Source organism: Typopeltis vanoorti, chromosome 8 (genome assembly GCF_054136105.1).
Source record: "Typopeltis vanoorti isolate ZY-2024b chromosome 8, IOZ_Tvanoo_1.0, whole genome shotgun sequence".
Classification (NCBI taxonomy): Eukaryota; Metazoa; Arthropoda; class Arachnida; order Uropygi; family Thelyphonidae; genus Typopeltis; species Typopeltis vanoorti.
Genome location: NC_143556.1, coordinates 109,793,004 through 109,937,182, shown reverse-complemented (window position 1 = coordinate 109,937,182; position 144,179 = coordinate 109,793,004). Strand labels below are relative to the sequence as shown.

At 34.9% G+C, this 144,179-nt stretch overlaps 1 protein-coding gene across 4 annotated transcripts; it reads left to right on the top strand.

Annotated features, from left to right (window-relative positions):
• The first annotated feature begins 29,035 nt into the window (after positions 1–29,035).
• On the top strand, positions 29,036–94,500 carry LOC150104280 (5-phosphohydroxy-L-lysine phospho-lyase). 4 transcript variants are annotated; one of them, XM_090396262.1, is made up of 12 exons: positions 29,069–29,207; positions 36,626–36,920; positions 37,572–37,690; positions 40,955–41,114; positions 50,679–50,753; positions 58,818–58,908; positions 68,186–68,394; positions 68,544–68,641; positions 71,562–71,686; positions 86,047–86,201; positions 90,642–90,731; positions 93,854–94,500. In XM_090396262.1, exons 3-12 carry the CDS (start codon positions 37,636–37,638, stop codon positions 94,134–94,136), a joined length of 1,341 nt encoding a protein of 446 aa, XP_090252388.1. In that variant the 5' UTR covers positions 29,069–29,207; positions 36,626–36,920; positions 37,572–37,635; the 3' UTR covers positions 94,137–94,500. The 4 variants fall into 4 exon arrangements, with proteins under 4 accessions (XP_090252386.1, XP_090252388.1, XP_090252389.1 ...); XM_090396263.1 differs by having other exon boundaries at positions 36,626–37,009; XM_090396260.1 differs by lacking the exon at positions 36,626–36,920 and having other exon boundaries at positions 29,036–29,207.
• The last annotated feature ends 49,679 nt before the right edge of the window (positions 94,501–144,179 follow it).

The window sequence follows — 144,179 nt, the reverse complement described above, 5'->3', positions numbered from 1 at the left end:
CATTCTGTGTATTCTTTTGTCAGCAAATATACACAAACAGTTTTTGTAAAATGTTCGTAAATGTCCCAAAATAAAGAATCTTTATCGAATTGGATAAAATCTTGAAAATCTAATTTTACCATTGATGAATTTAAATGTTGAGCGATAATTTTTCCCATTAATCTGATAGATGGTAATTCAGTTTCCAAAAATAGTAAATGATTATCAATGTCGTACATTTTTGTTGAAAATCTCTCAGCTTCTTCACAACTAATAGAAAAAACCTTACTTCCATCAGCTCCTGTATCATCAAGTATTAGTTCCCCATCTTGGCATTTCAGAATATAACAATCACCGAGGTCCATTTCGTAGTCAACTCTTCTTTGCAAGTAGGCGAGGATATCAGACCACTTCCTGCGTAATTTTTCCCAAGTGGTCCGGGATAAATACATCACAATGTACGTGTCTTCTAAAATAATAATCGGTTTCCATCCTTTTAGAGCTAGGTGAAGAGTTTTGTCTCGTGCTATTTTCCTGAAGAAAGAAAATTTCAATGACTTTTGTGGCTCACCCATTATTTTACTTTACTTTACTTTCCTGGATACCAATCACCACAACACAATACGATAACTTCACAGGATGAACGAATTGTCGTAACTGCAAAGACACTTGACTCGTTTATTTTTCCTTATAGTACTGTTTACCTGACCCTTAACCCTGACTGTTCCTTCCAAAATGAAACTTTTGCGCAGATGATTCACGGACATGTTCAAAACCATACGATGGTAATTCCACAACCATGGAAGAACCTTTGATGTATTTTTCAATTTATTTATTTTCTGTATTGTTAGATTCAGTAAATACAATTTGTAAATAATATTTCATTCAATAAAATGTGTAAATTAAATGAACAAATTGGGTGTCGTAGATGTGTTATACAAATTAAGAAAGAAGATAACATTTTTTTTTTTTTTTTTTTTTTTTTCCTTGTGAAATTTCATGCCACAAAGTAACCAGAGAATTTTTTTTTTTTTGATTCATTGAAGTAAAAGTCTTATTTGTTCGTTATCTAGAAACAAAGTTAATGAATGAAAACTAACAGTGTGGGAAAAATCAGAACCAATGGAAAACCAATAATCACAACATGTGACAATGAATAATTTAGTTCTCATCGATCAGACAAGGTCAAATTACGAACCTTTGCTACCCATCAGTAGAGTAACACCTCGAAAACTCTTAGTCACAACATTAAGCTTGAGTGCAATATGTGTAGGATAGGAAGGGATGCGAACAAGTTGGGTCTCAAAGATCACATGAGGTCATTTACAAATCTTTGCTACCTAACACTATTGTAAACATTACTCACATGAAAGCTTGACTAATACACTACCCTGGAAATATTTTACCTTTGAAGTATGCGCTATATACGGCTATGAAAAGAACGATGACTGGCTGACCGGAAATGAGTCACTCAGTTATCTACAAACTAGCTTAATGAAAATTAACAGTGTGGGAAAGTAATATTTATTTATTTATTTATTGAACTTTAAGATCTTACTTTTAGACAAATCAAAATATCCGAATGAATTATGAATAAAATATGAACTTGATACTGTAAAAGACTTAATGAGAAATATTCAGTGTTGGAAAATAAATTCACAATTTACGGTTGTGACTCATGTCATCCCCTTTGAAGAAAAACGCTCGCTGGGGGATATGGCAATGACGAAACCTCACCATATACGCTCCGTAATCTAAAGGACGAAGTAACTATTTCAGGTTACAGTATTTACAGAAATTTCATTCTTTCTGGTTTTTGTGTTTGTGTTGTGTTGTGGATATAAAATTGAACTATTTTGGAATAATCGAATTTCGAAGAGTCATCTGGAAAGCTGTAAGTACTTTTTAACTTAAACATAACTGATCGCATGTTGTTTGGTAAGCGTAATTCTAATACTGAATAGTTTTTTTTTTTTTTTTCCATAAGAATAATCATAGGTTATATATTAGAGTATCAACATGGACACATTAGCGATTTTTTATGTCTAATGTGTATGTGTGTGTGTGTGTGTGTGTTTAAGGACAGGTACTTTAAGTATATAATTAATTATTCAGAAAAGATCGAAACACGAGAGCCATCACGACTTTCTCTAAGAATTCCCACACTTTAATAGGAAAGAAATAACCAAAATGTATTGGAAAATTAGTACAACCATCTAGAGAAGAAAAAAAAAAACTGTATGTTTGTCACGATTTCTTATACACTAATATATTTCCCTTTCCATTCAAAACAATAACGTCACTTATTTACAACTAACAAATGACGTCACTTATCTACATCTCATAACAAACATTCGCGTCACGATTCCTTATCTTACTTTTAGACAAATCAAAATATCCGGATGAATTATGAATAAAATATGAACTTGATTAGAATATGTATATAGAAGAAAATACAGATGAGGTATGGAAAAAAAAAAAAAAAGTATGTGTGTTGAGTGACATCAGTATATAATTAATTATTCAGAAAAGCTCGAAAGGCTGCCGCCATCACGACTTACTATAAGAATTCCCACCCTTTAACAGGAAACAAATATCCCAAATGTATTGGAAAATTAGTACAACCATCTATATAAAAATTAAAAAAAAAAAAAAAACCGTATGTTTGAGTGACACCAGTATATAATTAATTATTCAGAAAAATCTAATCACGACATACTCTAAGAATTCCCATAGACGACAATGACGGATGTGTGCCACCCTGGGAAAATTCAAAGATATCTTATCATCACACCACGTGATATTTCTGACAGAAGGGGGGCCCAGCGAAATTCCAAACTCAATAACAACAAACATTCGCGTCACGATTCCTTATCTTATCTTGATCTTGATCTGGTCAGAAGTGTCCCACCAATCACGACACGATTTCTTATCCACTAATATCATCCTTTCCATTCAAAACAACAACGTCACTTATTTACAAATAACAAATGACGACATTTATTTACAAATAACAAATGACGTCACGTATCTACATCTGAAAACAACACACACCCACAACACGAATCCTTATCTCTACCATCTCCCATAATTCCATACGCGAACCAAAACACAAGAACTGAAGCCATTCACACACTTGCCCACATGGAAATTCCAAACATTCCAAACTCATGAAGCCACGCACACCGGAAGCATTTGGTTTAAACTGTCCCACCAATCACAACACGAATCCTTATCTCTACCATCACCCATAATTCCATAGGCGAACCAAAAAAATCCCCCATAATCCCATACGCGAACCAAAACACAAGAACTGAAGCCATTCACACACTTGCCCACATGGAAATTCCAAACTCATGACGTCACTCACAATGACGTCAGGAAGCCACGCCCACTTTCCTTATCTTATCTTGATCTTGATCTGGTCAGAAGTGGGACCCCTACTACTTCCAGCTTATCTGAACTTTTCTTCTTAAAGAAGCAAGCAGTCTTGAAATCGTTATACCGCTTTCAAAATGAACCACGGACCGAGTATTTTTATTGAACTTAAGTTCTCTGTCCACAATAACTTCCAATTTTCTTGCCTCGTCAACTTCTTGCAGTTGAGTTCCATTAATATAGTAAACAGTATGTGACCTCATCCTCCCGAAGTGAATCACCTTACACTTAGCCACGTTAAACTGACAGCCTTGGCTTCTCCTGGACTCAGCTTCTCCATAAACCACTCTTTGATATCTATCTCCCAGCCACCATCTAATCCAAATCGCCAGCTATGGATCCATACTCATTTGCTCCAATTTACGCAACGAGTTCCGTGTGGAATCCTGTCAAATACCTTTGCAAAGTCCAGCAGTATTATTGAGTAAGGATTATCTTTATACTGCTACTTTATTATAGAAAGTAAGCAAGTTACTAAGGCAAAACCTACCCTTCACAAAACTATGTTGCCCCGTATAAAGTATCACATTGCTATCCACCCAGTCCTGAATTCTAATTTTTGCCAATTTCTCCAAAACCTTAACAACAACTCCAGATATAGTGATTAGTCTATAATTTGCTACCTCTGTCTTGGAGCCTCCCTTATGCAGTGGAATTATTTTCCCCTCTTTCCACTCTATTGGAACTTTGCCAGAACTGAGGCTTAAATTAAACAGCCTGGTTAGAGGAGTGGTCACCTGGATTTCTTGGTGATGAAGAAATGGTGGAGAGGATTCAGAGGCGAGTTAAAAACATTGTTGCAGGTCTTTGGAATGTTTTCTACGAGGATAGATTGAAGATCTGTGGTCTCCAAAAACTAGCTGATAGACGTAGGAGAGGAGATATGATAGAAGCATATAAATTATTAAAGGGGTTTTATAGGATTGATACTGATAACTTTTTTTAAGACTAATGCAGGAAGGGAGAGAACGAGGGGCCATCCCTGGAGATTGTGTTAAGAGTGTGGTTAACAAGGGCTAGGAGTCGAATTTTTGCTTGGAGTGTTGTGAATGGATGGAATGCGATGCCAGAGGTGGTTGTGAATGCTTCGTCTGTGAATGAATTTAAGGAGAAATATGATAGGTATTGTGTAAATAATGGTTAGTGTGTCAATGCAGGGTCTCCCTCGATGAGTCTTTTGACTCCATGGGGACCCCGTTATAATAATAATAATAATAACTTCCTCCGAAAACCCGATTGAAGAGTGGCGCACACATACTGTGGAGAGAATTCCGAGTGTATGAAACGCTTTTTGGCTTAAGTCACTATTTTAATATCATTCGTGCTTCTAGTAGCAAAATCATTTGAGTTATCACCAAAAGAAAAATATAAACAGAATACAGTGATTTTTTGGGCCAACCAACAGTATCGAGCACTTTTATTAACAGGGAATCGTGGCATACTTGTATAGTGCAGTACATTTAGAAATATGTAATATTCAGTATTTTTTTTTTTACACTTTTATTTATTATTCGAATAAGATTAGTTATTTAATGAGACTGCATTTTTCACTGTCTGTTGTTAAGATATTGAAAAATGCAGTCTCATTTTTCAATATCTTAACAACAAAATAAAATAAAATAATAAAATAACAACTTTATATCTAAAAGTTGAGTTTTTTTCTTGGTTTTATTCGTTGATCATATATTGATGAAAGATATACACAAATTGTCAACAAGTTTCACCAGCTATTCTGTCTGGCTTCTTCAGGACAAATATGATGGTATAATAACGTTTACTAGTAAAAAAAGAAGAATGGAGTAACACAGTCAAATAAATTAAAATTAAAACTGACGCGTAACATCATAAGCATGGAGCGTGGTGTCTCAGTCACAAAGTGACTGGGACACCACGGTTACCCAAAAAATATAATCAAAAAGATTCTTCATAGGATCCCTCCACGGCAACAACTTCCTGTTACGCAATATACATCGTCCATCGTCATCCCTTATGCAGGCTCAGTTTCTACAAAAATAGCCAAAGTCATAAAGTCTTTCAACGTCAGAGTTGCTCTCAAACCTGTCAAAACTATACGCCACATTTTAACATCTCCTAAGGACGTTAATGCCTTCCTCAAATACGCAAGTGTATACAACATCCCATGTTCCTGTGGATTAAATTACATAGGCCAAACATCAAGAAGCCTTAAAATTAGAAAGAAAGGACATATAGGGGACGTGAACAACAACAACAGAACAGACACTTCAGGATTAGCCCATCACTTCTCGATCTCTAACCACACCATCAATTGGGATAACAGCTGCATGCCTTATATAGACGAAGATTTTAGATGTAGAAACTTCAAAGAAGCCGTGGTTGTACTCAGTTTGGGAGAAATTCTAAACAGAAATCAAGGAATGATTCTGAATGACATCTGGAAAAGCCTAATAAATTCACTTAGCTTACCAGAATTTCATTTCGCTAAAAACTATACAATGCGCTCAATAAACAATGACTGAGATACCACACATGCTTATGATGTTACGCGTCAGTTTTTATTTTAATTTATTTAACTGTGTTACTCCTTTCTTCTTTTTTACTAGTAAACGTTATTTTACCGTCATACTTGTCCTAAAGAAGCCAGACAGAATAGCTGGTGAAACTTGTTGACAATTTGTGTATATCTTTTATTAATATATGGTCACCGAATGAAACCAAGAAAAAAAAACAACTCAAGTTTTAATGTTAAGTCACCAAATACAAAACAATAATGAACTTTATATATATTTTGAATTTTAAATTACTTTCATGTTTACATATTAACATTTTCCCCTCATGCGTGACTGTATTTAGTACTACAATAAATATTTTACAGAAATAATGCATATTCAAGATCCAACATTATTTCAAAGCCAAATGTTTGTAGAAACTTTAAAAGTTTCGAAATTTTGACCAGAGAGCTGATTCTCATCATTGATTCTCATCAGAGCTTGTAATATTTAATTTTATCATCAACAACCCTATACAATTCTCTTATTTTGTATAAAAAATAATAAAAATCTATCTTGTAGCACTTAGGAGGGCGAAGGACGCTAGCAGCACTGTGTTTACAAGTGTCATGTTGCTACGCGCGAAAGCATATGCACGTCATAGTGAGATACGAGCTATTAGCGAAATGCGCCACTGTCCGTCGCGCAGTTCCACTGTTGTTTATATGCAGTTTGCGCCAGTAGTAGAGTGTTCGTAGTGCTTATCGTGTTTACTCCGTCTCTTTAAATATTTGGACATTACAATTAAAGACAAATTTATTATAGTTTTTATTTTACAACGTAATTGGGGTTATGATAATGGATTTTATTTTTAAGTAATTTTGAATTATACTAAACTGTATAATTTTATCCATAATAAACAATATTTTTTCATGAAACAGAACAAGAAGAATATATTTTATTTTTAAGTAATTTTGAATTATATCAAACTGTATAAATTTTATCGATAATAAACAATATTTTTTCATGTTTAATTTTTTTTTTAAATTTTTACTATAATTTTGATATTTTATCCAAACACGTACTTGCAATGTGTATGTATATTTCGAAAGTTGCAGCACCCCCACGATTTCAAGCCACGAGCCACCACTGCTTAGTTAGCAACTAAAGACACGAACGCTGTAGTCTGTATACACAGACTACATACATTCGTCTTTGAAATAATATTGAATCTTTAAGAGTCAATATTTCTATACAATTGACGTTGCCGAAATGAAGCCGTAAGGCTCTTTCTTTGTTGATTAAAAATTTTGCTTTGTTTGGTTTACGACTATGCAATTGTAGTGTCTGTTGGCTAATGGATGATTTTTTACTATACACAGGATCATTTTCATTTCAATTGTTTTTAAGTACGCTAAATACTCTAATTACTCTATTTTTTTTGCTAAATGCAGTATACATTGACTGTTCTTATGTATAGTATATTTTGGTTCACAATAAAACTTTTTTGCTTGCATCTATGCAATAAAAGTTTCCCCGTAGGGGTGGGGGAATGGAGGTTTTACAGGATCATTTTCTTCAGGTACTAAGCTGGCAATATATATCTGAAAAGCACTGACAAATTCTCTTGTCCTGCCTCAAAGTGAAGCGTCATGTTATCCGACGTTCTGTTCACTGAGAAGTAATGCACGCGTTCATTGATGACTGATGAATCGACCACGTTGAGTAGCAAATTCACTCGTACATTCGAACTTGTATATTGCACAGTGAAGTGAGCTCAGCTGTGAAGTTTGTTTTGGGACTTGATCGAACTGGAAAGTGTTAGTGCAAAAGAGATATTTGATTTTCTGTTCACTTGTCTTCAGTCGAACGCTATGCAGCTGTTCGGATGGTTTGTAAAAATGAAGTCACCAAACTTCTGAAAGAAAAATTCCCTTCATTCATTATGTGGCATTGCACTAATCACCAATTAAAATTATCAGTTGGTGAGACTGTGAAATCTATTTGCAGGCATTGATAGATTTAAAGCTTTTATTAATAAACTATCATTATAGCACTTTCCCCAAAAATGCCAGAAATTTAAATTGTGCGCAAATTGGTTTAATATTATATAAAAGACCACACACAAAAAAAAATTACAAATATAAACTTTATATTAGACCTAGGTTTAATGCGCGATGTTCTTCTAGAATTATCAGACGTAAGTTTAGAATGACAGTAACACGATTCGATCTGTACAGGACGAATAAAAAAAAATAATAATAAATAAAAATAAAGTTATTGTACAACTTTCTCATGAAAGATAAACGGTTCCGGGACAATATTACAAAGATCAAAGATGCCAAACTTCTACGATTTCAAGGAGTATCACTTCACGGGACAGATTGTAGAAATTAGTCTCCAATCGATCAGAAAGCTTTATACAGAATTTTGAAACAATCAATAGAAAGTACGCTGCTGGATTAGTTAAGATATTTAGCAGCGATGCTCGAGTACTTGATAAGAAATACTGGCTTGAAGATATTAACTCTCGAGTGATATTTGGTAAGTAAGAGTGAAGTTAGAGAATTGTATATTACACTTCAATTAAATGAAAGATACATTATGGGATTCCGGAAATACCTAACTGAACAGACGGTTTCAAAAAAAAAAAAAAAAAAGGAAGCATTTGATGAACGCTCTGAGTACTATGTCAATTTCAACAAATTTCAACAAGTCACCCTGAGCGAGGATTTTCACAAATGAATCTGATCGTGAGTCCAACCAGAGCTTCATTGATGACAAAAAGTTCTTCACTAACTATTCATTAATTTGTAGGCCCACTGCAGATATACCTCAATCTGGCAACATATGCCGATTCGTGAGTGCTTAAGAAATCTCATTCTGCAATAGACAAAAATAGAAAGGAAACAAGTTGATATAATACTGTGCTTGATGAGAACTTGATAAAAAATTGGAAATTTTTTCACAATATGCTCTTCTTTATATTTTATATAATACAACATTCTATTACAAATAAAAGTATATTTAAATAAAAGAGGCCATTTGTATATTACATCCTATATTTATAAAAAAAATGAATAATTGTTATTTTTTTATAAATATACGCTAAGTGACAAGAAATGCTCTTATCGTATAGTAAATTTGCATCAGTACCATGAGTCAGCTAAATTTAGGTTAGATAACCTGGTTTCCTTGCTCTAGAGGCCACGAAATGTTTACAAACCGTTTTAGCCCTCCAATAAGCAATGTGATGGTTTCACAGTGGAGGAACGAGATCTACTCTCAACAGCCTGTTGGTTGCAGAACGGATACACTAACCATTCAGCCAACTAGGCTAGCTTAAATACCAATTAATAAATTATTTTATTTAAAAAATGAATTGAACTTTCAGTTTGAAAGATCTTGGTTTGATTCTGTCTAGGATTCCTAGAACTTTTATAAGGATGTTATGTCACATTAAATCTCCATCCTTTGGAACAACTTTTTCTTCTCCTCCAAGAAGAGTGTTACATTATTACATTAGTTAAGGAGTCCCTAGTCTCTGTAATTATGTTTCTTACTTATGATTAGCGGCATAATAAAAAATAAAAAAGTGCCAGAGCGCTACGAGGTTATATTGATTTTCACATCCTGCTAATTCCTCTCACTTCGTAGGCGATTTATAAATTACTAAAAAATAAAATAAAATAAACTATAAAAAAATTTACAGCATAATTCTGAAATTTACTTATATTGAGAAAATAAATCAAATATTAATTTAAAATATACTGGAGCACACCAGTCTCACTGCACCACTGCTTGTATGCTCCTTTCTTTCCATCATTTCGTCCCCCCCCTCTTTAGTTATATTGTCATTTTTCTGCATGTATTCTTAAATTAGAGCATACTTTGCGAGATAAAAAATATTAATTAATGTACCTAATATTGAAATTAAGCAAAATAATTCTCAATAGACAAATAAAAGAAAAAAAAGCTTTATTTCCTTTTTTTTTTTCCCGCTTAACAAGCAAATTCCTCTTTCAGTCATGCATATTTACTATTTAAGCCTCTGGAGCAAACAATTGATGATTGCGAGAAAAAAAAATGAAACGGAATGCCAATTCTAGTACACATAAACAAGAAATTGCACAAACTAAACGTCCTATGTGTGTGTGCACGAGCGAGGAAAGGAGGGGGGGGAGGAATAAGCACATCTGGCGAAATATATTTGACTAGTTATTAAATTGATACCCTTCACATATCCTCTTGAAAGTGGATGATACCAATCGTGATAAGCTACCACGTGAACTATCATCGAGGTTCTTTATCAACTACACAAACATGTTATTCTGACCACTCGACCTCATCGATGAGATGTGGAACTGATTAACTCTCACCTGAGGCCTAGGGAGGTGTGGACAGGCGGGCCTGCTAAAAACTGTGTAGTTGGTGGATCCGATGTTGTTTGTTTAGCCCTACGTCCTTTTTGACATTGAGTTTTGCTTATATCACTGTTGCTATTAGTCACACCGCAATCACGTGCAACGTGAGTGAAACAGTACTGTCTGCATCGTGGTTTGCAACAGGTGCAGAATTCGTGCTTATAGCCGCTTATTGCGACATGTTAACTGATATATGTATGTGTATGCGCATTGCGCTTAGGAATTATCCTTAAATGATGGTCATAATTTTGGAAATGAGGGGTTCAGAAATGTGTGACACTCGAAAGATGGCACTTCACAAAATCGAGCCATTTCCTTAGAAAATTTGAATTTTTCAGATTAGAAATATAGAAACTTCGCAAATTTTAAAATCTGGGAACAAAAAAAATCTTAAAAAGCCATTAATTTTCTCATAACTGACATGACATAAAATAAAATTTCAGCAACGGTTTAGTAATATTACAAAAAAAAAAAAAAAAAAATTATGTCTGACTCCCAAAAATTTTCCTTATGTGAAAGCATGAGGAATGATTCTGCTAAAGTTATAACTAAAGCCTTTAATACCGTTATTACAGCTCATAGAGAATCTCATGGGACAGTCTAGAATTAATCTCATATTATTCGTTTCGAAATGTCAGTGAGAAGACCTTAAATCTCTAGAGTTTCCTTAATGGATATTCGCATGTAAGGCATGAAGCCCCATTACCAGTTATGCGTTGTCCATAAATTTCACTTCCAAATAGATATGAGTGCAAACTTACCATCAGTGTCACATAGAACTTTTAGTATGGTGAGAGCAGAGGCGTAGCTAGGGAGTGGCGGAGGGGGAGGTCCGTCCAGGCGGCACTTTGAACCTTTTTGAACTTTTGCAGTTAATTCTAAAATACAGTCTCGAGAACTCAGTTCAAAATAGCTAACTGGATGGATACATATAAGTTGTGTTTGAATTGTGATGCCAAGCAGGACGGCACTCTTTACTCAGCCAGATGGAACAGAACCTACACCCCAGATCTGTGCATAGTCACTAAAGACTCTGAAGACCACTCTCTTCCATCAACCAGAACCATCCTTAACAGATTCCCTAATAGTCAACATCGTCCTACATTAATAGAGATAGGAACATCAATCCCAGTCATCAGCAACACCAATCGTTAGACGGAATCTCCGCAGGTCCAACTGGACTGCATTTCACAAACAAATCGAGCAAACCATTAGAGCAATTCCACCCACTCCTAATTGTTATCCTAGATTTGTTAAACTACTCAAATCTGCAGCAAAAACCTCTATCCCTAGATGCTACAGAAAACAATATATCCCATGTTGGAGTAGAGAAAGTGAGGAACTCCTAGCCAAATATGAGGAAACTGAAGATCCAACTATTACTAAGGAGCTCATATCAACCCTGGATAAAAACAGAAAGGAAGATGGATCTCAACCATCAATGAACTCGATTTCGTCACATCTAGTCACTTCTGAGAAAATTAGGTGGAGCAGAGCCAACGACACACAAAACAACAGAGATAACTCCTGATTAAATGGCTAACCATTTATTGAAAACCTCCAAGATTCATCACAGCTCTACCAAGAAAATTGCTGTACAAGCTTCCATCAGACAAATCCTGAAGACGGAACCCAAGCTTCCTGAACTCGTACACCCAGTATCTCGGAAAGAGGTACAAATAGCCTTAAAACTTACCAGGAATGGCAAAGCTGCAGGAGTGGGTGGTATACTTCCTGAGTTCCTAAAGCATCTTGGTCAACATGACCAAACATATCTGGCTGCACTTTTCTCAGAAATCATCATGACTGGTAAACTACTAAAGTTGGGGCGGGAAGCCAAAATAATTGCATTGCCCAAACCAGGGAAAAATCCAAATGATGTGAAAAACTTACGAACTATATCTCCTTGGTTTGCACCACCTTTAAGCTCTTTGAAAGAATTCTCCTTAAAAGAATTTCACCACTCATCGAAAAAGCACTCCCGACTGAACAAGCTGGCTTCAGGCCAGGAAGAAGTTGCTGTGACCAAGTCCTGGCCCTGACAACTCAAATTGAAGCAGGCTTCCAGAAGAAACTTAAATCTGGAGGCACTTTCATTGACCTAACATCTGCTTATGACACTGTCTAGATCAGGGGCCTCCTCCTAAAACTAGGAAATATTATAAAGTATAAAAAAACTTTACAACTTTTTGAATCTATTCTCTCCAACAGAAAGCTCCGGGTCCATATTGGCAAAAAAAAAAAGAGCAGGCCCAGATTCCTTCACAGCGGTCTTCCTCAGGCTCTGTGTTATCCCCTATACTTTTTAACATCTACGTGTATGATCTACCTCATACCAGATCTAGCAAGTATATGTACGCCGATGACCTAGCGATCTTACATCAATCCACCTCCTTTACCAACCTAGAATCAACCTTCAATACAGATCTGAACACCCTGGAAGAGTACTTCAAGCAGTGGTACTTGAAGCCAAATCCAATAAAAACAGTGTCTTCAGTATTTCACCTGTACAATGCAGAGGCGAATCGACAACTCAACCTTTCTTTCTGTGGAACAATGGTAGAACACGAGTCTCACCCAAAATACCTTGGAGTGAGCCTGGACAGAAGCCTAATCTATAAAAGGCACATCATCAACCTCTTCAATAAAATTAAAACCATAAATAATATCATTTCAAGGCTTGCTGGAACAACCTGGGGTTGTGGTGCAGAAGTCCTAAGGTCGTCTGCACTAGCCCTCGCATTCTCTGCAGCAGAATATTGTGCCCCTGTCTGGGAAAGAAGTACACACACTAACATTATAGACACCCAGCTAAACTCTACCATGCCCACAATTAGTGGGACAGTGAGAAGCACCCGTCTTCCCTGGCTGCCTGTTCTATCTAACATTGCTCCACCCATATGGAGAAGACAAGTCTCGATTAAGGAATTTAATAAAGCAATGAGCAACCCACTCCTTCCCCTACACCGGACTCTCATAAACCCACCTAGTCTTCGTCTCAAATCTAGAAAGCCTCTCTGGTCCATGGACGAACTCTTCTGCCATCAATATCTGACATATGGAGAGAATACTGATCCAGCAATCTCCCAACAAACGGCTTCCTGGTAGAAGATCCCTGTGCTCCGCAGCCTGGTTTTGATCTTTCTAAGGAAGATTTGGTCATCAATAAACAGGATCAGAACTAGTCAGGGCAGATGTGGCTACCTTCTACATAAATGGGGACTGTCAGATCACCCTTATTGTGATTGTTCTCCCGTGGCTCAGACGATTACTCATATTGTGTACGACTGCCTAAGGCGCCAATTTCACGGTAGTGGTCTACAGGACATCCACAAGATGACGGATGAGGCCTTGAATTGGCTTTCCAGCCTGGACCTTGATCTGTAGTTGTTATGGTGGTGGTGGCGGTGGTTATGGAGGAAACAGAAGATCACGGTCCCGTCTCACCACGATGTTATTCTCGTAGTCACTCTCATAGTCCTCGTCATAGTATCAGCAGAACTCCTCCTCATGTTAGAAGATGATGATACAATGTGTAACTGTGTGTGTGTTATGTCTGTTAATGGATCAAGTTTTCTCACACAAGACACAACTGCTCTCTAATTAAACCTCGGATACAGCTACATTTATGTTGTGAGAACATGCAGCCTTGTCATACTTGTTGCAGCAGGGCGATAATTGTCCTTGGCTTGATTATAACAAGTTACTTTTGCTTTATTTAAAAATAAAGGAAAGACTTCGAAAGCAGGTTGTGCCTTTTATGCAATGAACTTTTATATGTTAAGATTTTCATCATTTGTTTCTAGAAATTGCGATTGTACTTTTCACTTACCAGTTTCATGTAGCCATAAGCATAAATAAATAAAATAAAGTTCAAAATATTGTAATACTACTGCGAATTTTCCTCACAATTTCCGTAAGTGTTGCTAGTTGTGAGAAGAGTTTTCTAAATAAAATTGATTAAGAATTACCTACATTACTATGAAATAGACTTCGCCAATGTCATCGACGATTCTGCTAACAGAAAAGCAAGAAAAATAGCATTTTAGAATGTTGAAATGAAAGTTTTACTTCAAAAATAAACATAGTGTTTTAATTTATTTTCCTATACGTCATTTTGACTTTTTGTATTATTTTTGGTGTGTATTGAGAGGGGCGGCAAACTCAGGGATCGCCCCGGGAAGCAAAAACTCTAGCTACACCACTAGGTGAGAGTGAATGATGAAAATTATCAATTTGAAAATCTTGCAGATATTATCATTATGCAACTGTCAGCTGGTGTCCGTTATAGTACCAATATTCTGACGCCAAAACAGCTTCGATCAGTTGCTCACTACATTGATCCTGGTATAGTATACGCACAGATACGAGACCCTTCGACACTTCTGCACATGTCAACAGAAGGAGAATCTATTCCGATAATAGGGTAATCAATCCGTATTGTGGGATGAGTTGTTTATTATTACACGTCGGAAAATTAACTTCTCTTTTATGATCATTGTAGTTTTTAAAGTGGTAACTATTTTGCTTGTATAACAGTTGGAAAATTTTACCTATACAGCACGTGATTTCGCGTATTGGCGACCAATTTGTACATCCTTCATTTCTTTCTCCCCTTCAATATGAATCGACTATTCTTGGCAAGTCGCCAAGCGAAACTCTCGAAAGTGTGGGCGTACTATATATAGCGTCTCCGCTCTCCATTCAAAGAGTGTACGTTCAGTCTCTCTGTGGCATAGATGTTGTTTTGAACGGTGGAAGTAACTGTGTGTGTTATGTCTGTTAACCCGTTTGTTCTTCTGACCAGTTTGTGTAATTTGAGTAATGAAAAATAAGTTCCCTCTACACTGCTACTTAGGTGGCATGAATGTTTAGAAATGTCATTAAGATGATTTTCATCGCTGGGTATTAGATTTTCTCCCTACTTGTTGGACACTTGAAGTAGCTTGAGAAAAATCCTAATTAGTCTTGAGAGCAGGATTTCAGGATTAGGCTACCAGGATGCATGTACTATAGATTTGCAACCTTTCGTGGGTGGAATTTAAATGAAAAAAAAAAAAATAATAATAATTATTGTTACCAAGATCTATACATCAGCTTAATATTAATTTCGTCTGCTGGATTAAGAACACAAAAATAAAATAACAAATACATAAATAAATAAATTTAGTATTAATATAAAAACATGATCAGTTAAGTATCTTGATCATGCTCTTCTTTAGTTTGGATTATCGAACCAGGGTTCTGCAAATCCTATGTCAGGGTTATATTTTTGGTTGTTAAGTAGGTCATTCTGACACGGTGATTTCAGTACATGTATTTATTTTAAAAGTGTTATTGCTATTGTCAAACTGAGTAGCCGAATCATTGGTAGAATAGCAACAGCACCAGTAATGAAGAAAGGAAGGTGGTATTACGGAAGACTCAGTTGCATCAGCACAACAGAAGCGGTTGAAACGATGTCTCTGAAACAAAATAAAACTGTAACTTCTACCAAACATAAATAAATAAAATAATAAAAATATAGGTCATTTGCAACCTCAATAGTAAGTGAAGTGAAACACTTAAGCGATTTTTTTTATCAACAACATTTTTATATATTTACTACATTCAGAGCGTGAAGGGGAAAAAAATGACACAGACGAAGAATTTCTTTAAACTCTTATTAGTACATCTGCTTCTGAAATCAGAATATATTTTCAGTGTTTTAAAAATGAAATGGAATATATAAATGATTCGTTTCCTACCGAATGCACCTGAGTTACAACTGCAGCTTTATATATATAATCTTTCGCATATATTAAAACGCCTTGTAGTAAAATAAGTATGGTATGGAAATATGAAATAATCTTTCGGTTCCATGTCAGCTGTAACAGTTTCTCCTATTATAATGCTGGTTTACCTTTTTTTTTTTTTTTTTTTATGACGACTGGATCTCGACGAGAATGGCGGGATAGGCAGGAACAAATGCGCATATTCACGTGCTCTTGGGTCCCCCACCCCATCTCTCCACAAAAAAAAAAAAAACATTGTTAACTGCGATTTTGAGATGCCTCCGGTAGTATAACCATTTTTAAACAAAAAAAAAATTAGCAAACGTAAATAGGTATTTAACTCTAGATTGATAGTTTCCTCGGTCCCATAAGAAAAAAAAAAACTTGCCATCATTTACAGCTCAAGACGTTACTTTTTTTTTTTTTTTTACCTGTCTGACTATTAACTCTGTACAAATTCCAAATCAGTCCAACTGTGAAACATTGTTCTCAGGTTTGGAATGTTGCATTAAAAACTTCCCTAACAATTCGTGATGCTGTGCAGAAGAGGACAGTTCGGTTAAATCGATGATCCCTCTGTCATTGACTGGCTCCAACCATTATCTTACAGATAACCAGTTTCTGCATTATGTCTTTCTTACAGATATTTCCATGGGTTGTTCTGTTTCACTTAAAGGATATTTTTCCTCACTTTCTACTAAGCCTGCTAAAACACGACTAGCGGTTATTCTACATCCTTTCACTATCCAACCTGAAAACTGAATTTACTTTTCTTCTTCCTCTTTCATTCCATCTGCCTCTATTCTCTGAAAGAACTTTCATCGATTAGTTTTGCTCAATTACAACCCGCCTACTATTCAAGAAGAATATATTTAGGTTCTTTCTTTTCTAACCTTTGCATCAATTATGGCATATGGAACTAATGTGTTGTAGGCCCAGTAATTTTTCGTGTAATATGTACAAAAAAATAAAAAAAATAAAAATAAAAATAAAATAAATAAATAAACATATGCGAATGTTTATTCAGAATGCTGTAATAGCTGAAATAGGTTAATTGTGCATGAAAATCAAAAGTGTTGTTAGGGTATATGCCGCCCCAGGGAAGCACTATTTACCATCCCTAAATTCAAGAAAATAGGCAAAATTAAAAAAAATAAATAAATAAAACCGGATGCTTTTATGGTTGAGATGAATTTTGACGGCGTATGATGCCTTCCAAACCTGCCCTCCTAGGCATTGCCTTAGTTGCTTAGTGGGTTGCGACGACCCTAATGAAAAGTATTCTTCATTATACTGAATGAAATATTTGCTCACCTATTTACATAATACGTAATCCGATACTGTAATCTTTTCCAAGCTTCTTTCAAATTATTACAATACAACTATTCTAGAATATCCATATTATATTAAAAACGCTAGTCAGCTTTGATGCGACGGCATTTTATACAATATTGCACTTGAAGAGACACACTACAATTACTACTCTAGATGTGTTTTCACAAGACATCATTTCTTTATTCAGTTTGGTGATTTACGCATAAATGTTTCACATACAAGAGGAACACGCGCACGCACAAATAGAGAGAGAGGGAGAAAGAATCAAGATAGATTCTTCTGTCTCTCTTACCTTACTAAATTTTTATATGGCAACTTATTGTTTGCATCACTATGTCGACGATGTTTTTACTATTTGGCTGTTCTTCAGCTTTTGAAAAATCAACCGTCTTCATAACCGAATTAAGCTCACCATGGAGACCGACTCAAATAGAATTTGATCTTTTCGTCTTATAACTAAGGCTTCCTGCGCACTCGTTAAGTTTTCCAGTACATAGAAATGCAGTTACCGGCAGATACATTCCCATCGCGAAAGTTCGAAATTAATTATAATAATTAGAATATTAGTACATGAGCCTATGTAGCTCAGTTGATATAGGCGATGATATAGAATCCAGGTCTTCCAATCCTTTAGCTGGAAGACCTGGATTCGAATCTTGTCTAGGAGATGCTGAGAACCTTTAATAAGGGCTTTTCATCTGAGGGTGAGTTAGTCGATCTCATATAAAGGAGTTTTCCTTCCCAAAAACTTGAGTGTTTTCTTTTTTTCTTTTTTTCCCAAGACAGTCAGACTGCCCAGAGAATATGCGCAACTGATAAACATAATAGACTATGCAGATAAGATTAACAGCCCTATCAGAGCTTTAATTAGATTTTTCCATTTATTCGTATGGAGTTTCCTTCCTTTTTCTCCCCCGTTCCTATTGGGACGAGTTGAGCTCCCTCATGGGGGTGGGGGTTAAGCATTTATGGCTGTAGATCCGTGTGTGTTCACGGGGCCGGTTTGCCTGATTGCGGGATGAAAAACGCCAGATAAACTGGCGGAAAAACCCTACTGCCCGCGTCCAAGACCGGATAACTTGGCTATGGCTGAGGAAGATCGTCAAATTCCTCACGTCTTCGACGGGAATCGAACACTCCTTCCTCAGTCATATGGTTGCGAAGCGCACAGTCACCAGGCTAACCGCGCGGACAGATTTTCCATAAAGTCCCATAACTTGGCAGTGACAGGCCATTGAGTAGAACACCTAAGGATTAGATAACGATATGGATAACTATTCAAATATTAATGTTTGCCTTCTCTCGTGTAATCGTCCTTCGAGCCACTTCAATGCTTTACTTTTAATGTTGTATTTTTCCAATTTGATAAGACTATTGTGCTATACAGCATCCTTATTAACAATTTCTTCTTAAGATCTACAATAGATACGAAACTATTTCCTGCAGGCCTCTTTGGCAGAGTGAAGACCAGTCCCTATAGGACGAGCTCAGGAAGTAGATGAATTTTATCGCTTACTGCGAGACCAACGTCTTTCTTAGGCCTGAAGCGGCTTGCAAAAAGTTGCATGTTTGGTATCTAGAGCTGGATTACTGAATCATCGAAATTAATGTACCATAGATTAACGACCTTCCGTAGATACTTTCAGATTATATGTATAAGCAGTACCATGATAACCGAGCTTGATAAACAAAATTTCCTTAAGAATGGAGTCCCCCCCCCTCTTCCTTACCCTTACCTTTCAATCTTGTGTGTTCTAACACATATTTTAGAACAGAACATTGTGATTATTACCTACCAGTGGCTTCATACTCTGAAGGTTAGTCATCAGAAGACTTCTGATGACTAACTAGATACAGCATATTGATCAAATGCTCACTAGATCTACCAGATCACAAGATGATCTAGTGAGTATTAGGCCCACATCTAGATCATCTTGTCGCACATTAAATGCTAGTACAAACAGTGGCACACCCAGAGTTCCCCCCCCCTCTGTTACCTTTCAATGTCATGTAACATTTCAATGGGGGATAAGGGGGCCCTGGCCGCCCAAAGAAAAAGGAAAAAAAAACACTAGAAAAATTTTCGAAAATCTTTTCCTAATTAAAATTCTATTTTTTTTTAAATTTATGTTGAGTCGTGTCTTCTATTTCTATACTAATCACGAATTAGCGATCATTGCAGATGCTCAGCCATAGGTCGTATGCGATGCGTAGTATGTATTCTCAAATCGTCTACTAAACTAAGATTAAATCCTGAGTGCGCCACTGAGTACAAATAACGACCATCTAATTGACCCAGAAATGTTTACTATGACTCGAATATCCAACCCCTATTTAACATAAGAATATTAAATTCCTCATTATTAGGCATTTATTTTTGCTGGCGGATTTTACCTGTTTGAAAAGTCCTTCATCGCAATCGAAACTGTTTGATTGCGATGAAGGACTACTCTTAAAGTTGAATTTTATATTTAATATCATGCCAAACAGATCTAATAGTAGGATTAGCTCTATTACTCCTATCCAACAGTAAGATCAGAATTATGGTTAAATGGAGAGTTCCATTACAATCTAACTTTTTGCTAAGCAGAAACTCGACTTCGCTTTCTCACCTCTCCTCCCTGCTCTCCATCCTTCCTATAAATTCTGAGTCCTGAATATTGGTTGACTATGTCTCTATTCAGACCCATTATATTCATATTCGTACTACAGTTATTAACGTAAATTCTCGATATTAGTTAATCATACTCCACGTTCATTAAAGAAAAGTAAAGAAGATTTGAAAGAAAAGAAGTATTTGTCACTGATTTATTGAAATTCCTGCTCTGATTGCTAAATAGACCAACTGAGCTCGTAAATATTTTTGAAGTATGAACTTCAAAAATATTTACGAATCCATATGAAATGATTATTTTACTTATAATTAATAAAATAACAATTAACGTTTCGACCCCTGTATTGAGGTCATCATCAGAAAAATATGTGTATATGAAAACAAGTTACATGTTCTTGCACTCTATAAAGATAAATTGAATCTACGCTGTTAATTGATCTTTTACTTAGCCTGACCTCTAGTAGTAAAAAAAAAACACTACACTAAACCCTGCTAAAGTCCTCCCGTACTAAGATTTTCTTTTGGACTGGTACAGTTCAGGTTGCTATTGAATGTTTAAAAAAATAACACTTCACCAAGTCTTCTTGTATTGAGATTTTTCTTTGGCTTGTTCTTGTTTATTAACTAATATTCTAAGTATTTTGTCCCTTTAGCATCCAGATATTCTTTTACAGTAGGTTCCAAATGATTTCTGCCGATATGATTCTCAACTTAATTTGATAACTGTCTATTTATACTCTAAATCCCTACCTGTCTCACCTTGCGTTTTCCGTTCTCCTAATAAAAGCACTTATTATACTTCATAATGGGTTTGATCAGTGTTTACTCAAATGCGGTCCTTCTTTACTAAATAGTTCCCTTTTCCAAAACTTAAATCTAGTATACTTAAATGGAGTTTTCTATTTTTAAATTAATATATAGAAGAGAGAGAGAGAGAGAGAGAGAGAGAGAGAGAGAGAGAGAGAGAGAGAGAGAGAGAGAGAGAGAGAGAGAGAGAGAGAGAGTTTTTGATATACTCTAATTTTGGGTATATGCTATTTGGATTTACAGCTGAAGTAGCTAAGGCTATGAGGCTAGTGTATTATGTCTGTAAAATAGCGTGTGTTCTTCTGATTGGTTTGCCTGTTTTGCCGAATGACCACGAGTTCCTAATGGTTTCCAAGAGGAAAACCCCCTACTTCCGTATGAGACCGGCTAAGTCATGTAAAATGATATGCATTATGCATATTATTTTACGCAACCGAAAGAATATGTGCTTTTACTATGGGATAATATTAAGGCAATTGATATGAAGTCACTAGTCTCTATATACAATACAAGTAGCCTAGTCGTCAAGATACATCACGTGCAAACTTTGTTTGCTTGCAGTTAACTGAGAAAGAATGAAACAAGAATACAATTTCTTGGCAAGTTTAATGTAACGCACCTTCAGTTCAAAAGCTCCAATAAAAGTTCTTCGCATCCTAGACGGGATTCGAACCCAGCTATATATTTTAGACAATGCCGGATTAACTCTGAGGCAGTTTCCAAAAATTAGAAAATGACCAAATGAAATTAAAACTTAAAAAAAAATTCTCGAATAAAAAATAATCTCCGATCATCAGTGTTAAACCATCTCCTTAATGCTTTATGTTTAATGACCGTCGAAAGGAAAAAAAAATATTGAGAGGAACATAATTCGATGATATAATTACAGAATTTGCAAGTGCTATAAAACGCGACATTAAATAAAGCTATACTAAAAATTTGCAGACGTACGAACGACATTACTAAAAGCTATAAAATGAGACATTATTAAAAAAACATTACAATAATTAAAAAAAATTACAATTCATTATACCAAATATATATAATTTTTTATATAATTTTATTATAAAATTATATAAAAAATTAAAGATTTTCTTTCCTACAACTAATTTTGTTTTTATATTTCATTGTCGCTTTTGACATGCAAATATAAAACAGAGTACTCTCTTGAGCACAATTTGCACCTAGGTTTTGCTACATAGTTTTCGCCAATGTAGCATAGATATCGGAGTTGAGGAAACGTTGATTTCACAAATGAAACCCAATTTCTAGATGCATAATAACATTCTTACCGAAATTCAACTTGTTTACACGATTAGTTGATTTTGGTGCCGGACACTTTCTTCAAAAAAAAAAAAAAAAAAACGAGTGAATTTAATTTAACTATATTTAATATTTTGCACATTTATCATTATAGTTTTTATATGTATTTTGCAATTTGCGTGTTGAACCCACTGCCTAATTGTTTTAATTTTAGATTTTCAGCTCTATTTATTTTCATTTGTATTAAAGTAGAAATTATATTATACCAAATGTATAATCGTATTTTATTATTTGGGTATCGGAACAGTATTAAGTAAAGAAGTTTTTTTTTTTTTACTTTATTCATTAATATTAGTTTACTTATTATATATGCATAATATATATTTGTTTAATTCCTCTAGTTCTGGCGATATATGTATACGTATTTGTTTCTTAGGGTTTGAAACGATTAACTACAAATTTAGGTGGTCTTCATGCTTTCTGAACTGTCAGTCGCGGACACGCTTGAGGAAACAAAAAACCATGTAACACGTGATCTGTTCCAGGAAGTTTTTTGCTACACGTGTTACCGTGACTCATGAATGGACCAACTGCTATTACACAGGCGAAACATCAAAAAGGATGCAAGGCTTTCACATCAGCAAAACTGTCGTGCTTGCGGTATACTAAATAAATATATACTGTATCTGGATCATTAACTAAGGACAAAGAGTAGTTAGTTCTTCAAAGAAGGGGAGAAGAGCATGCTATCTTCAACTACAATAAATAAATAAAATAATAAATAAATAAAAACAAAACACCACTAAAAATGAATTATCTTAAAAACGAGTTTCAATATTCATTTAGTGTAGAAACGTCTTTTGTTCTCTGAAAGGAGCTGGGGCAATCTTCAAAAGATAACCCCCCTCTTTTAAATCCTTTAAAAATCTAGCTGGTATTGAAAATAAGATCATGCCGCCGCCGCCCCCCCCCCCCTAGATATTCTGCAATTTTTCATTTTTCAAAACAGACAAACCGATATTTAGTGTACTTTTTTTTTTAATCATTCACACATACAAAATAAAATAAAATAAAAAATACATTTCTGCGATTTGTAAAACAACAGGTGCCGGACACATTCTCAATCTATGACTGCAAGCGGGAACTGAAAATTAAAAGAATATATATATATATAATAAAACACTAAACAAATTATTTACTAGTACACAGCTTATTAAGCATACATTTTCTACCAGTAGATAAAAAATAAGTAAAATGTATACGATATTTTTTAATAAAAATTTTTATTAAAAATTTTATTTATATACATTGTCTGCCTCTATGCTATACCGTGTCGACGGTAGTGGCCATATGACTGTTAATGAAGGTGCTGGTACCGTCCCATCCCCCCCCCCCACCCCCAAGCAAAGCTTCTCGGTATTTTTTAACAACTACAAACACATTAATATAAAAGAGCTACATTTTTTAGGGAATACTAAATGAGGAAATCGTAAAAATACTGAAATGATTAATCTACTTTTCCATTTTTTTTTTTTTTTTTTGCTTCCGGTTATATATACGTATAACCGGAACCTAGAAATATGTATACTTCTTGCATTTTGTCAGATTTCAGTGTAGTACAATGCATTCGTCTTTGTACCATATTGTGGTTTTCTAGAAATTCCATATCATTATGATTTACCGTTACGTTAAACTCTTGAGATCTACTAAAAATATCGATTCTTTCGAAACTGTGACAGGCAAGAAATATATTCGATGGAAAGAACACTAAGGCTCATTTTGACGACTCACTCAGTCTCTTATCAATATTGCTGCTAATTTTTCATATGTGACCCTCAATGAGGAACAATCACTAAAATTAATCTCACACTTGTAATATCTGGATACAACCAGTTTCAATAATCTCGTACTAGTGCACATTTAGCAGGATAATTTATGGCCTGTTATCGGGTAAAATGGGATGATCAATGACGTCAAAACATGGTCAGTAACTTTCGACCTTACCTTTATCAAACTGACTCAGATAATGATAGTACTGTAATGCGTCTGAAGACGCCGATAATAAGTGCGATGTGGGGGTTAATCTCAAGTGCTATCTAATTATTAACATAAAGTGAACACATTGTCCAAACACTTTTGGGAAAAGGATACAGAGATAAAATGCGGCTTATAATTTCATTCTAGTAAATACTCTAATTATAAAAATAAAATTTAAATATCATTTAGATTCCAGCGGAGAACTAATTGCTGTGCAAAATCGTGTACAGAGACTCGACCAAATATTGCTGTTGCTTAATCAGTAATGCTGTTGTTATTGATACTACCTCGGATTTCAAATAGGAATTTGCATTGCCTTCATCAATGTCAGCTTCTAAATCGCAGCCAATCTCCTGCTTCTTTAGTACTTGCCTCATTTTACTTATATATGATACGTTTTTCTTTTTAACGAAATATCACTTATTTTTTCAGATGAACAGTTGTTGAATAACTGAGGCATTTCAATTTTTTCTCTTTTATGAATATTCTCTTTTAGTTCAACTGTACGAAAATTTTGAGAGGACTTTAAACAAACTAAGAAATAACTACATTCCAAATTTTGTCTTAAACGGTTGAGAACGATGTCTAGTGGCCAGGTTCTGAGAAAGAAGTAACACCCCCAACATCTACCCCCTATACAAACTGACTGGGCTGAACAAAGCAACTTGCAGTGGCATTTGTGGAAGAGGAAAGATTAACACTGTCTTTCCGAGCAGTTTTTACTGTTTTCACGGTGATTTAATTAACATTGTTTATTATTACTTATGCTGATGTATCCCAGAAGTATTACAATGAGCACACCACTTCTTTCGATCTCTGGCTAGTATCTTGGCATCATTCCGTCCTACTACTCTTTCGGTGTGTTTTGGATGCTCCTCTTCCATGGTTGCCTAGGACTTCCTCTAGGTTTTCCCTTGCAGTCTTTCTTTGGATGTCTCTCATTTTCTATTCTGTGAACAGGTCCAAATCATTTGATTGCGTTTCCTAGATAATTGCTTTTAGTGGTTTTACACATAAACCTGTTCTTCATCATTCGTTTCTTATCTCTTTGGGTTTTGATTTCCTGAGAAACGTTTCAGCGGTCTGCAATTAGCTGAATTGTTTTGTTAATGATCGTGACTCACAACTATACGTCAGTACAGTGATATAAACTGAGTAGTAAATTGTTTTCCTACTGATTTCTTTTTTATTTAAAAAATCCTATTTGGCATGTTATAAAATATTCCTGCTGATGCAATTCTGCTTCTGCGATTTTTCCTTTTGGAATAAAAACTTGATCCATTCAAACCTGATCACGTGTTCTAGAGTTTTATCGTAAGGTTTAATTGCGTGGTTTAATTCTTTCTCCGCAGTTATAATCATAGTTCTTGTCTTGCTTTGGCTAATTCTGAGAATTCAATAGGTTTCAGCCAATTTCCCATTTTCTGTCTGAAATGGTTTGGAGGTTGAATACCTGCTTGATCCCTCTGTTGTCATAAAAGTTTCAGCATTATTGCCAGTTCTTACATAGTTTGTGAATCCATTGGATCAAATTTCCTTTCTCTTTTTTTTACACGCAGCTTTCCACAGTTCGTTCCAGCGTATCCACACACACACACGCACACACGCACACGCACACGCACACACACACACACACACACACACACACACACACACACACACACACACACACACACACACAAAGTTTCTGGTTCTAAACAACATAAATGAGCTTGTTTCGTATATTCTGTTATTTTCTCACTTATCTGCCTGAGAGTGAACATTTCACCCTGTGCACTTCTGCTTGGGTAGAAACCGCACATTAACTTTTTTTTTTTTTTTTAAATTATTTTCAATTCTTATTCTCAGTATAGCTTCTACTATCCATGGTAGTCTATTGTTAGTTTGTTTTTTCTAGTATGCTACGAAGTGAAACATCCCTATAGTTCTGGTATGACCTGTTATCTCCCCCTCCTGTTTTTTTAATAAGTTTGAACATGATTGAAATATTCTAATATCTTGTTGCTTTCTTTTCTTTCCAAGTGAGACTTAACGCTCATAACATTTCAGGCTATAATGTCACGTCCAAGTGATTTCCTAACTTTGATTTTATAAATTGACTCATCTTTGACTACATATTAAGCTAATTAATATTAATAATAAATTTCAGGAGTGAGATGGATGGGAGAGGCAGAAAACCGAGTGATCTGGAAAACCATGGGGGGAGACCTTCGTCCAGTAGTGGACAGAACTAAAAGGTTGAATAATAATAATAATAATAATATTAACACTTCCGATTTAACAGACCGGTGTATGTTGAATGATGTTGAATAAAAGTAGCGGATCGATAACGTTCAGCTCAGAATTGCAGGTACAATGATTCTTGTAATAAAAGTAGCCGGTGAATCTACATTGTACTTGGTTTAGTCATTTACCATTTGATAAAGGCTTTTTCAATTAAATGAATGTTAGAAGATCTCATACGGAGGTGGCACAATTTTTCTTTCACTGAACAGGCAAAAAAATTTGTGAGTCCACACACTAAAAAGTTTTTCGCTCTTTAATCTGTGCCGGTTTTGTTCATGTATGAGGTGGGGGGAAAAGCAAAGACATGCTATCCACATCTAGTTTCATTATTGAGAGAAATATATCGCATAGTTATAAATGCAAATAAGTATTAAAAACTCTGCAGATGTGATTTATGAATTGCTTTTACAAGTTATCATAGAATATGTAATGAACGTACATTTTAATATAATAAACTATTAATCAATTTACATAGTTTTAGTTTTCTATTTACTTTATAATAATTCCTAAGCGCTCAAATAATTCCATATGAGCAGCATTTATTCCATGGCTTATGGATAGTAATCATTAATCCCTTACTGGGAAGTGGTCAAAACACAAGGAGATTTTCCCAGAGGTGGGGGATATAGAGAAACGCCGTCCCCATCCAGTTATAGTGAGATAAAGATATACAGTAGTGAATGCAAATAATTAAAAATCTGTATAATTAAGTATCTGTATAAAAATCTTTGGATTTTTTTTTTTTTTAAGCTTAAGTTGAAATGATTCTGGAATAAGACTTTGAGATATCCTAAAAACTGAATATAGCAAAAGGTATTGCATGTCTCTTTTTTGCAGGCGAGAGTAAATATTTTCATAAAAATAAAGCAAAAGTGACTAACACTGGTAATGAAAAGAATTAGCAGTAATCAAAGCATTAAGATTTTTCAAGGAAAAATAAAATCTAAAGGAATCCGTAATAAGTATTTTTAAAAGAGTACTTCTACGCACATTCTTTACCATGACGACAGTGACTACAAATGTAAGTTAAAATATGCCGGTACCGAAGGATGAATCAGCTATCTCTTTTCGAAGTAGTACATACACATCACAGAATATTTTAAGAAAGAAAAGAAAAATCATTATTAAAATTTTGGGTGACCGCTTAATCATGTTGTTTGGGTCTTCGGTGCTATTAGACAATTTTATCGAGAGATTTATATTAAAAGAATATTATCATAAATATTATAAAATATTAACACGTTAAATATCTCCTGCTCGCCAGATTGATTTTTTTTATACATTTTTATAATGCATTGTGGTTACGAAGATGTTTTTTTTTTCTTTTTTTTCGATGAATTGTTGTAACAACGAGTTGTGTTTATTCAGCGATTTTTTAAAAAAAATCTCACTGAACAATAAACAATTAATTGAATTGCTTATTAGATGATTTGCCATTCGGTACAATGTCTTTCGACATTTTTTTTTTTTCCCCAATTCAATAATTCAATCATCATCAAATTTATAAGATGGTGAATTTAAAAAAAAAAAAAACTGCTAATTACAAAATACGCCATTTCACAAAAATCCCTAATTTAAAGATTTTTGTAATCTTTATGCAGAGGTATCAGGTTTATCTTTTATTTCGGCTCTGGGTTATTAGGGTTTTTCTTCAAGCAAATCTGCTAAACATGAGAACCTGCAATTAATAAACAAAATATATTTGTGAGGTAGATTAGAGTAGTGTGGGGTGACCTCAAGCGACGAGTACTGGAATTCAGTGGAAGTATATTTAATTACAATATACGAAGCAAAGCTTTGGTACATTTTTTCAAGGCTCCAAATTTATAAGGTGACAATTTAAAATATTAAATATCAGTGAAATGAATATATTTATAAATCTAAATATTATGATTATTTTATTTATTTTTTGCTAGAACAGAGACAGTACTGATAGCTAACTTCACAAATGTTAATGAGTCTTGTTCTACACAATACTTAATTCGTTCAAGTCATTAAATTAAGGGGATAAAAATCCCTTATTATTTTACAGCCAGTATGCGAAACTAAGCTCGAATTTATCCCCTTAATTTAATTAACTTCGCCAGAAAATATAGCCGTTTGGCTTTTCATCTCGTTCAAGTCATATTAAACTGTACATATTGAAAATTTAATATAATAAAGCAAAGTTTATTTATATAAAAAGATACGTATAATATAAATGGTTTTTGACATTATATTATATTATAAAAAGATAATTTTTAATAGAAATGCTTATAACTAAATAAATTAATGTTTTTAATTTATACCTTTTATATACTTTAAATGGTAAAAAGATTTATGTTGTGAAAGTAGAAATGGATTTTTTTCCCCCCTGCTTCCATAGAAAAGATTTGTGGCTCAAATTTACTTTTAATCTGATTGCCGGTATAATAAAGCATTATTTAAGAGTTGAAGACATTAGAAAGACGTCATGATGATATTCTTACAGGTCGCAAGTGATAAAATATGACATACCGCTCTCTAATTGGTTGATAAAAACCGCGTGCACACTGCGTGCACCCAAGGCTGCTACCGCTGGCAGAATATAAATAGACTGCGGGGTTTGAACATCTGAGCTGATCAGGTGACCGTTAGTTTACGGAAGGACGAGACTAGAGAAGACTAGCATAGCATATAGCATATTTTTGTTTGCTGAGATCAGTTCGTTTACTTTCTCATCGTAAACCATGTGCAGTTCAATGGGTCCACTGGAGAAATTTTCTAAAGAGGATACTCTCCGTATGCGTAAAACATTGATCGGGTAAGTTGTTTGATCTCCCTTAGTTATGACCAAAAATAAATAAAAGAATTATATTCTTATATTAATTACTATATTTAAGTTGCTCTAAGTTACCAATTTTAATTTAGAAATAATTATTATGTTTAAATAATTACATTTATTCCAGTTTAATAATTTAAATTATTCTTTGCAGCTTTAGCTGGCTTTACAGGAACATGCGCATGTGTCGAATGCAGTCATTCTTTTAGTAATAGTAAGGAGAACATTGTATGACGCGTTTACGCTGTGCATTGTAGCGGAATTTAAGATTTGTTCATTTACAGATTGTTAGTTCTTGGGTTGTTTGTGAATTGAGATTTATTACAAAGTAATAACTGTTTGATGTGGTGCTGGTATTTTTAAGAGTTTTTTTTATTTAAATATAAAACAGAAATGTTATTTGTAAAGTAAATAAGATTAATCTGATAATATTTCACTTGTAATGCCGATGAAGCTGAGCAATATTCTAAAGGAAATTCTAAACAAAATTATCAACCTTTCGAGATAAGTAGATTGTTAAATTTTGTGTGCTACAGGATCACTGTGATCAATCATTATATATATATATATATATATATATATATATATATATATCAGAGAGAGAGAAAAAACTTGAAATAATTTTCATTCCTTAGTGTTGAAAATTATTTTAAGTGTTTCTCCAGGGTAAAAAGATTACGAAAAGCCAGAGGCGCAGCTAGGGAGGGGCGGAGGGGGAGATCCACCCCGGGCGACACTTTGAACCTTTGGGTACTTTTGCTGTTAATTCTAAAATACAGTTCTCGAGAACTCATTCCCAATTATTGTAATACTACTGCGAATTTTTCTTACAATTGCTGTAAGTGCTAGTTTGTGATAAATAAAATTAATTTAAGAATTACTTACATTACTATGAAATAGACTTCGCCAATGTAATCGACGATTTTGCTAACAGAAAAGCAAGAAAAATAACATTTTAGAATGTTTAAAGTTTAAAATTAAAGTTTTACTTCAAAAATGAACATAGTGATTTAATTTGTTTCCCTATACGTCGTTTTGACTTTTTGTAGTATTTTTGGTGTGTATTGAGCGGTGCGGCAAACTCAGGGATCGCCCCGGACGGTAAAAGCTCTAGCTACACCACTGCGAAAAGCTGACGTAGATTGTTAAAAAATGAAAGATAAAAAAAAAAATCTCCATGTTATATGTTGAGCATGTTCCCAGCATCGAACAACCAAGATAAATTCAAGGAACTACATAAAAATAAAATGACAATTTTTAAATGACAAAATTTTGTCATTTAAAAATGGTGTCCCCATCCTGGTATATGTTACCTGTATTGAAACTGATTTAGAAACTTCATAATACAGATATGTGCTGTTGATAATTTGTAAATGTGCTAATGTAAATAATGAGCATTTCTATACTTTTTTTTTGTTGCACTTATTGACATAAGTTAAAATATGGATTCATATCAGGCATTTTAAAGAGTAAAATCGCTCGAAATAACTTGAAATTGTTAGCGTCAGGAATGTGTGAGGCAAAACTAATCTAAGGTGGTTTGGTCATTTGAACATAATGGTTCAAGAAAGAGAGACTAACAAAACAGGTATTCGATAAGAAGCCTGCAAGAAAAAAGACCCCAAATAAAGACCAAAATCAAGGTAAATTGGTTTTACCTTCATAAAACCAATTTACCTTGGTAAATTGGTAAAAAGTGCCAAAGAAGGTTAATATATAAACTGACTATTGGATTCCTTGACAAATAACAGGAAAACGTTCGATATTAATTTAGCAATAATCAGTGGCGGCTCGTGGCTTGAAATTGTGGGGGTGCTGCAACTTTCGAAATATACATACACAGTGTAAGTACAGTGTTATACACTAGTGGCCAAAATTGTGGAAACCTTCCACAAAAAGTTATTTTTGAGGTTTGATGGCTCATAACACCACCTTTTTTTTTGTGTAATACCATAAAATTATATATCAGTGGAAAGATAATTTAATCAAGAATGTATGCAAGAAAGTTTGTTCAATTATCTGTATTCTATGAAAATTTATAGCCAAATAACCAGAAAAAAGAAGCAACTTGCTTAGGTTGATATGAAGTAACTTTCCTTCATTTAAATGTAGCCAATGAGCATGAGTGTTTAGAAAGCCAATCAAGTGTCATCTTGTTTTGGCAATGAGCGAATAAGGTCACAGTAGGATTCAGCTATTGATGTCATGTATTGGAGATGAGAGGAGGACATTTGTCAGTGTGCTATGTGATTGCTATCACGTTAGTTGGGTTTTTTTTGTGTGTTCTTTCATTTAGTGAGCTTGTAAAACATAATAAAATTAAAGAAATGGTGCAAAGAGTTGACTGATCACCCAGAAAGCGATGTAAAATAGTACTATTAAGTGAACAAGGCTACAGTTATGAAGAAATTAGAAGAAAAATTGGTGGAAACTTTACCAAAGGTGGCATTTCTTAATTTTTGAAGAGGTATAAGGAGATTCAGTCACTACAAAACCAGACTGGTAAAGGCAGGAAAAGGTGCACAACAGCAAGTGATGATAGAAGAATTGAGAGACTGTGCTTACGTGATAGAAGAAAATCAGCTGGGTGTATACAAGATGAAATGGTGCAATACAATGTAAAGTTGAGTGCAAGGACTGTTCGGCGCAGACTGCAGGAATTTGGTCTAAATGCTAGAATTCCACGAAAAAAGCCATTTTTATCTCTTAAACAAAGGTTGAAAAGATTAAACTGGGCTAAAACCCATGTTAACTGGACAGCGGAACAATGGGACAGTGTTATTTGGAGTGATGAGACCAAAATCTCAATTATGCTTGTGCACGTAGCAAATACTAGCAATATGACACTGTGGTAAACACAGTGCTGCTAGCGTCTTTCACCCTCCTAAGTGCTACAAGATGGATTTTTATTATTTTTTATACAAAATAAGAGAATTGTATAGGATTGTTGATGATAAAATTAAATATTACAAGCAAATAAATAAATTAATAAATATATTTATATATCGAGAAAAATTGGGGGTGCTGCAGTTCTGCAGTGCCTATGCAAGAGTTGCCCCTGGCAATAATATAAACATGCTCTGTAGTATTGGATGGTAGTAATTAGCAATTTGCATTCAGTTGCTCTGCTTATCGCATGCTACATTCATGGGCTACAGAAAGGTGGCAGTCGTATGGTATCAAAGGACAAGGTCATTCTTGCTCCAAGATACTTGGCAAAGAATGTGAGGAAAGATTTGATTTTTAAGAGCGAATGATGCGAAATACGATGTTAGATGGAGTTGTGAGGACATTGTAAGAGCGTGAATTTAAATAGTTGTATCATTAGGGAATGTGCTGTCCCCCTTGAATGCACTATTTTGCTGCCTCTAAATTCAAGAAAATATGTAAAAAAAAAAAAAAAGTTCTTTCATGGTTATGATATAATTTGGTTTTTTTTTTGCTGCCCCTAATATTACAATCCTTAGTTGCTTATTGCGATGATCCTAGTGGTGTGATATGTAAATATTTATTGTATGTTATGAAACTCCGACGATTAAGTTCTGTAAGTATCAATGTAATCATGTAATAAAACAGCAGTTTTTTCCCCTCTCGTAATATTCCTCGACTAGAGAACACAATTAACAAATAAACATATTGTGTAGTTGGCGGTTGTGGTGGATTGTGTAGTGTAATGTAATGGGCATTGGGCTCCCACCATGAATGCCAGAGCTCCATGGAGTTGTCATGGAATTCTGCAAATAATGGTTAGTTAATTAGTGTGTGTCTTCCCCGACGAGGGTTAGATCTCCGTGAAAATGGCTGAATTATTATTATTATGTGAAGCCTCCAAGGACTCATCGAGAGAGGGCACCTTACTCTACAACTCTCCATCTCCACCATTCAATATAAGATGATATAAAAAATCAGTACATTTAAAGTTTGGCAGTTAGACTCATCGATCTTGAATATTTCGTTCTTATACATATCTGTATTAGCTATAGGGGAATGATTGTGTACATGGAAACTCTGTGGATTTAATTAGCATGTTTACCTTATATTACGAGATACTTACCAGCAGGTTGATATTTGGTAATATAACCTCCCTTTCCTCTCCTGTCCCTTAGGTGGGCTGAGCCTGCCTAATGAGGGATTAAGTATGTATTTTATGACTGTAAATCTGTTTGTGTTCACAGGGCTGGTTTGCCTGTTCTAAGGTACGAAAAAACCCTCTTCTCCCATATGAGACTGGCTAACTCACCTTTTGTCAAAAGAGACCAGATCAAGGTTCCTCACGTCATAAACGGGAATCGAACCAGGTCTTTCTGACCAAAGGGCTTCATCCATACCGACTGAGCTATGGAGGCTCAGTATATAATTACTTAATCTTATAATCTTAATCTTGTATATTAATCAGTCATTCCCATTAATTTTAATTTTTTTTTTAAATATCAGTAGTTTTATCATACAGAACAGATGTAAAGACAGTACATATTGTATAATGATAAATAACGTTGTTTCTTTTGATGGAAATCCTCTTGCTAACATTTTGAGTTTTTTATTGTACCTCTTTCTTTTTCCTTTATTTTTATATGAGGACCAGGTCACCTACTGCCTTCTCTTCTTTCACTAGTTGTATTAGAATTCTACTGTCATGGAAAGTATTTTCGGAAAATTGTTAAGCATTATATATAAATAATGACAATAAAATAAAGTGTCATTTTAAATTTTTTAAATGTATTATGCATTTTATGACACTATAATACCTTATGAAAATAATAAATAACTTGTGGTATTTTAGTTTATACTAGTGTCAGGTTCAGATTTTAGTTTTGAAATCTTTCTGCTTAACAGAGGCTAAGCAGTTGAGAAATGTGTTTTTTTTTGGTCAATAGTATAACTTGCTTCAGTTCCTTTTATTTTATTTTTCTTTTTTTGTAGTGATTATTTGAAATTTTTATTTTGTATTATAATAAAAAAGCATAATTTTCATAATCTGTCACAATATTCAGAACAACATCAGTTTTGTTCTGCTTTCTTTAAGGTGGTCAGAGGCTGTAGGTGAGAAGATTTTTTGAGAATGGTTCCTTTGCTAAAGTCATTTCTAGTGTTAAAACCTTTTGAGGAAAGAGGAAAGACTTTTGAGTATGAGGAAAGATTGAAAAGATGTAATTTGCAGAGTCTCGTGGAGAGAAGGAAGAGGGGAGATATGATAGAGACCTACAAGTTGGTAAGGGGTTGTTATAGGATCAATGGTGGAGAAGTTCTACAGAGAATAGTGGGAGATCAGGGGAGAACCAGAGGTCATCCCTGGAAACTGTATAAGGAGGGTGTGAGTAAGGGAGTGAGAGGCAGGTTTTTTTCGTGCAGAGTTGTGAGTGATTGGAATGCCCTGCCTGAGAGCGTGGTGTCTGCAAGTAGTTTGAATGTGTTTAAGACACGGTATGATGAGATGTGTGTGTAAGATAAAAGGACCTCCTAGATGAGTCTTTGACTCCATGAGGTCTTGTTTTAATAATAATAATAATAATAATAATTCCATGGACATTAATGTCAAAGAAATAATATATAGAAAAGCTTGGTAGTGAAACTCCAAGAGATATTAACTCCATGGTTAATATCTCTGTGATATCAATCAGGTGTTGAGGAATTTAACATTTAATAATCCCACCTTACCAGGAAAAGATGGCAGTAATTTTTATCTAAGACAAACTAACATAGCCTTGCTTTGTTAGTTGGGTCTCTTTATGACTGTATAAATGACCAGTAAATGATATGAGGTGAAACCATATAGCAGCCATTTTCTGCTGCTGGAATAGAAGGGTTCTTCCAGAAACTTTGAATTTTTCTACTTGCAAAGTAGACAAATCATCCTGTAAACAACAACTAACAAATGCAGATACTTTCCTCATGAACTGAAATTACCTATTTATTAAATCTTAGTAGCATCCATATGCTTAACTTTAAATCACTTGGATTTTATTTTTACTATAATTGGAGTGGTTTTCTGTAAATGGAAAAAGGGTAACAGACCATTAGGGAGTCATGTCACTAGCATATTTAGAAATAAAAAAAATTAAATAAATAAATAAAATAAAGCACACATTATTACAATTTGAATTAAACAAATGGAAGATAGAGGCTGAGCCGTACCTGGTGTTGATAATTAAAATGCAAAATATCATTCATATTCTAGTTTAATGGATGGAAGAGACATCTAGGGATGATAATCATTAAATAACTTTCATTTAATCATTAATAAAGCCATAAAAAATATATTGAGTACCAACACTACATCTACTCTGAGAATGTGGTCTCCATGCCCATTGATTCAGATAATTTTATTCAGTGGTGGGAAAACAACCTCTTTATTGCAGGCATAATTTAAATTGGTGCGGCTGATTATGGAATATACATCAGCTGTATATACACAATTTCTATATATTAAATAGCTAGGTTTCTCTTCCATTAAACTAAAACTAAATGAGGCTAAGCCAAATTCTCATAACATTATAAATCTTGTACTTTATGCATAACTTTGTTTGCTTATGCTTGGGGAAAGGAATAAAACAATACAATTTCTTGTCAAGTATAATATTCTAAATCTTCTCTCTTTTCCAGTTCTCACTCATTAATTTCTGTTCACAAAGCTTTGTGGTTATTTCCCCACCCCCTCCACAAATGACTGGGCATCTTCCTGTGAAAAAAAAAATTTGCAAATTGCAATATTAACTATACTTACTGGTAAACTTTGATCACTGTCATTTTAGCCAATCTTATATGTTCTCTCAGTTTAATGCAGTGTTCTTTACATTCTTGTAAAAAAAAAAAATGTATTTTTAACCAATAAAGACTAATACTAATTTGAGAAAATTTGATATTTATTCATGAATCATCACACAGAAGCCATTTCCCCCCCTTTATATTTCATTAAATTTTATTGTTATTGGGACAAGATTTTCAGAAATTAATGCCAGACATTTTTGACTAGCAAGATAATACAAAATAATAGTTAATGTGAACCATATCTTTTGATGGTTTTAAGGCCATTTTGAATATTGTATTTCTGCAAAAAAATGATTTATTTTCTTTTCATGTAAGATTGTTCTGGATATAAAATTATATAAAAGAAAAAATATAAATAAAAGAAAAGAAAAAAAAAAAGAAAATTTTAAATAATGTAAGGTTTCTGTGCTTTTTCAAATGGGTTTGTTTAATTAAAAGTTAAGTTTTGTAGATTTTTTTTTCTAGATTTAATTTATTTTCATTGGTGTATTATTTGGATATACTGATTGTAAATGTTTGGCAGGATTTCTGAAATTCCATATTTCAATCTTTTATCAAATTTTACCTTGCTTTTTTTTAGCCACCTTCGGTTGGCTGCCATAGTGCACCAGATACTAATGTAGAAAACTTTTCAGCTATTTTATAGGTGAGAAGAATGATCAACAAATCTTGCTCCAAGCCATCATCCATGAAGGAACAAGAACCATATTATACAATTATCTTCAGTCTGTAATAGAACAATATGTGTAAAGTTCATGCTCTTTCTAAAATTAGCATGACTAGTGAAAACATTTAACTATAATGTATCAGCTCATAATACTATGGGCTGAGGCCACTCATCTCTCTAGCAGGAAATGAACTTCCATTTATCATCCTGTCTGCTGCGTGTAATGGTGATTCTGTGAATGAAGATGCACTTCAGCACCTGATGTAAATAATTTTTTAGAAGTCTGTGTGATTTTAACAGTCACACAGGCATCTCTTAATTGTAGCAGCATAATACGACCAAGAGGGGGAAGGTATGAGTTTTTATTTCATGGTTGTTAAAGATAAGTTTGATTTCAGCTAGTGACTTTTCCTTATAAATAACTTTTTGTTCTTTACATACATTAAAATTTTAGTTCAGAAGGTAATTAAATTTTATTCTCAGTAATATGTGGTTTTTCCTTCCCCTCTGGTCATCTGCTTTTTTTTATTTTCTTAAAATAGAGCTTGACTACAGATTCATTGCATCATAGGATTTGAAGGCAACACTGTCAATATGTTTATTCCAAAAGTTACTTTCAAAAAATAATGAAATCAAATATGAAGATTCTTAATATTTTTGCCTACCTGATGCTCTGAATTTGGAGTAGCTAAAGACTAGTAAATCACTGTGGCTAGTGATGTGCATTTATCCTTATATTTTTTAAAATCATTTATCAGTTTGTTAATACTTTATATTGTTTTCAGATCTGAAACTATTATAAAATTGCTTAGGATTTTGTTTGACTAGTCACACTGCTTTACCTAGTTTTTGTAAGAATTTATAATATAAGCACTTGAAACACACATCCTAATGTTCTTTTGTTTTATTAATAGAGGATCATGTGCCTTGTTTTTCAAGTCCAATCCATTGAAAATAGTTAGAGGAGAAGGGCAGTATATGTTTGATGAGCAAGGAAGAAAGTATCTAGATTGTATCAACAATGTAGCACACGGTAAGTTCCTAATGTTCTAAACCATTACTAAGCATGTACAGCTATCTCTATTCCAGTATATTATAATAATATAATGATACATTCTTTTTGTTTTAACTCCTAAACCTGTCATAAGAAATGTTACTACTCAGCTAACAAATAAGAGAACTATAGACACAAATATTATTGGAGAACAAATATTTGAAAACAGTAATCATATATTCATGACTCAGTAGCAGCATGAAGAAAGCATTGATTAATTGAGACAGAATCATGTAGTAAAGCTTTCTTTAAAATATAAAAATCAGAAATCCATTGTGGGATCAGGATGTAAAAGAGACAGTCATGCACACATACAGTTTGCTTGGGAGACAAATATGTGGTACTACATAATAACAGACTTCTTATGGAAAGAATGGAAAGAGGAAGTTAAAACAAATATTAAAACCTTATCCAACATTAATGTTTTAACACTCTTTACATTCTGGTTGAGAACCTTAGGAAGTATAGTTCACAACTTCTACAGAACAAGCAGCTGCCAGAAGAAAAGATCACTTAGCTTTACAGACAGTAAAACTGATATTTCACAATGAGTGTATTTATTTGAATATTCAGTTTGTGTTTAGTTTTAGCTATTACTTAGTAAGATGTTAATCTTTATCCTAAATTGGCTTTTAGTTAATGATATATATATATATATTAAAGATACCAAGTAATTATACTGATATTTCACAATGAGTGTATTTATTTGAATATTCAGTTTGTGTTTAGTTTTAGCTATTACTTAGTAAGATGTTAATCTTTATCCTAAATTGGCTTTTAGTTAATGATATATATATTAAAGATACCAAGTAATTATACTGATATTTCACAATGAGTGTATTTATTTGAATATTCAGTTTGTGTTTAGTTTTAGCTATTACTTAGTAAGATGTTAATCTTTATCCTAAATTGGCTTTTAGTTAATGATATATATATATTAAAGATACCAAGTAATTATACTGATATTTCACAATGAGTGTATTTATTTGAATATTCAGTTTGTGTTTAGTTTTAGCTATTACTTAGTAAGATGTTAATCTTTATCCTAAATTGGCTTTTAGTTAATGATATATATATATTAAAGATACCAAGTAATTATACTGATATTTCACAATGAGTGTATTTATTTGAATATTCAGTTTGTGTTTAGTTTTAGCTATTACTTAGTAAGATGTTAATCTTTATCCTAAATTGGCTTTTAGTTAATGATATATATATATTAAAGATACCAAGTAATTATACTGATATTTCACAATGAGTGTATTTATTTGAATATTCAGTTTGTGTTTAGTTTTAGCTATTACTTAGTAAGATGTTAATCTTTATCCTAAATTGGCTTTTAGTTAATGATATATATATATTAAAGATACCAAGTAATTATATATATATGTGTGTGTGTGTGTGTGTGTGTGTGTGTGTGTGTTTGTTAAAGATATCAAGCAATTTTATAAACTTGGTTTCAATCCTTTTTCCCAAGTAAGTCAAGTTTGTGCCTGAACTATGTTCAGGTGTGAGGCAACTCATGGTAGATGGAGTAAGCTCTGATCACTTTCCCTTAGTATCTCCCCTAATGCAACGGACATCCCCTTGCGGAGATGTATGATGCTATGCATTAAAGGAAAGGGCCACTAAGCAGACTGGTTTCGACGTTTATTGAATGTTCAAGCACACGTCAAACTCCAAAAACTCAGCGTTGTTCTCCTCAGTAACAGGCTTATCCTGACACTGAGAACAACTCTCAGAACTGCTTGATTTCTACACCATGGCAGGCTCACCCCACCACCGAGCAGAGTTGCTCATATCTCATCCGAGGGGTAAGAGCAACAGCCGTGCCTCAGTTAACTTCATGGACTACAGCATTGTAGCCCATGAAGTTAACTACGTCCAAAAACTCAGCGTTGTTCCCTTTAGTGGCTCACCCTGCCACTGAGAAGAACTCGCAGCGTTGGCTCTACCCCGTGGCAGGCTCACCCCACCACCGAGCAGAGCCGCTCATATGTCATCTGAGGGGTAACAGCAACAGCCGTGCCTCAGTTAAAACTTCATGGGCTACAGCATTGCCATTCATCACCCAAGCTTCCAACCAGTTTCAACCTTTATTGAATGTTCAAGTACAGGTCAAACTCCAAAAACTCAGCGTTGTTCCCTTTAGTAACAGGCTCACCTTGCCACTGGGAAGAATTCTCAAAACTGGTTGGCTGTACACTGTGGGAGGCTCGCCCCCACCACCGAACAGAGGAGTAACAGCAACAGCCATGCCTCAGTTAACTTCACGGGCTACAGCATTGCCATTAATTACCCCCCCCCCCTACCCAGGACCTGGGTGACAGCAACAGCCGAGCCTCAGTTAAAACTTCATGGGCTACAACATTGCCATTCATCATCCAAGCTTCCAGCCAGTATCGACCTTTATTGAGGTCTCGTCAGTGGGAACCAGATGCAGAGATGCCAAGGTTGAAGTAATGCAGAGCTTATAAATTTTATCTATACAAGTTGCCACAAGGTGCTTTCATCTTATTAAATAAAAATATCAGGATGAGAGAAAGATGTAGAAAGTTTTTTACCTTGGGGTATACTATACGTTAAAAGATCATCATCATCGAATTCCTGCCTTGTACCCTCAAGGGGTGTACAGGATAAAAGATACCAAGTAATTTTATAAACTTGGTTTTAATCCTTTTTCCGAACTAAGCAAACAGACAAGTAAATCTTAGGAGAGATATTAAGAGAAAGTGATCAGAACTTATTCCACCTTTACCACGAGTTGCATCATAGTGCAGGTGCAAACTTGACTTGTCTGTTTGCTTACTTGGGAAAAAGGATTAAAACCAAGTTTCTAAAATTGCTTGGTATCTTTAACGTATAGTATACCCAAGGTAAAAAACTTTCTACATATATATAATTTATAAATAAGTTATTCATAAATTTGTGCATGTTGAATATCTTTCTACTTGGAGGTCAGTCTCATTGGCAAACACTGCTAAAAGTGCAAACTTACTATGGCATATTGAAAAATCTCATTTTGAAACTTACAGTGCTAAAGATTCCCTGTTGCATATAATGAATCTTTATGTAACCTGTGTAAGAAACTTTCTCTCTTTCCCAGTGTATATATTTGCAAATTACCAAATAATATCCTTTTTTTAAATTTATACTTATTTAACTCCACAAAGATTGTTCCTGAATCATGAATTTTGTTTACCATTTTTGGTATTTTTCAATACTTAAATGGATTCTTTTCAGTTGGACATTGCCATCCACATGTGGTGAAAGCAGGAGCAGAACAAATGATGATGCTTTATACCAACAGCAGATATTTACATGACAATATTGTTCTCTATGCTCATCGTCTGGTTAGTTACTTCCCCAATAAGCTATCTGTTTGCTTTTTTGTAAATTCAGGGTAAGCAAGTATTTATAATTTTCTATGAAATATTTTGTTATATATTTTATATTAGTAACTAATGAATTAAGTCAATCAGGAAAAGAAATGAAAAATGATAAAGGTGACAAAATATGAAGATAATGATATTCAGGGGGAAAGTACTAATAAAAGACATAATTGTCTTTTATTCATTTTTTTGATAAAAGTTTTACTGGCCTGACAGTTCAAACTGGTTTGAACTGATTCTTCCTCATTTAGTAAGAAAGCAATCTAATTTGATTGTGAAATAATTATGGATCTTTAATATCCTATATTTTTATCTACCAGATATATAGATATATAGATAGATGGAGAAAAGGGCAAGGCTAATAATAATATTAAAAGTACTTGCTGGATTTCTAATCAGTACATGGACTAATCATCATTCTTCTTATGGTGTAATAACATTCTCATTCATTGGTAGTGCAGCTAGCTTCATGCTTGTACAGGATACAAGATTGTATAGGGGAGGGGGGGTTGAAATAGGAAGTGATTGCCATTTAATTTTGAGCAGTATAAAATTGAATATCATTGAAAAGAAACATACATATGAAAGCTTTTAAAAAAGAACCTAAGTTGAGCAGCATTTATAGAATAACTAGATTTAAGTATGCAAATATTATTGGAAGAAATGACAGGTTTTGGCAAGGGGGGAACTAATCAAACAAGTCAATCAGTAATCAAGTTGAGTGCAAAAATCAAAATAGGGAATTGGACAATTTTAACTTGCTTTTGCCTAATGTAACTTCTTTCTAGGAAACAATATCTTCACATTGGTTTAGGATGTGAGAGAATACAGAGGATTTGAAATAGGGAGTGAGCATCATTATATTTGAGTAGGGTGAAACTGAATATCCTGTTGAGAAAAAAAGTTTTTTTAAAAAAAAAGTTCTAAGAGAATTCTGAAGCAGCTCTCAGAGGTAAGCTATACACACAAATATTATTTGTGAACAAATATTTGAAAACAATAATCATATATTCAAGACCCAGTAGTAGCACGAAGAAAACATTGATTAATTCAGACAGAATCATGTAGTAAAGCTTTCTTTAAAATATAAAAATCAGAAATCCATTGTGGGATCAGGAGGTAAAAGAGACAGTCATTGAAAAGAAGTAAACTTATCAAAAATTTCTATAAGTAAGTCAATATACACTGCTTGAAAAGAAGTCAATGGACGAGGTGCATCATTCCGTACAATGAGTCATGTTGTTGTAGCCAGTATAAAGAGGCATATGATGCTCCCAACTCAGTGCAACTATGTCTGGGTGAAATGGTTGAAAGAAGGGAACTGACAGAGTGATAGGATGCTATGTTGCAGGTCTATCTTTTTGGCAAACTGTTGACAAATTGGGACATCCCAGGCCCAATTTTCTTCAAAGGTCAGTGATACCATACTGAGATGGAAACACAGGGAGTCAACTGCAAGTGCTACCTGCAGTTGATGACTGAAGGGTGCTACAAAGGATAAAAGATAAAAAGTGCTATTTGTCAACTGACACGTTGAATGCAGATTTCTGGGCATCGACTGGAACACAAATCTGCACAAAAACATTCAGAACCATCATCATCATCATCATCAAATTCCTGCCATGTACCCTCAACGGGTGTACAGGATATGACAGTACTACATGAAAAAATTACATCATTACTAACTTCCTATCTACAATTTTCCTCCAAATCAGTCTGTTACTTGTCAAGACTCCAACATTATCAGATCTTATATTTCTATCGTCTAAGGCACTTTGTACCGTATCAATCCACCTATATCTTGGTCTTCCTCTGGGTCGTTTTCCTGCCAACCTGGCAGAGAACACTTGTTTTGCTAATCTTTCCTCTCCCATTCTATTTAAGTGACCATACCATCTGAGATTAGCTCTGCTAACGCATTCCTGGATGCTGACAATGTCAAGTTCTTTCCTAATATCCTCATTTTTAATATGATATTGCCATTGATGCCATCTGTTCACGCCTCTAATCTTTCTCAGGACTCTCATATCTGCAGTCTCCAGTCTTTGGTCAAGTGTTTTACTTCTGACCCAGCTCTCAGATCCATAAGTTAAAATTGGTTTGAACACAGTCTTGTATACAGCTAATTTAGTGTTCCGACTAATTTCTTTCTTATTCCATATGAATTTATTCAATTGACTTCCCACCATACCAGCTTTGCTGATTCTGTTGTCTATTTCTATTTTTAGTTTACCATCTTCAGTAAAAATTGTGCCTAAGTAGCTGAAATGTTTTACTTGTTCCACAGGTTCTCCATTCACAACACAGTTGACATTTTCAATGATTCTGCCTATTTTCATTGTCTTTGTCTTTTTATTGCTGACCTTCATACCATATCTATTACAACAGCTATTCAATTTAGTCAGAGAATCTTGCAGACTTGTAGCGGATTTATTTAGAAGTATAACATCATCCGCATAAAGCAAAGAGCTGACATTAACATCTCCAATTTTGATATCAGGTTTAATTCCACATTCCTTCATAATGTGATCCATATAGATAATGAATAACAGAGGGGATAATGTACATCCTTGTCTCACACCAGATTTAACATTAAACCATCTTCCTGTACTTCCTTCAATTCTAACTGCTGACTCACAACTCAAATAAAGACTAAGTATTGCTTGATATAATGCCCCATTGACACCATATAACTGCAGCGTATTGAATAACTTCTCTCTTGGCACCTTGTCATATGCCTTTTCCAAATCAACAAAACTCAAATACAGATCTTTGTTATATTCCCATGCTTTCTCGACTATTTGTCGTAAAGTGAAGATCTGATCCTGACAGCCTCTATTTGGCCTGAATCCAGCTTGTTCTTCACCAAGCTTTTCTTCCACAATTCTTCTCAACTGTTTCTCAAGTATACTTGCATAGATCTTGCCAGGAACACTCAGTAGGGAAATACCTCTGTAATTCTCACATTCAGTTTTATTTCCCTTTTTATATATGGGTACTATGAGAGCTCTACTCCAATCATCGGGAATTCGTCCCTCTGTCCAGGCTTTCTGAACTATGCAGTGCAGCCACTGTAAGACTCTTATACCACCATACTTCAGCATTTCTGGTCGAATGTCATCTACTCCTGCTGCCTTTCCACATTTCAAGCCTTTGATGGCTTTTTCTACTTCAAGTATGGATATGTATTCCTGACTGCATGCCTGGTCAGTGTTTTTTATCACTGTGCTGTCATCACTGCTTGTTTCATTTAGCAGTTTTTCAAAGTAATTACTCCATACTTCAGGGATATCTTTTTCTCCTGTTTTCATTTCACCTTTATCATCTCTAATTCCTTTTACAGCACTCTTTCCACCATTCCTAAGCTTCTTCAACAACCTCCAGAATATTTTGCCACCTTCTTGATATTTATTTTCTATATTCTTGCCAAAGTCCTCCCATGACTTTTGTTTAGCTAATTTTACACACTGTTTAGTTTTCTTACATTTGTCTCTGTATTCTGTAAGAGTAAAAGCTGACTTATTTGCCAGGAACTTTTGATATGATTTCTTCTTTTCCTTCACTGCCTCTTTAACTTCCTGTGTCCACCAGGGAGTTCTGATTTTTTTATCCTTGCACACAACCTCTCCACATGCCTCTCTGGCAGAATCAATCAATGTTTCCTTCAGAGTTTGCCACTGAATCTCCAAGGTTTGATTCCTGTTCTCAAACTCTTTCATTTTCTTTTCAATAATATTTCTGTATTTTAGTCTACAGTTCACATCTGAGAGCTGCTCAACTTTTATTCGCTTTAAAACTTTCTTACATGTTACTCTTTTCAATATGAAATTCAATTTTATCCTGCTCAAGACTAAATAGTGATCACTTCCAATTTCAAATCCTCTGTACACTCTGGTGTCCTGCACCAGGGAGAAAACATCACTATCAACAATAACATAGTCAATGAGACTTTTCTTATTCCTAGCCTCTTCTCTCCATGTGAATTTGTGCACATTTTTATGTTGGAACATGGTGTTAGTAATAACCAGTCCATGTCCTGAGCAGAAATCCAACAGATATTTGCCATTATTATTAGCTTTGCTCTTTTCTCCAAATTTTCCCAAAATATTTTTGTATGTCTCACAATCATTTCCTACTCTACTATTTAGATCCCCAACAAGGACCAACTTTTCCTTTTTCATTGTGTCAGTTGCTTTTTCTAAAGCCTCAAAAAATTCCTCCACTTCTACCTTAGTAGAACCTTCTGTGGGACCATAGGCACAAATAAGTCTCATTGTCCAGTTCCCCATTCTCATATTTGCCCACATTACTCTACTTGATACTGACTGCCATTCAAGAAGATTAGCCTCGTATTTTGTGTTGAATACTATGGCTACTCCTTCTTTTCCTTGATTGTCATTGCCTGAATATAACATTTTGTATTTATTGCTCAGAAAGATCTCACCAGTTTTGGTCTTTTTTGTTTCAGTCACCCCTATTATGTCGATCTGGTACTTATCTAATTCCTCAGCTAGTTCCATTTCTTTGCCATTCAGGCTTCTTACGTTGATAGTACCGATCTTTAACTCTGGTGATGTTGAGTTGGGGTTTGTTTTCAGATTTGTTCCAGTAGCTGACTTTTCGCTGTTCGCCCTGGTTCCCTGGCGAAAACAACGGGGGCCTTGTTTAACCGGGCGACGCCCCAGCCGGCATGAAATTTTGTCATGTTGTACCATCATTTTTTATTTTGTATTTTGGTTTAACCAATAAGAATACAATTTGGTCGGCTAAATCCCAAATTGCCAGCCCATCCTCGTTCGTTCAGTATCAAAGTAGATACCCAACAGGGTGCACCACGAGAAGGTGAGGATTGGACATTAGGTCAGAAGCTCTGGTCGGTTCTCCGCATTCCTTTCAAGGCTATGTGGAGGTCTCCTCTCAGTTATACAGCTTTGACCCTTAAGCACCCATTCAGAACCAAGACTCACAAAATGGGTTTCTGCGGTAGGACCACAATATGCAAGCCCCACATTACCCAAACTAATTTGCTGCATCTACCTTCAGTGGTGTAAAGAACATGTACAGTGAGATGTAGAAGCTTGGGAAGTAGTATTATTGGGGCAACGAATCATGGTATACCCTCTACTGAGCAGATGGATGAATGTGGTAAATGTCTCTTATCAGAGTGCATAACTCCAACTATGAAATTCTGAGGTGGCGGTGTGATGATGTTGTTCTGTATTTCCTGTTTTGGTCTTGGACCTCTGTTGGTGCCATGAATGTTGAACTCAGAGAGGTATCTGATTCTGGATAATGCACTGCTTCCTACTTTGTGGCATTTCTATGGTGCCGACCTTTGTCTCTTTAAACAAGACAATGCACTGTGTCATAAGGCTGTTGCTGTAACCTGCATGGTTTGGAGACATGAATATCACCAAACCATGCAGATTACAGCAACAGCCTTATGACATTGAACATCTGTGGGATGAACTGGAGCATTGGATGAGGTCAAGGGACATCTGCTCCACAACAGTCCATGACCTCATTATATGCCTACAGGAAGAATGGTCCAAAATTCCCATTGATCAGTATCATATGCTTATGGAAAGTATGCCCTGTAGGATTGATAGTCATTGCAGCAAAAGGAGGTCCTATATCTTAGTAAGGTAGCACCATGGCTGTTCTTCACACTATGATGTTCACTGGTTTCTTTCTAAGCAATTTATGTTCTGAAAAACTACATGAAAAATGTATTAAGCAAAGCAATATATAAATGTAGCTAAACAGGATATGAATATAGAAGACGCATATCACAAAGGACAAAATGTTGTGAAGGTTATAGAAATAGCTTTGAAATTGAAGAATGAGTATTGTAAGAGGAATTAGAAATGACAACAAGGCATGAAACTAAAGATAACGATTCCAGATCTGGAGTAATTACTTTGAGAGATTACTGAATAACACAGGTAATGACGAAACAGTGGTAGAAAATATTCAAGTGAAATGTAGTCAGGAGTACATGCTGACATTGAGGCAGAAAAGTTGTCACAAATCTTTCTATAAAGATGTAAAAAGGCAGCTTTTGTCGATATTCAATCAGGAATGCCTGAAAAATGAAGGCCGAAGCTTGGATCAAAAGATCTAATTTTATGAATGGAGTAGAGCTTTCATAATAGGATATATACTAGTGTGTGTGTGTGTGTGTGTGTGTGTGTGTGTGTGTCATCATCATCAAATTCCTGCCATGTACCCTCAAGGATATGATAGTACTACATGAAAAATTTACATCATTGCTAACTTCCTATCTACAATTTTTCCTCCAAATCAGTCTGTTACTTGTCAAGACTCCAACATTATCAAATTTTATATTTCTATCGTCTAAGGAACTTTGTACAGTATCAATCCACCTATATCTTGGTCTTTCTCTGGGTCGTTTTCCTGCCAACCTGGCAGAGATCACTTGATTTACTAATCTTTCTTCTCCCATTCTATTTAAGTGACCATACCATCTGAGATTAGCTCTGCTAAAGGAATTCCTGGATGTTGACAATGTCAAGTTCTTTCCTAATATCCTCGTTTTTTAATATGATATTGCCATTGATGCCATCTGTTTACTCCTCTAATCTTTCTCAAGACTCATATCTGTGGTCTCTAGTCTTTGGTCAAGTGTTTTACTTCTGCACCAGCTCTCAGATCCATAAGTTAAGACTGGTTTGAATACTGTGTATACAGCTAATTTAGTGTTCCGACTAATTTCTCTCTTATTCCATATGAATTTATTCAATTGACTTCCTACCATACCAGCTTTGTTGATTCTGTTGTCTATTTCCATATTTAATTTACCATTTTCACTAAAAATCGTGCCTAAGTAGCTGAAATGTTTTACTTGTTCCACAGTTGATTGACATTTTCAGTGATTCTGCCTATTTTCACTGTCTTTGTCTTTTTATTGCTGACCTTCATACCATATATATTACAACAGTTATTCAATTTAGTCAGAGAATCTTGCAGACTTGTAGCGGATTTATTTAGAAGTATAACATCGTCTGCATAAAGCAAAGAACTGACATTAACATCTCCAATTTTGATATCATGTTTAATACCACTTTCCTTCATAATGTGATCCATATAGATAATGAATAACAGAGAGGATAATGTACATCCTTGTATCACACCAGATTTAACATTAAACCACCTTCCTGTACTTTCTTCAATTCTAACTGCTGACTTACAACTCAAATAAAGACTAAGTATTGCTTGTTATAATGCCCCATTGACACCATATAACTGTAGCATATTGAATAGCTTCTCTCTTGGCACCTTGTTATATGCCTTTTCCAGATCGACTAAACTTAAATATAGATCTTTGTTATATTCACATGCTTTCTTAACTATTTGTCATAAAGTGAAGATCTGATACTGACAGCCTCTATTTGGCCTGAATCCAGCTTGTTCTTCACGAAGCTTTACTTCCACAATTCTTCTCAACCATTTCTCAAGTATACTTGCATAAATCTTGCCAGGAACACTCAGTAGGGAAATATCTCTGTAATTCTCACATTCAGTTTTATTTCCCTTTTTATATATGGGTACTATTAGAGCTCTACTCCAGTCATCAGGAATTCGTCCCTCTGTCCACGCTTTCTGAACTATGCAGTGCAGCCACTGTAAGACTTATACCACCATACTTCAGCATTTCTGGTCGAATATCATCTACTCCTGCTGCCTTTCAACATATATATAAAGAGAAATAAACCTAAATGTGAGTATTATAGAGAATTTAATTACAGTGGAATGCTTAGTGGGAGGCTAAGAAAAATTTTGGAAGGGAATGAGAAGAACAAGCTGGGTTCAGACCAAATAGTGGCTGTCAGAATCAGATTTCACTTTAAGATAAATAGGTAAGAAATCATTTGAATATAACTAAGTATTTTAAATATGGAAAGGACATGAGAAATTGCCAAGAGAAAAGCTGTTCAAAATGTTACAATTATATGGAGTAAATGAAACTATATCTTCTTCTTCTGCAGCTTCTCCCACTTAAGTGGGGTCACTGTTGATGATGAGTCTCCTCCACATCCTCCTGTCTTGGGGCTGGCACCACATCCAAGTTCTTCATCTTCAAGTCCTCTTCTACCAGCTCCTTCCATCTCTTCTTTGGCCACCCACGCTTCCTCCTTCCTTGCAAATCCATCTGCATGACTCTTCTTTTCACACATTGATCCTCCCTCCTCATCACATGACCAAACCATCTCAACCTTGCCTCCTGTATCTTCGCTCCTAAGTTCGTAACTTTCACTGTTCCCCTTACATAGTCATTTCTCAGACGATCCTTTCTGGTCACACCACACATCCACCTAAGCATTCTCATCTCTGCTACTTCCATCCTGCTGATGTTATTTTTCCTCAGGGCCACAGTTTCTATAGCATACGTCATAGCTGGCCTCACTACTGTCCTGTAGATTTTGCCTTTCAGATTGATCGGCACCCTCTTATCGCATAACACTCCAGCCATTTCCCTCCAGTTCCTCCAACCCCACTTGTATCCTGCATCCCACTTCCATCTCAGCTCCTCCATCTTCTTCCACTGTTGAACCTAAATATCTAAAGTCCCTCACCTTCCTGATGACATTTCCTTCCAGCTCCAGTTCTGTCTCCTGGCTGCCACCCACTGTGCAACACATATACTCTGTCTTACTTTTGCTCAGTCTCATACCTTTCTCTTCCAGTATTTTTCTCCATCTTTCCAGTTTAGTTCCCGCTTCTTCTCTTGAATCTGCACACAGCAAGATGTCATCTGCATACAATATTGTCCAAGGCACGTCTTCTCTCACCTCCTCTGTCACCACCTCCATCACAATGTAAAGAAACGGACTTAATGCTGACCCTTGATGCAAGCCAACTTACATATATTGCTCTATATATAGTAAATGAAACTATATAGAGAGCAATATATAGCATTTATTTCACTTGTAAGTCAGTACAATTATTATTGAAGGCAGTACAGAAAGATGAATTATTATTTTTATTATACGACACTCCCAAGGAGTTCAGGGATTCATCATGGGAGGGTGCTCCAATGTTGAAGGTGTTGCTGATCAGAACATCTACATCTTTAATGGTTTTCTTGCCTATGACACTAGTCAATTTTGTAGTAGAGAAAATGAATTTTTATATTAGTTTTGCACATTTTTGAACATTAACTTTTAAAACCAGTTGAAGCTTCAATGGGAGATTGGTTGGATTTTTCTTCAGTTTTTTAAATGTGTCAATAATTTGGACTGATTAGCATAATTGTAGCAAGCTTATTTTTCTTGGAATAAGGTTGCTGCTCTGGCATTTGGGACAGATCAGTGGAACAAGAAAGAAAAAAAATCCTCTCCAATTAAATAATTAGATTAATACTGTAACATTATTTTATTGTTAAATTCTGAGCAGTTTAAAAGTCTCAACATTGAATTGAAAATGTAGCTATACAAGTGCCTTTCTCATTTCTTGGTTTAAATTTAAAGACTAATCAAGTTTTTGTTAAATATATATTTGTATTTTGTTTGTAGATGTATTTTCATGGTATAAATATAATTTTCATTTCATAGGTCAGAGGCAAATGATTTGGCATTGAGACTTGCTGAAGCTCACACAAAAAACAAAGATGTTATTGTATTAGATGGGTAAGTTGAATTGCTTTTATAGATAAAGAAAAATCATAGTATTGAATTAAAAGTAGTTACTTTTTTTTCACCCCCAACATATGAAGTGCAGAATTAGTATCAGTTTGTAGAGGTGCAGTTTTATTGGAGTGTCATTGCTTATACTATAGTTATGTTCTTTGGTTGGAAAAAAAAGCTATTGTGTACTTGACCAACCCAGTACTTTTGCAGCTGTTCATTAAGAGCAACATAAAACAAGTGCTACTATGACTTGGAACAGTCTGATCTTACAGTCTGATTCTTACACCATGCTATCACCACTAAACACAGGATATTTTTGATTAAAAAAAGTCTCATAAGAGCAATTTGCTCGTGGATAGATTATGAATAGCAGTAAAAACATTATTTCATTCTAATCTTAACCACCTAAGCGGGCCATTATGGATAAAATATGCATCTTCATACACTTCGTATCCATCATATATTTCAATGTAATATCAATGGTATTATGATTTTAATATGCACTTCACATCCATGATAACCTTGACATCTATATACGTCTTGGCCGGTAGCATGGTTAATAGATTGAATGGGATATGTTTATCCCTATTCTGGAAACTGGTGCTCCTTAAATCTCATCTTGATTAATGCTCATTCCAATTAATAATTTTTGTATCACCATTAGGACTTCATCACACCATGCTGCTCTTCAAATTCATGATTTCCTATTAGTATTATATACTTTTTGGTTGTGTTCTTTACATTTGGATTCCAGTTCATTTCATACATAAAATGCCCTTGATACTTGGACAAAACTTATTCTGGCAAAAAACACTTGTTTTGCTAACCTTTCTTATCCCACTTTGTGACCACATCATTTGAGATTAGCTCTGCACAGACAATCCTGAATGCTAACAATGTCATGTTCATCCCTCATTTTAATATCCTTGTTTTTAATATGATTCTGCCATTAATGCCATCTGTTCAATCTCTATTTTCAGAACTTTCGTATCTGTGGTCTCCAGACATTAATCAAGCATTTTTATTTCTATCCCAGTTCTCATATCCATAAGTTAAAATTGAACAGCTAGTTTAACGTTTTAACTAATTTCTTTCTTATTCCATATAAATTTATTCATTTAACTTCCAACCATACCAGCATTGATAATCCTATTCTCTATTTTCACATTTTTTAATTTTTTTTTATTAGGCAGTTCATCACTAGAAATGGTGCCTAAATAAATGAAATGTTCCATTGGTTTTTCTATTCAGGAGGCAGGCAATGTTTTCAGTGTTCCTGCTTATTTTCATAGTCTTGTATTTTTATTATTGATTTTTATATAAATTTTATTATAACAGTTATTCTATTTACTTAGGAAATCCTGCAGACTTGTATGCATTTATTTAATGGTATATCATCTGCATAAAATAAAAAGCTGATATGAATATCTCTAGTATTGGTATGAGAAGTTTAATGCCAATTTTCTTCATAATATGGCCCATAGAGACGATAATGAATACCAGGGATGATAATGTGTGGCCCTGTCTTACACTTGATTTTACATTAAAATCCTCCTTCAATTTTAACTACTGATTTACAAATATCTGTCAAATATAGGCTATGTATTGTTTGATGCTATTTTCTATTTACAACACTATAATTGCAGCATTTTGAATACCTTTTCTTTTGACACCTTGTCATATGCCTTTTCTAGATCAACAAAACCTAACGCAGATTCTTGTATCATTGCATTTCTTCTCAACATTTCTGTTTGTCTTAGACACTGAAAATATTATTATTAAGATAAGAGAGAGAGAGACCTCCAGGGAGTTAGGGATGCATTGAGGGAGTCCACATACTATACGCACCATCTGTCATACTCATTCTTGAATTTATTCACACTGCTTGCACTCACAACATCCAGTGGCAGTCTATTCCAATCATGCACCACCCTACGAGAGAAAAATCTAGCCATTACCTCCTAGTGGCATTCATTCTCAGCTTTCAAGGATGCCCTCTTGTCCTTTCCCCACCCTCAATAAATTGAAAAAATTCCATCAACTGAAATCCCACTTATCATCATCCCCTCTTTCTCCTGTTTACTAGTGTCTGCAATATACAAATTCTCAATCTGTCTTCATAATCAGTATTCCATAATACTGATTATGAAGTATTATGTGTTTAAAAGAAGTAGAGTGTTAAAAATTATATCATTTTCAACACTCTTCTTTGCACTCTCTCCAATATATCAGAATCACGATGGAAACCAGGAGACCAGATCTGCACGCAGAAGTCCAAGTGAGGACTACTGTGCACAGTAGTCCTCACTTGGACTACTTATCTTATCAAGGCCTTGTAGAGGCAAAATGATATCCTTATCTTTACATGTGAACATTTGTTTCAGCATTGCAATTATCTTTTGAATTGTTATATTTGCAATCTTTGCTACATGCCCCTGAACTTCAACTTCCTGTCTACTAACACTCCAAGATCCCTAGTCTCATCAGTTTCTTCAAGCATAATCCCACCAATATAATATGAACATTTGATATCTAATCATGCTGAGGTGCATGACTTTACATTTACTAACATTGAACTGACATCCATTTTCCCATGTCTGCAATTCCAGCTTATTCAAATCATTCTGCAAGTACTGCATATCAGCAGCATTCCTGATTACACTACCTTTCTTTGCATCATCAGCAAATAGCTGTATATCGCTGGTCAAATCCTTCCCATTATCATTAATTTATAGATTGAATAACAGTGGACCAAGCACTGATCCTTGTGGTACACTACTTTTTTTTTTTTTTTTTTTAATCTTTGTACTGGTTATGGGCAATGCTTGCAGACCCACATTCCCCATATATCACTTTGATATCTGTCAGTCAGCCATCCTCTTATCCTTACTAATATTCTATAATCCAAACCCATATTCTCCAATTTATGCAACAGTCTACCATGCTGTATTCTGTCAAAAAGCCTTAGCAAAATCCAAAAGTCTCATGGTGTATCCATTCCCTTCTCTAGTTCAATGGTAACATTGTTATAGAATGTGAGCAAGTTGCTAAAACATGACCTTCCCTTAATAAACCTATGTTGCAAAATAGAGATTCACTGTCAACGCATTTCTGAATGCGAGCCCTAACCAATTTTTTCTAAATCTTCACAACCACTCCTGAGATACTAATTGGTCGATAGTTTGATACATCGGTCTTTGCACACCCTTATGCAATGGAATTACCATCCATTCTTTCCATTCCTGTGGAATCTTCCCTGTTCTGAGACTCGTTAAACAGCCTGGTCAAAGTAATAGCCAGTTCAGCTGAACACTCTTTTAGCACACGTGCTGATATCCCATCAGTCCCTATTGCTTAATTCTTATTCAATTTGTACAACAGCTCTTAATACCTCATCCTCATACACCTGAATTTCTTCATCCAGTGAAGAGGTAACAGTGAACCCAATGTTGCATACACCAGGTTGATAGCTTTTAAAATGGACACTCATTAGTTGAACAACCTCTTCTGCATCTGTAACCCTCACGCCGTATGCATTTAGAAGAGTTATTCTTTCATATTCATTCTTTCTTTTACTTACAGCATATTGATAGAATTCTTGTGGGTTGTCTTTAGGACGCAGAGCCAATTTCTTTTCATACTCAGACATTGGTTTCCGTACAACAGTTGTGACTATTCTAGCCTGCTGCTTATAATTTTCATAATGCACACAGTATTCCTTCCACATCATCCTTTTCTTATGAATCTCTTGCTTAATAAGATTATATATCCATTTGACTCCTACTCTATTTATTCTTCGAACTCTTGGGAGACATTCTGATATCACATCATTTAAGTATTGTTTAAATGTTTCCAATGCACTGTCGATATTCTTCCCATCCATGAACCGAGCCCATTCCGCTGAACTTGATATACTTCTCAGTTGGTCATAATTTCCTGATTTGTAATTCAGCATGTAACTTTTTCTGAATGGAACATTCATGAACTTAATGACTTCCCAAGTGAGTACTGCATGATCACTGTTACCAACCGGAGGCAGAATAATTAGATCTTTAACTGAAATGCCCTCTGACAATATAATTAAATCTAACACTCTTTGACCTAGAGTTCCTTCTGTCACATGCTGCTTGAGGAAGTTGTCCCGCAGCAGCTCAATGAATGCATTTAATTATTTTCATGAGAATCTACTGCTACCCAATCAATATTTGGATAATTAAAGTTGCATTATGATTACTCTTTTTGAAATATGATCCTCATGACTTCCATTTGGACCTTTTCTCAAGTATGCTTGCATAAATCTTAACAGGAACACTCAATATGAAAATTCCTCACAATTTTAATGATTATTCCATTATTATTGTTATTATTTAAAAAAAAATGTCTCCATATGTATCTAGTAGAAGATATGATGACAATGGTTTGTCATAGTAGTATATTTTAAGTAGCATACATTTCATTTATTGGTTTGCTTAGTCATGCATATATTATATTCTAATCTTGAATGTTTTTGTATCTGATTACCTTAACTCTGTGCATTTTCGAGCTGGCTATAATACAGTCACCTATCTGTTCCTTTGCATAGCTTTTTTTTGCAATATGAAATTTTAAAATTAAATTGTGCTTTTTTAAGGAACTCGTGTTACAATTTTTGTAATATTGTTTAAATATTTACATGCAACATTGTTAGCAGTTATTGAAAAAATATATATTTCAGAATTTCCACTTGACAGTTTTATCTGCCTTATTAGAGATAGTTGTTTTTTTTTATAAACAATGTTGTTATAGTTCTTGTGGTACAACTATCTGCTGCCCACATAGTAATTCATTTTTGGCTAACATATGGAATGAAAAATTCTCAAGTTGTTGAGCCATTATGAAGTAATTTTGTTACATTCAGAATTGGATCTTAGTTCCTTGAACTTAAATGAGCAATTGTATGCAGTAAAATTTACTTATTGTGCTGCATTTGAATTTTTTCTGTAGCTATCTTCCACATTAAATTTTTTATTTTCTTTTTACTTTTTTAATTTACACTAGACTAAGTAATACAAGTGGTCTACATTCATATTCTTGTTGTTTTTACTACATAGCTTAAGAAATTACAATGTATACTAGGATATGTATTAAAATAAATTTTAATACACTTCCAATATTTCGGCAACGTCACGTTGCCGAAATATTGGAAGTAAATGAGGATGAAGCAGGAAGCTATTCTTTCTCCTAAAAGTCCTGATGGCACCATCTGTACTTTTAGTTGTTGGTATTCTTGGGTGATTGGGCTAAAGGTCTTCTGATGTAGGGTTCCCAAATTTGGGGCAGTCTCATGCGACCAAATTTGTCGAGGTTTGGATTGTTTCTTAGGGCTGAGGCCGATTGCATGAAAAGCCTTTCATATTTGAATTTACTACGGTGTATTATCGTGGCTTTCTTCCACCGTATTCTATGGTGGGTATCCAGCGCATGGTCTGCAAGACCAGAGTGGCATACAGCCATGGTGAAACCGGATGTAGTCCTTGTGTTCTGAAATTCTGATATTAGCTGTCCTGCCTGTTTGGCCAAAGTAGGACAGTTTACAGCTGCAAGGGACCTGGTATACACCAGGTAGGTCTAGGGGGAAGTGGTTGATCTTTGATAGAGCAGATAAGGGATGCCCACTTTTTATATGGTCTATCACAAGAAGTTAAATCATGTTTTTTTAGGATTTTTGTAATTTTTTCTGAGGTGCCTCGGATATAGGGTATGGTGATAGATTTAGAGTAATCCTTGTTGCATGTGTGTGTGTGGGGGGAGTTGTGGTTTATTGGTTTCAATATTTTTTGGATTTTTTTTGGGGGAGGTAGCCATTGGCTGAGAAAGTGTTGAGAATGTGGTTTAGTTCTGTGGTTAGGGCATTGTCATTTGAACAGATAAGTTTAGCCCTGTTGTGTAGTGTCTTAATGACTCCATATTGTTGTGTGTGTGTGTGTGGGGGGGGGGGGATTGTTGGTGAATGTATCTGCCTGTATGGGTGGGTTTTCTATAGACAGAGAAAACCAAGGTTCTATCAGGGTGGCGGGTGACTAGTGTGTCTAAGAAAGGAAGGCAGTTGTTTTTTTCCTCTTCCAGGATGAATTTGATTCTGGGGTGTTGGTTGTTTAAGGGTGTTAGGAAGGAGAGGAGTGCATTGGAGCCATGTGGCCAAATAGCGAACACATCATCAACATAGCAAAGCCATATGGTTGGTTTTTGTGGGGCAGAGTTTAAGGCTTTCTCTTCAAAAGTCTTAATAGAAAAGTTGGCCAAGGGTGGGGAGAGTGGAGAACCCATGGCTGTCCCCTCTGTTTGTTTGTTTGTAGAATTTTCCTTGCCAAACAAAATAGCCTGCGTTCATTGTGAACTGAAATAGGGCTGTGATATTGGGAGGAAATTTAGCTTGGATTAGCTCTAAGGGTTCTTTGAGTGGGACATTTGTGAATAAGGAGGAGACATCAAAACTGACCATTACGTCAGTGTGTTTGAGTGTAAGGTTTTCTATGCTGGCTTTGAAGTGGGCTGAGTTTTTTATATGTGAAGGTGTGTTGCCAGTATAGTGTGTGTGAGAGCTTTGGCCAAATGCTTAGCTAGTTTGTGGGGGAATCAATGCCATCCACTATGGGATGTAATGGCACATTTTCCTTATGTATTTTTGGGAGTCCATAAATATAGGGGGGGGGGGATGGAGTTAAATGGTTTTAATTTGTTAGTGACTTCTACTGGCCAAGAAGTGACCTTCTTAAGGTGCCTGTGGAGTTTTCTAATTTGTGAGTTGGTGGGATTGTACTTGATAGGGAGGTAAGTAGCGCGATCTAACAATAGAGCATTCAGCTTACCTGTGTAATCCTTTTGGTTAAGCAATATTGTGGCGTTCCCTTTATCTGCTTTGGTGATTATTATTTCCTTGTGTTTCTTTAATTCTAGTAGAGATTTAATTTCCTTACTGGGCATGTTAGTTTTTGGTGGTTTTGGTTTGGTCAGAACACAAGCCACATCCAGTCTAATATTGTTGGTGATGTGGTTTGGAAGGTGTCGTATCCCACGTTCAAATCATATCATAATATCTTCAGCAGGTATACTTCTGGGTGCAATGGCGAAGTTGTGGCCACGTGGGAGAGCATGGAATGCTTCAGGTTTCACACTAACTGATGAAAGGTTGACTACCGTTTCAGTAGGAAATTGTGGTTTCGAGTTAGAGTTCTTTTTTAAATTTTCAAATTTTTTGATGTGTCGATCTTGTACTTTTTTAAATTCTTTCTCCGCAGCAGTGCATGAGATGTCGTATAAAATAGACTAAATATTGGAAGTGTATTGAAATTTATTTTAATGTATATCCTAGTATATGTTGTAATTTCCTTAAGCTATTTAGTAAAAATGTATAACCAACATCTAAGCCTTTCCACGAGAATATTCATGTTGAATATATATTTCGGTTCCAGTGAGTAAGCTCTCAAAGAAATTTTAGTGAAGTTAATAAGATTACTTTCACATTCTGTTTCTTAGTTTTTCTATGAGGATGTGAGAAAGACTAAGTGGAAATTTTGTAATTTAATTCTCTTAGTTTGCTGAGAGGATCAAGGAACTGTTCTGATATTGTCACCACAGGATGTTTAGAAATAAGCATTATAAGTGAGCTATATTAAAATGTTCATATGTTTTTTGAATTAAAGAGCATCAGAATGACAGTATTAAATTCCTTGTAATCTTACTTGATACTGTATTTAGAGCATATCAGAGTTATGCAGTATAATAAAATAAGCTGATCCTCTTGTATTCTATTTGTTACAGACTGCATAACTTTCTGGAAAATTTCTTTTTCCAGAAAGGATTTAAATTAATTCAGACTTCCAATAGAGAATGGAGACATTCTAGTAAGATGGCTTGATTCTCTAATTGTTTTTAGAGGTTGCTGCATATAATTTCTGTTCTGTATTTTGTTATGCTAGCTTTATTAAACACATTTTGCACACTTCAGATTTTTTATGTAATTCATATATGTCAGTACCTTTTTTTTTTTTTTTTATAAATTGCAAGATTTTTTTAAAATTTCAGTGCCTATCATGGAAACCTGACATCAATGACAGATATCAGTCCTTATAAATTTACCAAACTTCCAGGAGGCAAAAAGGATTGGGTTCATGTGGTTAGTAATATTTAATGTATAATGTGGAGAGAATAATTTTTCAGTATTAATAATACATGCTCTTATTTAATGCAAAGTAACTTCATAACACAGTTAGAAAGATAATGTAACATGCTCTTTCTTGGAAAGACATGGGCTTGAATCCTATTTACGATTATGATTTTTATAAGCCATTTTCAACTAAAGGTGAATTGGTAAGATTCATACAGAAGTATATGAGACTTAGCACTTCAAATGCTTTTTTTTTCATACTGTGAAAAGGTAGACTTCTCTTGTGCCTTTTCCCATCTATTTGGGGTTGGGCTTCTACATGATGTGACTTTATTCATGAATCCCAACCAACTTGTCACAGACCCTGGCATTAGGGGGATGGAGGAGGTATTTTTGTCTGTAGAAGTGTGTGTTCACAGGGACAGGTTGTCTGTTCTGAGGGATGAAAAACCTTAGTTTCCCGGAGAAAAAACCTTCCACCTCTGTATGAGACCAGCTAACTCACCTTTAGTCAAAAGAGACCAGATAAAGGTTCCTCATGTCTTGGACAAGAATTAAACCCAGTTCTTTCTGACTAAAGGACTTCATCTATACTGACTGAGCTACAGAGGAAAAGGTAGACCAGTGATGGAATATATTTGATGCACATTGAAGATGCCTTTTTTGTAATGAAAAGTTTATATGAAATCAAATTACTTAGTAGTTAGGCTATCATTAAATAATACATTAAGAGGAAAATGATATGAACTGTTTAATGTATTACTAAATTCATCTGTACAACTAAATTCAATTAAATTTAGTCCTCAGTTCCTCTTCACACATGCTAGAAAATTTGGTTTGATTTTACTGTAACAATTTTTTCTTCCTCATAAGTGAGAACTAAAAAATTATATTTAGTTCCTTGAACTGTTGCAATCCTATTAATAGAATGGCTTGGATTAATGAATTAACTGTAAACTATTTTAGAGATTTCAGCTGAAGGTATTATCTGGTGTCATACAAAAGTGGCAAGATTGTTCTTCTGCAAAACAGCTGATATAGAGAGTGCATGTGTTATAACTCTAGCATAAATTGCCTAGTACATTGTTAATTAACTAAACAAAAATTCATGTGAAGAATTAAATGGGCATAAAATTATTTAACTTCTGAGTCTAACAAATTAACTGCATATTTATTTAACTATTTACAAGAAACTTAAAAAAAGAAATTGGTTCCATTAGTAGCTCAGTTGGGAGAGCAGTGAACTGTTGTTTCAAAATTCAGTTATCCATAGGTCAGTGATACTAATTTGCCTTGATAGAACTCAAATTATGCATTGGTAAGTTCATCTTGGTCAAAGGTTATTGGTATTAGTGAGAAAGGGCTGACAAAACTAACTATATAGTTAGTAGAATAGAATGTGATGTGTATGTTCTCAGAGAGAATAGAGAGAAAAGAATGGGGAAGGGGTTCTGTTGATGATAGCTGAACTGCAGCAAAAGAGAGTAGGAGTTAAACTCAAGGTCAGTGAAAATAGTGCTTTTGAGACTATCTAGTGTGAGATAGAGGCTAACAGGACAAAAATGTACACTTGGTTGCTGCTGTAGAGGAGGGTATGCACTGGCAAAGCTCAGTGAGTGGAGGGTGAGTAATTATCATGGTGAACATAGGTTGGAAGTGGAAAAGGACACGTGGGAGGAAGGAAATGGAATTTACATGGTTACTAAGGAATAATTATCGGAGACAGCATGACATGGAATGCACCAGGAGTTTGAGATTGGTATATCTAGTAATTGCATCAGAAGATTTGTTTGTAACCAAGATGACCACATTGTCACCAATTGGCAAAAGTAATCGTATGATCTTGACCTGGGAGGTCAAGTTAAATGTGTGGAATTACCACGGCTGGTGAGTATTTTATTTATTTGTATGGGGGGTTTGTGTTTTTTATGACTGATGACTGTAGATCCATGTGTGTTCACGGGCTGGTTTTCTTGTTCTGAGGGACGAAAAACCTGAGTTTTGGGGTGAAATAAACCCAAATATACTTCCATATGAGACCAGCTAACTCACCTTTAGTCGAAAGAGACCAGAAAAAGGTTCCTCACATCATGGGCGGTAATGGAACCCAGATCTTTCTGACCTAAGTGCTTCATCTATACCGACTGAGCTACAGAGGCTCTGGTGAGTATAACAAACTCAGATTGCTTGGAGCAATACAATGGCATGAGAAACTGCAACGGTTGCATGTTGGTACTACATGGGATGTAGCGAAAGATTGTTTGAGAGAAATAATTTTTGATTGTATACCTATTTAGGAGGATAAATCAAATGGGAGACGAATAATATATTTAAGCAGGAGCTACAAGAAAAGAAAAATATGGAGGTGAATTCAAAATAAGGTGACCAGTAGGTACATGAACAATGCAAAGCAAGGGCCAGAAGGGTGATCAGTATGGTAAGAAAGGAAATATCAGACTATGATAGAAAATTAAGATTGTCCAAATGTAATCCCAAAAAGTTATTTTAGTATGTAGCAAGTAAAAGGAAGAATGATTATGGAGAAGAATTTTGATGAATGCTGATTGTATAGAGGCAACTGAAGTAGCCGAAATAGTAGAATTACTAAGTGATTACTTTGCAAGGATATGTTGTCCAGGTAGAGATATTGTAATAACAAGAGAGACAAGGGCTTATATGGAAATAGAAATTGAAGAAGTGGAGGTGCATAGGGGTATTATAGAACCTTGATGTAATTACATCTGTGGGATTAGATGGTATATCAGCTCAAGTATCTTGAGAAGGTGCTAGAGAATTGACAATGCTTTTGACCACATTGTTTAATTTAAGCCATGGCTTGGTCCCATGGGGGGGATGGAAATCCATTGCATAAAGGAAGCTCTGAGACTGAAGTCAAGATTGGAGAAGTTGGTTAGGGGAAAAATCTATCTAGAATAGGATGCTGTATGGGAGATAACATAGTTTTGTGAAGGATAGGTCATGCCTCACAGGATATAATATGGAATTCTGCTAAAGCAAATTAGGGATGGATATAAAGTTGAAGTTAATAAGAGGGTGGTTGTTGGAGAGATACTAGACAGTAGTTTATTCAAGAGTATTCATTCCACTTCCTTTGGTTTGGGATTGTGTTTCTGAGGGAACCCTTGCCTTGTTTTGGATAATCACCTGGGTATAAGGCTAATATTAAGCACAAAGCATACAGTATTTTTAGAAGGGTTAGGCAATATAGGAGAGGAGGGGGCTGTTGTATGAGGACCTAATTTCTTCCAGTGGAAAAAATCATCCAATGATAGTGGATGGTTTTTTTTTTATTTTTTATTTTTTTTTTATATAATGTTCTCATCCATTAGAAAGATTATTTGCAAATCTCTAGTACATTTTGTAACATGGGTGGGTAAATTTTTTTTTATTTTAGTCAATTATATATATATGTGCAAGTAGTTCCTGCCTTTATGAATTAATTGGTTTCTGGCATCCGTTTGTAAATTGGGAATTCGTAAAGCTGGAGTTTATTTGCCTTAGAAATAATGCAGTAAGTGAGAGTTACGTTCGTAAGAAGGAAATCATTATTATTATTATTATTATTACCGAAGACCTCATGGAGTCAAAGACTCATCTGGGAGGTACTTTTATCTCACACACACACACACACACACACACACACACACACACACACACACACACACAGCTCATCATACCGTGCTTTGAACACATTCAAACTCCCTGTAGACACCACACTCTCAGACAAGGCATTCCAATCATTTACAACTCTGCATGAAAAAAACCTGCCTCTCACACCTTCTTCATACAGTTTCCAGGTATGACCTCTGGTTCTCCACCGATCTCCCACTATTTTCTGTATAACTTCTCCATGCATTGATCCTATAACAACCCCTTACCAACTTGTAGGTATCTATCATATCTCCCCTCTCCCTCCTGTCCACCAGACTCTACAAATTGTACTCCTCAATCTTTCCTCATACTCGACATTCCAGAGGTCAGAAACTACCTTAGTCAGTCGCCTTTGGACCCTTTCCAACATCTCTTTATCTTTCTGAAAACCAGGTGACCAAATCTGGGCACAATAGTCCATGTGTGGCCTAATCAAAGCCTTATACAACGGAACAAGAATCTCTACTTCTACATGTCAGTGTCCTCCGCATCATTCCCAGAAGCCTTTGTGTTGTCTTCACAATTTTGGCTATGTGTCCCCTAAATTTCAGATCCTTATCCACTATCACCCCCAGATCTCTTATTTCTTCCACCTCCAACAATGAATCCTCACCAAGCATAAATTATGCATCCCATCTTTGCTTTCCAAATTTTAAAACCTTACATTTTGAAACATTGAACTCCCATCCCCATTTCCATGCCCAATCACTCAATTTATTCAAGTCTTCCTGAACGGTCACAACATCCTCACTACTCTTCATGGTTCGTCCCAACTTTGTATCATCTGCAAACAACTGAATATCTCCATCCAAATCTTCACCTATAATCATTAACATACAAGTTAAACAGTAATGGACCTAAAACAGATCCCTGAGGCACTCCGCTAGTGACTTTCCTTTTCCTCGACATCGCTCCCCCATACACAACTTGTTGATACCTATCAGACAGCCAATCTCCAATCCAGTGCACCAATCTAATATCCAACCCCATCCGCTCCAGTTTGACTATCAATTTATCATGAGATACTTTATCAAAAGCCTTTGCGAGATCCAAGTATATCACTGTGTATCCTTCTCCTCTGTCCAAGGAAACAGTCACTTTATTGTAATAAGTAAGTAGATCACTAAAACATGACCTCCCTTTAGAAAATCCATGCTGTCCATCAAAGACGATACCATTGTTGTCAACCCAAATCTGGATCCTAGTTCTCCCAAGCTTCTCCAACAACTTGACCACAACACCTGACACACAGATAGGCCTATAGTTTAATGCTTGAGTTCGATCACCTCCTTTATGAAGTGGCACAATCCTTCCACTCCTTAGGGACTTGACCGAGTGCAAGACTCGTACTAAAAAAATATGTCAAGACAGGTGTCAACTCCCTGGCACATTCCTTCAGAATACGTCTCGATATATTATCAAGTCCCACAGCCTTATTAACACCTAGTTTACTCAACTCCCCATACACCTCTTGCTCACTTACAGTCAGTATCTCCTCCCCATCATCTACTGCTCTCAATCTCTCCATGAAGTCACATTCACAAGATTGAAAGACCTGTATGAACTGCTCATTAAGTATGTCCACCACATATTCTGCAACAGCTGTCTTTTTATACTATTTTCTCCAATCAATGTCATCCTTCCATAGTCATTCTTTCTTTTGCTGGCTACATATCGAAATAACTTCTTAGGATTCTTTTTGGCTTCATTAGCTAACTGCTGTTCATACCTCTCTTTAGCTACCCTCACCAACCAAGTCACCCTACTTGCCTGGTCTTTGTAGACCTCACGGAATTGGTTATTTCCACTTCGCTTATGCTGCCTACACAGTGCCCTCTTCCTCTGTATCGCATGCTTAATCTCTTTATTCATCCATCTCACATCCACTTTATTTAACCTTCTCACCCTTGGAATGTATTTAGACATTGCATCTACTAGATGGTTTTTGAAAATCTCCCAAGCTGCATTGATTTCTTTTCCAGCTAACTCCTCATTCCATGTTACACCCAGAAGCTGTCTCCTGAGCTCTTCATAATCACCCCCCCCCCCCTTGTAGTTCCACATATACCCTTTTCTCATAGAGGTCCTCACACTATTGGCAACCACCCAGGTAATCACCTCATGGTCACTCTAACCAATTGGTGGATGATTTAACACCGCATTTATAATTACATCCTCTGATGAGATGACCAAATCCAAGATCCTCAATCCTTGCGTGCCCTCTGTTACATACTGTCTGAGGTAGTTATCCCTCAAAAACTCAAACTCATTTTCTTTACTTCCAGTTGCTATCTCATCATTCCAGTCTGTATTGCCATAATGAAAATCACCCTTTTCTTATTTGCTTGGCTAATTTGATTATACATTTCATTATCACCACCACCCACATTTCCTGGTCTATAACAACATCCAACCACATATTTAATTCCATTCACCTCTATCTCACACCATACTGCCTCAAAACCACTGGCACTATTTTACCCTTTCTATCCTCACGAAACACCTCATTCCCTTCCATCTCTGTTCCTGTCAGGATGTCGTCCTCTTCCAACCATGTCTCACTTATTCCGACAATTTTTGGGTGAACAGACGCAATTAATGCAACCATTTCATCTGCTTTGTTTCTTATACTTCTAACATTTGTATACAAACACAACAGCTCATTTCTGGATCTAGAGATAGTTCCACTGATACCACCCACTCGATGTGATCTCTCAATGCTCGACTGGGGCCATTTCCCTTTCTCTTATTCATTTTAAAACCCTTTTCAATTCCAACTGTTTTCTCTTGATCCCAGGTCATCCCATTCCTTTCTACACATGCTCTCACCTCCTCAGAGCATCCACCTTTCTCATGCTGTGTACCCCTCTCCACCCTGAGCCACCCCGTTTTCCTGTTCCTCTTGCACACCCATTCTCTCATTTTCTATACTCATACCACTCACTTCCTCATTCATAACCACCTCTTCAATCTCTCCTATCTTACTCTCTTGCTCTTTCACTTCCTGCTTGATCTGATTTATTCTCTCTCACTGTACTCACTTTTCTACCTTCCAGCAGCAGTCTCTCCAAGCAACTCACACCATAACCACTCAAATGCAGCCCATCGCTCCCATACAGCTCACTTCGTCCCTAAAACTCATTTCACACATTAACAAACCACACTCCCATCTCCTTACACATTTCAGCCAGCATATCATTCATAATCCTTGCTCTCTACCTCATCTCACCACAGTCATACCTAGGCAACATGCTGACCACCCTTCCTGTCATACTATTCTCTTTTATCCTTCTAAGCAGCCTCCTGATATCCATTCTCATATCCAATGCCTCAATCACTTTACTCCTTTTACCACCTGGGAAGCATACCTTGTGCATCTTATCATCCAGCACACCTTTAATAATGGAGTTGCCATACAATGCCACTCGCTCATCTTTCATGCTATCATGATTTGTTTTAATATTTTTTACCCAAATTTTCTTAATTTCATTCCACATCCATTTCATCTCTTTCCTCATCCAATCCAATTCAACTTCCGAATCTTGTGTCACACTCTCTCTATCATTCAGTCTTCCTAATTTTCTAACTCTTGACCCCCTCTTCTCACTTTCACTCTTATTCATCCTTTCGGTCCAACTTTCGCTAGCATTCATTCTTTCGATTTTTTCCACTTTCGATTCCTGCATCATGCCATTTCCAGTTTCATTTGTTCTCTCAATTTCATTTCTTTCCGCCACTCTCGCCTCACTTTCGTCCTTTTTAACATCTGTTATGGATTTTATATCACTGTATATTTATAAAATATAAAACTAATATTAAATGATAAGAAAAGACTTTACTGGCCAAACATTTACATATTTAAAAACTAACATAAGAAAAATTTTAAATTAATAAAGATTCTTTGAAAAAAAAAACTCATTTCTATATCACCGGGTGAATTGGTAGCCATCAGGTAGTAGGAGATATATTAGCAAGCTTCGGTGTATCTGTTTTTTTTTTTTCCCCAAAGATCTTGAGTGTCATCTGCTTCGTTGACTTTCACTTCTTTTCATTTAAAATAGCTCTAGCAAGCAGAAGCATTATTCATTTTGCGGGAAAATTTAATAAATCGTTCAAAGTCTGAATCTTGTGATTCAAAGATTGCTTGACCTTTTTCGATAAGTTTAAATGCTTTTTCTAGGCCTTTTAAAGTGAAAAAAACCAAGTTGGAGCTTCATATTCTTTATCTTCTTTGTCTTTTTCTTCTTTGTTTCTTTCTTGTTCATCTAATTCAAGGAGATCATTGGGTGAGAGTTCCATAGTGTGGGATTGAAGCAGCTCAATAACATCACCTTCCCAAATTTCCATTTGCAGCTGGTAAACCATACCTAAAATTGCTTGAGTTTCAGAATTCATAATCTTTGTTGGGTCTTCAAAGCCTTCGAAATTATCTTTAAACTGAGGACAAAGTTTATTCCATATTCCTTTCATTTTTTTTTTTTTTTTTTTTTTCTTCAAATATATTTCTTTATCCTTTAAAATGGTGCAAACTATAGGAGGCAAGAGAAAATTTCTCAGAAAGAGCTTTAACAGTGCTACAAGATTGATGGCTTGTAATAATTTCATAATTTTTCTCTAATATAGCTGCTTTCTTTATTTCTTTTGCTCATTTTCTGGTTTTGCACTGTTGCTTCTTTTTAACATTGGAAAATTGAGTGGGTTATAGTTAAAAAGGAAGCAAAATAAAAAATCACATGTGATTGAAGAAAACTACGAATAACACACTCGCGTTGCTAAGGTTTGTGAGTGACTGAAGCTCATTCTAGCAGATCATTGTCATTATATATGCGTAATCTCCTTTGCCATGCACAGTTTAAAATAAAAATTCACAAAGATAAAAATTTGTAAAGTGAGAACTATCTGTATGTATAATTTTTTTTAAATTTATTTTTTACATAGTCCACAAACCCTACTCTAGAGACCAAACATGGTGCTTTTTTCAAGTCATTTTAGGCCTCCACTAAGTGAGCAAATGTCTCACTCCAGATGATGAAATCCATCCCATCTAAAGACAATCACAAGCATCTGTGCCCATAGTGGGATTTAAACCTGCAGTTTAAAGCCCACTGTGCACTTTAAATTTCAAAATTGCACTTTGCAATTTTGAGATCACTAATAGTAGAAAGCTATGATTGCAATGGTACTGACAATTTCCATGTGGCAGCAGTGAATTTGAACTGTTTGGTATAAGGTGGAGTCAGCAAACACTTGTGTTTGCTGATGAAATAGACATTTACTTTATAGTAAATTTATATTTACTACAATTTTACTACAATATTTATTTAATAATACAGAATTTTAAATTTCATTGGTAAATGATTAAAAAAAAATGCTGAAAAGTAACAAGACAATAAAATAATTGTATTTTATACACATTTATATATAATGTATTCCAATGTTATATTTTCAGTGATTAAAAAAATGAAATAATTCATTATTTTTTATCATTTTATTTATGCATAAATAAATAATATCAAAATGAGTTCTGAAAAAGAAATTACAAATTTTGAGAGATTTTATTATATTTTCTAAATTGAGTTTCATCATGCAAAATTACATACTGTATTTGCTGTAGGCTCCTTTGCCTTGCATATATCGTGGAAAATATACAGAAAATAACACGACTGGAGAAGATTTTGGACAACTTTATGCTGATGAAGTAAAGAATATTATTAATGAAGCTCATAATAATGGTCGTAACATTGGAGCTTTCATTGCAGAATCAATGGTTAGTTGTGGAGGCCAGGTCCTTTTACCACAGAATTATCTCAACAAAGTTTACAGGTAACAGTGACCTTTTGAATTGTGCAAAATAAATGTGATTTATGATTTTAGAAGCTTTGAGTTACAGCTAGAGAAGGTTTTTATTTCTATTATTTTTTTTTAATATTTTCACCATTGCATCACTTACTATTTTCTCTCTCTTTCTCTAGGTATGTTAGAGAGGCAGGTGGAGTTTGTATTGCTGATGAAGTGCAGACCGGTTTTGGAAGAATTGGAAAACATATGTGGGCATTTCAGCTTCAAGAAGGTAAATCATTAAATAAGATTGCTTTATATTTTTGCTGACTGCACAACAGTTATAAGCATGATTCATAGTAATTCACTAAAGCAAATAATTTAGCTGTATGTGCACATGTTGTACTTAGTATTTTTTGAAAAGCAAAAAAAAAGAGTTTTTTTATTACTAGAAAACAAAATATATAGGTTTCCATGCATCATGGAATTTTATTTTTTGGAAATGCTATGTAATATAATCAGAAAGAAGAATAAAATCATAAAAAATATAATAAAACTATTATTTTTAAGAATAGCTACAATAATTGCCTGAAATGTTTTGAGATTAAGATATGACTATACCCATATTTTCATTTATAAACTTTTGTTTGTAATTGGTTGTTCATTTATTGTGAATGCTCTACACAGCAGTAATAGCTTTTATCATTCTGTTTTTCTTTTCGATTTTTTTATTCTTTTTTTTTCCTTCTGATTATATAAGATAAGGTCCATAAAATAAATGACTTTATGGATAGCCTGTATATGAGTCTATGAGTTAATTTATAATATTTTATAACAAAGGTGGATACAATACTTTGCTTTCACTTCCTTCAGTCATTTGGAATGTGTGTTTTTAATGTTGCCATTGCAGTCAAGAAAAAGTACCTATCTTACTGAGTCATTTCCTTTCAGCTGGATGTATAATATCTATCCAAAAAGGAAAGATTGAAAGTTCTTCACCACTTCGTGACAAAGAACTGTCATAATATATGGCACATTTGCAGATAGTCAAGGATGAAATTGCCATGGTGCACAGTGTTTTATTTGCCCTACCAGATTGCTTCGGACCGATTACCTTGATGTGAGCATGTTAATCTCAGTGGCCTGTCTCAGCCAAAGAACTTAGTTTCATATCAACCTAATTATCTTAGAGGGCAGTGAATTTTGACAGCTGCATAATCTATATCCATCAATTGCATGTATTAGTGATAGTTTTGACCACTTTTCACTATTCTTACAGTTTATTTTCTGCAGAAACAGTTGAAAATATACCATAAATGATACTGTTAACTATCACTCCAATAATGATTGCTATAGCAAACCTTTTAAAAAGTCCTGATAGAAGCCTCATGTACATTGCTATGCTAAAAGAGATTCATTATAGCAGACTCTCTAATTTGCTTGCTATAGTGAGTGAACTGAATATATAAAAAATAGTAATTGTGCTTCAACTTGGCATTCGTGTAGGAATTCAATTTTTTAATTTCTGTTTTTCTAATTTTTCATCAATTTAGCAGGAATTTATTTTATAACTACTGCTTAGGTATACTTAGTATAATAAAATATAACATTTTCTGATTATTTAATTTTGGCCTCACAGATCAAAAGAACTGAAATTTCACATTGGTTATTATATTTTCAGTTTAACTTTTTTTGACCTACCTATACAATTTTTATTTAGAGTGCAAAATAAAATGATAAACCAACCTCAGCTTATTTGAGGCACGTTAGTCACATGCATAGTGCTTGAAGGCATTGGCAAGCATTTTGTTATTTACAGATTATTTTGTGCATGTGTAGCAATGCAAAGCTGTTGTTTCCATGGAAGAATAACATCATATTCAAACAAACTCCAAAACTTTTAGTGATTGAAAATGAACTTCACATATTAATAATAATAACACAAAATTTGAGCATAAAATAATTTTTGAACCCCCCCCCCCCCCAGCATAGCCTCATACCATCCTAAATTACTTTTGAAGACCATTTGAAGCATTCTGCATGCCATAAAATGCTAATAATTGCTTCCATTTTTTGAACTCAACCTCATTCTTACCCTTTACATGTTTGATTCACAGTCCTCTCATAGTGAAGTAATACAGTATCTGTCAGTTGCTGTAATCTTTTTGTCAGTTGTGCATTCTCAGGCCAGAGAATGCATGACTGACCTCTCAGAACTTGGATACCTTTCCTGTACAAGTGGGTCATTTCAACACCAAATAAAGACTTAATTTCTTTGAAGATTATGGCCTTCATGGTATTCCATAGAATGTTCCATTTGAGGAACAATCTATGATTGTTCCTCATTTGGAAATGAAGAGCAATCCTCATTTCCAAATGAGGCATCAGCATTTAAAAGTATGGGTTCAGAATGCTGCACATGATGTTGATTTATCTAATATTTCAGATTAATTATAAAAGTTATTAATAAATACATTTTAAATAAAAGTATTGATTAATGGCTCTCTCACAGTCAGTTTCTGAATCATTTATTCTATAGATATTTTCACAGCATTATTCAATAGAATAACTAAGATCTGCTAATCATAGCATCTAGTATACTCTCCACTCTCATTTCTGACCTACAGCAACATAAGCAACAGCTTCCCAACATCCTTTTACAGTTGAATTGCTGACTCACTGATTTCATCAAACTCGGTTGATGAAAACTAACCAGGCTGCCCCCCCCCCATGGCCTTGGTTAGCTAACCACTAAGCCTGGTTGGCTTAGTGGTTAGCATATCTGCTCTCCAGCCAAGAGGCTGCAAGTCTGAATCCCACCAAGGGTATGGATGTTTGTTATTGTCCTACTAACAGTTTACCATATATACTGCTATAACCTGTGTCCTGGTGCAGTGTGAATTTTGATGTCTGCACCATAAAAATCAAATTTAAAAAAAAATCCCCCATGAAGTATTCATCCAAGACTACATCCTCCAACTCTTAAGTGGAATAACCACAGTTACTTTGCTCTTGACATTGATTATGGACACTGCAGCCTCTTGTGATAGGGAAAAAAAAGGAATGAAACCTTTATTAATAATTTACATGCTGTTGTTACAATTAAAATATTTCCATATGTTATTTTATATCATAAGGTATGTTTAAAGTATATCAACATATTAAATCAGATAATACTTCTAATTTACATTAATTCATAAATCTCTATACAGATGCTGTGCCAGATATAGTGACTTTGGGAAAGCCAATTGGAAATGGTCATCCTGTTGCTGCAGTAGTTACAACTGTGGAAATTGCTAAGAGCTTTGAGCAACTTGGAATTGAGTACTTCAATACAGTAAGTAAAGAATGCATAATAAGATAAATTATATATATATAAATATTTTAAAGTGTTTGTAATATCTTGTATTGCAGATCGTAGAACTATTTCATTGCCTGATTTGAGACCTTGCTTAGTAGAGATTAGCTTGAAAAAAAAGTGTGTATGTTTGATCTGAGAGGAGGGTTTCCAGATTATCTTACCCTTAGCTCATACACGGTGTATTAATATATAATAAGTTTATGATTTTTCATGGTTGGGAGTCACATTAAAAAAAAATATAATAAACATTACCAAAGACTTGGAAACAGCTTGGTTTGTGAAAGAATGTTACTACTATCATTTATTATGAGTAGAGTTATCCATATAATAACTATTAGAATAACTACTACTAGTTACCTGATAGTGCATTGTTTATTTATTTATTTATTTTTATAATTTCTTTTAATGCCATTGCAGGTTAAGAATGTTCAGAAATGTTTAAGAATATAGTAACTTATTTATTTACTTAATGCTATTGTCTATACTTTTATTTGATATTAAAAAAATCATTATTAATTTATGCTAATACTGATTTTACTGAATAATATAATTTATTCCCTTAATCAATTATTTATTCCAATACAGTGAAGAGTTACGATAGACAATTGGATTACATGTTTCATCTCCATTCTAACATGTATTATTGCAAAGGACATGGTTGATACTAACTGAATTATGGAAGCTTCTAATATTTCAAAGTATTAACAAAATGTTTTGATGTTTATATAAACAATCCTTTAGATCCTATCAAAAGTTCCGTTTGAGAGCTCATAAGCTGCTGATCACTTAAGTTTCAAAAGGAAGCATTGTTTTGTTACGTTGTTTGTTATAAAACAATAATGGATGTACTATCCTTTAATTTGGACACAACATGGCGTTTTTCGGCTTTTTCTTTTATACTTTTGTCCACTGAGACTTTGCTTTTATTATTATTATTATTATTATTATTATTATCGGTGCTTTTTTTCTGGAAAAAAAAGGTGCTTGTACTCACCATGAAGATGTTATTACAGCAACTTCCACACTTTTAACATATTCTCTGATGTACCCTCGTCATCTCTAGATCACTTCTTGCTTTTGGTATCAACTGCAGATTGACGACCTTGGAGTAGCCATGAGTCCACATTTTCTAGAGTTGAACTGAGTGAGAGGAGGTCCTACTATCCTGATGAACATCAGTGCAGAAGTTGTCTGTTCAAGCAAAGATGACCTAGATGAGGTTACTATAAGATTCATCTGTGAGAACCTCCCCCCCCCCCTTTCACATTCACTGGAAGATATTGCAATTGTGCCCAAAGTGTGCTTTAGAGGAAGTAGTATGTCCGGGACTTTATTTTCTTCAAGATATTTATGGAAACCACGAACTGCTTCTCTTTCATTTAAGCAAAATTTGTGTGTTAACGTTTTAATTTTGGCTTGACCAAATGTCAGAGGCTTCCCAGGATTTTCTGGCCAATACTTGTAATCTAAAATCTTAGCACATTCAGGCAAATCAACATCATCTCCTTCAAGCAGATGATTTCCAACAGTTTCTTTCATACTTTTATAGAAAGCAGATGAACTTATTGTAGGACTGTGTCTTTCATTTTTGTGGAGTTCAATCCCTTTGAACTTCAGGTTCTTTTGACTTTAAAGAGAAATACTGTAGTACGGACCAGGATTTTCATTTCTTTCTTCAAAAAGTTGAACTGTATTCTTTATCTTTCTGTCTGCTTTGTACATGTCAATATTTCTCTCTTGTAAATCTAGACTTAGTTCACTAAGTTCTTGTAAAGCATTACACATAAGGCCCAAATCAAGAACAAATTCGCATGACGTTATTTTTCTTAAAAGGTCCTCATAAAGAAAGCGATCTGTTTTGCTTCTTTTGCCTCCAGAAAGTGATCGATGAGGGCTTCAAAAGTCTTGTCACACTGCAGAAACTGTGTGACAGCTAGATGCAACCCAGCAAGTGCTTAAAATTCTGCCAATTTTAAGAAGTTGACATTCTAGAGTTGCTGCACATTCCTGTAGTTCCCTAGCATTCTTAGGTTAAGCTTGATAAGTCACATAAAGTTTGTGCATGAAACTCTTAAAGTGATTCACTCCTGCCACATTGTTCACTGTGTCACTAACAGACAATTAAAGGCAATGGCTAGCACAATGCCAGAAAATACCACTAGGAAACTTCTCTTGCATTCATTTTAAAAATTTTTTATGGAATTTACAATTGTGTTAAAAAAACTTTTTTATTATCTTGACGTTTCAATCTTCACATCAAGATCATCATCTGGAGCGTACATAAGTACACAGAACAAGCTGAGTTACATCATTAACTGTGAGCTAGAGAAACAATGATTTGATCACATGTTATTCTACTGGGATGACCTCTGGTGAAAAAAAAAAATAAATAAAATAAAAAATTTTTTACATCAAGCTAAATTCTATTTTTACAATGACAGGAATAAACATTCTTTTAGATGGTTTTCTTTCAGAAACAATTGGTGTCCTATTTTTAATATTACAATTGTTATTTTTGATTTGCAATACTGGATTTTCTACAGTCCTGTTTATAGTTGTTCTTGGTGAGGAAGGTCGAATATATACCTTCCATATGTTTTGGATTTTTAAACCATCATTGTTGTTCAGATTGGGGTGGTTGCTGATAATTTTGCAGGCTTCCTTGAATTTCCATTCATCCCATGTTCTAGTGTGATGTAGACAGCTGGTGGTTTTCCAGTCAATTCTGTGTAAGGTATTCAGGGCATGATCAGAAAGGCCAGCTTCACCATAATTATTATATTTAATGTGTTGTTTATGTTCTTTTTGTCTAATAGGAATAGTGTGTCCTGTTTCTCCTATATATGGTATGTTGCAAGTACAATAAATCCGGCTTAAATTAAGGGGATATTGAATCCCACATATTGAATCCCACATAGTTTTAAAACCGAATAAGAAACTCAAAGATTGGAATCAGATCAGAGAGTTTCTTGCCGAATATAGTAAACTATAAAGTATCGGCGGACACTAGCGTTAGCCAATGCAAGTGATCCTTGTACATAGTACATTACTGGGCAACTCGTTGCAAAGGTGGAGGAAGAAGTTCAGATCGCTATTCTTAGGTATTTTCCATAATGTAAAAACACATTTCTTAGGAAATGTATGCTGTTATTACATTATGGAGGGAGGTCACTACCCAGACCGGTTTCTCCTTCCATAATGTAATAACAGCATACATTTCCTAAGAAATGTGTTTTTACATTATGGAAAATACCTAAGAATGGCGATCTGAACTTCTTCCTCCACCTTTGCAACGAGTTGCCCAGTAATGTACTATGTACTAGGATCACTTGCATTGGCTAACGCTAGTGTCCGCCGATACTTTATAGTTTACTATATTCGGCAAGAAACTCTCAGATCTGATTCCAATCTTTGAGTTTCTTATTCGGTTTTAAAACTATGTGGGATTCAATATCCCCTTAATTTAAGTAATGTTTTCATTGCCGAAATGAAGCTTATTAGCTCTTTATACTTTAGTAACTTAATGGTTGCACCTGTTTGGAAAACTCGTTCGCAAAGTACATAAGTTCTTTTCGCTATACACTATGGTATTAGGTCTAGCTGCTCACTGATGAAGCCTCAAAAAAGGCTGAAACCGGTCTGGGTAGTGACCTCCCTCCATAATGTAATAACAGCATACATTTCCTAAGAAATGTGTTTTTACATTATGGAAAATACCTAAGAATAGCGATGTGAACTTCTTCCTCCACCTTTGCAACGAGTTGCCCAGTAATGTACTATGTACTAGGATCACTTGCATTGCTAACGCTAGTGTCCGCCGATACTTTATAGTTTACTATATTCGGCAAGAAACTCTCTGATCTGATTCCAATCTTTGAGTTTCTTATTCGGTTTTAAAACTATGTGGGATTCAATATCCCCTTAATTTAAGTAATATTTTCATTGCCGAAATGAAGCTTATTAGCTCTTTATACTTTAGTAACAATAAATCCGGTATACTCCAGGGTGAGCTAGTGGAGGGAGTGGGTCTTTGGATGAGTTGAGTAAGTTTTTTAATTTTGCAGGATGTTTAAAGGTGGCTTTGAGGTTGTACTTTTGTAGTACTCTGTTTATTTTGTCTGATATTCCTTTAATGTAGGGAATGGTTATAGTTTTACTGTAGTCTGGTTTGTCTTTGTTTTTTATTGTGGTTTTGTAGAGAATTTTGTTTATGGTATTTTGGCTGTATCTGTTTTTTTGTAGGTTATTACTGATAATTTTAAACTCGTCTTTCAGTGCCTGTTCACTGGAACAAATCGTCTGAGCTCTGTTTTTTAGCGTGTTGATGACACCTAGTTTTTGTGTTGGGTGGTGGTAGGAGTTTATGTGTATATATATTGTCCCGTATGTGTCGGTTTTTGGTAAACAGTGAAGGAAAGATTGCCCGAGGGAAGACGTGTGACAAGTGTATCTAGAAACGGAAGTGTGTTGTGTTTTTCAATTTCAGTTGTGAACTGTATGCGTTTGTGTTGTTTGTTTAGGTGGCTAAGGAATGTGTCTAATGTCTGGCAGCCATGGGACCAGATCACAAAAACATCGTCAACGTATCTAAGCCAGACTTTGGGTTTTAGAGGGGAGGAATCTAGGGCAAGTTGCTCAAAATGTTCCATGTAAAGTTAGCAATGGGGCGGGGGGGATAATGGCGAGCCTATGGCTGTGCCTTCTTTTTGTAAGTAGAAGGCGTTTTGCCATACAAAATAACCCGACCGTAATACATATTATTATTATTAAACAAGACCTCATGGAGTCAAAGACTCATCTAGGAGGTTCTTTTATCTCACACACATCTCATCATACCGGGTCTTAAACACATTCAAACTCCTTGCAGACACCACACTCTCAGGCAAGGCATTCCAATCATTCACAACTCTGCATGAAAAAAACCTGCCTCTCACTCCCCTACTCACACCCTCTTTATACAGTTTCCAGGGATGACCTCTGGTTCTCCCCTGATCTCCCACTATTCGCTGTAGAACTTCTCCACCATTGATCCTATAGCAACCCCTTACCACCTTGTAGGTCTCTATCATATCTCCCCTCTTCCTTCTCTCCACTAGTCTCTGCAAATTACATCTTTTCAATCTTTCCTCATACTCGACATTCCAGAGGTCAGAAACTACCTTAGTCAGTCGCCTTTGGACCCTTTCCAACATCTCTTCATCCTTCTGAAAAACCAGGTGACCAAATCTGGGCACAATAGTCCATGTGTGGCCTAATCAAAGCCTTATACAATGGAACAAGAATCTCCCTACTTCTACACGTCAGTGTCCTCCTCATCATTCCCAGAAGTCTTTGTGTTGTCTTCACAATTTTTGCGATGTGACCCCTAAATTTTAGATCCTTATCCACTATCACTCCCAGATCTCTTATTTCCTCTACTTCCAACAATATATTCTTACCAAGCATAAATTCTGCATCCCATCTTTGTTTTCCAAATTTTAAAACCTTACATTTTGCAACATTGAACTCACATCCCCATTTGCTTGCCCAATCACTCAATTTATTCAAGTCTTCTTGCAAGGCCACAACATCTTCACTACTCTTTATGGTTCGTCCCAACTTTGCATCATCTGCAAACAACTGAATATCTCCATCCAAATCTTCGCCAATATCATTAATATACAAGTTAAATAGTAATGGCCCTAAAACAGATCCCTGAGGCACTCCACTAGTGACTTTCCTTTTCCTGGATATTGCACCCCCATACACAACTTGTTGATACCTATCAGATAGCCAGTCTCCAATCCAATGCACTAATCTAATATCCAACCCCATCTGCTCTAGTTTGACTGTCAACTTATCATGAGGCACTCTATCAAAAGCTTTTGCGAAATCCAAGTATATTACTGTGTATCCTTCTCCTCTGTCCAAGGAAGCAGTCACTTTATTGTAATAAGTAAGTAGATTACTAAAACACGACCTCCCTTTAGCAAATCCATGCTGTACATCAAAGATTATACCATTGTTGTCAACCCAACTCTGGATTCTAGTTCTCACAAGCTTCTCCAACAACTTAACCACAACACCCGACACACAGATAGGCCTATAGTTTGATGCTTGAGTTCGATCACCTCCTTTATGAAGTGGCACAATCTTGCCCTCCTTCCACTCTTTAGGGACTTGACCAAGTGCAAGACTTGTATTAAAAAAATATGTCAAGGCAGGTGTCAACTCTCTGGCACATTCCTTCAGAATACGCGGTGATATATTATCAAGTCCCACAGCCTTATTTACATCTAGTTTACTCAACTCCCCAAACACCTCTTGCTCACTTACAGTCAATCTCTCCTCCCCATCATCAACTGCTCTTAATCTCTCCATGAAGTCACATTCACAAGATTGAAAGATCTTTATGAACTGCTCATTAAGTATCTCCACCACACATTCTGCAACAGCTGTCTTTATACCATTTCCTCCAATCAATGTCATCCTTCCATAATCATTCTTTCTTTTGCTGGCTACATATCGAAAGAACTCCCTAGGATTCTTTTTAGCTTCATTAGCTAACTGCTGTTCATACCTCTCTTTAGCTACTCTCACCAACCAAGTCACTCTCCTTGCCTGGTCTTTGTAGAACTCATGAAATTGGTTACTTCCACTTCTCTTATGCTGCCTCCACAATGCCCTTTTTCTCTGTATTGCATGCTTAAGCTCTTTATTCATCCATCTCACACCTAACTTATTTAACCTTCTCACCTGTGGTATACATTTAGACATTGCATCCACTAAATATTTTTTGAAAATCCCCCAAGCTGCATTGATCTCTTTTCCAGCTAACTCCTCATTCCATGCTACACCTGCAAGCTGTCTCCTGAGCTCTTCATAATCACCCCCCTTGTAGTTCCACATATACCCTTTTTTCACAGGGGTCCTTGCACTGCTGGCAACCACCCAAGTAATCACCTCATGGTCACTTTCACCAATTGGTGGATGATTTGATACCTCATTGATAATTACATCCTCCGATGAGATGACCAAATCCAAGACCCTTAATCCTCTTGTGCCCTCTGTTACATACTGTCTGAGGTAGTTATCCCTCAAAAACTCAAGAAACTCATTTTCTTTACTTCCAGTTGCTATCTCTTCATTCCAGTCTATATTGCCATAATTAAAATCACCCATAATGATCACCCTTTTCTTATTTGCTTGGCTTATTTGACTATACATTTCACTATCACCACCATCCACATTACCAGGTCTATAACAACATCCCACCAAGTATTTGATTCTATTCACCTCTATCTCACACCATACTGCTTCAAAACCACTGGCCCCATTTCCCCCTTGCATCTCTACCCTGTATGGACATAACTCTTTCTCTATCATCAATAGCACTCCCCCTCCCTTTTTACCCCTTCTATCCTCACGAAACACATCATACCTTTCCATCTCTATTCCTGTCAGGATGTCATCCTCATCTAACCATGTCTCACTTATTCCGACAATCTCTGGGTGCACAGACGCAATTAGCGCAACCATTTCATCCGCCTTGTTTCTTATACTTCTAGCATTGGTATACAAACACAACAACTCATTTCTGGATCTACAGCTAGTTCCACTGATACCACTCACTCGATGTGATCTCTCCATGCTGGACTGGGGCCATTTCCCTTTCTGCTTCTTCATTTTAGAACCCCTTGCAATTCCATCTGTTTCCTTTTGATCCCTGATCATCCCATTACTTTCCTGCCTACACATTCTCTCACCTCCTCTTGGAGCATCCACCTTTCTCACGCTGTGTATCCCTGTCCACCCTGAGCCTCCCCGTTTCCCTGCTCCTCTTGCACACCCATTCTCTCATTATCTATACTCATACCACTCACTTCCACATTCATTTCCACTCCTTCAATCTCTCCTGTCTTACATGCGTAGAAAGCGCCGTGATATCTGGAGGGAATTTGTTTTGTAGGAGAAGGATTGTGTCATTGATTGGGACATTTGTAAAGAGGGCAGAGACGTCAAAACTGACTAATAAATCATCTTTTCCTAATGTAATGTCTTTGATGTTTATGAAGTGTTGTGTGTTTTTGATATAGGAAGGGGAATGACCTACCAACTCCTTGAGTGTTGCTGCTAATTTTTTGGCTAAGTGATACGTCGGGCTATCAATTCCTTCAACGATAGGTCTTAGCGGGGTGTTTTCTTTATGAATTTTTGGTAGCCCGTAAATTCTAGGGGAGTGTGCATAATGAGGGAACAGTTTTTTTATTGTATCTTCGGGCCATGTGGTAATTGATTTAAGTAGTTTCTCCGTTTTGTTTTTTGTTCTGTTAGTTGGGTTGTAGTTAACTAGTTTGTATGTGTTATTGTCAGAGACCAGCAGATTCATTTTTTCTATATAAGTGGTACGGTTTAAAATGACAGTGGCATTTCCTTTATTGGCTCTATACCAGATTTATTGTACTTGCAACATACCATATATAGGAGAAACAGGATGCACTATTCCTATTAGACAAAAAGAACATAAATGACACATTAAATATAATAATTATGGGGAAGCTGACCTTTCTGATCATGCCCTGAATACCTTACACAGAATTGACTGGAAAACCACCAGCTGTCTACATCACACTAGAACATGGTATGAACGGAAATTCAAGGAAGCCTGCGAGATTATCAGCAACCACCCCAATCTGAACAACAATGATGGTTTAAAAATCCCAAACATATGGAAGGTATATATTCGACCTTCCTCACCAAGAATAACTATAAACAGGACTGTAGAAAATCCAGTATTGCAAATCAAAAATAACAAGTGTAGTACTAAAAATAGGACACCAATTGTTTCTGAAAGAAAACCATCTAAAAGAATGTTTATTCCTGTCATTGTAAAAATAGAATTTAGCTTGATGTAAAAAAATTTTATTTTATTTTATTTTTTTTAATTTTTTTTTTTTTTTTCACCAGAGGTCACGCCAGTAGAATAACATGTGATCATATCGTTTCTCTAGCTTGCAGTTAATGATGTAACTCAGCTTGTTCTGTATACTTATATATGCTCCAGATGATGATCTTGATGCGAAGATCGAAATGTCGGGATAATAAAAAAGTTTTTTAACACGGCTGTAAATTCCATAAAATTTTTAAAATGAATGCTGATCACCGCATAACCCTAAAAGAAAGGATTCTCTTGCATTCGCCTCCTTACACCATTATCCACACCAAACAACACTGCTGCACCATCACAAGTTACAGACAATAAATACTCCTTTAAGCAATCTTCAGATATCTCAAGATGACTAATTAGAGTTTAGAATCCCTCTAGCAGTCACATCTGATAATTCGATCAAATCTAGGAAAAGACTCACAGGAGCCGAAAGTTCAGGAAGAACTACACGAAGAATAATATTGAAGGTTGTTGTGTTACTCACGGTTGTCGATTCATCAATACATAATGATATTTTGTTCTTGGAGTCCATTATATTGTCTATTAATGTTTTTCTCATTTCGTTTGCGATGTGGCTCACAATGTTATTGCAAGCATTTGCAGAATGAAGAATATAACCCATGTCTAGGCCATTTAGTTCCTGTAAATTTATTTCATCTTCAAAGTTGTTAAATTATTGATTTCTCCTCGCAACTTTGCAAACGATTCGAAACACTTTTCCTGTCATCTTTATTATGAGACAAAATATATAGGAAAACTTTCTCTAATGTTTCGTTTTTTTCTTCAGATTTTATTTTTTGTTTTTGGCACGCTTTGTGTGCTGCACTCTCTTTATGATCGTAAATCTTTTTTCTTAATGACATTAATTATTGTTTGCGAGATTTTCCAAAATGACTTTTATCATTTGCTTACTCTGCTGAAATTTTTGTTCTCATGTGTTTATCGATGGCAAGACTTCCGACATCATGACACACTTTACAGCCCAACATTTTATTCTGGACATGCAGCCACTCGTTTCTCCTTGCAGAAGTTATTTTTCCTGCAAAAGTGTCCAACATTCAGGCCAATCATTATCAGAATCTGCTTCCTTTTGACCACGTGGATCTTTGGTGTTGGTTTCGTGATTCTCTTCCCCAAGTGCATTTTTGGTGCTAGTTTTCTGTTTTACAGGATCACAAGTAGATTCAACAATTTCTGCTTCTTCAGCCTTCCTTTTTTTTACTCATTGGCATAAAGTAACTACTGATTTTACTCATTTTGAACAATGATTGCACTGATTTAACTTAGATTAATTCAAAACTCAAGTGAACACCTGCCTGTTGCAGAGTTTATATAGAACTGATAAACTGATATTGGAAGCGAACACGATTTCCGGTTGCGTACCAACCTATGAAACAGGAAAGCAGGGTACCAACTTATGAGTAATCAAACCTGAAAATTCAATTCATGAACACAGTACCATCTACCGGAATATTTATAATACATTTTGTTGTCAATAAATCGCAAATTATTAAAAACTTAAGAAAAAAGGTGCTGGTACTGTGTACCACCAGAAAAAAAGCACTTATTATTATTATTACGTGACACCTCCAGGGATTCCAAGCACTCATTGAGGGAGGGAACCTACTCTACAGCTCTCTGTCTCCAATGCCATCTACTGCCCCTCACCACCAGCACTTCCACAAACATCCATGCCCATGGCAGGATTTGAACCCACAGCCTTTTGGCTGGAGAGCAGATATGTTAACCACTTGGCCGGCCGAGTGCTTATTAGAGGCCTGAAGTGGTTTAAAAAAGTTCCATGTTTGGTCTCTGGAGCAATTTCCAGACTGTGTAATAAAATGAAAAATACAAAAAAAATCCTTAGCCCACCCCAGTATGAATGTACTATAAGTTTATAGAAGGTGGGACACACACACACTTTTTTTATGACCTAAGATGACATGTCATTTTTTTTTTTTTTTTTTGAAAAGCATTTATGCGAATTCCACCCACAAAAGGTTGTAAAGTTAGCATACAGGTATCATGGGTGGCTAAGGTTTTATATTCTAGGTTTCCCTGTTGTAGAGACCAAACATGGTACCTCATTCAAGCCATCCAATAAAAAGGATGGTAATCTCACACCACACTATGGAAAGACAGATCATATGATACAACTCTGCATTACATATAGACAAATATCTCTCCCCCAATTATTTGCAGTATCATTACACATAATTCAAACAGTAATGGTACAAGAATAAAACCGTGGAGCATATGCCACTTGTTACCATTCTCCTGAGACGGTGTTCCCTCCATCTTGTAGGTCACTGATATTAAATAGCCAGTCTCTTGATTCCAGATTCCACTAATCTATAATTTCTGTCTTGAAATAAGCATACATAGGATTACAGTGATATTTCACTGTAATCCTATGTATGCTTATTCTGGCATAACCATACAAAAATATGTAGAAAACCATTGTACGTTTATACTATGGTAAAATATAAGTGAAATCAAGAATATCATTTATTTTCCAGTTTTATTATATATTTTGGACAGGAACAGTAAAAGCTTCCATAGCTCGGCCGGTATAGATGAATCCCTTTGGTCAGAAAGACCTGGTTTCGATTACTGCAGTCTCATTCTAGATTTTTTCCTCCCAGAAACTCCAGTCCCTCAGAACAGGCAAATTGGCCTTGTGAACACACATGGATCTACAGTCAAAAGTACATACTTAGAATGCCCTCATTGGATGGCACAACCTCAACTGGTCCTAAGGGGATGGATGGAGAAAATTGTAGGGAACCCCACACGACAAACAAACAGGAACAGTAAATCTTTGGTGTGATGTACCATGCTCCTTCCGGATTCAAAATTTACATCGTTTGTCGTTTTAATACATTTTGATGATTCCAATCAGTAAGGTCAAAGAGTATGTATGTCATTTAAAGGAATTTTCCACATGGTTAGCTGTGGTACTTTGAACTTACCTTGAAATGTTGATGTCTTAACTTTGCAGATAATAATGCCAACCAATTATTTTGTAGATATGATTATTTATAAACTTTGATACCTTTTTTTCAGTCAAATTTACAGTTAGATCCTTATATTTTCTTCCAATTTATTTTCGATGATTTCTTCCAAATCACAATTTTGGCAGCAGTTTCATTGATGAATGAACAGAATGCTTTTTGTGGTTGAATATGCTGATTTTGCTCTATTTTTTAGCTCACTTTGCTGTTGGCAAAAGTTGAAATTTTACTTTATATCTGCAATGAAAGGATTTTAGTTTCTCTTTACAATAAATGTTATTATTATTACATAACACCTTCAAGGAGTCCAAGGGCTCATCGTAAAAGGGCACACTCCTCCAACTATGACACTACTGCTATCACATTACACAATGTCATCTGCTGCCCACCACAAATAGTATTTTTTGTCTGTAAATTGTGTGTGTCCTCAATAGTTCAAACAGTTAGTGATATCTTGTGTTGCACATCTTGGATAACTGTATTTCTATGCTTTATTTGAGACTATGACCTTGCTTAATAGCGACCTCATGTAGCTTGTGTGCACTGCTTTCTTTCCAAGAAATGTTTGACCGGGTCTGGCACAAAGGCCTACTAGGCAAACTATCATCATTCGGTCTGACCCAGGACTTCTGTAGTTGGATTGCAGCTTTCTGTCAGGATGCACATTGTGTGTGTGATGGTGGACGGCTTCCTATCCTCTCACCATTCAATTAATGCTGGGGTCCCACAAGGTTCTGCCCTCTCACCAACTCTCTTCCTGCTATATATGAATGACCTACTGCAATTGACCTGCAACCCCATACACAGTTTTGCAAACAACAGCACACTACACTCCTCATTTGCATTTGAAAAACTTTACCCTACCCAACTCACCTCAACCTACAGAACATCAACCACCACCTCCCTCAACTCCGATCTCCAAGCCATCCTACAATGGGGTTTGGATAACCTCATAAATCTCAACGCCAATAAAACCCAGTTCTGTACTATTTCCCATAAAAAAAAAAAAGAACCATTTTTTCCCCAGTATCCTTTTTGACGATACCCAAATTTCCAGACAGTTTGAGATCTCGCTTCTTGGAATCACCCTCACATCAAACCTCTCCTGGCATAAACATATCACAACCATTGCATCCTCAGCCTCAAAAAAACTAGGATTTCTCTTTTACTCAAGACGTTACTTCACCCCCGAACAGCTATTAACATTATACAAATCCGCCCAGCTATTGAATACTGCTCCCACATATGGGGTGGGGCCCCTAAAAGCTCTCTCAAAATGCTTGACTCAACACAGAGGAGAGCAATTAGACTTATCAATGATCCATCCCTTACCAACTCCCTCCCCCACTTTCACACAGACGTATGGTCTCTGTAGTATGTATATTCTACAAATATTTCCATGGGAAATGCTCATCAGAAATAACATCAATAATTCCTCCGCTCAGTACTAAGCTCATTGGAACACGTGCAGCTGCTGCACAACATCCCTTCACAGTACACCTAGAAACAAACAGAAAAAGTTTTTTCCTCTTCCTTCATCCCTGCAACTGCTGCACTGTGGAACAGTCCCACCTGCTGTGTTTCCCAAGGAATACAATTTAAAGTCATTCAAATCAAATGTAAATAAATTCTTCCTTTCCCAACTCACTACCCATACATGGCACTAACGTACTATAGGTTGACAAACCAACCTCCTGTGTATGGACCAAACATAAAAAAAAAAAAAAAAAAAAAAAAAAAAAAACACCCTTCTCCAGTACCTTTTTATCACACTCCCAAAATAATGATTAGTCTATAATTCAGCATTTTAACAACAGTTGAAACTTTGAGGAAAAAACTGTAGAGTAATTTTTATTAATAGAGCACTTTTTGTTAAAATATAATCCACTGCTTAACATTTTCACTCTACAAACAATGCAGGTAGTGGAGTTATCCTTAGCTGCCCATTGATTTAATACATTTCATTGGGATATAAATCAAGTGAAAATTTATGTGAATCCCACCTATAAAAGACTGTTTAGCTTATCATATTAGTAATGTTTGCATGGCCATAAACCCTGTTCCAGAGACTAAGTAAACATGAAACTTATTTGAGCACTTCAGTCCTATAATCAAGCAGGGTGGTCATCTCATACCAGGCAGTGAAATTTATATACCCCAAAGATTAACAAATGTCTATTTGCATTTATAATGCAAGTTTGTGATTTGTAATCTTGTTATTTCTTTTATGAAAATTTTTTTTCTTATTTCTGAATTAATAGTGGAATTTTAACATGTAAAATTTGTCTCAGTTACTTATCTTTAAAGATAATAAATATATTAGAATATAATAAATATATTTTAAGCAATCTGTTCCAAAATATGTCTGAATTTTCTTTTTTTTTTTTATTTCAAAGTATGGTGGAAATCCTGTATCTCTGGCTATTGCAAATGCAGTTTTGGATGTTATTGAAAATGAAAAACTGTTGGATCATGCTACAAAAGTAGGAAACTATCTTTTAAGTTCTATGAAAGAAATGAAGAATAGACATTCTCTTATTGGAGATATTAGGTAAGTCATTTGGGATACAGCTAAATTTATGGTTTGAAATGTTTATTGTGCTTTGTTCGAGTCAATTGATTTTTTTATGTTTGTATTGTCTATTCCTGATAATAACTTATCAGAGTACAAGGAGCCCTCGGTTTATGCCTCACTTCCGTTCCTGAAAAAACGGGCATAAAATGAACCCAATTTTTATGGGAGGTAAAAGTTATGTTCCATGCAGTCTAAAAATATGCACATTAAGTATGTGTAACATTATTATATTTAATAACGATACATAATTTTTCATCCAAAATGATAATGATTTTTCAATTTTTTCCCTTGCTATAACTTAAATGTTTTGGATTTAGTACTGCTGTAGATTGTTGCGCAGACTGTTTTATTCTATCCGCATTTTTCATAATTGTAGTAACAGTCGATGGAGGTAAGTTCATACTTTTACAGACAGTAGCACCTGTCTGCTCATCTTCCATCCTTCGAATCACCTCCATCTTCTTTTCAAGTGTGATTGATTTCTGTGCCTTCTTAACACCAAGTTTTGCTAACTTTTGTTCACTTCTTTTATCAGACATGGTATGTAATTATGTACTTTATCTTAAATACATATGTATGTAAAAAAATTAAATAGAACAATTAGGTAGATTCAAGTAAAACTAGGTTTGATACATTTACTTCATAGTAGCTCGGTAAACACTCAAACACTAGAGTGCCTGCTAGTGTTGTTTCTCAGTCAGATCACACTACAGTAAGAAAGCATGCGCAGGCATCTGGTGTTATTGTGAATCGGCGTAAACTGAGGGCTGCCTGTATTTGCTACTTTCATGAGATTACTCTCTATTCAGAAATGTTTTATTTATTTTTTATTTAAAACTAGTGTAATTGTATAAAGTTCCAGAGATTCAAAAGCTCTGACATAAAAAAAAACAAAAAAAACTATTTACTTGTTTATACAGGATACTGAATGTCTTGTATGCATAAGATCCAGAATCCTGTATAGGTGTGTTACTAGAGTTAAAAAAAAAATCTTCATCCATTAGTAAAGATGAAATGCATTATTATTATTTTTTAATGGATGTGGATTTGTCATAGTAGAAACTATTTTCTGACTAGAAGGTACTTTTTAAGGAAAAAAACCCAATAAGCTGTTTCTTATCATGAAACAGTCTTCACGATAGGAAAGGCCTTATTTGTCTGGAATCTTCCATTCTATAAATAAGAGCAATTTAAGAGGAAGTAGGTTTCAAAACTTTATATCAATAGGAATGAATGTCTGGATAACACTTATTTAGCTATAATCAATTTTTACCAGACTAAATGCATGATACAAATCATTCCCCAAGCATGTGTACACAGCGAGATAGCACACCACTTGAAGCCTTTATTTTACTTTTCTTATTAACTAATTTTGAAGAAATTTTTATTGCCATTATACTTGCTTCTGGTTAGTCCATATTAGTTTGTAAGCATAATGGTCATATTTATTATTTCCTCGAAAAAAGTGTTAATAACATTGAAGAATAAAAAATTAATAAGAGTAACATTATTTCACTTCCATAGCATATACCCTATTATTATTATGTCCATTCCTGAGTACATAGTCTATATTTAAGTTGTGGTTAGGATTGAAGGAGGTACAGAAAGATAGCTTGATGTTAAATCAAGCTGTCCATCCTCACAATGAGACAGGGATATACATTATCTCCACTATTATTCATTCAGTATATGGATCACATTATGAAGGAAAGTGGTTAGTCCTAACATTAAAATTGGAGATATTTCATGTTCTTTCCTTTATTTAGATGATATACTCTTCAATAAATCTAGAACAAGTATAAATGCAGTCTGCAGGATTTCTTATCTAAACTGAATAAGTTGTCATCGTTATCAAACTCCTGATATGTATCCTCAGGATAATTATGACAGTAAACTACATGAAAAAGTTACACCATTATTAACTTCCAAAGAACAATTTTCCTCCAAATAAATCTATTATCTGTCAGGATTATAATATTATAAGATCTTGTATTTCTTTTAAGGCACTTGTTACTGTATCAATTCATCTACATCTCAGTCTTCCTTTGGATTTTTTTTCTGTCATCCTGGCAAAAAATACTTGTTTTGCTAATCTTTCCTCCTCCATTTAAGTGACGATACCACCTGATATTAGCTCTGCTAACACAGTCCTGAATGCTAACAATGGTAAGTTCTTTCCTAATCTCCTCATTTTTAATGTAATACTGCCGTTGATGCTATCTGTTCACTCCACTAATCTTTCTCAGAACTCTCATATCAGGGGTCTCCAGTCTTTGATCAGGTGTTTTATTTCTAGCACTGCTCTCAGATCAATAAGTTAAAATTGATTTGAATATACAGCTAATTAACTGTAACATTATTTCACACCTCATTTTACCCCAAACTATCTCTCTATCTCCTTCATGTCTTAAATAGAGACTATGTATTGTTTGCTATAATGTCCATTTATACCATATAACTGTGGTGCTATGAAGAGCTTTCCTCTTTGGCACCTTGTCATGCCTTTTTCAGATCAACAAAATTTCAATACAAATCCTTGCTGTATTCCCAAGATTTCTCAGCTATTTGTCTTAAAGTGAAAATCTGATTTTGACAACCACTATTTTGCCTGAATCCAGATTGTTCTTCACTAAGCTTCCCTTTCACAATTTTTCTGAGCTGTTTCTCAAGTATACTTGAATAAATATTACCAGGAACACTCAGCAGAGGAAGCTTTCAGCTTTATTTCCCTTTTTTGTAGATGTGTACTATGAGAGCTCTGCTCCAGTAATCTAGAACTCAACCCTCTGATCAGGCTTTCTGAATTATGCAGTGTAACCACTGTAAAACTTTTATACCTCCATATTTTAGCATTTCTGGCCAAATTTCATCTACTCCAGCTGCCTTTCCACATTTCAGATTTTTGACGACCTTTTTCTACTTCATGTATTGGTATGCATTACTGTTGGGAGGTTTCTGCCATCATGCTGACACTGCTTGTTTCATTTAGCAGCCTTTCAAAGTAATTATTCCAGACATCTAGAATATCTTTATCTTCAGTTTTCATGTCACCTTTATCATCTGATTTCTTTTACAGTACTCTTTCCTCCATTTCTAAGCTTTTTCAATAGCCTCCACAATATGTTGCCACCTTCCCAATATTTTATTCTGTGTTCTTACCAAAGTCTTCCTATGACTTGTTTTGCTAGTTTTACACAGTGCTTTGCTTTCTTACATTTTTCTCTATTCCCTAAGAGCATATGCAGGCTTACATGCTAGGAACTTTCGAGATGCATTTTTCTTTTCCTTCACTGCCTCTTTAACTTTCTGGGTTCACCATAGAGTTCTGATTTTTTTTTTATCTCTACAGACAACCTCACCACATGCCTCTCTAGCTGAATCAATCAATGTTTTCTTCGGGATTTGCCACTGAATCTCAAAAAAAAAAAAAAAAAAAAAAAAAAAAAAAAAAAAAAAATGATTGATTCAGCTGAATAAGTGTGGTTGAAAATCAGCACTAAGACACTGAATACAGGAACATTAACATTCAACTGCATTCTGAATGGAGCACCTATAAAACAAGCAAAATGTTTCATCTGTTATATATTCAACAGACTTGTCACTATGCAGGCATGGTTGACAGTCAGTTGTATATGCAGCTTTCTTTGGAATAAAAGAGACAGTTAACATAACTAAAGTAGCTGTATATGAGATATTGTTCAAACCAATTTTGACTTGTGGATCTAAGTGCTAGTTTACAAATAAAACAATTGATCAAAGAATAATTAGGGGAGCGAACAGATTGCATCAATAGCAGAATGATATTAAAAAGACAATATTTGGAAGGAACTTGACAGGGCTAATGTAATTTTCCTTTATAATGTGATCCATATAGATAACGAATATCTGTGGAGATAATGTATACTCATGTATTCCTCAGCTAATCTCAGTGGAATGGTCCCTTAAACTGAATGGGAAAGGAAAGGTTAGCATTACATGGGTGATTTAAAAAAAAAAAAAAAAAGAAAGATCTAGGTAGATCGATGCAGTTCTAAGGTCTTCACTCTTCTAGGGTACTGAAGACTGACCAAAGACCTTGTATCTGACAATATTAGTCTTTACAAATAACATCCTAATTTAGAGCAAAATTGATATGAAGTTAGTACTGTATGATAAGTTTACATCATTACTATCATGTACTTACACCTCTATATGATACTTATCTGGAATTTGATATGTCCCCTGAAGAGGTATAGTCAAACCTGCCAAAATCATCTTGCATTCTTTGCATTAAGTTCAGTGGCACTATATAAATGCTTATTAAAGGTGTGCTTTTAGTCATAAACCACATTTGCATTAATTATTAATGTTTGTTTAATGATGGTCATGCATTTAATTATATTTTAATTTTTTTTTCTCCACTCTCTTTATCTACAGGGGTGTGGGATTATTTATTGGGATTGAGTTAGTTAAGGACAGAACAACCAAAGAACCAGCTGCTGAAGAAGCCAAATACATTGTGTCAAGGTAAGAAATATTTCTTTTGGTATGTTTAAGAATGCTAGCTCATAAGATAAAGGACTATTAGATATTAAAGTTAAAGTTAGTATAAACATGTTTAAGAATTATTTCCTACTTTGAGAGTTATATCACTATATTATTGATACAGGACATTGCAAAGGAAGAACGGTATTGATTTTCTCACTTGTAGTTGGAATGTGATATTATTTTTGCCCCCCCCCCCCCCATTTAGAGGTTTATATTTGAAACAAAAAAAATCTATTCATATCACAAAATGATAAGAATAAAATTTATATTGGAAGGTGTTAATTATGATATCTGTTGTGGTTTTTTTGAACTGAAATATAATTTTGGATTTACTGATATATAAGTTGATATCATAACAGATCCACTGTTATTTCAATGGCATTACATTTCATTATACTTGACAAGAAGTTATATTTCTGTTTTTCATTTAAGTTCAAACCTGAAGTATCTTAATGACTAACTATTTGCATATATTGGCAGTTAACTTCACATCAAATTACTGAAGAAAACTTTAAAAATAATAAGTTCTTGTCAGGTATAATTTATTTCTGACAGTGAATATTTTTGCTATCACTATATTAAACTGTTTTATAATAAAATAAGTTGTACTTACCAAGCATTCCTTATCCTTTGAGAAATAGTAATGTTCAGGTTCGATTAAATCTACACATGTAAATCACATGAGTAAAATAAAGTCATTTAATATAAATGACTAGTATCACATCTTCAGAGTTAATATGTTCAAAGAGCAGACTGCTACACAAAGTAAGAAAGAAGTGAACAGAATGCTTCTGTTTTGCTACTCTCTGGTCATGGGCTATTATTAGGATCCTGTGGGAACTAAGAAAACGTTTATAAAACGTGTAAACTGCATACATACAAATAAACCAATTAAACAACAGTAATTAAAACTTAAAATTAAATTTTAAGACATTTGCATAATAAAACGATTACGTGCATACAGTGAATACAAAGTGTAAGAAGTGTTGAATAAAATCACCTTGAAATATTGGGTTGTTGCACATGAAATGGCTGGTTTTAAGGACGATTGAAAAAGAAGAGAATAAAAAGAAGAAGAATACCTGTTTAATCAAAGTAATCTCCAGCAGCATCAATGCATTGTTGCCAATGTGTGACAAGGTCATTTATACCACATTTGTAAAAATAGGTGTCTCTGGAAGTGATGAAGTTCTCCATTGCCCGGTAAATTGATCCGTCATAGGCAAAGCATTTCTTGGACAAAAAATGGCTCAAGTGCCGGAAAAAATGGTAATCTGTTGGGGAAATGTTAGGTTTGATGAGGCACAATTTTGTATCCCAAATTGTTGATTTGCTGTATGGTTAACACTATCGTATGTGGTCGGGCGTTATCCTGAAGCAATAGGACTCCATGTCTATTCAGAAGTGCTGGTTGCTTAAGGCACAATTTGTTATGCATTTGCCGCATATCTGTACAATATCAAGCTGCATCATCTCATGGAAGGAATGAGTAATGAATAACACCAGCAGAAGACTACCATACAGTAAACAACATCTTCATTGGATGCAGAGGTGCCTTTGGAGTCCTTCCTGGTGCGTCTTTCACTCCCAACCACTGCGACGAACATGTATAATTATTGTAGAATATCCACTTCTCATCCACAGTTACAATTCGTTGCAGAACCTTTCTTCTTTACTTCTTAAGAGAGAAGAGCACACTTCCAAATGCCGTGCTTTGTTTTCATCAGTGAGTTCGTGAGACACTCACTTGTCGAGCTTTCTTACTTTTCCTATTATTGCTAAGTGCCGTGAAACAGTTGAGAAGTGTACATTTAGTGTCTGCGCGATCTCTCATACAGTTTGTCGTGGATTTGATTCCTTTAATTCATTTGAATCAATGGAGGAAGGACGATGGCCACAGGGTTTGTTTTGTAGCCTCAAATCTCCTGAGCGAAATTTTTTGAATCAACGGCGAGTGGATCTCTCATTAGTTGTTCCTCCACCGAATGCTTTATTGATGTTTTTTACTGCAGCAGCTGAGCTGCAGAATTTCCCAATTTGAACTCGTAAAGGTATAGCAACCTTAATTGACTGGGTTCCATGATTGACTTGATATCGGTAGTATTCAACGTTTAATGCTCGTTGAATAAAACAAATACTACAATTGCATCACCCATGTGTGATGCTGTCACATGACATAAAAATTTGCATATACCTCAGCGCTTCCTTTCTTCAACAACCAGTAGAAACCTGACAGTCATTCAATGGCCATTTCATTTGCAACAACCCAATAGTTTGTGTGTGTGTGTGTGTGTGTGTGTGTGTGTGTGTGTGTGTGTGTAGATAAACTGCATACATGCATACAAATAAATCAATTAAACAACAGTCAAAAACAGATTAGATTACATGTAGATCATGTGTAGATCACAAAAAAACTATTTGTGTAACATTGTGATTACATATTACAATTGATTATGTAATCAAAAACAGTGACATAAAATAAAATTTTGTATCCCATTCCTGCTAGGTTGTTCTCATGTTGCTCTTGCAGTTTGATTTGTATTCTTTAATATTCATAGAATTGTAAGCTTCTAAAGATATGATTCACATGTAGTGTAGGAATCATCACCAAAATGCAAAAGTTATGAACAGTAAATAAATATGCAGGTATGAAAGCAATACTTAATTGTGGTACAGGGAATAGACAAATTTTTTTAAAGCATTAAACCTAAAAAAGAGGACATTTTTGTCCTTTTTTTTTAGGTTTATATAGAAATAATCTTATTTATATAGAAAGTAAATAAGAATAGCTTCTTATTTACTTCCTTTACATTGTGATCAAAGAGAACTCAGTAAGGTGAGGCAGGGTGGGAATGAAATTTATCTCATGGGGAATTGGTGTGCACCACCAGAACTGATGAAATCTCCAAGGTTGAATTCTTTCATGTCATTTCAAGTTTTATTGGTATAAGGTTGGTGATGGTAATAATAATAATACAATAAATTAAATTATTATCTTGGTATATATTATTTTTTAAGAAAATCACAAAGTTTTCAGTGAATAATGAAATGAACATTTGTTCATTTTTTTTAATTTTATTTTACTGAATTTTATTTTACAGGTTGAAGGAGGAAAGAATTATTATGAGCACTGAAGGAAAGTATGAAAATGTCTTAAAATTTAAACCACCCATGGTGTTTAATATGGATAATGCTGATCACCTTCTTAATATTCTGGATGATATTTTTTGTGAAGTCAAGGATATACGTTGGTTACAATCAGAAGAAGATGTTAGTGATGATTCAGCTTCCTTGAGCGAAGACAGTGCAACAGAAGATGAACTGAGTTCTCCTACATGTTCTGTTGATATGTTAACAACAAGGAGTGTAAGGTGCCAGTGTTGAAAAAAGTTGCCAGACTGATAAAATTTTTGTATAAAGTATACTAATATATTCAGCTAATATGTTGAATGTATCTTCTGTAAAATATCAGTTCATAATATTACTGTACAGCAATATATTTCCGTATTATAGTTTTTCTCACATTATTTTTATATGCAAGAATTCATTAGTGTTGTTGATTCTGACTGCACTTGTTCATATTTTCACTTCATAAACAACCTTATTTATGAATTCTCTACATTTTTGATAGAACATTAGAAAGTTTGCATTTTTCATATATAAAAATATTTATATTTGTTTTTTCCAAATAGTCATGTAATAAAGCAAACTTGCTATCTTCCATCGAATAAAATAGTATTTTTAGATACTTGCAGATTACTATCCCATTTTATTGTGTGCTGTTGTCCATTGTAACACAAACTGTGAGACTAATTACTGCTGCAAATATTTAAAGACTAATTCACCATATCCAGTGTTTCAACAAAGAACATAGGCTATAATAAAGACTAATTCACCATATCCAATGTTTCAACAAAGAACATAGGCTATAATAAAATTCAAAAATAAATAATCATTTTACCTCCATAGCTCAGTTGGTGCTCTGGGTTTGTATCTGTCTAGAACCTGAAGAATCATCAGGGCTTTCAGTTGAAAGTAGATGGAAGCAGCAGGGTTTATCCTGAAAACTTTTCATCCTGTAAAATAGAACAACTTGTAATTCAGATAGCAGACTGAAATAGGATTAACCATCATATGATATGATATGAGAATAATTAATTTCAAGATAATTTATGACTGACAGTAATCACATTTGCAATCCAATAAACCTAAGATCAATCAGAATAATAACAGAAAGATTTGAATGTGAGTTCATTAATGTGGGAGAAAAACATTTTTGCTTTATAAAATTAAATGAATAACAGCTTATCATTGAACTCTGTGTATATAAAAATATTTCTTGATAAACAATTATTTTAAATGAAAAAAATCATCACAAAATTCCTGACATCTACCCTCAAAGGGTGTACAGGATATGATAGTACTAAATGAAAAATTTACATCATTACTAACTTCCTATCTACAATTTTCCTCCAAACCAGTCTGTTACTTGTCAAGACTCCAACATTATCAGATCTTATATTTCTATCGTCTAAGACACTTTGTACTGTATCAATCCACCTATATCTTGGTCTTCCTCTGGGTCGTTTTCCTGCCAACCTGGCAGAGAACACTTGTTTTGCTAATCTTTCCTCGCCCATTCTGTTTATGTGACCATACCACCTGAGATTAGCTCTGTTAACGCATTCCTGGATGCCGACAATGTCCAGTTCTTTCCTAATATCCTCGTTTTTAATAATATGATATTGCCATTGATGCCATCTGTTCATGCCTCTAATCTTTCTGAGGACTCTCATATCTGTGGTCTCTAGTCTTTGGTCAAGTGTTTAACTTCTGACCCAACTCTCAGATCCATAAGTTAAAACTGGTTTGAACACTGTCTTGTATACAGCTAATTTAGTGCTCTGACAAATTTCTCTCTTATTCCATATGAATTTATTCAATTGACTCCCCACCATACCAGCTTTGCTGATTCTGTTGTCTATTTCTATATTTAATTTACCATCTTCACTAAAAATCATGCCTAAGTAGCTGAAATGTTTTACTTGTTCAACAGGAAATGGGGAAAATGTTTGTGACAGAATGATTTTAAAAAATGCTGAGGGTAGGGAGGTAACCGACTCAGTCAATATAGTGGAATTACTGAGCGAGCGCTTTGCAAGAGTATATCATCCAGGTGGTGACATTGCAGGAATGGAAGAACCAACAGCTTATACTGGAATTGTGAGAATTGTGATGAATGAAGCAGAGGTAAATAGTATATATATTACAGAACCTCAATGTCAATACATCTGTGGGAATGGCTGGTATACCAGCTCGTGTCGTATCGTACGTGAAGCGGCTAAAAAATTGTCAGTGCCCTTGACCATTTTGTTTAATTTGAGTCTAGGTCATTCCAAGGGGGTGGAAAGAGGGGAAAATAGTTCTGCTGCATAAAGGTGGTTCCAAGGCTGCTGTTGAAAATTACCGGCCAATCAGCATAACAGGAATCGTTATCAAGGTCTTGGAGAAAATAGTCAAGAGGAAAATACAAGATTGGAGAGATGAAAATGGAATACTGTATTGGGGACAGCATGGTTTTGTGAAGGGTAGGTCATGCCTCAGTAACTTGCTCACGTATTATATTATATAACACAGTGACGGCTGAACTGGATAAGGGTAATGGGTTTACAGTGAGATTCTACTGAAACTTGCTAAGGCCTTTGACAGGATACCACATGGAATTCTAATCAGTAAAATGCAGCATATGGGGATGGATATATGATTGGTGAGATGGATAGGAGGGTGGTTGACAGAGAGATATCAGACAGTGGTTTATTCAGGAGTAGAGTCCAAAAGACTGCCTGTGACTAGCGGTGTGCCACAAGGATCTGTTCTTGGACCACTGCTGTTTAATTTGTTCATTAATGATAATGATATAGGAAAGGACCTGAGAGGGACAGTTCATTTGTTTGCAGATGATGCAAAGTTGGGTAGGGCAATAGTAAATGCAGATGATGTCAAAATTTTGCAGGATGATTTGGATAGATTGGAGGTCTGAGCTAAGGAGAATGGATGTCAATGTCAATTTAATGTGGCAAAATGTGAGGTTATACATTTTGGGGTGAAAAGATTAGCAGCAGTTTACTACATTGGTGGAACTGTACTCCAGGAAATTGATGAGGTGAGAGATTTAGGAGTGATGGTGGATAAGGAGTTGAAGTTTAGGGGGAACACTGCAAAAGTGGCCAAATCAGCTCATCAAATCACTTGGTCGCTGAAGACTTTGACGAGTAGAGACAAGCATGTTATTTTTCCTCTGTATCGAGCCTTGATAATACCCCATCTCGACTACTGTGCCCAAATTTGGTCACCTAGGTTTCTTCTTGATGGGGAGGAGGTTGAGAGGATCCAGAGGCAAGTGACCAAGATGATAGCTGGTCTCTGGAATGAACCTTATGAGAACAGGTTGAGGGTTTGTGGGTTGCAAAAATTGGTTGATAGGCGGAGGGGGGGGGATATGATTGAGACACTCAAATTACTGAAGAATTTGTATAAGATTAATTCAGAAGATATTATTGAGAACAGGGCTGGTGGTGGGAGGACTAGGGGACATCCATGGAAGCTGGGCAAGAGTGTGGTTAGTAAGGGTGTTAGAGCTGGGTTCGTTACTTTTAGAGTGCTGAATGAGTGGAATAAGCTGCCAGAATCTGTAGTGGGTGCTGTGACAGTGAACGAGTTTAAGGCGAGGTATATGATAGATACTGTGTGAATGTCAAATAGTTGTGATGAACATGATTTGGGGCCTCCCTCGATGAGTCTGACTCCCTGGAGTTGTCCGTAATATAGATAATGTACATCCTTGTCTCACACCAGATCCTGACTTACAACTCAAATAAAGACCAAGTATTGCTTGATATAATGACCCATTGACACCATATAGCTTCTCTCTTGGCACCTTGTCATTTGTGTTTTCCAGATCGACAAAACTTAAATACAGATCTTTGTTATATTCCCATGCTTTCTCAACTATTTGTCATAAAGTGAAGATCTGATCCTGACAGCCTCTATTTGACCTGAATCCAGCTTGTTCTTCACCAAGCTTTTCTTCCACAATTCTTCTCAACCGTTTCTCAAGTATACTTGCAAAGATCTTGCCAGGAACACTCAGTAGGGAAATACCTCTGTAATGTAATTCTCACATTCAGTTTTAATTCCCTTTTTATTTTTATATTTTAGTTATATATATATATATATATATATATATGGGTACTATTAGAGCTCTACTCCAATCATCGGGAATTCGTCCCTCTGTCCAGGCTTTCTGAACTATGCAGTGCAGCCACTGTAAGACTTATACCACCATACTGCAGCATTTCTGATCGAATATCATCTCCTGCTGTCTTTCCACATTTCAAGCCTTTGATGATGGCTTTTTCTACTTCAAGTATGGATATGTATTCTTGACTGTATGCCTGTTGCGGTACTTGGCGTAATCATTGTCATATCATATTACTGTTGCTTTAGTTTAGCACTTGCGGCAAAATAAATGAATATTGTATAAATATAAATATAAATGAATATTTATATTTATACAATATTCACCATAAAGGAAGTGGCTTGTCCAATATTCCTCTACGAATAACGATAACGATCTACTTCCAAGCAGGCTCATATTTCACATTGAAAACAGAACACTTGCGTAATAAAATCTCAAAATTTCACTTTGTCATGTCCTACTCTAAAATTTCACTTTTGTCATGTCCTACTCTAAAATATATATTGTAATAGAATTTGAATATAGTCAATATATTGTAAACTGTAAAATACTATAAATTTATGGTTAATTGGATTAATATTCATTTATCCAATTTATTCATAGATATGGTTAATATTCATTTATCCATAATTGGATTTATGGTTAACTGGATTCTGCGGTCGTCCTTTTAACTGGCGCGCTCTATCTATGTGATGAAAACTAGCCGACTCTCAATGAGAATATTAGTAAGATAAGAACAAGATTTGATAAGAATATTATCTTATCAAGAAATTTTAAGTTCTTATATTAATATTAATATAATTTACTTTAATTTTTAGTAATACCTTTTTCATATTTAGTCTGCATCAAAATTCGAAAAGAATATAATATTTCGCTTTCGTTGTTTAACTGAAAATTAATAATACTATTATTAGTTGGATTTGTTGATGGCAGTAGGATAATCTTCCCCTATTTCTCTTCCTCCTCTAGGATCTTTCACTAGATGAAGCTGAACTATGCAGCACACATAAATCACTATAAATATAAATCACACCTAAAATGATTCATTAACATCGATGAATTAATTGATTTTAAGTAGAGCATACGCCGAGAAGAAAACGTTTTATTTCATTCAAATAAATAGTGACACTATTTTCGATTTCCTCACTAGATGGCAGCATTTTAAACAAGATCATTTTAAGTGGCGTGAAAAGGGCAATTTTATATATTTATTTTTTAATCAGTAGGCTATATGAAAATAATAAAAATAATTTATCCTGAATTGAAAGCATTTTATCTTAGTGTTCAGATCAACACGTCATAAAAACGTGTGATAAGCGCGTGTTCAACATATTATTCATGCCTTGGTAAATCTGACCGCTGAGAATGACAGGTTAAGGTCTTGTTAATTATAAAGTAATTACGCAGTTCTTAAAATTGTTGAATCCACTATCAGGATTACGAGTAACGTCAGATCAATGACACAGCTTCATACACGTGTAAACGCACCTTAAGAATGCATAATCAACTTCACTATTCGTTTTCGAATAGCAACCTATTGTGAGTGCTTTTTTTTTTGTATTTCTAGTTCGTTTGAAATTAATGATACTAAAATAAGCATTTTTGTTATGACTTTGCTGTTTATTTCATTGTGCTACATAAGATGCTAGTCAGGTTTAACTATCGAAGAAAAATAAATACGTAAATTAATCAAGGTGCCTGATACTAGTGCAGCATCACCACACAGCAGGTAAAGAAATTACGATAATTAGTGCAATATCAGGTTGCTATTTGTGGTGTGTGTGGGTGGGTGCATGCTAATGATCATTACCTGGATCAAGGCCAATACAGGATCATAAGAATGACTGTGCTATTCTTGTCAAATGCGTGTATTTCAACTTAAGGGGAGAGTGGACCCTATAAATTCTGGCATTTCAACATAGTTGTCAAATTCAGTATCACTTTGAAAGTTATAGAACACGAAAACCGTCCTGCAGTTTGAGTCTTTTTTTTTCTAGACATGAATAAATGAATCTTGCTTAAAAACATATAATATAATAATAATAATAATAATAATCCTCCGAGGAACATGGCCTTGTCGTGCGGTGGGGCTTGCATGCTGAGAGCTATGCTGGCGGTAGCATAGCTGCCAGCAGGGACACCCTTGTCAGAAAGTTCTGTTCCATACTCCATCTTGATGGTGAAAATCAATAAGATAATAATAATAATAATCCTCCGAGGAACATGGCCTTGTCGTGCGGTGGGGCTTGCATGCTGAGAGCTATGCTGGCGGTAGCATAGCTGCCAGCAGGGACACCCTTGTCAGAAAGTTCTGTTCCATACTCCATCTTGATGGTGAAAATCAATAAGATAATAATAATAATAATCCTCCGAGGAACATGGCCTTGTCGTGCGGTGGGGCTTGCATGCTGAGAGCTATGCTGGCGGTAGCATAGCTGCCAGCAGGGACACCCTTGTCAGAAAGTTCTGTTCCATACTCCATCTTGATGGTGAAAATCAATAAGAAATCCATGCTGGATCAGTCGACGCCCGGGTCACCAAGGATTACATCAGATGTTGGGGGATCCTAGGCATCAGACGACAAGTGGACCAAGCTCTCCTTACAGGGCAGGAAGTTGGAAAGCAACTGGAAGAAACCAAACGTAAAAAAATGTACTGTTGAAGAAAACAGAAAGGTTATGAAATGTTTTTACAGATCAATACCAAAAAAAAAAACAAATGGGTTTTAGAAAGCGTATGCATTTAATTTGGAAACAAAAATTTCCAAAATCTGCAATAACAGAACAAAAACTTATGGACCAAAAGAATTTCATTTTCCACAACAAAATATTTACAACTTGAGATGCAAGAGCTACATAACAAACCAACAACTCCAGTAACAGCAAATCATCACGAAGTAGCTATAACAGCAAATCATCACGAAGTAGCTATATCTAACTTTGGAATTCAACTCAGTGAGCACCGAGCTGACGACATACCTCAGAATGTTTTCACAGAAGTACAGTGTAAAATGAAGTCAGGGATATTGGAACATGTGGAACTCCATAAAAATGACCGTATAAGACTACTATTAAAAGCTTTACATAAACCTAAGATAAAACAGCTCCTCTTAGATGTAAATGCAGTGATAAAAACTATCACAACTAACGGTATAAAGGAACCACATCAATTCCTATACAGCACAGCCTATGTCATTACAGTGAAGCTTGGTTGCAAACCGCACGAGCAAAAGCCTAGGATGAAGCAATCTGCACCACGGAAAATCCGGTTGGAAAGAAAAGTCAGAAAACTTCGAGCTGATCTGAGCAACTTAGTCTTAAAGAAGGACGGCTGAAAAATAATAGCATCAAAAACAAACTGATAAACACATCTAATTTGGCTAACAAAACAATTGCTGAAGTTACCGAAGAGCTAAAATAAAGAATTTTATCGACTGTACAGAAAATTAAAAGATATGAAGCAAGAATAAACCAATATATACAAAATATGCAATTTCGAATGAACCAACGAAATTTTGGAAGTCAATCTGGGATAATCCTATTGAACATAATAAAGATGCCTTAGGAATTAAGGAAATATAATCAGAAAGGAAACAAAAACAAATAAAAAATGTCATTATCACTAAAGAAATGGTCAGTGCACAAGTTAGAAAATTACATGGATTTTGGTTAAAGCATCTAACTAGTCTATATGATCGAATGGCAGAACAATTTAATTATTAATTATTTGTTGCAGTCAGGCTCAGTGGAAGATTGGATGATATCTGGACGTACTTTTCTCTTCATGAAAGATAAGGATAAGGGCGGGGACCCAAGGAACTATCGTCCAATATCATGCCTACCAACTATGCTTAACCTGTTCACTCCAATCATAGCATATACCACTACTTATCAGATTTATTCAATTGAACAAAAAGGCGGCAATTCTCAAAAATCGACAGGAACAAAAGACCAGATCCTTATGAATAAAATGATCCTCAGAAATTCAAGCAGACGAAAAACTAACTTAAACATGGCATGGATAGACTATAAGAAAGCATTCGATTCCTTCTCACACTCCTGGATTCTAAAATAACTACAAATATTTGGAATTAACAAAAACATACGTTCGTTTCTGGCTGCTGCTATGAAATCATGGGAAACATCTTTAATAGTCAATAATAAGCGATTCGGATTGGAATTTTCCAAGGTGATTCTTTGTCACCATTGCTCTTTCAAAAATTTTTAATATCTCTATCTATGATTTTGAAGAAAACAAAACTTGGATATGAAATTCCTAAATATAATATTAAAATTTCCCATCTGTTGTATATGGATGACTTGAAGTTATATGGAAAATCGGTTCAGCAAATAGACTCCTTACTGAACACAATTTATTTCAGTCAGAAAAAAGTCAGGACATCAAAATGGAATTTAATTTAGATAAATGCTCAATTTTATCTAATAAATAGGGAAAAATTATTGACACTAGCAATTTTAATTTTGATCAAGAAAAATATATAAAAGCAATTTTAGCTAACGAACACTATAACGAGCACTATAAATGTCTAGGAATATTAGAAGCCAGTGATATTCTCCACTCGAAAGTTAAACAAGAGGCAGCAGCAGAATAAACTAAAAGAGTTAGAAATATTCTGAAACCAAACTCTGGATTAAACACAATTAGAAGAATGAACTCTTGGGCTATACTAGTGATCCGATACACAGCTGGCATAACAGATTTGACAAAAGAAGACCTGGACAAATTGACCGCAAGACTAGAAAATTAATGACAATGCATCATGCATTTCATCCTCGAAGTGACATTGACCAGTTGTATATACCTACCGAGGAGAATAGGTAGACGGGGTCTGCTGCGAAGAAGAAGAAATTAGTTTAAAAAGTTACATCTGAGCAAATGCTTCAAGCAATTACAGAAGAGGGCCGTCTAAAAGAAAATTTTTGTAATCGGAAACAAATCCGATTACAAAAAGGAACAGCAAAATAACCTATATATGCGTTGGAAAAATAAGCCTTACATGACTAATTTCTTCAAGATAATGAGGAAAACATTAACGTGAACAAGACCTGGAAATGGCTACAATATGGATATATTAAAAAAGAAACAGAAGGCAAATTAAAACAATTACTCTCTTAATAATAAATAATTATGTCATCAAGATGTTATAGGTGATGTCACTGAATTTATTTTACTATTTTACTTTTTACTAATTAGTAAAGAAGTAAAATTACCATTATTTACTGTTATTACCATTCTGTTACACTTCTCATATAGATACAAAAATTATTCATCACAGGCAAAGCTGAATTTGGAGAAACTGATATGTCGGAAGCATTCAATTAAGTATGACATCGCAGTCTTCTTACCAAATGCCATCTTCTGTCTCCTGCACATCCTTATTCTAGTGGACTACCAGCTTTCCCTATGGTCGTTCGTTGCTTGCCATGTTAGATGGATCTGTCTTGTTTCATTTTTCCATGAATGCTGAAATACCACAAGGCTTCCTGTTTCACTTACACACACAAACATTCACTCCCTCCCTCTCTTTATCTCTCTCTCTTTCTTTTCCTGTTATATATACATATATATATATACAGTATATAAAATTATATATATATTTTAATATATATAAAATTATATATATATTAAAATTATAAATAAAATTTTAATTTATACACCGACTTCTTCAGGTGTATAAATTATTACAAAAACTGGAAAAAATAGTAAGATAAAACATAGACTTTTCATATAAACAAGTTAGTTAGGAATAACAACAGTCAAATTTGAACTGGCGTCCGCGTGACAGGTCTAGCGTGAGGCATTAGTGAGTGGTAACTATCTCGATAGCGCCAGAACTGAATCACTGCGCTGTGTGAGTCAGGTAAGCTATAACTTAGATTACTATTCATGTGTGAGGGGTTTACGCATTGCGTAAACTCCGGCTCTTTCTCATTTGAAGAAAAAAATCTATAAACAAACCAGCGGCTTAGCTATGGGCAGCCCGTTATCTCCAATGTTAGCCAATATATTTCTAGAAGACTATGAAGAAAGAGCTATTTCATGCGCTACATTAAAATCCAAACTGTGGCTGCGATACATGGATGATATCTTCCTCATCTGGGAATATAGTCAAGAGGACTTACAAACCTTCCTAGATCATTTGAATAGTCGCCACCAAAACATCAACTTCACATCGCAACTAGAGATGAACGGCGCCCTCGCCTTTCTAGTTTAAAGATCACTAGGATGCCTGATTGTCTCAAATTTTCGATTTTTCGGAAAACAACTCACACAGATAGATACTTACATGCCTCCTTTCACTTCCGTCCGCAGAAACTCGGTATTATTTCCACTCTGGCCCATTGGGCGAGATCTCTAATTTCAGAAGAAGAAGATCTTCAAAAAGAACTTAACCACCTCAAAAGCACCATCTTAAACAACGGCTACTCATCTCGAAGCATTACTAACCGTCTATACCCACGTCTCCAATCTCGGCAAGAAGATAACTCCAATCCTATTGCACACATTCAATTACCGTTCGTAAGTTTTCTATCACCAAAATTGGCGAAAATTCTGAAAATACTTAATATTAGAACTTACTTTATTACCCTACCAAAACTTCGTTCTTACCTGAGTCAACCCAAGCCAAAACACAACCAACTTCAGTTCCCAGGAGTTTATAAAATCATTTGCAGAGGCGGAAAACCATATTATGGGCAAACCGATAAGTCGGTCTCACTACGTCTTGAAGAGCATCAACGTGATATATCTGACAAAAGAACCAGTGCAAGTGCCCTCTCCAGTCATGTCCTTTTCTCTGCCAACTCTAATTTAGAAGAGCGTCAACACTAGATAGACTGGAATCTCACTACTAATATCAATAAATGCGCTGACTAACTAGAAAGATGCATCTTAGAACCAAAAGAAATAGTTCTGAACCCTTCATGTGTGAGGGGTCCAGAATCTAAGCTATAGCTTCCCTGACTCACACATCGCAGTGATTTAGTTCTGGCGCTCTCGAGATAGTTGCTACTCACTAACGCCTCACGCTAGACCTGCCACGCGGACACCAGTTCAAATTTGATTGCTGTTATTCCTAACTAACTTGTTTATATGAGAAGTCTATGTTTTATCTTACTGTTTTTTTCGGTTTTTGTAATAATTTATACACCTGAAGAAGTCGGCGTTCCGACGAATCTAGTTGTGTTTAATTAAAGTTTTTAACTTACTTTATCTCGGTGTTCCTAGTCAGTAAAATTATGATTTTAAAATGTCTACAATCCGAGTAAATACAAGTTACAATACAATATATATATTGTAACTTGTAGATTAAATAGAGATACCTTTTTTTTTTTTTTTTTTTTTGCCATTCTCAAGTGAGAATGAAGATAATTTAGTGAAAATTCTAATGCTACCAAAACACAATTCTGTCTTATTTCATGAAAGTAAAAGCATGCTTCGTTGTCAATTATTTCGCTGGCCAATCAAGATAAGTTTTTTGTTCTTGCCTCAACTTTCACATCTAGCATATCCTATCAAGAAAATATCACGTTCATAGCCTTGTCAGTCTTCAACAAGCTTGGCACTAGTTTTCATTCTAAACAACACTGCTCTTCTGCTCAATTCTTAACGATTTATAAATCTCAAATCTGTTCAACCTTAGAATACTATTTTCACATTTGGGGTTGCGAGTCAAAAACCTCCCTTATTCTCCATGACTGTATCCGGAAGAGAGATTCGTTTAATGGATGACTCTTCTCCCACTGACTCCCTCAATTCACATTCCCCTAAGCGATTCTGTCACTCTTTTAGGAACTCTGCTCCTGCGAATTGGCGCACACTATTCCTCCACTTTTTTTTCATCATACAAGGGCAGCTGCTAGTCGACATGTACATATGGTTCAGTTCCAAACTCACCGAATCACCTGTCCATCCTCTTCCATCTTTTCACATACTTCTGTATTCTGTTTCCAATGAATACAACCCTCAGCTCTTCAAGAAAAGCAAAAATTCTTTACTTCTAATCACTTGCAAAATATTGCACGAAATTATAAATTTTTGAGACTTGGCGATGAAACAAGCAGCATATTTTTTAAAAACTTCTTCTTCAGCTTCATTCCCACTCAAGTAGGGTCATTGCTGCGGATCAACCTCTTCCAGTCAGTTCTGTTCCAGGCCATTTTCTCCGCTAGTTCGAGGTCTTGGAGGCACTCTCTCAAGTTGACCAGTCATCGTTGTTTAGATCTCCCCCCACTTCTTTTGCCTAGCGGCTTCATCTCCAGCACTGTCCTTCCCACATGACTTTTATCTCGCTCCATAACAAGACCATACCAACTCAGCTTGATTCCCTAATCTTTTTAGATACTTGGGTTACCTTCATTGTTTCCATGATCAGTGAGTTTTTGATTTTGTCCAATCTTGTTATACACTTGCAAGTCTCGGCATTCTTATTTTAGCTGTGTCCTGTCCATTCTCTTCTCCTGTCTCTTGATCATCCTAGGTCATACTGCTATACATAAGGGTCGCACATTGTGTTGCATCATTTCGGTAGAGAATTTGCTCTTCTGACGGCCGTATTTTTTCATATAAAGTAATGATTATTACTGATTTAGAAACATAAAAATTGGTAGATAATTTTCCCTCAAAGTGTTAAATGTAAGATTTCATCAAAATCGCTTCATCCATTTTCACGTTGTTTCATGGAAATATGAGTAAACTAATAAATATTACTTTCGTGAGAACGTTCATAAATATTAAAGCTTATAACACATGTTGACACCATCGCTTCAAAACAAAATATAGATAATAATATGAGTGCGAGATTACTTTCACTGTATGAGTGACATTTTTGCATAACACAGTAGCGCTATATATATATGTAGTGATTATGATTAATGGTTAGAAAAGTCCAGGAAATTGGACTTTGCTGACCAAAAAAACTTCCATTACAAAAAAAAAAGAAATATCATTTTTTTTTGTAAGGAAAAAAATGAAATAAATTTATTACTTTATTATTTTTCTTGAAATCAAAGGAAGTTTAAATCAGATTGCTAATAAACAATTAACAACAAACACGCGAGTGTGTATATATATATAAAAGTTCTCAATCGGTATTGATTACGAGTAATGAGGCTAAGTGAGGAGTGAGCTAATCTGACAATACACTTATTCTGTTTTTGCGATTAGAATCTATTTTTGTGAGACTTTTCATTAAAATAGAAAGCGTCTTGTTTGTGAAAAGAATCTCCTTTGAGAATTTTTAATTTCCAGAAAAGAAGTCACTTCGTTCCGGTTGCAGGAATATCGATTGGAACTAAAAGGAAATACAGTACTTTCATGTCGTCAAGAGAGATTTAAAACAAAGAACCGTGACAAGAATGGCGCAGTTGCTTTACTTTTATTCTATCAATAAAGAATGAATTATTATTGATGATTCACTAGCAAAAAGGGAACACACAACTGATATTTTCTTCTGGTGAAACAAGCATATAAATTTAACATTTAAATGTTCAACTTATGGAAGCTTAATTAGAACTGGTATTCTAGTCACGGTCGCATTATTTATACTGAACAAATATTGATAATTAAAGCAGAAAATCGGCTGGTAAGTTATAGAGTATAGTAAGGATTTCCAGATTTGCTAAAATTTTTTGAAATGTTTTGCACTTTCTTTGAAAACCTCACAAGGTATACACATGATGTAGAAGAAAGTTGGTAAAAGATTTTTGTGAGGTGCAATATGAACTAATAAAAACGGTTCTGTCCTTTCGCAACTTAATATGGCAGAGCAGTTGAAGAGTAGAAAACGCTTTCAGTTTTTAGCGTTCCAATGAATGTCAGTACTAACATTCTTATAAAAAGTGAAAATCTGATGAGATATTTAATTCACTTAAATTAAAAAAAAAATCCTGTTCCTCAAGGGAGCAAATCAAACAGTCATTCGAATTCAAATAAAGGAGAACGAGTTTGATTTGAATTCTGAAACTGAAATTTTTCTCAAAAATAATATCAATAAAGATATTTTATTTCTTCATCTTAATTGACATCATTGTATATTCGACATTATTATATGATACTTTCGTAGTGTCTCCGGGTTAATTTTCAAACATATTATTATTATTATAAAATAAAATATAAATAATAATAATAAAATAATTAAAAATAATATTATTAGCTCTGGAGGGGACCCTGTAACCTCTAGAGAGCGCGTCCCCTGGATGGTGGATAGGGGAGCCCACCATGTATGTGTGTGTGTATATATACATTTATGTGTGCGTGTATATGTATATATGGTGGGGTGGTCCGAATATACTGAATAAGGACTCGTAACCAACAGGGGCCATAAGGGGCTATCATCTTGATTGTAAGGGAAGTGGCACTCCCATGGACCCCTAGCTGGATCTATCCCCTTCTTCTACTACTTTGAGGAAGATCCACTCACTTTAATCTTTCCTATAAGGCCTTATCAGCCAACTCTTCTTATTTTATGATCCTTATGCTATTAGAGTACTCGAGGGCCATGGGGCTTTCCATTTCTGGTCTTACAACTGTGTTCCCCCCCCCTATAAACCTTTACTATAATTCTACTCTATTCTCCTATAATCTACTCTTTCCCCTTCAATATACCCTATTCCTCCTATGGATTAAATTTGGAAGAAGGCTAGTTCAGAAGACTTAAGGTAGCAGCCCTACCACTGAACTATTCCATCGTCAGGCTAGTCACCTGACATGGAGAACATAATTCTACTTTTAAGCTGACAGAAAAAGGTAATCGGAATGAATCTATGGAAAATGACCCTGGAATGGAAAAGGTAAAACGAAAATGGAAACGACAAAATATATTACATATATCAAACTGGAATGTAAGAGAAATAGCATATAAAGAAATAGAATTAGACCAAATATTAAATGAAAGAAATTTTAAAATAGCAGTAATCACTGAAACAAACAAACGAACAAAAAAGAAATTAAAAGGAACCGTGAGAACTGAAAATTTTAATGTGATATACAGTGGAGTTGACAGAGACCCAAGAGCACAAGCAGGAATCATGATTTGGATTCATAACTCCCTTTCAAAACAGTTAAAACATTATAAATTATGGAATGAAAGAATAACAGAAGCTAGAATAAAAGTAGATAGAGGTTATTTAACAATAATTGGTTTATATGCCCCAGAAGAAGGAAGAGAACAGGATAATATTGAATTTTATAATCAGGTACAAATATATATAATAAAATAAATAAAAACGATTATGTAATTTTAGTAGGAGACTTAAATACAAGAATTGGAAACATGAAAATTAATAATAATATCGAGAGCATACTCTAAACAGGAATGGTAAAAAATCGATTGACTTTGTAGTTTATAATAACCTGAAAATAATGAATTCATTCTATAAACATAAAACATACATAAATATACTTGGGCAGCAAGTTGATAGAAATCAATATTATATTGTGTTATCTTAAATGAAAAGACAATAAAGTTTTCGTTAGATGTTAGAGTTTACAGAAGATATGAAATAAGCAGTGACCACTTCCTCGTTAAAATAAAATTGTAAAATTACCATCTAAATGGAATGGCTACAAGTAACAAGAAGAGAAAGAAAATTTAAAACATTTGTTTATAAAACTATACTATTAAATGACACAAATATACAATAGCTATATGAACAAAGAATTAACCAATATCTAGATAAAATAAAACAAAATGAAGAAATAGAAATAGAATGGCTTAATATGAAAACGATACTAAATGCAGCAGTGAATGAAAGCTTAGGAAAGACCAAAAAATTCAACAGCAAAATATAAACGCGTTCCTTATTTCCTTTCAAATGGTTTAATTTTAATTAACATTAAGATGAGTAGAAAATTTTACTTTGCATCTTATATCAAATTTCATTCAATTCTATTCAGTCAGAATGAAATTTAATGAAATGAAAGATATTTGGAGGTAGTACAAAGCACAGTCTTCAAGATATCTTCCAAACAACTTTCCCATACAAATGGTCCGGCTGAATTGAGAATTGAGATGAATTAACAAAATTTCATAAGAGTTCTAAATACCGAATTTAAATAAAGTTCACCCACCAACAACTGAGAATTAACATGTGTGTAAGTGCTTAAATATTGTGCAAACTCCTAACAACTGGTTAAAGTAATTATTTTCGAGTTTATTGGTTTGAGGCAACTTGTTATTATCGGCGAGGATTAATTATTTAGATTGGAGACTTTTGTAACTCGTAAATGTAAGAAGAAAACAATTGTTGTTCTTGTCATAGAATTTGTTTACAATATGCAAAACTGAAAGAAACTTTTTATCAATTTTGCACAGGCCCTAAACAAATTGCAATTCAAAACTGGATTCATTTGTGTATGTGAGACTTCACATCAGTGACACAACATATTTCTTTACATGAAAATAAGCACTAGTTGAAGATCAGAGAACTGGAAATAAATGATTTACAAGACACAAATTATAAAATATAACGAAACTGCTTATCTGAAGATTCTCTTTACTGTTTTGAAGTATTTCAATTATGAAATACGTTAAGAGAATGTTCAGATAGGATCTACACTATATCTAGATTATATTCATTTTATACACTATATTTAGATTTTCAGATGTACACTATCCCTCTTGGAAGACTTCATTTCGATATATTTATATTTTTCTTAGTGATGTAACTATCACTAAGAAAGATACAAATCCATCCACTCTATACGAAATGAATGAAGGAAGAAGCGAACATCTCCTTTAATGGCACTTGCATAATATCTTCATTATTTTTTTATTCCAGGCCATTTTAATTGAAATTAATTAATAAAATTTCATTTGGAGAATATGGAAACTCATTGCCTTAGCTGTTTCCATGGTAATCCAAGGCAAAATAATTTCAACCTGATTTAGTCACATTTCAATTGGAAATCTTAAACAATCAGAAATTCTTAAAAATGAAACAGTGTTATGATGAAAGTGATCAAAAGCAAGTCATGAATTATCTTGTCGATATCAAGTTATTAAATATCAATTAATTAAATTTCATTCGGTTTTTTTTTCACAATTTGTGTGCTGAAAGTGTTACATCTGACCAAATATGAAAAACAGTATTTAATAATTTATATTTTTCGTTTGTTATCTGAAAAAAAAAAAAAAAACTTAGAGAATTCGAAAATTCAGTCAAGTTATTTGTGAAATCCTTCGAATTTTTTTTTTTTTTTTTTACGATTTAATTACATTTCCAGTGACACATATCATCTTCACGATTCAGTATTTTATTATACCTGTCCCAATGAAAACAAAATAATTATTTCATCCTGTACGTGCTCCACCTTTGAAGTAACAGAAAGGGCTGCTGCGATGGTGCTGACGCTACAAATCACTTGTCATCTTGATCTCCTTGGTGGCACCATTAATCATGTAAAAAACTAGTCTCTCATGTGGAGCGGTTTGAATTAACTTCAATAAAGAGTCAGAAAGAAACAATAAAAAAAGAAGCAAAATGTCATCGAAAAGCACTCGTCACACTTTCCCGACTAAAATGAGGGATAGCATCAGAACGGAATGCTTGGCACGGGAGGGAACAGGAGATTACCCGTGCGACGGTAATTGTGCCAAGTAATCACGAAAGTGTGATGTGCGGCCTTGCACTTCCTGCTGATCATTGCTAAGATACGGCGCATGCTTTTAATGGCTGATGACATAACATATTAGGAAATGGTGACACTAACAGAACCTCAAGGATTGTTTCATAATGTGTTGCTCTCTTTGACTTCGTCCGCGGAATGGAGTTCTTAGACTTCGCTTATATTGAAACAGTAAAGAAAAAGAGATTAAGTCTCGCACATATTCGAAGAATTCTTGTCTTCGACAGAGTATAGTGCTGGAGAATTCAAATTATTAATGAAATAAAAAAAAATGACACGCTAAGATGACCAATAATAACGTGTGTAACTACAATAAATAATCATTTTTTCATTGCAAGAAGACAGTGTATGAACAATAAACATTCAAGGAGTATGAATAATAAAGTATTTGTTCACAAGAATGCAGAACCAAAATAAAAGTGTGGAATAGTTGCACTTTATTCAATATTTTGTTTCTTTATGGAACATATTTAAATGAAACCTTTTTTTTTTGTCGCTCGGATTTTATTTCTGAATTTACATTATCATCTCACAGAGCAAGGATCTCTGAGAAAATTCGATCTCGACTTACTTTTCATGCTTTTGGAAATCATAACCATTCGAAGCGATTTTCGTATTAAATTCTTTCTAATAAATTTTTAGTTTTTTATTTTAAGTCACTAATTTAACTTTCTAAAGAAGAGCAATTATTATCATTATTTACTTTAAAACCATGCTTTTATTTTTAAAATTGATTACTGCTATTTAAAATGAATATTTAACAAAATATTCATTTTAAATACCGGTGGTGAATATTTTCGTCACCGATATTTGATGTCTCGAACAATTTAGATCCAATAGATGGGAGATGTAAACAGTTTGGTAATCAGTGCAAAAATAAACATAAAAATGGATAAGCTGATATAAAAATTAATAAAATAATTTTTATTATTTTATTCTCCTCATCCCACACTGTTTAATCTTATATCTAAACGTTACTTTACTTCATATCGTCTACATGCTACGCCACTGTTCATCGTCTGCATGCTACGCCATTCATCACCCATTAATAATATTTTTGTCTGTTAATTGCGTGTGTTCTCTGGCCCATTTGTCTGAATGTGGATGAAAAATCCGAATTTTTGAAAAAAAAATAACAAACAAATTTATATATACACCCGTGAGCTAAAACGACTTTCAGGCCTGGTATTGGTGGTATTCTGGTATGGATATTGTTCTTATGGACATTAATGGTCCTCTCATCATCATAATGGAACAACCTTGTTTGCTAATTCTTACCTAAAGATTGTTTCAGACCACTTATTGCTCTACATGGTGACAATGTGGCCCAATGGGTCTGGACTCTTCCAGAAAGACAACGCCTGGGGTCGAAAGACTCCATTGCGCAAGCATCGTTCGAAGAGCATATTGAAGCATGTGCTCCCATGCTTCATATGCTCTTCCCCCTCAATTCTCCTGATTTGGATTCCATAAACGTTTGTGATATTATATGAAACACATAATCCACCAGCCAATGCCAGTGCCTCGCTTCGTCGCAAACCTCCGAGATGCTGACTTCAGGACACATTTAGTGGTCTAGTGGAGTCAATGCCAGACACTTGCCCAAAATTGTGGCCGAGATAGCCGATGATATTTTGACTCATGAGTGTATATATAAATTTATTCACAAAAGGCTATAAACTTCAGAAGATATATGGTAAGATACATTAATCATCTTGGCTGATTATCTAACTGATTATCTAACTTTGGATTCCATAAACGTTTGTGATATTATATGAAACACATAATCCACCAGCCAATGCCAGTGCCTCGCTTCGTCGCAAACCTCCGAGATGCTGACTTCAGGACACATTTAGTGGTCTAGTGGAGTCAATGCCAGACACTTGCCCAAAATTGTGGCCGAGATAGCCGATGATATTTTGACTCATGAGTGTATATATAAATTTATTCACAAAAGGCTATAAACTTCAGAAGATATATGGTAAGATACATTAATCATCTTGGCTGATTATCTAACTCAGAGTTTCTCAACCGAGGTTCCATGGAACTGCAGTGTTCCAGGAGAAATCATGATTGAAAAAAAAAAAAAAGAAATTAAATAAATAAAACTCCTAATCCCTAACAGGTATTCTTGTCTGAAATAATATGAATTTTAGCCATAACATAGTGACTAAAGGAAGGCCACTGAGTACCAAGATTGACGAGCTCTGTCTCGGATAGTTCGAGCATCTCGTACGTCATCAGTTCGCGCAGTCAACCTGGAAAATGTTGCAGACACATCTGTCAGCACTACAGTCATCTGCAGCGCTCTGCATGCCTTAGGTTACCACGGCAGAGCTGCTATGAATAAGTCACACGTAACCCCCCCCCCCCCTCAACCCTAACGACGTTTGGACATTTCTTTCATATCGCTCTTGGAACCGTATATAATTAGAAAAGGATTCTGTGGAGCAACGAATCACTCTTCCATATGTTTCACACTGATGGTCGTGTTTGGATTTGGAGATTACTAGAGGAACGGTTCTAGCAGGACTGCATCATTCCAACTGTCAAATTTAGTGGAGGCTCGAATGGTATGGGGATATTTCAGTTGGATGGGGCTTGGTCCATTGGTGGACGTCTGATGGTTACTTGAATACATCTTCATGCTTCCGACGCTGTGGGAGTAATTCGGCAGTGAACCTTGTATGTTTTAGCAACACAATGTCCCATACCATACTACATTGTGTGTCCGAGACAATAGTTTCCACAAAATAACGTTGAAGTGTTGGACTAGTCGTCTCAGAGTCCAGACTTCAACTCCATCGAACATCTGTGGGACGAATTAGAACGCCAAATTCGCTCCAAACCTCAGGTGTCATCATTAGAATCAGCAATATGGGTAGCTTTGTGCGTGGAATGGAAGAATATTCCTGTTGTGACCTTTATACCAATCAGAAATTGGTATAAAGCATGCTCCAAGGGGTAGTTGCTATCATTCAGGTCAAAGGTGGGCCTACTCGGTACTAGAAATATAATTAAAATGCATTTTTTTAAACTACAAATAGGTGTTCAACTACTTTTGCAAACATAGTATATGAACGCCTGAAATGACTTTTTAAAGTTACTTCAGACCTTCAATAAGCAAGGTGGTGGTCTTACACCGGTCGATGAAAACCATCAGCTACCTAAATAAATTTACAAATATCCATGCCCATAGTAGGATTCAAACCCACAACCTCTTCGTTGGACAACAAAAATAATGTTGACTCTATCAACAAATATCTGGTTAGGACATCAAATTAATTTTTAACTTAATTGAGATGGAAGTAATCCTAATAGCCATATTTATTCATCGATATCCCAAAGATGCACTTTTGTTTCCGAAATATCAGAACTGGTAATACATATTAAGATAATAAAAGATAACACTGCTTGATAATATTAATTTTCATTCATTAATTGAATTAAATAAATAAATAAATCCTTTGATACCCTTTATTTCCCAAAAGAAGTAGTATTAACTCTCATAGCGCTAATTACATTTGGGAAATTGGTAGACAGCGGTAAGTCGCCACGGATATTTTAATAACATGGCTATCAATGATTTTAACCTTAGGAAGAGAGTACGGCAGAAAACTAGTGCCATCTCATGATTGTAATCCCTAACAATTATTATTCTAGCCATAACACAGACGCAGTTAAATATGTTATTATTATTATTATTATTATTATTATTATTATTATTATTATTATTATTATTATTATTATTTATACTATTTGTTTACACTATTTGTGATATGTATATTTATACTAATATACACATCACAAATCACTAGCATCCAATGCCTACATCCCATACATAAACAGTAGCAACAATACAAATAGGGAAGGCTAAATCCCACTCTCTTCATAAAAGCTAACCCAAGCTTCGAAGTAGGTGGGATTAATTTGCCTCGATCAACAAGTAATCCTTATAAGCAAATGCAGAAATTTGTATGTATAATCACTCTTTCTCAAACTTAAAAAAAAAATAAAAATAAAATAAAATAAAATAAAATAAAAAAATAAAAATATATACAAAAATTCTGTATAATCTTCGTTGTTAATATTAGAACAACATGTGTTGTAAATACATAATATAAAGGCAAAAAAGTATTATTAAAATTTTAATTGAAATCCAATGTAGGAATTGCAGCACTTAGTGCTGAACTCTGTAAAATTACATGGTACAATGTCACACAAGATGTTTATTGTATGTATAAATATTTTAGCAATCAATAAAAATATATATTTGACACCTCCAGGGAGTCCAAAGACTCATCGAGGGAGAGTGTGCCAACAGCACTGAACGATCGACCCCCTTCCAACTACTAACCGCGCTTACCAACTTACTTAAATTATTTAGTTCAGAAGAGTATGTAATCATCAACTGTTTTTAACAAAGCCAAAATAATTTTATTTATTCTGCAGTAAGGTTAACGATTTTATCGGATTAGCAAATAAATTGTTTAATCTAAAAATTATTAGCAGTCTCATAATTACCTACACATCAGTAATTCGCTCTGCTTCATATGATCTGTTGATATTTTCTGCCAACAGATTGAAATACAGCAGATCAAATGTAATCGAAATAATGAATCGTTCAGAAGTTTATTATTTTGGAAACAAGAAAATAATACTACTAAATATTACGACGTTTAAATATCTGACATTTTAAAAGCATTGTATAGCATTTGTTTTTAAATTAAATAAAAAGAAAGATGAAATGTTAAGTTGAACTTCAGAAGTTAAAATAATAGGAGAAGCAATCGTAACCTGCAATATTCTTTGACTGTTACTCAATACGCGTTATTCGTGTTGAACAGAGAGAATGCATTATTAGAACATTTATTTCCTCTAGTGGAAGTTCTTGAATTTGCGTATTAGTTTCATTGCAAATCTCTACATTATGTAATGTTTTTAGGCATCTCCAGCAAACCGGAAGATTCTGTGATCAGCGGAGTAGTCACAGCGTCGTTTGTCAATCTCTTCTGACCATTCGGTGAATAAGAGAAAATTTTAGCAAGTACTAAAAAAAAGAATTCAACTATACGACGAGCTGTGTTTTTTCCCCGTGTTTCTAGTTTTACCTACCAATAAAATCTAATTCAAATTTTGTATTTAGCTTAATAAACAAGCACTGCATTTTATATGCGAACTCAATGCATTGAATATATGAACTCAATGTTTCGGATTTTAGTCCTCGCTCCATCATTAAAATAATGCGGAGCCACTACTGACACAAAACAAATGTGATGTATCTGTCAATTGTATACGTATAAGGCTGTTTTTTCTTTCTTCCTTAAATCCGAATTTCCTGGTGGAAAGACCTTACTTTCTACGTCTTAGAGCAGTAGTTTCCCAATTGGCATTGCGAACATAGACTATTAAGGTATTCTGCTTTCATTCTGAACACTTATCGTAACATACGGTACAAATTCTGGAACAAAAATTACTTCGGTTTAGAATTTACATAATTTCCTAACTAAATTAATTATTTACAATTATTTATTTATTGTTTATTCATTATTTATTTACCGTAAGCCCTCCCCTTCCACCCACACAGGCAGATACCTACATGCTACTTTATATTACCATCCTGTCCAGAAACTGTGAATTTTCAAAACTTTAGCCTCCGTAGAGCGTTTGGTTCTCAAGACCAGCAATGCATCTGGAACAAACAGGCTCTGCGACATCATTAGAACAAAACTGATTTAAGAGAAAACTTTGCCAAACTTCTTAAAAATAACAGTGACTCTCCCAACCAGATTACCTATATCATATCCCTACTGTATATCAGATGTACAACAGACAAACTTGGTTCACGACATGGAATCAGACAGCCTACAAACTTCTGAATAAACTTTCCATCTTCCTCAGACATATCAATGGCTGACAATATCCTCTCTCCTTCCCAGATATCTAAGGTATTCTCCATCAATATAGGACGGAGCGATTGAGACAAGACAGGCAAGAAGGATCGCCTTAGTCAAAATAATAATAATAATAATAATAATAATAATATTCGGTCCAGGCAGCCAAAAAGCGGGCTAGCACAACCTTAGATGAAGTCTACTTCATTTCATTATGGGATAACCTGTCTAATGCATTCGTATAATCGTATAAATCCCAATTTAGATTGCATGAGCTATTCCAGGAAGCTGCTCAGCTTCTACAGAAACCCAGTTAACTGCAGTAGAACTGATGGAGATTTGTGATCTTATAGATATTTTGGTGCACTGCTCTTTTTTTCCTATTAGCATGTAATCACGGAATATCATCACAAAGAGCATCACTATCGTTCTCCATGAAAGTGGCTCCTAGTTCCCGACGTCATTTCATTCTCACTTTTCGCTGAATATGTATCTTTAAAGTGCCTTTGATGGTGCTAACTTGAGTCGGCGTGTAAATAATTAATTCAGTTAATAAATTATGTATTTTCATTCCAATTTCACTTAGTTTTCGGTCCAGAAATTTCTACGTGAATTAATGTAACAGCTACGGCTGTTGCATTGATTCGACTCCTTATTTGAATATGGAAATACTTTAGAATGAAATTGTTTCATTTTTACAGTGATAGATAAGCTTTGATCTGAAGTGGAAAAAGAATTAATTGTGGTTTATGATCAATGAATATCATATCCTATAAAAATTCAAGATTGAATCTCAAGAAGTCATCTAAAATTCTTTGGGACTATTTCTTTCTGTAAGACTATTAAAAAGAATTCTAACCTTAACATTATATGCTAAAATTGCTTAGACATGTAAAAGAACAAAAAATCCTCCATTAAACAAGACAACGTTGTTCAAATGGTGCATATTAACTTTTTTTCCCTTCTTGTTTACGTAAAATTTAACCTGAATGCGTTACCTAGGTTTCCCTACAAAACATACCCGCTGTCGTGATTACTCACTAAAGGCAGACGTCTAGGTCGTTTGTCGGCTTTCTGAATAACAATAGAATTAACAACGATCCTTAACTCTGGGTGACTGACTTTGCAATCAATTCTCAGACGTCAGTTTTCCTTGTTATACCGCGTGAACGTTAATTACATTCGTTTTCGCTTAATTATCTGCAGCTTTACTGTCAAGCTCCACTTACAACAGGATTACAGTGAGATCAATAAGGATTAACGTGTAAAGTGGCAGTTCTGAATTCTGTTACCATAAAGAACGGCATAAGACGATTTCATGAAAGATAATTAATTCAGTTAATAAATTATGATGTTTCATTCCAATTTCACTTTACTTTAAGTATATATATTTGAAGTATGTAAGTTTTTATGCTTGATGAAATAGAGTAGACGAATGGAAAAAAGTTCCCTCAGAATAGCACTTAAGAACTCAGAAATATCCTGAGGATATGAAATAAGCATTGAAAAGAAGCCGAAGTGAATCTATGACTGCATTTTTATTGGATTGGGAATAAGTTTTATTTGTAAGAAATTCGACTCTCTAGCAGTATATGAGATTTAAAAAATGCGATAAAAGATGATTCATCTTTACACCCAGCAGAGAAACAGTCAAAAATATTGCTTTCATCTCTGGATTCATCAGTCACGCTCGAATATTTTCCATTTATTATGTCACTTGATTCATATTTATTTTTCATGTCATGAGATCCATCTTTCATACTTGAAACTGTTCAATGGAGGAAAGTTAGATTGATTATAAATAAAACAAACAAACAAATATATAGAACTGTGCCTAACATTTTTAAACTTGGATTTCTAAATTAAAATATTGTTAATGAATATGATAATAAAATGGATAATTTTAGATTGTGAATTAGAAAGCAACCATTTTCTCAAAATCATTCGGACACATCTCCGGTCCTTCAGTTGGAAAGATCTGGGTTTGAAACCGTCTATGATGCAAGAAGTCTTCATTAAGGTTTTTTCAACTGAAGGTGAGTAAGCAGCTTACGAAGTCGAATTTCCTAAGAAAAGCTCAGGTTCCGCCTCCTTTTAGCTGAGAAACACATGCAACTGACGGATATACTACACGCAGCTCATGGCCATATGCCAGCTCTAATAGTACGTTCTCACCACAACGTCTATTCAAAAAGACTTTCTTATGTATAGAGAAAGTAGAAAGAGCATTCACGAAAAAGCAAAGATACTAGCAGAATAAAGATGCGGAATTATGACGAACTTTGGTAAAAATACAAATGTGTTTCACATCGGTATTAGTTTTCGACCGCAACTGATCGATTTTCAATGATATAGTGTAGAAAACCAACTTGGCCAATATTACTAAAGTCTTGTGTTGCGATGAGCTCAAAAGATAAAAGAGTGATGGATATGCATCTGCCATTAAAAGATTCGGAAGTGTTAACAAAGTTTTGAATAAGAACTGATGAATCTAAAAATAATAATGCAGGTTTCGTTGTAAATGCTAACTTTCAGAATTGCATATATATATATATATATATATATATATATATATATTTTTTTTTTTTAAAAGGTACCAAGCAAATTTCCCAAGTAAGTAAACAGATAAGTAAGTCAAGTTTGCGCCTACACGTAGTGCAAGTCTGAGGCATCTCGCTGTAATGGTGGAGTAAGCCCGATCACTTTCCTTAGTATTTTCCCCTAATGCAAAGCACATCCCCTTGCGGAGAAGATGTATGATGCTATGCATTGCTTACTTGGGAAAAAGGATTAAAACCTAGCTTATAAAATTGCTTGGTATCTTTAACAGTATATACCCAAGGTAAAAAACTTTCTCTCTCTCTCTCTCTCTCTCTCTCTCTCTCTCTCTCTCTCTATATATATATATATATATATATATATATACATATATACATACATATATATGTATATATATATATATATTACTTGGTAACTCTAATATATATATATATATATATATATATATATTAGAGTTACCAAGTAATTTTACAAGCTTGGTTATTTAACTCCTAATCCCAAGTATGCAAACAATTAAGTTTGCGCCTGAAACAAAGTTCAAGTCTGAAGATTGTACAACACCAGGGCAACTTAAATAACCAAGCTTGTAAAATTACTTGGTAACCCTAATATACAGTATCCCCAAGTTAAAAAATGAATTACATATATATATGTGTGTATGTGTGTGTGTGAATGAGTGTGCGTGTATGTATATATGTATATATATGTAGAAAGTATTTTACCTCAGTATATATATATATATATATATATATATATACTGAGTCATATACATGTATATATGTATATATATATACATATATATACATGTATATGACTCAGTGGTCACGTGTGCTCATTTCGTTTTGGGTGTGCTGTCGTGGCTTTGCAACCCGCGCTACGCTATATATATATATATATATATATATATACTGAGGTAAAATACTTTCTATATATATACTGAGTCATATTCATGTATATATATATATATATATATATACATGTATATAACTCAGTGGCGTCGCGTGTGCTCATTTCGTTTGGGTGCACTGTCGTGGCTTTGCAACCCGCGCTACAAAATTCAAGTCAGTTTGACCGTATGAATACATTTTATCGATGTATGAAAGTTTTAAGAATGTGTAGCACATCAATGCTCATCTTACTGGTCTAATGAAATTAATTGTAGGATAACTTTGAATTGTAGGATAACAAATCTGCGCAGAGTGCGGAACAATGTGTTTGTTTTATGATGCTGTATATTAGAAAACAATAATGAAGGAGAATGCTATACAGTGGTATCTCGCTAATCCGAACTAATAAAAACGGTGCTCGTTCGGATTAGCGAATTTTCTCCCAAGAGACAACAATAGCTAGCGTTTAAAACCAAAATAATCAGATTCTAATGGCACATCAATTTAATTCTGTAAATAAATGAAGTAACTGATAGAAAAAAAAGCTACTGTACTGTAATGTAAAACTTAAAAAATAATACACTACACAAGTTTATTTTAGTAAAAAATTTAGTTTGTGTGTACCTGTATTGTTGAGGATTCTGTTTTAATAAAATTGCATAGTTCAGTACATAAATTAATTTGGAAAAAAATACCACTTTCTTGTACACAACACAAAAAAGTTGTTTTTTTATTTCTTTGTAAAAAAAGTCACTTGAAGCTAAACTCTTTTCGAATACTTCTCGGAGCTGCATTAGCAATAAAATTTTGTGGAATGGCGTATCATTCTGCTTAGCCCATTCTATACATATTAAAACTGTCAACTGCCTCTTCATGTTTTACTTTTTTTTTCTTCGAGTTCTTTATAGTCATCATCGTCTTCTAATTCATTCTGTAGCGTCCTATTTATAATTTCAGCAACTGATTTGATTCTGAATTCACTTTCGGTTCTACCTGTAATCCATTCCGTAACATCTGTTTGTGAAATTTCAACATCTGGATTTATATTTTTTAACGAAATTATGCACGTTTTGAATCTCCTCTTTTTGTATATCAAAAAGAGGTATCTAGAAGGCCACAGTTTTTTCCATGACGTTCGAATTGCTTCAGGTTCGACGGCTTCCCAAGCAGTCTTCAAATTTCTAATTTTTATTGATGTGGTAACGTCATAATTTTGGGAAATTACATTTAAAAGATCTTCACAATAAATCAAAATAGGCCTACAGTATAACCGTACAATCAACAGTATGAAAAAAACACTGTACTGTATTTTTTCTGTAATAATAATAATAGTTAAAATAATAATTAGTAAATAAAAATAATAGCACATAATATAATAATACGTAATAAATAAAACTTTTTTTTTTCAAACAGCATTTCTCGGATTACTGGGGGGGGGGGGGGTTCGGACTAAAGAGGTTCGAATTACCGAAATACCATTGTATTTAGTTGGTATATTTGAATTACTCAAAGGTGTAAAATTTGGAAGAGGAGGACGAAGCTTACCTTCTTCGACTCCAACACTGTTTTCCACTGTAAATATGGACAAAAAGTTATAAATTTATCGAAAATTATATATTAAAAACTTGTCTATATTATATATAAAACTCTCCTACCACGTCAGTTCACACTTCGCACGCAGAACAGATGAAACTCAAAAACAAAAACAGCAACTCATGACGACGTTCAATTGGATTGGTTGACACAATAACCAATCACAGCCTCTAGGTGCTATTGTTTCCGAGCTCACCCTGCATCGCCTTCTGAGTGGTTTAAAACTACTAGGTGTATGTATTTTGAACACACACCTGGGCTGTTAACACGAATGTGATTCAATTTTTACGCGTCGAAAAGTGTTCTCTATATGAAGCATATTGTGTTTACTTTTAGCAACCCCGTGAAGTCTGAAAACAATTAGGGAGGGTATTTAACGGTAATAAATGCAAAAATATAATATCAATGATATTACTATTCGGTGGATGAGCACTGCGCACCTAGCACATCCTGAATATATATATATATATATTTTTTATTTATTTTATTTTATTATTTTTTTCTGAATATTCGCCCTTGAAAAGGGACGAATATTCAGAAAATACATATTCAGGGGCGAATATTCGGAAAATTATATATATATACATACAATTTTGTAGTTATGAACCCTTTGTACCCTATTAGAGAACAGCAAGGAAATGATTATATAAGACATGAGTAATTAAGGAAGATTTTGAAGCTTGGCATGTTATGTTATATTATAAAATCTTATATTGAGCAATATAAAATTTTTAATATGAAGAATAGGAATGTAGTCGAATGTCAACAGCGAAACTATGGATAGGATTTTTTGTCATGAGAGAAACTCATTTACCTAAAGGAGAATGAGAGTGAGTGAAAGCACAGCTCCTTGAGTAATGGGAAATCTGAAGAGAGGAAGCCATCCATCATGACACGAAGCGAACGATAAGACAGGAAACTGGAAATCCAATTGCATAAGATAAACGGAAGATCAAAATATGGTAGTCTGTTAAGTAAGTGTTTCATACCATTCGAATTTCTTCAAGCTTTTAGATGGTTTGAATCCAAAACTGAATAATAGGATTCTGCTTTGGATAGAATTTGGCTATCGATAGTTTTTTTGTCCTTATTTTAGAAAGAACTAAGGGGAAGCCGTTGATGTTATAGCATTCTGGATGAATTTTCTTCTCCTTTTTCAATTTTTTGGAATGAGCTGAGCAGAGACTTGCTTCTATTTTATAGGGTGTGTGTGTGTGTGTGTGTGTGTGTTAAAGATACCAAGTAATTTTATAACCTTGGTTTTAATCTTTTAAAAGTTTTAATTTTAAATTTTAATATATATATATATATACAAATTGGGACTCAATTTTTTATCACAATTAGGAGAATATCGAATAACATCTTATCAAAAGACGTATGTATACCATAGTTCTTCGGGATTCTTCGGATGCCTTTTTGAGCATCTAATCCCTGTTGTCTAATCAAATTATTTGATTAGACAACAAATGATGGAAGTTCAATGGAGTGAAGAGTTTTATTATACCCTACAAGGCTTGAACTATCATTTTGGTTTGAAGAATCTCGAAGATACCAATTATTTGATATCTACCTGCTAGAGCATACTTCACACAAATGAATTAGTAAGAGATACGGTATATATATTCTTCCAAGGAGTCCTGATGGAATGTCCAACACTGAAATATTCAGCATTCTCTTCTATCTCTACTATTTGATTTACTTTCTTTCTCTATCGTTGGGTTCGCTAACCACAGAAGAATATTACTTCTGTGGATAAAAATAATCTCATCAGCATATTTTGGCGACGTGGCTTCTGAGTTAGTTGAAGCTAATACGAAGACCGATTGTTCTCTTTAACGTTTCCTTAATGGAACAAATAGGAAGTTGAAGAATGGAGGTATAAATGTTGTTATTCTTGAAATAAGAGAGGATTGAAGTAAAAACTCTTAATTAAGAGGTTTTAATAGAAAAGCCCTCCCCTCACCCCTCGCAAACAAACAAACAAAAAACAACAATGAAGCCTGCTGACCTTGTTTTCTTTCATTCGAACATATACTTAGCAGATTATAAAATATAAGAATCAGAAAATTATGCAAACAATAAACAGCTGTGTGGGACATTTGAAAAGATTTGCCAAAATTTAAATGATAATTTAGTGCAATTGCAAAGACTTTGCAACATTTGTGCTTACTTTGGAACAATGGATTCAAATGGTGTCTAGCATGCGAGGAGCTGCGATAGCTTTTTAACAGAAAGTGACTTAGCAGGTCTCATACGTAGTGAGCAGGGAATCTTCTCCTGAAAACTCGATTTTATTCCTTCTGTAAAATAAAAAGTTAATTCAGCTGGAGAATATACGCAATTAACAGAAAATACCTTGATCTGATACCTTTTGTTACTACGGCCATAATTTCCACCAGTTCCCCCCCTCTCCCCGTTCCTTCCATCTGAAATTTAAGACATAAATTTGTAGCTGTTTGCTTATATTTATTTTTTAAAACAACAGTTCGTTAATCTGTGTTGTTGTCTCTTATCCATCCACCTAACATTTGAAGTTGATCTAATGTTGTGTCAGAATTTAACAATCTGTTTAGCCCCCATGTTCATGAAATATACAAGTTATTAATGATATTTTAACATCATGAATATAACTTGTATAAGTTCAATAGTTTTTGGAGGACAGAAATTCTCAGTAAATACTTTAGGAAGCATTTATATAATTATATTATATTGTATAAACATAAGTTTATATTATATTGTTATTTTAAATATTACTAAATATATTTTAGTTATTATATTATAAATATAATTTTGTTTACGAGATATCGGAAGGATAATGTAATTAAGGATAATTTAAATTTAATGCGGTCAAGATTTTGTTTCCTCAATTAGTTAAGCTGTTCAGAGTACTTTATTTTGAAAACAAAATTGCAAAAGTGATGTTAGGTCATTGAACTAAAGGAAAAAAAAAGAGAGAAAACAATCGTTTACGTTAAAAGAGCACTGGTATTAAGAAGACATCAAAAATCAATTTTAAGTGTTTTGAGATTAGTGATCGGTTCACGCTTTAATCCGGAACTAATGAGACTTTTATTTCTTTGGAGAGAAAGGAAGTTAAATTTAGCATATACCAGAGAGAGAGAGAAAAACATGATGTCTATAAGAAATACTTCATCTCATTATGCGTTTCCTTGGAAACAATTCTCTTTTCTGTTTGTTGTTTCTTCTTCTTCTTCTTATTATTATTATCGATAAAGTATTATCTTCCATCTTATTTCAAAACGTGTACTCTTTCTTATTTTTTCTTTCGGTTACTTCGAGTTAACCGACCCTTGAATATGACGATATTACCTATATAATTCGGGTTACTTTGAGGGATAATATTTCTAGAGGGATCTACCTGCTAGAGGGAAAATATTACAAAATGTTTCTTATTTCATATAAGAAGACTCAGCGTTTTATATTAAAGGTATTTTAACGTCGTGAAAACGAAATATGTTCTTTACAGCAATCCGAAATGGTCGTACTTCTGTTTAAAGTTTGGAAAACCGACTTATCATGTTAACTCAAAACATAAAATTATAATTTTATGGTTTTTGTGTGTAAATTATTTACATAATGAACCAGACAATGCTGAGCGCTCCTTACTCTTTAAATTTCCTTGCTCAAGCAGATACAATTCTTAAGGTTTTTAGTAGATTTAAATATTGTCCAAGTGCGTAATAGATGAATCATCACCCGCAGAAGCATTATGTTGAGCAACCTCCAGATATAGACCTATGGTTGAGAAAGGGGGGAGATAAGTTTTTATGTTTATTAAATAATTCAGTGGAGAATACAAGTATTTCATATTTTCCAAATTAATTTTTCGTAGATATATATGCGTTACCTTACAAATACATTTCTACAATCTTCTTTTTCTAAGCCCTTTTGATAACCATTTATGGTTATAGGCCATCTCCATTTGTTTCCATCTTTCTCTGTTGAAGGCTTCCCGATGACAGCATTCTCCAGCCATCTCGGTGGTCCTTGCATCTTCTCTCTGGTCATCCCGCCTTCGTCTTCCTTCATATGGACATTTCTACAATATGCAAAAACATTCATTGTTGTCGTAAACTTACCAATTAATTTACTTGAATTGTATGCGATAAAAAGTTTCTGCATATCAGTCTAGACGGCGAATTCCATTTTATGCTATATGCATCCGACAAACTGTCTCTATTTTATGCCATTCGCCACTTTATGAAATAGCACACGACTACTGCAAAAATTAATAAAGTGCTATCAAATCGTGCGTGCTGAACACTACGACACTGATTGAGTGATGATCAAAGCATTTTCAGTAGGAAGGAAAAACTAATAACAAGCATGTCACGTGGAGATATTTGGTATCTTTTGAGGCTCGGTGATCATTAAGTGCTTTCTCGATTTGTGACCATCACAATCCCGGCTATAGTCAGCTTCTGGCTGTGGAAATGTTTGAAGACTCACATTTATTGTTTTTATGGTACGCATGATCCGAAACTTGATACCATTTAACAACGATTTTTAAACACTTGTGACAAAAAAAAAAAAAGAAAGATTTTTTTGCTTTATTTTTTGATATTCCATGCATTCACATAAAATTTCATAATTTTAACATTTATCCTTTACAGTTGCTCTGATATGAAAATTATTTACTTGAACAACTAAATGTATATTAATACTTACCCGTTAGAGCTCACAGTGCGCTCTTAGAAGAACATGGAACGCTAACAGAAATGGCTCTAAATGGAGTCACCATAACGTTATACTTTATTAAATAAGTGAAAACTCAAATACAGTAAAGCAATAATGAACCTTTATTAACGCGGACTCGTTCCGTTCGTCTTCCAGGAACCTCTGAAGCCACACATTTTTCCAGGATTACTTTTTGATCCACTGTTGTTGTGTTAATGATATGTGTTGGTAGTTGGCAGAGACTCTTATCTAGTCTGCATTCCCACAGCACATACGCATTCTGCATGAAATTCATCGAATGATAAAATGAACATTAGCGGTGATGCGGCAGCTTTGGGAGAAATTACCGCTAGAGCGCTATAACGAAGACGTGAGGAGCTGAAGGATCTTCCTCAGCCATAGCCAAGTTAGCCGGTCTTGGGCGCGGGCAGTAGGGTTTTTTCCGCCAGTTTATCTGGTGTTTTTCATCCCGCAAGCAGGCAAACCGGCCCCTTGAACACACAGGGATACAGTCAAGAATACCTTGAGGCATAGGAGTGACCATTCTATCCTCGTATTTCGGTTACGAAATCCAAGCATGCTTGGAAGGTTGTGGGCCTTAAAGGCCTGTTAAAGCCATTGGGATAGATAGATAGATAGCGCTATAACGAAACAGCACTAAATGAAGCAGAATAAAGCAGGGTATTACTCTACTTGAATCTGTACCAGAAATATCTGGTACAGATTAACTTGAATACCTATAAATATCACTGTAGAATTAATTCGAGAACGATGATGATATAGTTGAGAAAGACCAAAAGTGCGGCGTGGAATTTGCAAAAATAATGAAAACAGCGTAGAACATGGCTACTACAATTAATTGCATTAGATAGAACGGAAAGACTGTGTGTGTGTGTGTGTGTGTGTTGGAATGAAAACAACATAATTACATGAGAGAATTACGCGAAAATTATTTATTTTTATTTTTTTGGAATGATCTGGGTTTGAATCTCGTCTAGGACGAGCGAGGATGCTTCATAGTCGATTTAAAAAAAATTGGAGACGGGTTAGCTGATCTCATAGGGAGGATTCAGTGTTTTTTTCCACTTGAAAATTCTAGTTTTTGATCAGGTAAATTAACCGAAGAATACATGCAGTTGACACATAATAGACCAGCCTCATAGTCATATCACTTCAGGGGGAATTCAAACCTCTGTATCGTACAATTGGACTTGCTGTAGAATTTATAACTAAACTTCTTATAAAATATGTATTATCGTGTCAAGAAATGTTCGTAAATCATCAAAGCGGATTTTCGGTTAATAGTCCTCATTGCAAATATTTTACAGCTTATCAGTTCTTCGTCAAATTTATTTTTCAATATCAACACCTATAACGACTTAGGAGGATGCGTTGGCAGCCGGTCAGCTTTATCTTTTCATTCTCAATGTAGGCTAATGGGACTGACCATTAAAGATGTGTTCTGCCATTGGTAGGACACATAACAGCAACATTTCGTCCAAGAGGAGTGAGGAGTACACTTCCCTTACTGTCATTGACACGTCATCTACTCTTATGGTTTGTGAAATATTTCTTCTCAGATCAAGTGAGGGCTTTTGCGTTTCCATGCAGCGGTAGATAAAGAGGATCGCAGTGTACTGCGCTTATTACAGAGGAAATTGCTAAACTCCGCAGATCACACACACACACACACACACACACACACACACACACACACACACACACACACACACACACACACACACACACACACACACACACACACACACACACACACACACACACACACACACACACACACACACACACACACACACACACACAGAGTGTTGGTAACCTATTATCAACTACTAGAGGGAGCGAACATCTCTGAATGTTCGATAACAAACAATGAATGGATGTGTTCCTTGATATCGAAAACAGATTGCCAACAGTAATTTGCTCGAGACGTCACCGCTATCGCCCCTTCTAGCTGAATAGTTGCCCAGCCAATTTTGCTTTTCTTTCAGTTTCGACAATGTATCAGTCGTTCGAAATGGTTTATGACCCATAAAGGAGAATTTACGAAATATACCTTATATAATATTTTAAAATTATCACGTTGTAGGCATCAAGAACGGGAATAAGATGCTTAGCTTGCAACGTCGTTGATCATTTTGGCAAATTCTCTCTCTCTTAATGACTGCCTTACATCAAACGCGAAGAAACCCTTTTAGTGCTATATATGATTTTATTAGAAATACGAAATGGGGAAATCAATGGATCGTATCTTTTATGTTTTTTCTTCGTTTTTGCTGTTGTTCTTGTCTTAACAGTCAAGAAAAGCTCTTATTTCTTGACCTATCTAAAATGGAAGCTACAGATGGATTAAATGGTCTTTCCAATTAAGTACCTCTTGTCAAATAATCCTAGAGTAGATTAGCAATGATGACTTCTCAGAGTATCAGTAGAATGCAGCCTTTTCATAGAAAAAGTTGGTAAATATTAGTTAACAAAGATAATATTCCTGCGTTATATTTTTAATTTTACCTACTGATATTTTGCCAGTTTCGTTATATTTATACAGGGTGGCCCATAATTCATAAAGGGTTTAAACATTTAATAACTTTTATTTATTAATTATTTTTTATCGTTTTTTATTATAATGAAATATAGAATCTGGAGATTTTTTGTTAGTTATGAGTTATTCACATTTTAAGCCACTTCGTTTGACTTATGGGCCACTCTGTAATACAGTGTGGCGCCCATAAGTGTATACATTTTGCCCATGTGTGTATACACTGTTTGGAAAGAAGTCAATGGACACCATAGTGTGAGGTACAAATAGTCATGACGCCCACCTTAATATGATGTAAGACGTCCTTTCACTGCGATGAATGCAGCAATTCCTACGGGGCATATTTTATACAAGTGTAATAGCAATAAATAGGTATTTTGGACCATTCTTCCTGTAGGTATGTAATTAGTTCTGGACTGTTGCAGGGCTTCACCTCACCCGAAACTCCAGTTCATCCCTCAGATATTCATTACAGTTTAGATCAGGGCTCTGCGTAGGCCAGTCAATTGTGTGACGTTCATATTCAAACTGAATATGAACTACTGAAAGAAAGAGACAATGGTATTCAATGGTATTTGGGTCTTTCCAATACATTGTATTGTCCAGAATGTTCAGATACCTGTCGGAGCTCAATGTTCTGATCACCACAAACAGAGCTCCGTGGAAAAAAAAACCAAGAAAAACGAGACCATATCATTACGTACATATATACATGAAAGTAGGGGGCTGAAAAGTTCTGATAAACACCTAGAACAAAAATAATATTAAGGCAACCTGATATGGTGATTCGTTGTAGTTAGTAGAGACAGAAAGTTGTAGAGTAGGTGCCCTCCCTCGATGAGTCTGGAGATGTCATGTAATAATAATAATAATAAGAAGAATTATTATTATTATTATTATAATCAAGATCTAGCAATCGAAGTTGGCCGACTGTGGCTTAAACACATCAAAATCATCCCAATAGTTATCGGTGCACTTGGCGTAACTTCAAAGAGGCTATCCAACTATTTACAGCAATTAAAAATCAATGAAGTGACCTCATATGATCTACAAAAAACAGCATTACTTGGAACAGTTCATATTTTACGACACTACCTGAAGGACTATTCTTAGATTCTTGGGTAGAATCTGAATTGTTCTGTATCAACAGTCAAATTTTTATTTATGTGATATCTTGTTTTGACTGTGTATCAATTATTATTGTTATTATTATTGTTATTACTGACACCTCCAGGGAGTCCAAATACTCATCGAGGGAGAGTGTGCCAACAGCATCGAACGGTTTACTCCTTCCAACTACTAACCGCGCTCAAACTTGCTTAACTTTTTACATGAGCCATTAGTAGCAGAGGCTTTACCAATCGAGCAACCTTTGCTGGCTATGTGAATAAAATAATAATAATAATATAACCACATGAAATAACATATCTTAAAATCCTTTAACCCCCATGTTTCATCAAATTCTAATAATTGCATGTCAATTCTTTAATGGTGATTATCACAACTTCTCAGACAAGTTTAAATTAATAGCTTAAATTAAATTGAAGAGTGATAATGTTAGCCAATCATAAAAATAAATGTTAATGAATAGTGAATTATGTATTTTTTTAGCAATAAATGATAATCTAATATAAATTCATCAAAGCGATAATTTTAGAAAAATATTTTGTAATAAACTACAGAAAGATGAAAAATAAAATTAAGTAATTTAGTTATTTGGATGGTAGATGAATTGCACTACCTGTTGTGAGACCACAATGCTGTTTAAAGTGAGCTTGAAGTACGTTGAAAGTTTTTCCCAGGGATTCCGGATTATCAGATATTTAGTCTACACACAACAGATGTATGATATGTTTATAACCTTTCTTAGGTGGCATTGTAGTACAAATTACTTTCTGCAAGATATGATTTAGAGAACTGACCTGCATTTGTTGGTTTCCTCATTACACACAAATTATTGGTTAAAATTGTAAGAGTCCTTCACTCTGAAATTTTGAATGGTTCCGAATGAAAATAAAGTAAAATAAAATAAAAATATAACTGATATTTTAATTCATATTTTTAATATATAATGAAATATGAATCAAAACTCTTTTTCTGAAAAATAAATTTGGATTTTGCTTCCGCTGCTACAGAGTCCGCCACCATTTATTAATTGTGAAAACGTGGTTCGAATCTCACCGAAGTTCGAAAGTGTTACACTTGCTCTATATAGAAGGTTTATCTAACCCTTAGAGTTATGTTATGTAACTTTCTTTGGGTATGATTGATTTTATATTCAAATTAATTTGAAAATAAACTACGCGAGCAGAATTTTCTTAATATGTAATCTTAACCATCTAAATAAACGGATACTAAGGAATACTACTGGTATGTATTGTAAAACTCAAGTAACACTGTAGGTGAGCTATGGAGATTTTAACAAAAAAAAAAGAAAACAAAAAAGAAAACCGTATTTCACACAAAACTTTTATTAATACAGCTTATGCACAAATTCCAATCAAAAAGTATGAGAGGACAATCAACCTCTGTGTTAATTTATCTTACATTTTTTAACTGTCAAAATATAATAAGAATGAAATATTTTATAATCTTTTATAAAATATTTGATTGGCTACTGGTTTTACCATACGATGGGATGCCCGAAGGGAGAAGGGTAAAGATAGCGCATGCGCTTATTTTATTTTCAAACTCGGGCGAAAGAGGAGTTGAAACAATAATTCCAAATAATCTATACACTGCCGAATAGACTAATTTTTGTTAGGTTACCGTATGAGTTTGTCTCTTAAATATGTTTCAAAAAAAAATTTTTTTTGAAAAAATAAAAAAGTAAAACAAGAACAAGGAGCTCGCAAAGAAAAATTTTGAAAAATTGAGAAAAATTTAACAAAGGGCTCGCCAGTGCCCCGGCGAGCCCCTTATACCTCATCACTGACTGTAGGTATTATATAACTTAAAATTAAACAATTTTTATTTTAAGCTTTATTTATAAAAATTGTACACACACACAAATACCTCAAAGTGGTTTATTAATATTCTTTATAAGAGCCAGCTGTTTGGGGAAATACATCTCGGAAAAGCTATTCCCCCGAACTGAGATAAACGGATTAAAAGATGAATAGAAGCAGCAGGTTCGGTAAGTTAGAAATTCAGCTGTAAAAGGATGTTGGGCAGTTGTTGCAGATGTTATTATAGGTTTAGAGAAAGGAAACGATTGATATAAGTTTATGCTAAACAGCGCCCAAGAATCATCTGTAGAAAAGACATAATGCGAAAATTGGGTGGGTGAAAGAGTCTGTGAAGGATAGATTGTCAATCAATCAAAATGCTTGCTTCAGAACAGCATCCAAGAATTTTAGAGGTTTTAGGGGGGAGACCACAACAAATGCTGAGCAATATTTCAAAGTTTGGATTTGTGCAGAGTAAGTAGCTGGACGGTAGCCAGGTTGGGCGAGTGGTTAGCGTATCCGCTCTACAGCCAAAGGGTTGCGGCTTCGAATCCGTGCCTTGAGCATAGTTGTTTGTGATGTTCTTCTTTCGTTCATATACGCATTCATACATACAAAAGATACACACTTTCTGAGATGGACTTAGTCATCAAGGGAGAAGTAGACCCAACCCTTCCCTTATTAGGAGGGAAGGCCGTGACTCAGCAATAAGTGAGATCAGAGGCAGCTCATATATAAGTAACTGGACAGATGAACAGTAATTATTATTATTATTATTATTACGTAACACCTCCAGGGAGTCCAAAGACTGATCGAGTGAGGACACCTATTCTACAAGTCTCCGCCTTCACCAAACGCAACTACCTTAATCATCTACACCAACGCGATGTACCGCCGACCACCACCACTAGTATTTTCACATACAATCACAAACATCCATGCCCATGGCAGGATTCGAATCCGCAGCCTTTTGGCTGGAGAGCGGATACGCTAACCACTCGGCCAACTAGGCCGGTAATTTCTGAGCGAAAAATGTTGCAACGTTCTTTGGTAACTGAGGATGCTAAAAAGTGATGTGATTAGGTCAAGAAGGAGTAAGAGTCAGTCGGAGAAGAAAGATATGGTCTTGAATATTAAGTTTTCAAAGGTAAGTGAAGAAAACTGGGGTCTGTTTTACAAGAAAAAAGACGAAAGTTTGATTTGGAAGCATTGGAAGTAAGTGATGAAGTTGTTATTACTCCATTAAATGATATTGTAGAGTCATTATTTAGGACACATATAATATTGTAATAATCTTCAAGATGCTTAAGAGATGTTTGAGAAGTTTAAGCACTGCAAGGTTGTCATATGAGTAGGATGAATGAAGAATTCTGCCATCAGTAAAACTGTGGATTGTGTTTGTGTTAGTCAGAGAAGGTCGTTATGTATAAAATTAAGAGGATGGATGAAATAACCAAGCCTTGAGGAATACTTGCATTAATCGGAAATTCTGAAGAGAGAACATCTTTTTTTCTTCATTACACGCAGTGAACCAACCAAGAGCACACAGACAATCAATTACAAAAGTGATAAGATGGACAATAAGATAGCAGTTTGCTGAGAATCCCCACGAAACCTTATCAAATACCTTAAAATCTCCAGTGTGACAGCATAGTTTCTTTAAAAATTTAAATCACACATACCTAGAGATGACTCATGCCGGAAATATGATCTGAATCTTGATTGGCGGACAATAAGATAGCAGTTTGCTGAGAATCCCCACGAAACCTCATCAAATACCTTAAAATCTCCAGTGTGACAGCATAGTTTCTTTAAACATTTAAATGACACATACCTAGTGTGTCATTTAAATGTGATGCCGGAAATATGATCTGAATCTTGATTGGCGGAATTCGTATTGAAAGTTCGATGATTTGACAGTTCTCCAGATGAAGAGGTTGTCTGGTGTTGAATTTCTCCATTAGATACTGATGTTAGAGAAATAGGCCGATGATTGATGATAGATACGTATTACGTTCTTGGAAATGTTTGGTGTATATAGGATTGATTCCATGCTGTGGAGCCAGTACCAGCATATAATATAGTGTATAGATGATAACGAACAAGTTTTAGTTCAAAATACATCTCTAAAGCCATTAGCAAGATAACATCAGGAAAACCTAGTTTGGACTCGAGGTTGTTCAAAATTCTTCTGATGCTTTTCTGATTGAAGACTACAGGAAAAACGGGATGAAATACTTCAGGTAAATTGGAAGAAAGGCACATGCACATAGATGATTAAGGATTTGCCGTAGTCATCTACACTCTCTGTCCAAAAAGAAACCGTACTTTTCGAAATATAGAAGAAACTAGTGGCGCTACCTGTAGTATCTTTTTGTTGTCGAAAGCGGCAATCTTCGTTAGTGCTGTGTTAACTGTTTATGACATTTGTTTCATTAGAAGCCGAGTTATAGTGCCAAGTGTGTTTTGACGAACGGTCGGTCTTCACGATATTCATGCCGTACGCAACGAATTCTCGCTATCAATCGCTTCAGAACTTCGAGATAAAACTCACCATTGGCCGTTTGGCCAGGCGGAACGAATTCTTTGTGGATAATGCCCTAGGAATCGTAGAAACAAATCAGCATTGTCTTTACTTTTGACTTCTCTAAGCGACTTTTTTTCGAATGCCTCTCTTCTGGTGGTCTCCACTCAGCACTCTGGCGATTGTTTCGAGTTCATACTCAAAACACTGTTTCGTCACCAGCAACGACAGTAACGATCGTTTCAAGGATCATTTCAAGGAACACTGCAAGGACCTTATTAAAACCGCTCCTTAGGAGCGGTTTTAATAAGGTCCTTGCAGTGTTCAATTCGATACATTTTTTGGTCGTCGTCAACTTGTGGGGAACAAATCGCGAATTCAATTTACGAAGGCCCAAATTCAGGGTCAAACTGTTGTGCACAGTTGATTTTGGACTCTCCAATTCATCTTCAATCAATCTCAAGGATGATTTCGGGTTTTCTATGATGAAATCACGCACTTTTTGGATGTTGACTTCGCTCAGTCCAGTTTTTGGACGGCCCGACTTTTCGTCGTCCTCAAGCGTCTCACGACTACTTTGAAATCGCTTAAACCACTCGGAAACTTGAGTACAGGATAAGAATTCATCACCGTATGCTTTTTGAAGCATTTGATGCGTTTCAGTAAAACCTTTTCCAAGTTTAACACAAAAGTCAATCGCAGCTGTTAGGTTGAAACTCATGTTCCCACTGTTCGTCAAAACACACTGTCACTCGTGGAACTATAACTCGGCTTCTAATGAAAGTCATAAACAGTTGACACAACACTAATGAAGGTTGCCCCTTTCGATAACAAAAAGATACAACAGGTGGCGCTACTAGTTTCTTCCATTTTCGAAAAGTTCGGTTTCTTTTCGGACGGAGAGTGTATATCCATAAGTTGAAGAATGATGCCAGAAGCTCGACTTTATCTTTAGGCGATATTGCAATACTTGGATGTTGGATGTGTGAGTAAAGAGAGAGAGAGAGAGAGAGAGAGAGCTGAGAAATACAAATGGACAGAAATTGCACTAGAAGCTATCATAAAAGATCACAAGGCAACACTTAGTAGTGCAGGAGGCGAGTTGACTACATTTGGCCGTTTCGAAATTAGACAGCCTTAATGATGATTTTTCAAATGTTGAGAGTTTCAGCTTCAGCGTAGACTGTGAATAAAGCTGAAGTTGTTTAAATAAATTATGTTTGTATTTAAGTATGATCCTGTGTTACTACCTCAGTCAGTATCAATGATGGCCTTTAGTTGAAAAGACATGAGTTCGCGTGCCACGTAGGATACACGAAGCAACTTTTCAAGAACCTTTCAAACAAAGATGGGCTAGCTGGCTTATTGCATGGCATTGGGGAACTCGGACCACATAGAAACTCGGATTTTTAATTTTCTATACATAGAAGCGGTTCGTAAAAATACACAACTCACAGATATAGCAGAGATGACGGATAGGAGTAACTTCCCTATCACAACATTAATTACTTTCATATGAAGTCAAATTATTAGCCCTGACAGGCTATTGAGGTTTAACGCGTTGAGAGGAAGAATAACAGGTTTGCATTTTAAAGTTTCGAATGATTGTATAACAGTTCATTTAAATACGTAGAGAAAAAAGGAATATAAAAGGGGAAAGCACAAGAACAGTCAAGCAGATATCATCAGGAACATCTTCTTCCTATCATGGATTTCCGGACTCGTCATGCCGTAGCTTTCTTGGTTTTCCAGATATTCCTTCCCCATTTATTTTATTTTATACATATGCAGTAATTTTCGTAGTTTTCTATTGTCCACTCAATTTAGATGTTCTTTCCATTCATCTTTTTCCATTCATTTAGAAAGAACATTATATAGTCTGATTATTACCAGAGATATTATTAATAATAATAATAATGAATATATTCATTATTCAAGCTATATTGAAGTTTTTGAAGCACATATACACGAATAATCCTTTGAACAGCAAAAACAATACACCCACTATTATGGTGCCTGGCGCCCAGTATAGACTAAATTAAACAATGCAATGAAGGAGGAAATGAGAAACATTAGTTCCTCGATATCTATTCTTAAACTAAACAATGAAATCTCTTAAAAACTATACCTTCCTTCAGAAAAGCCAGGCAGCATACATCTCCGGCATATAAACTACGATTATCCGTTAAGGAAAAGAAAAAGCTGAACGACTGACTGGGCACAGGACATAATTTCAAAAGAAGAAAATTTCTATTGGCGAAGTTCGTTAAATGAACATCTAGACTGAACATAGACACTTAATGTCGAGTCGGATCAATATACCGCAGGTATGAAGTCTAGTACACCTTTGTTAAATGCATTATCGAGATAGAGGGATCTTCTTGATGACATTAATGTGACTAAGAAGTATTTTAATGGAAATTCTATCTTTGTATAAAATAATTTTTTTTCCAAGTCTAGGTATAGTCATAACTGAAAAATACTTACAAAGTACACCACTGTCGAATACCGCAAACCAAATTTCTGACAAACTGCATATGGTTGGGTTCAGCGAAGAAGAAAAACTAGTGAGATACAAAAAGAGCTTTTTAGCAATTTGCCGTCACGGAAGTTACGAAAACTGTTATAGAAGTGTATTTTGCGAACTGTCTCTGTGCTTTTCACTTTCTTTTCCTTTTTTTTTTTTTTTACCCCCTCTCCTGGTAAGCTTAATATTAATGATTTTGGTTTTACTGCTAGCAGCTGTCAAATTCCTTTTAGGAAAATTGTAGTCGTCACACTGAGCGTGCTCACCACGAGTAAAAGTTTTTTTTTTGCACGCATAGATTATTTTGCACGTAAAAAGATTATTTCCAGACAAATTTATGTAGCAAAAGTTTGTAATATTTTCGCTTTCTTATCCACAGAATTAATGAATGAGATTACTTCACCATTTATTCTTAAAACATTTTATTTATCTTTTAGTTTTCTGTATGGCCTAATATTCATGTACTCTTATATTTGCACTGGAATAATATTGTAAGCATCACTTTAAGCTACTTTTATTGATTTATCCTCTGAATGAATAGTCCCATTGCTCTAGGCTTTGCAGGAATATTATGAAATATACAGTGGCATTCGTATAGAGCATATTTGCCACAAATGTTATCACTTTAGGAACAACGATGTTTGAATCGTTAGGCACTTGTTTATATTGCAGTTTCAGTCACCTATTAACGTTCTGGCTGCTATGACAACACAACATAAAATTTAATCGCAGAGATATGTTAACGGATGTATTTTACATCTACAGGGTAATAAGAAAGAGATTTTAAACTGCAATGCTCACGGAATGTATTCGGATATATGAAACCAAAACATTCAAGAATTTCAGACAAATAATGTATTACAGGAATATACGATATTAGATACTTAATAATAGTATTATTCCAACGTCTGAGACGTCGGTCCTCAAGAAGGGTATAACATATACCAAAATGGCAGGAAGAGCGCTGGTTTATCCCTGTCAATCGTGGGGATTTCTTCGTTTAATTTTTAAGTGCGTTTGGCAAGATGCATGAGAATCTATTAGATTTATATTTTAACAACTTCGTCATAGATTGGATGATGGACTAATTTCGATGAGACTTTATATCTTTACTAAATTGTGTTTCTTATAGTATAGTTCTTTTGATGTTTTAGTGGCAAAATTAAACAAAATATTACAAAATAACAATTCACTGTGGCTGGATGGAATTTATTTAGCCAAGCAAGAGTAGACAAGTGGATGGGATTTCCACTTTGTGCAAAGCAGTCTATGAATTCAAATCACACTGTGTATTTGAATGTCTGCACATATTGGGTCCTAAGGGATTTTCATCACCAGCAGTAAGACTGCTATCCTGTGTAGTAGGGGTCCCAAGTGCATTCGGGAGGGAGTACCATATTTAGTTTAGAGTAGGGCAGGATTCCCGAATTTCTACTTCATAGTCCCCCTATTTTTAATGGATTTCAACCATTTATGGATGAAATTATTATTAAAAATGTGAGGCAGGAAAAGAAAAAAAAATAAAGAAAGAAACGGAATCTGTTAAACTTGGTCATCTCAGTTTTAGTTTAAATGGATCATTTTTAGTGAAAAATTAACAAAAGTATTTCAAAAAGATACAAATGATAACACTATAGAAATGATTCGACATTCATAAAAATGCATTTCGCAGTAATAATAGCAACGCCGTTTATGGTAATCACAGTTGAACCTAGAATCGTTTTTAGCTTATTCGTTATTGCTGCAGACTCACTTGCATCAAGCCTGGTTGACTGGCTGAATACGTATCGGCTATCCAATCAGGGATTCCAACCTTATAGGCATTGCCCTAGAATAGTATAATTTAAACTGAAATTGCGATAATGAGATAACTGAATAAATATTTCAGATGTCAAGTAATTTCTGTAAATCTGTCCAAATAGGGCGCAGTTGTTATATTGAAAGTCACTGCCATCAAACTACCGCCTCATCTTGCTCACCTCAGTCCTGTCTAAAGTAATGCAAAAATCATCAATTCCCAACTCCTACACTAGCTTGAAGCTACCCGTCGAATAAACGACCACCAGTATGAATTCCGTCGCTGCCGATCAACAGGAGATCTGCTCACATATATCACCCATCTTTGGACAAATGCCATGGAGAAGTTTGGTGAATCTCAAGTCGTTGCACTTGATATCTCCAAAGCCTTTGACTGGGTTTGGCACAACGGCTGACTAAGCAAACTACCATCATTCGGTCTGACCCAGGACTTCTGTAGTTGGGTTGCCAGCATTCTATCTGCACGCACACTATGTGTGGTGGTGGATGGTTCCTTATCTTCTTACCATTCAACTAATAACGGGGTTCCTCAAGGTTCTATCATCTTACCAGCCCTCTTCCTACTATATATCAATGACCTATTTCAACATACCTCCAACCCAATACATAGTTTTGCAGACGACAGCACATTGCACTCCTCCCTTTCTTTTGATAAGCCTTACTCCACACAACTCACCTCAACCTACAGAACATCAACCACCACCACCAGCACTCCCAATTCTGATGTCCAAGCCATCCTACAATGGGGTTCAGATAACCGAGTCAATTTCAATGCTAATACGAGTGAAATCCAGTACTGTCTAATTTCGCATAAAAAAGAGTCATTTTCTCACAGTATTATTTTTGACAATACCCAAATTTCCAGGCAATCTGAGATTTCTCTTCTTGGAATTATTTTGACATCAATCCTCTCCTGGCATAAACACATAACAAATATTGCATCCCAGCTTCTAAAAAAAACTAGGATTTCTCTTTCACTCAAGACGTTACTTCACCCCTAAATAGCTGTTAACCTTATACAAATCACAAATTTGCCCCCAACCATCGAATACCGCTCCCACATATATCGGGTGGGGCTCCAAAAGGTCTCTCAAAATGCTCGACTCAATACAGAGGAGAGCAATCAGACTTATTAATGACCCATCTCTTACCAACTCACTCTCCCACTTTCGCACAGACAATCGGTCTCCGCACTATGTGTTTTCGACAAATATTTCAATGGAAAATGTTCACACGAAATGACATAAATAATTCCCCTATTTAGTGCTAAGCTCGTGAAGCTGCTGCTCAACATTCCTACACAGTGCACCTTGAAACCCACATTATATATATATATATATTTCAAAAAATAGATTTAATGACTCCAAGACCGAGATAACATATAAAGATTTTAATGATAAATACTACTAGTTTTGGCATATAGCAGCTTTCTTCAGGTATTTATAAAGAAAAGGAATACTAATAAACATTGAATTATTTAAACAAACTGTAAATTACAGGTACAAATTGCCTCACATAATCGATACATAAAAACGTTATATTTTTCAAGTTGTTCCAACTGGCGTGCCATTGTTTGTTGCAATTGTGCGTGCAAGTTCACGTGAACGCCAATATTGAATAACTGCAGCATGGCTATCTGGGATGTTATAACTTAAATTATTATTTAAGTGGACCGGGTTCAGTAGGATTTCTCTTGATTCTACGATTTTCCTTTCAAATTCATCTTCACAGCGAAAAATATTTTCTGATTTATTCCAGCATACAGAGTGGCTTTGTTGGTCATCATTAAGATTATTTGAAAAAAGAACATGACTGGATAACGCAGTTGCATGAGATCTTTTGTATGAGATGTCTCTCTTATGCTCTTCTATGCGTTGTTCAATAGATTTGTTAGTTTGACCAAAGTATGGGATATTGCAATCACACCACAATTTATATACTCCAGGGTACTTAAGGTTGTGATAAGTAGGTTTTGGATGGCTGATTAGAGAGCGGATTTTTCGAAGTGTGGTGAAGAAGGTCCTGATATTATATTTTTTAAGGACTTTAGCTATTTTCTTAGAGACTGTGCTAATGTATGGAATGGAGATGCTACCTTTAAAATTAATAGTCTCTGTTGTGCACTGCTTAGGAGGGTTCAGAAGAAATTTCTTAATTGTTTTTTCAGAGTATCCATTTTGTTTAAAAATAAGAGTGAGGTGATTCATTTCTTTTTGTAGTTCATCTTGTTCATTTAAGAGAGAACGTGCTCTGTGTCCTAAGGTAGATATAATTCCAAGTTTTTGTGGTGGAAAATGATGAGAAAGATTATGCAGATATCTATTGGTATGCGTAGGTTTTACCAATATGTATATCTGTGTAATATGGAATTTATCAATATGCGTTACACAAGGTATTCGCAACCCTTCCAAATGGAGATATTTCTTGATGATTTAATCTTTTAACAAGTGGACGAAGTTATTTGTGACTCATCGTATTTTAACTTTTTTTTTTTTGTTAACTTACTTCCATTACATAATGTAATTATATGCTTAGTAGATTGTTCTGCATTTATTAAGGTAATTTAGTTCACCAGAACGGAAGAAGAAAAAGACCGAAATACAAAATTAAAAGTCTACGAGAACTCAGACACGAATATTACTCGTAAAAACGCTTCAAAGAATCGTTCAGTACTTGCATTTAGAAGAGGGTTTAAAATATAAAACTTAAATACGTAAGTTCTTCGGAAAAAAAAGAAAGAAACTATTAAAGTTTTCTGAAATAATTCAAGAAAACTTTGAATATATTTCAAAGTTTTCATGAATTATTCGCACATTTTTAAAGTATTTCTCGTGTGAGCCTCATTCTCCAGATCTTCGGTTTTGCTTCGGCAGATAAGTGTAATAATCAAGAATTACAGACCCATTGTCTACAAGCATGGTGGAATCTGCTTCAGTGATTAGAGGGTTATATGCTTATTATTTTGTACTATTTTCAGTGGAAAATGATTTTTATTGCTCAGAGTGAGATCACTACCTATCATATTGAAGGTTTAAGAGCACTGGAAAATATTCCATGCTTTTGCCTAGAGCAATGTCTCCGTTTTATGTAACTTCTTAAATCAATTAGCCATTGGTTTCTAGCAATTCCATGCATCTGATTTTCATGAAGTATTATAATCAAGTTCTTCTGGTCTTTCCAGGGAAAAGAAGAACTTGATGATGAAATGGAATAGCTGACATCTTTGTGATCAATAATACTTGGTTTTTGATTATTAGGAAGCCAAAAGAGGTAAGCATTTAATAGGCTTGCGATTCCTGCAAAAAGAGGAAACTCAAATAGGCTTTCGACTTGCATTTCATTCCTTGAAGCTACTTACACTGCATTATTTCATCTCTTCCCTCTCCCACTCCTCTCTCTCTCTCTGTCACACACACACACACACACACACACACACACACACACACACACACACACACACACACACACACACACACACACACACACACACACACACACGTGCGCGCGCGCGCGCATGCATGCACGCACGCACGCACTCACGCACACTGATTGCACACAATCATCCCAATTTAATGTGATACTCACTCTTAAAAGAAATTTTAATTCTAAGAAAAATCAGCTTATTAATGATGTCATTTCCAGTATCCTTCTTAGAATAAGCACAGTTACTGTATCATAATGTGAAGATTATGTTGATGCAGCTGGATTTGAAAGTTTGAGGTTGAAGTGTTTTTGTCTCTCTCTCTCTCCTGCTATGTTCACTACAAATGGGGATTACAAAGTGGTGGGATGGTCGGACACCGTTATAGCATAAACTTTTATCTCACCTTGTATCTCATTCTCTGCTTTCGACAGGTCAATTATTGCATTGGAAGGGGGAAAAAACCATCGACCGTGAATATGCAAAAAATAATAATTTTCCAAGCTGTGTCGATAGATGCCGTTGTATTTCACGATTTATTCATTATGGACAATTTAATATGACCATCAATGTACCGTACTATAAAATATTTTTGCATATTTTGGCACTTTCAAAATTATTAATTATAAAAATATATAGCTCTAATCAAAATGATTATTGCTGTAATATGTTAGAAATTTAAAAATATCAATAAATTTCGTGTCATCTATTTTTAATCTCCTTTGTTGTCGACCGTAATTAACACAGAAAATATAGAGTATAAATTTCGGTCCTAAAAACCAAACAAAACAATAAAGTGACTTTTTTTTTTCACCTTTCTTACCGTGAATCTCAAAGACTCGAAGAAAAAGTGTTATTTTCCCTTTCGTTTTTGCTTGTTTTAAAACAGAAATTTCAGTCCTTTTATCCAGTTATCATTACTTTCCATTATTTACCCCACCCCCTTTTTTTACAAAATTTTATTCAATTGTTCTTTACTTACATTTCATCGATTTATTATTTGTTTCAATGTTTCGCAATGTTTTTAATTTTTTCAAGTTTATTTTGACATTTCCTTATTTCATGCTGACTCGCAATATTGACTTGTTTGTTTGTT

Bases quoted from the DNA above. Each gene is read 5' to 3' on its own strand.
- LOC150104280 (XM_090396260.1), top strand. From the start codon at position 29,134: ATGTGCAGTTCAATGGGTCCACTGGAGAAATTTTCTAAAGAGGATACT. The intron at 58,909-68,185 runs GTTAGTAATATT...TATTTGCTGTAG, and splicing joins AAAAGGATTGGGTTCATGTG to GCTCCTTTGCCTTGCATATA. The intron at 90,732-93,853 runs GTAAGAAATATT...TTTATTTTACAG, and splicing joins GCCAAATACATTGTGTCAAG to GTTGAAGGAGGAAAGAATTA.